This window comes from Dermacentor variabilis, chromosome 6 (genome assembly GCF_050947875.1).
Source record: "Dermacentor variabilis isolate Ectoservices chromosome 6, ASM5094787v1, whole genome shotgun sequence".
NCBI classification, from domain to species: Eukaryota; Metazoa; Arthropoda; class Arachnida; order Ixodida; family Ixodidae; genus Dermacentor; species Dermacentor variabilis.
The window spans coordinates 26,660,771-26,804,949 of NC_134573.1; the positions used below are offsets into that span (position 1 = coordinate 26,660,771).

The window sequence follows — 144,179 nt, forward strand, 5'->3', positions numbered from 1 at the left end:
TGCTGCCGCTGCCCTTTGCTATGTAAGTGTTGCAGTGTTTTGCTGTCAAGAAAACGATATTCTGTGATCAGTTTGGGTTGTGCGATATGTTTGTGTGGTTTTAATTTGGAAATCAGTAGTGTTTTCAATTGTTATGTGATCAAGGCGGCCACGTTATTCGTGAAGCCGGGCATAGTTACGTTATCGGACTCGCATGGCACTATGGTCTGTTTGCGACTGTTCTGAATGTGCTGCCGCTGCCCTTTGTCGTGTAAGTGTTGCAGTGCTTTGCTGTCAAGAAAACGACATTCTGTGATTAGTTTGGGTTGTGCGATCTGTTTGAGCCGGGCATAATAACGTTATCGCACTTTCATTGCGCTGTAGTATGATAGCGGCTGTTCTGAATGTGCTGCCGCTGCCCTTTGTCATGTAAGTGTTGCAGGGTTTTGCCGTCAAGAAAACGACGTTCTGTGATTAGTTTGGGTTGTGCGATCTGTTTGTGTAGTTTAATTTGGAAATCAGTAGTGTTTTCAATTGGAGGGCGCGGAGTGGAGTGCACTAATCAGCTCTTCAAGTTCATTGTCATGTTATGTGAGGCGCCTTTTCACTGACGCTGTAATTAAGGCGTTAAGGGCAGTATAAGGGCGAAAGTTAGAGGGACGAAATCGTGCCTGTGTGTCCCTAGCGTCGGAGTCGTCCGCTATGCGTGATCCTAACAAGAAAGCATTTTGCAGAGTGCGAAGAAAGGCGGCAAAATTTCTGTCTGTGCGCACCTTGCCGATCTCCGCAATAGAGCCATCATCGTGGTATTTTAGTCTCCCGTTTAGCAAGAGTGTTGCAGACAAGGGAACTGGTTCAAACAGGCTTTTCTTTAATGATTCACTACTAGTGCGGTATCCCAAAAGTTAGGTCAAGTGCTCGTCCTACTTTCTTCCCTCGCGCTACAGCGCACTAACAGAATTTTGCGTGCACCATACCGTGCTTTTATCGTTTGCGCTTCAGGTTCTCGATTGTGTTTTCGCCCCTTTACCCACGTGATGGGTATTTCATGGTATTACCGGGTACCACATGTGTCCATATATTGTGTCCAATATATGAAACGGCCAAATTCGATTTTATTTAACGCCTCAAATGGTAGTAATGTATTGAGTCCCTTGTAGCTTTGTGCTTGTTATCAATTTTACTATTTGGCGAATGGATACAGCATGTACGCTGCATATCTCGCTTGTGCATACTGCATACGTGGAGTCGAGTATGCCCTTGGTATAAAATAACTTGTCTGCTTTAGGTAGTACGATTGTTTGCAGTTTGGGACATGTGTCGGAATGTACGCTGTGCGCCCTTCGCGCTTTACGGCGGCCTGCCGAGTTCGTGCGGGTGCCATGTGTGCGCATGGAGTTCGCGAAGCGCTCTCGCAGTTCTTTTTATATATATATACATGTGTTCTGTTCGCGCGCTTCGCACAACAGGGCATGTCGCAGTTCTTTGTCCTTGTGCAACACATTTTCCTAGCGTACGTCTGTGCATTATTTGATACCGGTTTCACACGGGGCTCTTTTAGCCGCTATCCAGTCCGTTACAAATCGAATTTCTCGGTCGTGATGGCTCCTCTGCGCAAGCTACGAGAGTGAGCCAGTCGCATCGATAATTTCGATCCGGATCGGGCTTGATCGCGATCGAGAGTGGTCGTGTGACACCGGTTTTACACATGGCTCCCACATAGGGAACACTTTAAGTTCAATGCTACTGAGTGAAGAGCAAGTGCATATATATGCCAGCGGTGGTATGTGGGCAAGTGTTTCTGGTGAAGTCAATACTTGTGCATTCAAAACATTTCAATTACCAGCGTAATGCATCAATGTGTCTACTTCGACAAAATGGAGCACCAGTGCAGATATCTGAACATACCTGTCCAGGGCAGAAAGTGTGTCTACATTGAAACCACTACCAGCATGTGCGGCAGTTCTATTTCCAGCAGCGGGACTGCACAATAATCAGTAGGGTGCTCTCAAGCTGTTTATCTATGAAGCTCTGCCTGGACTGTGTGCCAAATATTTTTGGACGTGAAAGTGGGGGTGAATTGATAAACATCAGTGGAACTGTGCCTGGACTTTGTGGCAAATGTTTTTGGATGTGAAAGTGTGAGTGAACTGGCAAAGAATTTGCTCTGGGCTACATGTGTTAAACGTTTTTCTCATTCAGAGTGCTTTTTTTTACTTTAGGAGACTGGAGATGTGCGCAAAGTGTGACATGTCAGTGTGCTAATTGATGTATGTGCTGGTTTGCAAATTATTCGTTGCAACTTTATTTTTGCCAGAGAGGTACAACTTTGCCTCTTGTAAAGGGCTTTTTAGATAAAACACTTACTATTTATTATGACCATTGCTTCCTTTGTTGCACAAATGCAGCTTCCAGTGCATTCCAGTTTATTTCCATGTTTATCTAAGTTTCTAATATGAGGCTTGCATATTCATTTCTCACGTTCTGGAGTGGCAAGATGCAGCATTACTGTCTCATCGTTCGCTGTACTACAGTAGCGTCCACTTGTTACACTGAATCCCCCGTTTAAGTATTCTGTACTAATTTCACTTTATTCCTTTTTTGTTGTATGGTTATTTTTTCTTGCCATTACCTTCTTTGATATATCCTAAAGGCAATATTTCCAATTTTGCATTGTTCCCATTTTTTTTATTTCTGTCACAGGATTGTTTTATGATGGTATGCGGTGGTATTTCTTTTTGTGCTCTTTTCAAGCTTCTAGATGATTGGTAACATTGCTTGGAGGCAGTTACCATCCAATTCATACTCTTGCATTTTTCAGTCTACTTCTTCCATTCGCTCCGATGTCACTTCTCCATAACTCTAGTCCATCTAATAGCACGCGCACTTTACTATGATAAACTAGACACTTTAGTACACTCCAGGTTTTTCTGTTCATTTTTGTATGTGTACTTGGAATTTTGTTTATGTGCTAGTGAATGTTCACTTTCGAGTTCCTTACGAATCCTTTCTGCGACTTTTGTCATTGTTGATGTACTTTTATTTCTATTTGCATTTCTCACACACTTTGTTCGAACCTTGCATAAGCATTACATTTTAATAAAGTGCTCTTGCTTTGTCACAATGTTCTCATTTCATGCACTTTTGGCATGAAGGGCTTGGTCTGGCCACCTGCCAAGACGTGGCCATTTTTTCTTTGCAGGACGTCATTCCCATTGTGGTTTTAAGCATCGTAGCTTACTAAAGGCGGTATTAAGGATTTATTATTCCTAACAGGCTCATTTCCGTGCGACTTGGTAGAGGATGCGCCGGCCATGCGGGGAACAGTGCTTGGCACTGCGCCATGGCTCTTACAGTCAACACCGACGCTTCTACTCATCTGGGGCGCGATTGGAGATCGTTGTTCGAAACGTCCGATCAGTTTCACCTCACGCGATTGGCCTAGGCCGTGCCAACGGGTGCGGCTGACGACGTCTGCGCGGCATAGGCCAGTCGCGTGAGGCGAAACTAAACGCGTGTTTTGAACAACGATGTCTGATCGCGCCCGTCACCCGCGAAAATTAGCTTCAGATGATCGTAAACCTTTCAAGACCACTTCTAGACCAGCTTTTTGATAACGTCCTAAAAACGTTTAGAAATTGGTTACGAATAGTTTTGGCAAAGGGATTACTTGTGTCTTTCCCAATCCTATTTCTAGACCAGCTTTTCGAATACGTCTTGCAGACCTGTTCTAGATCGTCTCAAGAAAGTAATTAAGCCGGACATTAGCAGAGATATACGACGTTTTCCCACCGAAGTTCTCTCATTCGTGTCTTCTTTAACCCGTTTTTATCGTCTTGGATAAACGCTACGAAAACGTTACGTATCTCTTTTGTGCTACCTGGGTTGAGACTATTGAGGAGAGGTCAAAAAGACATGAGCGCGAACTTAAAGAGCAAAAAGAGAGACAGGAGCGCGAACTTAGAGAGCAAAAAGAGAAACAGGAGCGCGAACTTAGAGAGCAAAAAGAGAGACAGGAGCGCGAACTTAAAGAGCAGTAAGAAAAAGAAGAGCGCGAACACGCTTTGGAAATGAAGCGTCTCGAGGTAGAGATGGAACGCGCTCGTAATGGAAGTCAGGCACACGGTGCAGGAGAACGCGTATTGTTCAAAATGACTGACCTGATGCGGCCGTTTAAGCTTGGAGAGGGCATTGGTTTGTTCCTGGTTAACTTTGAGCGAACGTGCGAGAAGCAGGGGTTCTCTCGGGAAACGTGGCCACAGCGCTTGCTCACTTTGTTACCCGGCGAGGCGGCCGACGTAGTCGCTCGCTTGAATAGAGAGGAGGCAGAGGATTTCGACAAAGTGAAATCGAGTCTGCTAAAAAAGTACAGGCTGTCAGCGGAGGCGTTCCGTCGGAAGTTTCGGGAAAATGAGAAAGGCAGAAGTGAGTCATATACGGAGTTTGCGTACAGGCTTATGTCAAACATGCAGGAGTGGCTCAAAGAAGAGAAAGCGTTTGGTGACCACGAGAAAGTTCTGCAGTGCTTCGGGCTGGAACAGTTTTATAGTCGGTTACCTGAGAACGTGCGGTACTGGGTCTTGGATAGGCCAGACGTTTGTACGGTGGCTAAAGCCGCTGAGCTAGCCGAGGAGTTTGTGACGCGTCGGGCTCGCGGAGCTAAGGACGGTCAAAAGGGTGAATTTGGCTCGAAGTTTGAGAGGCCAAAGTTCACACCCATGAGAGCAAAGGGGAACACACGTAGTGCGGATGCGAGTGAAAGCAGTGCGACCGAACCTAAGGAGACGGCGGCAGCCGAAGCCGAACGCAGAAAGCGGTTCGAGACGAGGCAAGCGCGCGTTTGTTATACGTGCCAGAAGCCGGGTCACTTTTCGGCGCAGTGTCCGGAAACAAAACCAAAAGTTGTGTTCTTGTCAATATGCAGCACTGACGAGAACATGAAGCTTCTCGAGCCTTACATGCGAGACCTCCTCGTGAACGGGAAAGAGTGCCGAGTGCTTCGCGATTCCGCAGCTACAATGGATGTAGTTCACCCGTCTTACGTAGAACCCCATATGTTCACGGGCGAGTGCGCATGGATCAAGCAAGCCGTGGAAGCTCATAGCGTGTGTCTGCCCGTAGCAAAAGTGCTTATTGAAGGACCTTTCGGAGCGCTTGAGACGGAGGCGGCAGTGTCATCTATGCTGCCCCCCCCAGTACCCGTACCTATTTTCGAACAGGTCCGATCACCTCCTGCGCGAGAAGGGCCTTTTGTTTGGTGAGGCTAGCGTTCAGGCCTTAACCAGATCGAAGGTTCGGGAGCTCGCTGCAAAGGCGGTAGTTGCGGGGCCGACGTTATCAAACAATTAAAAAGGGTCAGAGGCGCAGCAAGCTGATATTCAGAGCACGCCTGAACTGAATAAAATTGAGTCTGTAACGTTAAAGGCACCAGATACTGGAGAGGAAATTCCCGATGCGGGAAAGTTAGAAGAGCTATCTGCAGATTTGCTCATCGCGCCTACGTCAGACGGACTTAATAGGTTGCTAAAAGTCAGCCGGTCGGCTTTGATAGCCGAGCAAAAGAAGGATGGCAGCCTAGAAAACATACGCTGCAATGTCAAGGAAGGTATCGCCAGGAAAAATGCGCGTTTTGTGGAAAGAGGTGGGGTCCTGTACCGGAAGTACCTAGACCGCAGGGGAGTGGAGTTCGATCAGCTGATCGTGCCTCAGTGCTACCGTCAGGATCTGTTGCGCTTGTCGCACGGGGGTTCGTGGTCCGGACACCTAGGAGTTAAGAAAACTAAGGACCGTCTCTTGCAAGAGTACTATTGGCCAGGGTGTTTTCGGGACGCAGACCATTTTGTGAGGACATATGACACCTGTCAGCGGGTGGGCAAACCAGGCGACAAATCGAGGGCGCCGTTGAGATTGGTACCTATCATTACGGAGCCTTTTAGACGGCTCGTTATTGATACAGTGGGACCTCTGCCGGTAACAGCCACGGGGTACAGACACATTTTGACTGTGATCTGCCCAGCGACAAAGTTCCCTGAAGCAGTGCCGCTTAAAGAACTCAGCTCAGTTGAAATAGGCAATGCACTACTGTCCATATTTGCGCGAGTTGGTTTTCCTGCGGAAATCCAATCAGATCAGGGCACAGTGTTTACTAGCGCTTTGACGACAACTTTTCTCGAAAGGTGTGGGGTAAAGCTGTTACACAGCTCAGTGTACCACCCACAGTCGAATTCCGTTGAGAAGCTCCACTCCGTCATGAAGCGCGTGTTGAGAGCATTGTGTTTTGAACATCAAACTGACTGGGAGCTGTGTCTGCCTGGGGTGATGTTTGCATTAAGGACCGCGCCGCATGCGGCTACGGGGTTTTCGCCAGCTGAGCTGGTGTACGGTCGCTCGCTGCGATCTCCGCTTCGCATGCTTCGAGAATCGTGGGAAGGCAGGGGCGACGACCCAGTCGTGGTGGAGTACGTGCTTAAGCTCCTCGAACGCTTAAGAAGGGCACAGGAGTTGTCAGGTGAAGCAATGGCAAAGGCCCAGCAGAGGGCCAAGGTTTATTATGATCGGACAGCCAGGGCCCGTCGTTTTGAGGTGGGCGATGAGGTCATGATATTGCGCACATCGCTAAACAACAAACTAGACGTGCAGTGGGAGGGCCCAGCACGAATTGTTCAGAAACTGTCGGACGTTAACTACGTGGTGAGTCTGCCAGGAAAGCGGAAAGCACAGCAAGTTTACCACTGTAATCTGCTCAAACCTTATAGACAAAGGGAAGCAGTGGTGTGCATGATGGTAAACGTTCCTGAAGAGCTTCCGGTCGAGGTTCCGGGACTAGGCTCAGTGACGAACAGGGAAGACACCGGTCAAGTCATTAGTGACCTTATCAGTAAAGCACCGCTGTCGCCTGAGCAGAAAATCGAACTACACCAGCTCTTACAAGAGTTTCAAGGTCTGTTCTCTGAGAGGCCTGGTAGGACTTCTGTACTTACTCATGATATAGAACTTACCTCCCCTGAGCCAGTACGATCCAAGGCATACCGGGTGTCACCCCGCCAGAGCGATATTATGGAGGCTGAGGTAAAGAAAATGCTACAGCTCGGTGTTATTGAGGCAGGTGAGAGTGATTATACCTCCCCTTTGATTTTAGTTGAGGTACCGGGCAAGGAACCTCGTCCTTGCGTCGACTACCGCAGGCTTAATTCCATCACTAAGGATCAAATTTATCCGATCCCTAACATCGAGGAGCGCCTTGAGAAAGTTAGTAGCGCTCAGTTTATTTCCACCCTAGATCTTGTCAGGGGTTATTGGCAGGTTCCACTTACCGAAGAGGCTAGTAGGTATGCGGCGTTCATTTCCCCAATGGGAACATTCCGTCCTAAAGTGTTGAGTTTTCGTTTGAAGAACGCGCCATACTGTTTTTCAAGCCTCATGGATAAAGTGTTGCGGGGACAGCAAGAATTCGCTTTACCGTATCTAGACGACGTAGCGATATTCTCCGCATCCTGGTCTGAGCATATGGCACACTTGCGGGCAGTGCTAACCCGCCTGCGCGAAGCGGGCTTGACAATCAAGGCTCCCAAGTGCCAGTTAGCACAGGCCGAGGTTGTCTACCTCGGTCACGTGATTGGTCAGGGTCGTCGCCGCCCCTCTGAAATAAAGGTGGCCGCTGTGCGAGACTTCCCGCAACCGCGCACGAAGACCGATATTCGGTCGTTCTTAGGTGTCGCCGGCTACTATCAGAGGTACATCCCCAGGTACTCTGATATCGCGGCTCCCCTGACGGATGCTCTAAGAAAGACAGAGCCGCAAACAGTCGTCTGGGACGAGGCAAAGGAAAGAGCTTTTAGCGCCCTAAAGAGTGCCCTAACAAGCCAGCCTGTGCTACGATCGCCAGACTACACAAAAGGGTTCGTAGTTCAGTGCGATGCTAGTGAGCGAGGCATGGGCGTTGTACTGTGCCAACGGGAAAATGGAGAAGTAGAACACCCCGTCCTGTATGCTAGTCGTAAGCTGACCAGTCGTGAGCAGGCGTACAGCGCCACCGAGAAAGAGTGTGCGTGTCTCGTGTGGGCCGTTCAGAAATTGTCATGCTATCTAGCCGGCTCGAGGTTTATCATTGAGACGGATCACTGCCCTCTCCAATGGCTGCAGACCATCTCTCCCAAAAATGGCCGCCTCCTGCGCTGGAGCCTCGCTTTGCAACAATATTCCTTTGAGGTGCGTTACAAAAAGGGGAGTCTCAACGGTAACGCCGATGGCTTAAGTCGAAGCCCCTAACGTAGGAATCAGCCTCAAAATTGTTTGTTACTGATGTTTTTCTTCCTGAGGCAGGATTTTTAACATATTGCTTTTGTTTAGTGTTTCAAAGTGATGACATGCTTTCTAGTGCAATTTTCCAATTTTTGGACGCGTTCTGAGTGCTGCTAGACTACTGTAAGGAACTAGGCAGTGGTATAAAAGGGGAAAGAGCCTGGCAGGGCTTAGTGAGGGTTGTGCCGTGCTTGCTGACTGAGCGGTTGAGTTTCAGCGTAGTTCTAACGCTTGCCGGGAACGAGAACAAACATGTGAACTCTCCCGAAGTCACTTTGCAGTGTCCTGTGCGAACCTGAACGAGAGAACGAGGCCTTCTCTGTGCGCTGCGCTCAAGAAACGTCGAGGGACGCCCGACTTTGGTTATGAGCATCATCGAGCGACATCCCTCCGGACAGCGGATGCAGTCCCCTGACCATCGGGATCTCCTTCCCCCGGCGGGGCGGTCTGTTACGTTTCGCCTACGACGCGCGGTATAGCCGGCGCGGATGCAACGGACGCGGGGGCTTCGTTCAAAGCGGCAGACATTTTGGCCCGTTCGGCGCCGCCGCTACGCCTCCCTGCCAAGCGCGTCCAGGCATGTTCCAATGCCACGTGTCTTCATGTGCGTGTGTGTGTGTATGTGCATGTTGGTGCCCACGCTTGTCGAAGCGCGGCAGCCGGGGAGAGGAGCTCCCAACAACTGTGAAGCGAGGGGGTCTGACAGGCGCCGACACGACGTATGAGCCACCTTCTCTTCCCATTGTGCCCCAGCGACGCCGGCACGACGGCTGCGCCACCTTATCCCATTGTGCCCGAGCGGCACAGTCACGTGCTCATCTATAGAGGGGTTCCTTCTTGCCCTCAACTGCGAGAGTATAAAAGCAGCTGCCCCCGGACGCCAAGGAGGCTCCGATTTCTTCTGTTGAGTAACGTGCTCTCCCGTCTCTCTACTTCGGTCGACCTGACCGCCAACTCTTTGCGATGTTAGAATAAACAAGTTGTTTTGTTGTTACCAGTCGACTCATGCTTTGCCGGGACCTTCGGATGCTTCCAGTTGTACCCCAGGCCGCCAGGCCAACGCTACCCTTGGGGCTTGCGACCCAGGTGCAACAACGGGCGTCAGCGCCGAGTTCCCAACAACTCGTACCAGCGGTGCGATTCCAACAGTCCCTAAGATGATTCCGGCGATGTTTCGAGCCCGTTGTATCACTGCTCGGAGGGCCTCGGGAGGTCCGTCGCGGAGGGCATCGTCCCACAGCTCTTTGTTGCGTAGGGGGTAAAAAGGAAAGTTGCCAAGGGAGGAAAGAGGTTTGAAAGCGCGCTTTCGTTGTTACCGCTAAGCTCAGGAACTTGCATGCGTGCGAAAGTGCATTCTATACATGATTTCACTTGCTCCGTAATCCCTATTTGAATGGCCTCCATTTGGCGTTCTATCCTGTCCAGAGCCGCCTGCATACTAGTGCTCATGTCTGCCACCAGCGCGTCCATTTGTTTTTGCAGGCGCTCACAGCGCGCCTCCATGTCACGGCGTAGGCGGGCTATTTCTATTAGAGGATCGGGATTTGGTAACGAATTCGTAATAGGGGAAGGGGTAGGGAGAGATTTACGGGGCGGAGCGAGCTGTGGGGGCCCCTGCGCCCGACCTACCTCCCGAGGCGCCTCCATTGCTTTTTTCTTCTCCGGGGTCCGCTGCACCCTTGAAGGGACCATAGTCACCCTGGCTGGGGCGTTGGTCTGCAGGGCCTTCTTGTAGGGTTGTTGGGAAGGTGGGGAAGGAGGGCGCTTCTCTGGGAGGCGCACCGATGCCTCGCGGGATCGGGACCGAGACTTCGAGCGGGTCCGGAACTTGCGACGGTATCTCGAACGGGTCTCCGACCGGTCTTGTCTGGTCTCCTTTGTTGGGGCGCGCGACGTTCGGGTCTCCGTCGTATCTGAGGTAGTGGTCGGGTCGCTGGAGGGTTGGAGTTCACACTGCTCTTTGTCGAGAGCTTTCCGCACCCAAGCTTTGTTCAGTCTCTGCCTAGCACGCCGCGGGCAGCTTGGATCCGCTGTAGGGTGGGTCCCGTCACAGGATCTGCAGTGTGGGGTGCACGGGTGTGGGGTGTCAGTCCCGCACGTCGCGCAAATGACCACGTGCGGCGTAGGACAGTAATCAGCCCAATGGCCGAGCTTGTGACAAATCTTGCAGACCATTTGGCGGGGTCGATGGGGGTAGCAGCGGAGTTCTGCACCATAGAAACGCACGTAGTGAGACACTTTAAGTCCTTCAAATGTTACCAACGCAACGCTGGTTTGACTCATCATTCGTGCTTGAAGTATTTGAGTTCCAGGAGCCACAAGCTCATCCACTAGCTTGGAATTAAGACGATGTACCGGGCAAAAGGCCAGGAACAATTCCCTTGCATGAGTTGTCTGGGACCGCAAAATATGTTGTGATGGGATAGACCCGCTGACCAAGGTTCAGCTCCCTCACCTTGTACAATGCGTCGGCTACGTGTGACTGGGGTGTGCTGATGATTGCCAAGTTCTGCTGAGGTCGCAGTCGGAATATGATGTCCTGACGATCCTCGGTGGTCAAGCCGGCTGCACTCATAGGGCACTGGCGAGTTCTGAGCGCGTCCACTTATCGAGACAAAGTCCTCCGTGAGGCCGCAGAATTATCTTTTCATCGCGCAAAGGAAGTTGAGGGAGGTTCTGATTCCGAATGCGCTTGCGTACGGTAGGCTGGGAGGCGTCCGGAATGCCCAAGATGTTCTCGGAGGGTTGCGTCTTAGCGCGCGTTTGACGGATGCGTCGCTTATGTATGACTGTCTTCCAGCAGCCACCTGTGTCGTCGTCAGTTTTGTCGTCGTAAATGTTCGTGGCAGCATCTTCCTCCATCCTTTCCCCGGTCGGAGTGTCCACCTCTCGCTGTTGGGAGGGAAAATTGGCGACGATGGGATGGGCGGCCACTCCCGCGGTATCCACCTCGGGCGTCTTCGTTGTTGTTGAGGAACGCGCGGCGGCGTTCTCCGTCGCCGATTGCGTCTTCTGCTCGTTGGAAAATGACGTTGCGGTAGATAAATGCTCCATCGAAACAGAGCGGTGAATTGGCCGAAGGCGCTTTGCACGGTCGTTTAGAACATGGGCCTCGGAAGAGCTGGTCGCTTGGCGCTCTTGGTTCATGGTGTAGAAAACACGCCAAGGCAGCTATGGCCCCGGCAGGGGCAGCCGCGTTGGAACTGCTTCAGAGCTGTAGAGGCGCGGGGAGCGGTAACAAAGTCCCGGGAAGAAAAGGCGGTCGGTGGGAAACGGCGAGATCGAAAGCCGCTTCCCATATGACTCCCGGCGAAAGCGGCCCGGGCAAGGGCGGTCAAGGACGGTCGGTGAAGGTCGCGTAGTCTCTGTGGTTGCGGAGCGCGCCGACGACACGTCCGTTCACTTCGGCCAACCGATTGGAACTCCTTGCTATGAGAGACTGTTCTTGCTTTTCCCTGTACCTCTGCTCTTTGTTTATCCATGCCCCGAGATATTTGTATTCGGCCACTTGGGGTATTTCATGGCCTTATATTGTAAACTCCTGATCAGTTGTATCGTTGAAAAACATCCCACCGGACTTGGTTGCACTAAAACTGAAACCTAGACATGGCTAGACTGTCTCCTTCGTCTCCACAGTAATTCAGCGGTAGCAGTACAACGACTGCAGCGCCAGAGTTCCCTCTAGTAAGTATTGTAGGAAACTCTATTACCACACCCACGACCTACTGTAATTTCATACAGTAGGTCGTGACCACACCAGTCAAATTGTTTCTTTATTTTATTTATTAGGCACAAGTAACTTCCGCTATGTTGTTCTTGGTGTCAGTGTTTGTTGGCTTCTTATAATATGTCAAATAAATATTGTACGTCGGTTTGGTTAAAACCATAGTTATAGTGAGAAACTCTATGGTTAAAACTATTATATATTCGAAATCAACAAAACGAAGGCCCTTCTAGCGACCACGACCTACTGAACTCCAGACCTGCACAGATCTCCCTCCTCCAGCACGCCTGGTCTAGTTCGCCCCTTTTGCCGCTAGGGAAAGAACGTACGAGCAGAGTGGCGCTAGTTATAACCTGTTCGCTCTCGTCTGCTTCTACGATCTGTTCAGCGCTTGTCTTGCCATTTCGGCAGGCACAAAGCGCTTCTATGGACGGTAAATGAATATATTCACAAATATACAAAAGAAAACATATTTGCGAATGCTTAGCGTTTGAATGGTGAAACTAGAGGAGGAGGAGCGGTGCAAGAAATGTAACGAGCATAGGTGGCAGCTGCAATGCTAGATCAACGGCATAAATTTCCCTTTCCCAGCCTCCGTAAGAGACTGGAAAAATTGTTTAACAAGATTCATAGGATAATCTAGCTTTTTTTTAGTTTATTATTGACAGCCTTATGTCGTAGATCACGTTAGGATTTACTGCTGTGTGCCGTAGTGAAAGGCGGATGATCTGGTAAAAGTATAGTAAAAGTATTCACGACTAAGTCCTCCGCCCGATATGTGCAATAGGTTGATCGATTCTGTTTCAAGGCAAGGCGAGCATATCTTGTTTTTATTATCGTTGGATGTCTAGCTCAGTAGAAAGCTTGCAAAAAATTAAGCGATCCCAGTGCTTTAAAACGTGCTGCCCTGCAGGCCTTAAAGGGACACTAAAGGTTACCAGAAACTCAAGTTAAAGTGGTAGAGCAATGTTCTAGAACGTCTAAGGCGTCAATATAATCGCGAACAGAGCTTTAGTAACCGAGAAATTGAGGTAAATGCATGACACGATTTGAGACCCCCCAGCGACATTCCGGTACTAGCCCGATGACGAAAGGTCTCCTCATAATTTGTGTTACTAATACTCAACTACTCGTATTAAAAATATCATTTCATTCGATTATAAGCCGGAAAAAATGCTACTTGTCTACGTCTATTCGATTCTAGGAAAAAATAACATTTTGACGTTACCCTTCAGTAATATGGGTGTTCGAAAGGTTTCGTTTTCGCTCGACTCTGCGCCGCGCACGCTTTGGAGTTTCAGTAGTTTCGCTATCGCGTCGTGCTGTGAGGGTTCTGCTCGCGAAACTTTCATTTGGAACAAGCAGCGAGAATGCCACGTCCATGTGATGTCGTGGGAAGCCCTCGTTGCTTTCCCGCTCCGGAGAGCCGGTGTCGAGGCCGCCGTCGTAGTACGCAACGAAGCCGGCAGTGCGAGCCCTCAGAAGCAGGTCGCGCTCGTCGGTGCTCAAATCGCTGAAGTTCAGCCCACCATCGCGAGCCAATCTGTCGGTGTCAGGGTCCATTGCGACGAGCGTCGAAGTTAGCGTCATAGAATGAAGTACCAGCTTATGGGCGTCTTGCGCTGGAGTGTGAGGTATAGTAGCGGCGCCTGGTGGCGGTGCGGGAAACGACATCTGGGTCGTGCCAGCTTGGGTCGTATTGAGCCCTGGCTGTGGCGAAGCACGTTTCTAGGCCGAGTTTTGCGTCGATTCGCACATTTTTATGCCCTGTTGCGAGTGCGAAAAGGCTCGTCGCTTCTCATAGACCACGCCGACCACGCTGCGAGCTCGCTGCAGCCTATAGTTTAACGAAAACGGACTCTCCGTGTGCCGTGGGACGTAACGTGGGACGTAATTCGTTTCTCCTTCCGCTAGCCACCATACTCCCGCTTTCGCTCTGCTGTCGGCTCTGTCTTGGCTCTGTTTCTGGCCGCGCGTTCGCGTTTTGCGCAGAAAAGCCGTAGCGCCGTCTGCGGACGCCGTTCTACTCACCGATGGCGCAACGTCACTATGAGACCATGATGTCAGTTCTCCTCGATCGGAGGGCGGGCGATTTGAACTGCGCTAGAGGTACGCGGACGCTTCAGAACGCATTTTCTCTTAAAATAAGTCTCTCCTTGGCACGAAACAAGCGTTTCGAGGTTTCTGGGATGGTATTTCAACAGTCCACGTTGACTTAATAGTAACCTTTAGTGTCCCTTTAAATCGTGTCACGGAACTCTTTTCAAACTGTAAAGCTAGCTTTTCTGCGTGGTACGGCGGCAGCATAACGGTGGTGCTTAAGATACGTACGCAGTGAAGCTGTGTGCGTAATTCACTTTTTGAACTCACGACGCATTCACGGACAACTTTTAAGAGTTAAAATGAGTGGTAATAATCGTTCTGTCGTCGAACATTACGGTGGTTTCAAGTTTCTAAAGAGCGCAGAAGCGAATTTTACAACGTGTACAATTAAACTATTGTGTGCGTTGCGAACTCTATACAAAATGTGATCTATAATAATCTGCTTGAAAAAGACAATAAGAGCGGCCATTTAACGCTATTTTAGAGAGCAGCGGACTACACGCTCCGACACTTTTTAGGTTCGGGCAATCAACTTTTGGAGCCAAGTGACTGATCAAAGCCTTGTGACATCACTGTCACTGTAAGCAAAAATCATCAACTAGACAAGCAGTTCGTCACAACACAACAGCTGCCGTACTAATTACAACGCCGCACAGCCGCCCACCGCGTAGCAGACGGATGGATGGATGGATGGATGGATGGAAGGTAGGAGCGTCCCCTTTGAAACGGGGCGATGGCAGCTGCCACCATGCTCAGATTTTTATTTTGCCTTTTATTTTTATCTGTGTTGTGTGTTATTGAATTTCTCGATTTTCTTTAAATACGTCTTCCTACCCTTTTAACCTTATGTCACGTCTCTGCTTTTGTGCCACCAATCCTCCAATCGCCTTTTGCTAGTTTCCACTGCATATCTATTTACATGACTATTATTATCTCTGAACCCTAGGGCCTCAGGAAGGGTGACTGTGGCCGCATCGACATCGGGCTTGATACCATCACATTTTAGTATGAGGTGTTCCATTGTTTCTACATATTTACCACACACAGTACATGTGTCTTCTTCGTTAAATTTCTTTTTATAGCTCCGCGTTCTAAGACATCCTGATCTAGCTTCAAAGAGTAGGGCACTGCCTCTTGAGTTATCATAAAACGCTTCCTTCCTGATGTACTCTTTCCAGTATCGATATAGTTCCACACTATGCTTCTTTTCCATTGAATTTATCCAATTTTCACCTTCCACATTTTTAACCTGTCGTTTAATGCTCTGTCTTTCTTCGTCCTCGTGTCTGGTATACTTGCTGGTTAGCTTCCTAGTTCTTTTCCGCCATTGTGAGTCAACGCTCTTTCTGTATAGGTACTTAAATACCTTAGCTGCCCACCTGTTATCGTCCAATTTCCTCAGGTGTTTTTCGTATAGGACTTTAATCTGAGCTTCCCGTGATTCGAACGATGCCCAGCCCATGTCCACCTGTACTGCTTCGTTTGTGGTTTTCCCGTGGGCACCTAGTGCTAATCTTCCCACAGCTCTCTGATTTACTTCTAGTCTCCACTGAACCTCTGCCCTTAAGCACAGGACCGCATTCCCGAAAGTAAGCCCCGGCACCATTACTCCCTTCCAAATACCTCTCAGCACCTCATACCTGTTGTACCCCCACAATGCCCTATGTTTCATTATCCCGGCATCTCTTCGCCCTTTTGCTATGAGAGACTGTTCGTGCTTTTCCGTGTACATCCGCCCTTTGTTTATCCATACCCGAGATATTTGTATTCGGCCACTCGGGGTATTTCATGGCCTTGTATTGTAAGCTCCTGGTCACTGGTATCGTTGAAAAACACCCCACCGGACTTGGCTGCATTAAAGCTGAAACCTAAACTGTCTCCTTCGTCTCCACAGTATTTAACCAGAGTTTGCAGATCTTCCTGGCTATCTGCTAACATTACAATATCGTCCGCATACATTAAACCCGGTAGTCGTTGCTCAACAACCTTTTCGCCTAATCTGTACGACAGATTATACCATAGATTGCTTCGTTGTAACCTTCTTTCCATGCTTATCATATAAAGCATGAACAGCAGCGGTGATAGAGGACAACCTTGCCTTAATCTTTTGTGAACCTCGACAGTTGTCGTACTTTTAATTCCTTCCCATGTTATTTCAACATTATTTTCTCTATATATTTCCTGTAGAAAATCAATTCCTTCATGACCAATACCTTCATCTTTTAATATGTTCCACAGGAGTTCCCTATCCACGTTGTCATATGCACCGCTTATGTCCAGGAAGGCTAAATACAGAGGTCTATTTTCCGTCTTAGCTATTTCTATGCACTGGGTAAGCACGAACAGGCTACCATCCAAGCGCCTACCACTCCTCAACCCGTTCTGAAGTTCTCCGAGTATTCTATTACTTTCTACCCATGACTGCATTTTTAATTTCACCGCCTGCATCGCCAGCCTGTATATAACTGATGTTATCGTAATTGGTCGGAAGGATTTTATGTTCTTCTTATCACCTTTTCCTTTATAAATCAAATTCATTTTACTCCGTTTCCAGCTGTGCGGAATTTGCTTATTTGTTATGACTGCCTCCAATGCTTTTATCAGCGTTTCCTTGCTTCTTGGGCCAAGTTCATTAATTAACTTGATTGGAATTTTGTCTATACCCGCGGACGTGCATTTTGGAACATATGCACGTTTCCAGTTAAGACTGCTCAGTTCTAAGCTCTTTTCTATTACGCTATCCTGTGTTGCTCCCTCATTTGAGGCGTTTACCCTATCGTCCTTCCTAAATGACTCTGCAATAACTGAACCGATGTAGTTCACAGCGTCATCTCCCTCTAAACAATTTCCTTCGGCATCGTGAATCTGTTCCTGTTTTCTGTGATTAGCTTTACCCAGCCAGCTTATATGGTTCCAGAATTTTCTTGACCCCCCTTTCTTAGTTGCATCGCGAACTTTAGTCAGCCAGCGATCAGAGCACTGCTTTATTTTAGCCTGGACGAGCACCTGCACTTGTTCTTTCTTTTGTCGATAATATTTCCATTTCTGGCCTATTTCCTCTTCAGATAACTGCGCCCTCTTTGCTTCTTTGTGTTCCCGAGACGCCAACGGTCGTTGTTCGATGGCCTCTCTAATTTCTTTATTCCAGCAACTTCGTGGCTTCCTCTTTCTTCTCCAGCAGTTTACTCCTTTTACTTCTTTTATTTTTGTACTAATGAGTAGTTCTAGCTGATTATATTCCCACCTTTCCTTGGGATGTTTCTCTATTGCTTCCTCTATGCCGGCCGCTATTTGCGCTATTTGTTCGTCATTTAATTTTGCGTGCTCTTTTTGACTTCCCTGCATTTCTCTTTTGAGCAGGGCTCCCAACTGTAGACTAATACGCTTATGATCACTTCCGAGGCTGTACTTCACCTCTTCGTCTATTTCCATTATTGCGAGCTTGCTATACAACCCCTGCGACATTAAACAGTAGTCAATGGTCGTTTGTCTGTTACGGGACTCCCACGTGATTTGTCCATCACACTTAGTTTCTCTATTTACTATAACTGGGTTGTGTCGCTCACAGAAGTCTAGCACCAACTTCCCATTACAATCTGTGTATCCATCCAGATCCTCGATGTGGCCATTCATGTCACCCAGCAGACAAATATCGGCACCTTCTCCAAACTGCTTGATATCGTCATCGAGACACTTCACTAGATCTTTGTTCTCTTGCCTGCAGTTGGCCCCTGTCCCTAAATAAACTACTCCTATACATATCTCTTTACCGGCGATTGTACCTGATACCCAGACATGTTCTTTTCAAGTTAACTTTATTCTTTTCCAATTTGTTCCTTGATGTATCAGCATACCTACTCCTCCTCCCTTCCTCTCCGTTGTTGTCTATTGCTCCCTTCCCAGACGTAGCCTTCAATAAACGGTGGGTCTTCTAGATCCCTGAGATCTGTTTCGCATAGCGCGTATACACCTACTTCTTCGTCCTTTAACTGCTGTTCTATTTCTAACCACCTCGCTCTCTTTCTACCGCCTTGCATGTTTATGTACCTGATCCTGGTGTTAAATTTCTTTGTAGTTTTCTTCCTGGACCTCCTAGTGGCCATTTTATTGGCGTCAGCCTCTATTGTTGCACTTTCTACACTGTTTCTACCTACCCCTACGCCCTGAGGCGCAGTGGACCCCCTAAAAAAGCTACTGCCTGACCTGCCAGGCGCCAGCCGATCTCGGCTCCTAGCCTTCCCGACGATGGATGGATGGATAGGATGATGGCTGGATATTATGAGCGTCCCCTTTGGAACGGGGCGGTGGGTTGCGCCACCAAGCTCTTGCTACTATACTGCCTAATATCCTACCTGGGTTAAACAATGAAAAAAAGAAAAAAAAAACACTCTGAACTACCACGCTCAAATTTTCTGATTCCCTATTGCGAACTGTGCCTCTGTACGTCTCCGTCTTTTGTCGTCTCCCTACTTTTCTTCCACCAATCCTCCAGTCGCCTCTTACTAATGTCTATTGCGGACATGCTTGCTTTACGACTGCTCCCTATGAACCCAAGGGCTTCAAAAAGGCCAGTGGTGCCTAAATCGACCTCTGGGTAGACGTCTTCACATTCTAATAAAACATGCTCCGTAGTTTCCCTAGCTTTACCGCAGCAAGCTTCTTCTTCCTTCTTATATCTCGCTTTATAGGTGCGTGTTCTAAGGCATCCCGATCTCGCTTCGAAAAGTAATGAGCTTCCCTTTGAGTTAACTTTAGTTGTTTCTTTCCTCATTTCGTTTTTTCCTCTTAAGTAGTTACTCATGGCAGGTTTCTTTTTCATTGCCGCCACCCATGAGATTAATTCAGCCTCCCTGACTTTCCGCTTCACCTTCCTTGTTGCTGTGTCGCGGCCGCTCAATGGAACGCACTTGGTGCGGCCTGTCGCGTCGGCCAAGAGAGGCGTGACGCGCCTAGTTCCCATCGCCACCGCCGCAGCGCCACTGCTCCGGGACAGTTGCGGGGGAGAGCTGTGCGCCGCCCGCCGCGGCCGCGCGGTCAGCGCTTGATTTGTTCCGATAAAGAGCTGTGTAGCGGTGTTCCACAAAATATGAATGGTAATGGCAACTGGCGACTTGCTACTGATAGCAGTACGTCAGCATCGCTGCAGTTGTCAGCGACAGTTTGTGTCGGAAGTCACCTATGTTAGGTGCGCTTCTTCGAGCGTTCGACACACACGAAGCCGGTTATCCGCTATATTAACTTGTTGCATATAATTAGTTGGTTAGCATAAAAATGCTCGTTTTAAGAAGTCCGAACTCTGATCAGTCTGGTCCACAATTAGAGCCGATGATTAACGCTGTTTTACGTTTCTGGACATGCAGAAATGTACTGCATTATAGTTCAGCCGGTTCACGGGTATATGCGGGAAATATTTTGCAAATGGGCACTACTAGCCTACATCAATGGTCGGAAAGAAAACAATAAAGCCAGAAGTCAGTAGGTCGAGTCCAGTTTTTCTTTTCATTTCAAAGTTCATGTACACAGAATCTGAAAGCGTTACAAGCACAGAACTTTCCTCAAGAGAGGTTTATGTGTAAGCAAATTTTTTTCCACTGTCGAATTCAGGCTGCTAGCCCAGTTCGTCAACAATGGTCTTATGAGCTTGCTCAAAAATACTCTGCAGAGGTCCTCAGCGTGGTTGCGATCCTCTTTTTCACAAGTCAGCGCCGGAAATTGTGTGAAATGACGAAGTAGCGCTGACATCAAGGCGTTGCATAGCCTGCTTGTTCGTCTCACGTCTGAGCACTTCATGACCTTGGTGACACAGCTTACACAGGCCAACTGCTTCTATTGTTGGGTACCTTAGCCATCCATCATCAACGTTGCGGATCAATCTATAAATTGCTTCAGCTGGGCTCGCTGCTTGAAAAGGGAGTTTGCAGGAATTACAAGCCGCTTGAAGACGAGCATAGAAATTTAGCGTGAAAAACGGTACTAAAAGAACATAATCTAATATATTCGTAATGAAATCGGCCACAGACATATCTCAACACACACACACACACACACACACACACACACACACACACACACACACACACACACACACACATATATATATATATATATATATATATATATATATATATATATATATATATATATATATATATGTGTGTGTGTGTGTGTGTGTGTGTGTGTGTGTGAATTAGTCGCTTAAACAAAGGACAAAAGAATGCATGCCTAATCCAATTTTTTAAACTTGTAGAACAACTGCACCTTTTCCTCACATGCACGTGCAACATAGCCGGCCAGGTATACGCAATTGGTGCTAACTCTATCAGCTACTAGCTCACTCGAGAGCTCACTGGCTGCAGATGAGATGGCAGGTGGCAAGACAAGTTTCACCATCCTGAATGGGAAGTTTAACGGCTGTTTTCGCCAAACATGGCGAACCATGTTCTTCAACCATGCTGCCCGCCGTTGAGGATGGCACGGAAATTCATAATATCGTATCGTCGGATCTTTCCTTGCGTTGGTGCTGCACAGCGGCACACAGCAGTTGCGCGGCATGGCACCGTCTTTGCTAACGTCTGTTCACACCGTACACGATCACACACGCGCGCAGATGCAGTAGGGCAGTCGTATATCATAAAGAAACCCGCTGCGACGCGTGAGACCCACTGGCTCTGCGGCGCTCGGGCGCTCTTCCTCCTGCAAAGCGTCCCGGAGCAGTGGCGCCCCGACGGCGGAAACTAAACTCTCGCATCACGCCCTCGCCCAGTAAAACCGGCTCGACGCGACGGGCCGCACCAAGTGTGTTTCCATTGAGCGGCCGTGGCTGTGTTTTGTCCACCCTACAGGCCGCATACTTGCTGGTAAGCTTCCTAGTTCTTTTCGTCCACTGTGAATCAATGTTTTTCCTGTACAGATACCTGAACACTCTCCCAGCTGATTTACTTTCTTCCATACGAACAGGTTATAAAAGCGCCACCTACGGCCGTCGGTTGAACGAAAGTGGGCGCAAGATATCTGTGCAGGTCTGGAGTTCCAGTAGGTCGTGCTAGCGACATTGACACCGGTAAACCAACATGGATCCTATGACATGTCGAGCGGCTGCTCGCGTTCTCGTGCATTTCCGTCGTTTTCCGAACAGTAGCTGGCGTCATTACGCCAGTAAGGTAAGACACGCTTCTTCGCAATTTTATCAAGCTCTCGTGGTTATCAAACACGTGTTGTTTGTTCTTTGCGCCGGCACTCCAACCCTCACAGCTCGGCTCTCTAAAGTTAGTCACCGGGGCATTCGCATGTGGGCAGTGTACCTGTGTGAGATTAAAATGCCTTTGATTGAGTAAGTCAAACCACTCTGCTACTAGAAGTCAGACACCAGCTGTGACAGCTGTGGCTTGATTGTTGCAAGTGGGGGTTGGAGCAGGAAAAAGACAGGCCGATTGTAACGTTAGGTATTTCTGCGCTATTGAAATACAGGCTCGAGCTCCTAAAAATAAAATAAACGTTGAAACCTTTGTCACACGGTCATTAAAGCCCGTGGCATTCGATAGTTATTTGCTGCGTATAATTTCAAGCTGCACGTTTTAATATAAGTTACTCTTTCAATAGTCATCGAGACGGGCGTTTCGAAACATTGTGTTAGGCGCCGAGGATACGGGAAACTAGAAAGAAACTTTGAATGAAGCAGCAATGAAATTTATGGTCCTATCTGAGGATATATGACCAGTACAAATTTCTACCACTAAATCGCACTGCGCTCAATAACGTAGTTGCCACGAAACTCCGTTGCTTTCGCATGTAGAAATCGATACAGCGCTGTCATGCCACTACAAAATTTCAATACCATCAACTCGAAACTAGGTGTTCATTATTTTATCATTCAGGAAAATTCTATACAATTCCCCAAGCAGTACAATAGTATCACTGTATAATCCCCCGCAGATTGGAAGTTTGCGATAGTAGTGCCTATATTCAAAAAAGGCCACGGATATTTACCAGAGAATTACCAGCCAATCTCACTATTCCCTATTTGTTGTAAACTGCTACAGCATATGGTACAACTTACGCCGTAACCTACATACTAACGCCCTTGGGCCTTGAAGGTATTCAAATAAGTGAACAAATAAATAAACAAATATATATAGACTTATGGCGAAACCACCCTCTAACATTCGCAAGTTACTTTTCCAGACATTTGTATGCTGGCAGCTCGAGTTGCCTCTCCAATTTGGTGATATCATCACAACCTAACCAGCTTATTAGGGTCAATTCAAAATAGGAATGCTAGGTAGGCTATTACTACAACCCAAAGTGGAGAAGTTTCCTGCAGTTTCTGTTTTGCCTCTGTTTTTCATAACCCTTTCACAGCTGCTCCAGAGTTGTCTCTTGTTCCCTTTCTTTAACTTGCTCCCTGCTACTCCCGAGACAACTCGTGCAAAAAAAATCTCGGGGCCATGTCACAACATCTGGTCACATAAACACATAGAACTTGTAGGTTAAATTTTAGACAACAGATGGAGCGCATGTTTCTACATCCACATCCATCCGTGTCGCTTTGTCTTCATCTCAACAGCGCAGCCATGGTGAGTCAGCATGCCATGTGCATCTGCACTTTGATGGACAAAGAAATTCAGAAACTGTTGATGAATTCAGACTCAGATGAAAGTGACAGTGAGGAAGCAGCTCAGCTAAATGGCTTGTTGAGCGACACAGCGAGGAAGAGCCCCTGCAGCCTAAGAGTCTGAGCAAGAAAAGGAAACCCAACAAATTTCTGCTGGAAGAAGAAAGAATTCCAAGCCTTAAGAGCATGCTTTCGACTCATCTTCTTCAGGAATCTGCAATGGCATCACAGAGGCAGCCAGTCAGCTCGAGGTTTTTGAAAGCTTGTTTTTACCGTTAGTGAGTGAGGAGAAAAGCAGAAAAACTTGGTAGTGAAAGGGTTAAATACATGTTAAACCTAATCAACGTCGTTGAAATGCTGTGATTATCCTGCCTGTAACTATGGCAACAGAGATCAACCTCCAAGCAAGTATTCTATGCAAATTAACATGTTCGCATAGTATCTCTAGATCTTACCTCAGGTTGTAGCGCTTTTGGCATGGTATTTGCAGGGTGTTAGCAACTTGGCTTCCACTCACAGTTTCATTTCAGCCATAGAGAATGGGTTATAGTTGAATGCATATTTCTTGATTTTGCAAAAGCATCCCTAATTAGTTGCTGTTCTTCAGAATGATCTCACTAAATGTGGACACTAACATCTTAAAATGGCCTGATTGCTTTGTGACTAGTTGTGCTAAACATTTAGTGGTGAATGATTGTTATTCACTTGCCTACACAGTTAAATATGCTGATCCCCAACATTTTGTCATTGTTGTCTGCTGTTTTTTATTTATATTGTTATTATATTTAATGATATATTTAATAATAATATGTGTTTATATATTTATCTATTAATAACCTCACATACAACCCCTCCTTCCTGGTGTTGTTCACTGAAGACAGTGTCATCCTTTCTGAAATGAAACAGTAAACATTATTATCTTCTTCAATATGATCTTAATAGTATTGGGGGAAGGGGGAATCGGTGATCTTTGTTCAATATAGAATGTGTTCGGTCGCTGCAACGACGCGAAGAAGGCGGTCCACAAAATTTGTGCGAACGGAAGGTAGTGACTAGCCAATAGGCCAGCGGTGGACTTTCCAGAAGTTTACGTGCCTCATTTGTCATCTGCTTGGGGACAATATTGCTACGTCATCCTGTGAGGGCCTCATCCACCAGCCGTCGCGATGTGACAACTTGGCCCGCATCATTCGTCGTGAGGTTGAAGCGGCACAACCGGCTGCCCCTTCATTCCCGTCACCTGATCATTCTCCGGTGACGATCTCCGTGATCCAGGCCGTCGTCCGTCAAGAGTTGTCCGTCGGCCTACACTCCATTCGTTCCGTATGCTCGGAACCTCTCTCTCCACGCTTGGCCCCACCGCGCCCTTCTTACTCTTATGGACAGCGCAACCCCTCCGAATGGCGAACCGTGAACGACAAACCGATCTGAACAACAAACCGAACCAGCACATTACGTGACTATATACTGCGAAATAAAATGTTTCTCAGCTTCTAATGAATAAAACCTTCGTATGAAAAAAATGTATTTTTTGTTCTCAAGCTTAGACAGGTTCTCAAATAGTAATATGTATGGCTGCTACAATTTATTACTATTAGTTTTTTTGTGGGGCTGCTAGGTAGTGTCACACACAGCAAAAAAATGAGACTGGAACAGTGGCTCACCTTTCAAGAAGCAACAACAACATGTCGTCGCACTGCAATGTTGGACTGAGCCCCCGGGTCTCGGCACGCCAAAGTTAGCTGTTCAATGCACTGTTTGTTTTGAGAAACGAAAACAACGCCACAACTCGCTTCGTGTCATCTCTTCAAACGGATTTCGCACCTCCAACCGCTCTGCTTTCTCCTCGAGCAACAACAACGTAAAAATGGAAGCTCCCATTGCAACTGCTATTTTCTTGAATTAGAACCCGCCGTGGTTGCTCAGTGGCTATGGTGTTAGGCTGCTGAGCACGAGGTCGCGGGATGGAATCCCGGCCACGGCGGCCGCATTTCGATGGGGGCGAAATGCGAAAACACCCGTGTACTTAGATTTAGGTGCACGTTAAAGAACCCCAGGTGGTTGAAATTTCCGGAGTCCCCCACTACGGCGTGCCTCATAATCAGAAAGTGGTTTTGGCACTTAAAACCCCATAATTTAATTTTTTTTTCTTGAATTAGACTATGGATTGGTTCTAAATGTGCCATTCTGTAGCCACAGCCGCCATTTGTATCCAATCCAATATACCAGACGTTGCTACACGAAGCCAGTCTCATAGTGAGTGTGTGATAGCTCGAACAGATCACCTCTCGTTGCGTTCTGCTGCTAGCAGAGGAAGTGTTCAGTTTGAAAATGATTGACAGAGGCATGTCATCATTTTGGCGTCGCCAAAAACGTGGCTGCTCCTTGCAGCTGACGATGCCAGCACGGCAAATCGTGTGAAACTGAATGCGCATTCTGAACAACAATCTCCAATTGCGCCCTAGCTTACCAGTTAACACATCGCTAGTGACACCTACTCCAAGGAAATGTAAAATCGTGACTGTCTGCACCTTTCACATTCTCCTACATATTCACGTTAATTTATTAACCCTTTCAGACGCCACTTTATCCCATTGATTGAAAACTTGTTTTCACCACACCTCCTGCACCTTCCGAATTATAGAAAATGTACAGCCGCAGAAAAGATTAAGAATTGTCAATTGCTTATTGAGTTTTGTCATGTTTACAGAATTCCGACTCCATGCGAAAACTCGTTACAGGGACGTCAAATATCAGAACGTAAAATATTTTGAGACACTTATCCAGCCACTTGAAAATCGGGCCTGGTCATGGCATTGTGAAAAACAATGAAAGAAGTGAACCCGCTGCATACAGCATACTGACGAGTAAAAACGCCCAACCATCTAGGTTCCCACTTATTTTGCTAAAACATTCTGCACATTATTCAAAATTGCAGCACAGTTCTAATAAGTGTTTCAAAACGTATGCAACACATTTTATGCACTTTCTGAAGGACCAGAATAAGGTTTTACCATGCCATACCATACTTTCATCAGAGCTTTTGCTGTTGATGAACTATCTTGCTGTACACAATTGTGTACACAGCGTCTGAAAGGGTTAATAAAGTTAAACTAGCGCATGCTGCGAAAAAATATGCTTCGCTCGGGAGTTCAAGTAACCATTGATGTATCAGGGCATACAGGTACAACCTAAATTGCCAACAGTGCTAATTGTACACTAGGATACCTGTGCTGAAACTTTCACCAAGCCTTTTAACTCTTATGCAAAACACTAATTCTTGCCAAGTTAGAATGTATTGCAGCCCCGTGGCATCCTCCCAAAAACACATTAACATCTCAGGATACAAAGAAAGCTAATCACTGTTTTTCTTGAAACTGCTCAAACTTCAAGTGTCATATTACACTATAAGTTTTCTCTTGGTGTCCTAGACTTGGCAATATAAACATAATAGTTTTTCTGTTATTCCAGGATATTTTCTTCCACAGTGAAATCCTTCCGTATCAATTCATTTTACAATCATTGTGTTCGTCATCTCAAGTGGATTATCCCATCAAAGTGCCACCTTTCCTTTCTGTCGCACAATCTGCTGTGAGGTTCATCTTTACTGAAGGCAAAGGAATTGCTTTACCACTTCCATCACTGCCAAATAAGACATAAAGTTTTTCAATACCGCATCACTTTTCAGTTTTTACCTTACTTTTAGTTTACTTTTATGGCAAGCACGTACCCACTGTCTTGGTAATTAAACAAACTGTGTTCAGACTAGATGGTATTATTTCGTTGTTACAGGCAGTGTGAACTTAACCAGAACACAGGAACTAAGAAGTGCTTAGAATGGTTTGCTCCTGTGTCCACGTCAAGCTTCTGCTGCCTATAATCACAGGCTCTCTGTAAAGTAATACCTCTTCATGACAGCTAATAACAAAGTATCAGGCATAGCGAAGTAAATCTAAAATGTTTCTCACTGATATCATTGTGTGAGGAACGTCTGCTTGTAGTGAATGTCAAATATAATGAAACGAGAAGAAGTAATTTTTTTTAGCCACAACCATACGAAGCTAAGGGAATGCCTAGAGGGAACTATTTGTAATTTAATTGTGGAAGTGATAAAATAACGAGAAATGAAAGTGGACAATAATAAAGCTTGTCACCAATGGGGACTGAACCCATAATTTGTTCGATACACTTAGGCTTTCCTTGGCTTCATACGTTTGTGAATATAACAAAGGTATATTCATGTTGGAAATGACATTATTGTAACTATAGTTCGCTGTAATGTCCTCTTGACTTTAAAGGTATACCTATACTTGAAAGGAAGAACACCAGCGCCATTTAATGAAGCAGCCTCGGTGTCACACTCGCAGGCAAGGCCCCACCCTGAGACTTTGGGCACGTATCGTGCACTGCGCCACTTTGATGAATTCTATGCAACCGTGTTTGGTGATGCGTGGCCCTCGGTGCGTCTGGCGCTGCTGTGCCCCAACAAGCCATGTGCCCTTTCCAACACGTTCTCACTCAACACCGAGGACGTGCTGAAGCGACTGCGGTCTCTCGGTACTCTCAGCCTGCGCAACATGTGTGAGCGCCGTGTGGCCACTGCCGCCAAGCAGGAGGACAGCGAACCTGCCACCAGGTGGGGCGTCATGAGCATCCCCTGTAGGGGGAGCCTTCAAACGCGCACCTACAGCCTTTGGTAGGATGCATGCAACCACCCACTAAATGCTCTGCTAAATTTCCCGCTAAACTTGGTGTTTTTGTGATTCAAAATGGCAGTCTGCCAACAGTCTACCTGCACAAGCCACAGTAACGGCGATTGTTGGTTATGTGCAAATAGCCAAATCTTTTCTAAATATTTTGCACCCAGCGATTAAAAAACATGAAAAAATACCATTTTGGTTGTCATTCTGTATGCGTTTCTAATATGAATATATTTCCTGACAAGACAAGGTGTTCTCCAGTTACTGATTTCAGTTAGCTCCATTGGTAAATGCTACAAGGTGTGTGGGTGCTGTGATGTTCAGACATATTGGAGTGCACTTGACAGCCTTTTTGCGGATCCTGTGACAAGTTCCAACATAGCATGTTGTGTGCTTTGAGGGTAGAGCACTCTCTCTGGTCTACACAAAACTCTGGTTCTGTAGTCTCTTCTGCTGCTTTAACGGACTACCAGTGGCTTGAACAGCGTGCACCTGCACACACATGCACATCATCGTAATCATCAGACTATCTTTGTGTTCACTGCGGGATGAAAGCCTCTCCAGTGATCTCCAATTAACCCTGTCATGTGTTAGCTGATTCAAAGTTGTGCCTGCATATTGTTAAGTCGCAGAAGTCAAATATAAAGATGAATTTACATTGTTTATGGCATCGACTAAAACGTCCATCAAGTTCTGTTTGGTCAGCAAAGTGATTAGAGGGCTTTGCGGTTGAGTCGTAAATGCAGTGTCACTTCCGGGAGCTGCATAGCTAAGTTTTCCGGAGAGTGGCGTCGGGGCTGCATTGGGGACGGTGGGCGACGAGCCTGTGGCAATAGCGACAATGGTCGACGAGCTGGTGGCGAACGGGACTGGTGTCATCGGAATGACGAGGGACTGTTCCAAGGAGCACGAGTGTCATTGTTTGGCTATTGTGGCGTCAATGGAGGTTGGTAATGATGCTTGCTCTTTTCGGAGCGATAACTGGGCAATGGCGGTCGCAGAAGGGAAGAGGCAGTATGGTTGTACAATGGCAAGCAACATGACCAATACGTTGGCAGGCAAAACAGTTTGGCTGATTGTCTGCGGTTCGCCACTTGGCTCGATTTCGGTAGCGTGCAGGGTACCACAGGCCAGTCGATGCATCTGAAGAACGAGACAGCCGTGAAGCGGAAACGGCACATGCAAAATAAACTCCGAGATTAGCGAGTTCTTTGCAGACTATTACCTGCACAAATGGTGCTGTAGGCAAGTTGTTCGGCTCACTGCGGCAAGAAAAAAGGACTGCAGGAGCCATGGCTTCAAGTTCTCGCCACATTATCCATGTCAGGTCATCTGATTATGATGATCGCTGCACTCCTGGTCTGTCGCAGCTGTGTTAGGCAGACGTGCGAACGGCATTGCAATGCAGCGGCTCTTGGCCTGCTTAAAGCATTGACTCTTATATTATCTCCTGTACTGTTTCACAATTTTTGCACCTGAGCAGGTTGAAAGCATCGTCAGCGATCCCCTTCAGCACATAACCAACCTTGTCTGACTCAGCCATAATGTTGTCAGCCTTACGGCACAGAGCCATGTCCTGGATGTAAGAGACGTATGATTGTGTCAACATCTGGGCGCGGGTCGCTAGTTCCTTCTTAGTGGTGCTCTTCCACCCAGCTAAATGGCTGATCCAGTCCCTCAGCTTCTGTTTGCATGTGTCCCAGTCATTAAGCTCTTCCTCGTGTTTGTCATACCACACCTTTGCCGTGCCTTGTAGGTAGAATACCAAGTTATCCAAGATAATTGTCGGATCCCATTAGTTGTGGGCAGTTACGTGCTCATACGTGGCGATCCAGTCTTCCAGGTGGAGGTGGTCGGTGCCGCAGAACGTTCCTGGATTCCGAGGCTGAGCCAGCACAACCGTTGGGGTTGTAGCGTTGATGTGGGCTGCGCCATGTCGGTCCCGTTTCATCTGTCATGTTGTCCAGTTCGAGGTGACGACCACTGCGGAGCTCCGTTGTTTTTCGTGGGTACCCCGCATCTCCACCAATTTGTTATGTTGCAGAACTCACATATCTGTGTGTAATGGTGCATCTACAATATTTGCAAGAGAGACAACGATGCCTAAACAAGATGGCTGTTGACACCGATTCCCCCTCTACACATCAAATCATCATCTTCTGACTGTCACCCCTCTTGGTTGCGTCGTAACAATATTTACACATTTCATCACAACACCTAATTCTCTGCTGTCCTCGACTACACTTCTCATCCCCTTGACAGCATTCTGTAGCTCTAATAGACTACCCATTATCTGCCATACGCATTATATGGCCTGCTCACCTTCATATTTTTCTCCTAATGTCAACTATAATATTGGCTACCCCCGTTTGCTCTCTCTAACACTTTTGTTTGATCGCTCATTGCATGGTCATTGTTAACGTCCAAGTTTCTGCCTCGTGTGTCAGTGCCGGTAGAATGCAGTGAGTGCACACTTTTCTTTTCAAGGCCAGCAGCAGAGCTGTCTGTCATGATCTGGCAATGCCCGTTGTATGTGATCCACCTCATTTTTATTCTTCTGTAACTTCTCATGTTCAACGTCCCCTGTGAGTAATCGACCTAGATCAGTGCACTCATTCACATTCTAGTGGCTAACTGCCAGTCTTGAAGAACAAGCATTCATGATTGCCGGTCACATGCACACATGGTGCTAACAGCACAACTGCAGCTGAAGTGTTTGCATACTAATTGTTGTTGTAATAAAAACTTATTGAAGGCTTCTATTGCAGGACAAGTAGTCGGCATCTACATGTACATGCACTACTCGATGATGCAAAGTAAGATGCCCACTGGAGCTGCTGGTTGTTAGAGTGAGGATGATGAAGTGGGCATTTGTGCGTGCACTCTCCGAGTGTCGGCTATTATTCAAGGAAGACCACCATTCTGCAAGCTTGTTCATTGACTCCATGACACTTTTCTGGCGCTAAGTAAGATGCCCACTTCATTGTCCTCATCCTGGTGACTGGTGGCTGCAGTGGGCATCATACTTCACATCAGTATAAGTGTGCAGCCATATTAAAGGTCACATTCAGTCAGTTTTCCAGGCAGAAGGTGGTTCTACCAAACAGGTTTTGAGAACAGAAAAGAAACAAGCTGCAGAATTTTGTCTAAACACATATAATTGCATCAGAAGTATGGTCACCTCTCTCAAAATAGTCATTGTGTTCTTAAATACCTCACACACCTAAAACACTGCAGCATCTACAATAGGAATTCTGTGTTTCTTGATGTCACCCCCCTCCCCCCCCCCGTCCTCCTCCCTTTTGTGTAATGCCTGCGAGTACCTGCAGTGTCTGAATAAATAAATATATCAGTAACTTGACCGTTTCTCATACTTCCATTGGGGTTAGATAAAGAAAATTCTGTGGCCGTGTCATTGTGTTACTGAGGTCATGGGCTCAATTCCCGACCACAGTGGCCACATTCTAGTGGGAGCTGAATGTAAAAATGTTTGTGTATCGTGCACTTTGTGCGTGCTAAAGAACCTCTAGTGGTCATAATTAATGCTGTGCCCAGACACAGTGGTGGCCGCTGTGTCTCAACTGTGCAGTTTTGGGATGTTAAACTCCACAACTTATTATTATTATTATTTTATTGATCTAGAACCGACCACTAAACTGCCACTCGTCTATATAGCCCACTGTGCAAATTGGAGTCTTTAAAACTGATAATTTTGTAACATTTCTTTAGAGCACAAGAAGGAATGTAGGACTGAAAGGAATGACGCGCTGTGTTTGCATTTTTCCTTCGAGTCATATGTTCTCTTTTGTGCGCTAAAAAAGTTGTTATTGTGGATTACCAACATGCCGAAGTATAGGCTCTTTCAATTTTGATTTGAAAAATGGTGGCTGTAGTCGCCTGTACTGCCTCCTTCACTGCACTAACTGCCAGCCATTTCTTCTGACAGCTTGGAGCTTGCCGAACCCCCCGTTGAAGATGCGGCTACTGCCAACAGCCACAGTGCCGCAAGCACAGATCAGAGCTTTGATGAGAGCTCACGCTACATGCCAGCAAATGACGCATCACCCTCTCTCATGAGCTTCGTACCGAGCTCACGGCTTGTCTACCAAGAAGATCAGATCAGCGAGGACTCCTACCACGGCTTCTACAAGCCTGATGCAGATGCGCGCCTGCTCGTCAAGCGCTGGCCACTGGGCAGGGAACCCATTTTCCGTGGGAAACTGGATGTTGCCATGTTTCCCACGGGTGACATTTCGGCATTTCCCCCACCTCGCCGTAGTGGCAAGGAGCGGCTTCTCGGTGAGTCTTGGTATTTGGTTTTTTTCAAATTCACTTTCAATTTCATTTCCATAGAGAATAAAGGGAGGCCCAAGGGAAAGTGGAAGTTCTTCCACATTACAGAAATTTAGGTACCCCATGCAAGACAAACAGCAACAAGACCTATGTCAGACAAAATTGGCTTTCAAAGACATAGCAAAAAAAAATGAGTCTGGTATTTGTGAATGCACCATATCTATACAGTACATACAGTAAGAGCATACATGGAGTGCAGTAAATGAAAACTGTGTGCAATGTGTAAATGCACACAAAGCAACAAATATGGGAATTCGTACATGCAACATACATACAGAATTAACATGAAACATATCAAACAGTTCAAAAACTCAAAAATATCTAAACTTCAAATAAAATGGTCTCATAACATTACAAACAGATTACGTAAGTTCAACCTTTTGCAGTTAGTAATGCCAATGCTTTAATTGTTTACAAGAGAAGTTTACCAAAGCTAAAAGTGTATGTTGAATTCCCTCTGTAATTTGAAAAAATCGGATAATTTGGACTTGTGCTGTGGTCCCGCCAGGCATATGCATTATTTAATGCAATCAAACTGTCGTTAATTTGAACGTATTTGGCTGCACATTGGCTAATTTGGACAACTCTCAGAGCTCAGAGAGCGCTGCAAAGCAAGAATACCGCCAACGTACAACCGAAACGAAGCGGCGGAGTCCACATTGCCATAGTCACGACCAGAAATCCTATGTGCATGCCAGCAATGCCGGAACACTTTGTGCCTTTAAAGCCTTTATTCTTGTGGTGACCACTGTAAATAACAATGTGTTGGTCGAATGCCTTCATAACTACAATATTTACTCGCATAATGATAGCACTTTATTGTCAAAAAAATTGACACAAATTCAGGGGTGCGATCATTACGCGGGTTAAATTTCCCGCGAAAAGAAACTTTTTTTAATCCCACGTTTACTGCGGGCTGACAACAGGTCAACAAATCGGCGGCTGCCGCTGTAACAGTGGGCTTCTTTGATTTTCGGAGTTCTGGCAGCCAGATGGCAGCCAGGTAGTTCTAGTCCCGATAGGAAGTCACGTGGGCTGAGATCTTAAGACAACCCAAACCTGCCCGAAGTTTGCAAAATCAAACGCCGGGACAGTTGGCTGAATGTAAAAATGCTACCAGCATGGCAGTGCCCGGCAAAGCTGGCGCGCGCTCGGCGTAGTTGGCCCATTTGTGGGTTGCCAGCTTGAAAATATATAGTTGTATTCAGGGATATGGTCACTTTTGCGCGACTCTTTTGCGCACTGGGCCAACCTCACCTTGTGCAGCGCAACAGATAGCCTCCGACGCGTCCGGTGACAAGACATGAAATCGTGCGTAAATTATTGTATGCTCGAGAGTGATAGCTCGAGGATCCCTGCTCGCAGCGATCACGTCGCCCACCGGCGACATTCATGAGTTGGCGTTGTGTCGTCACTTCACAAGACATGAAAAAGCAGGATATCAGGTACGTCTTATATGCATAAAATTTCCTGCCGACCTGCTTGGGCTTCAATTTTAGAAAGTTTGTCATGGCTGATGGTGCTTCTCATTTTGACCCTAAGGAGCTGGAGGCGCGGCTGGCGCATGAAAATGCATGCCGCCTTTGACCAGCGAAATGTTTCACACGAAAAACAACCTTGGCCGCGATCATAATAGCAATAAGCCAATGTATGTGTGTCTGATGTACGTGTGCTTATTACTCAAGCAGTGCATTCTCAACCAGTACATCAACGGCCTGCAGCTGCCACTCAAGCATACGACAGAGAGACGGAGCGAACACGGGCTAGCTGCAATGCCTTCGCTAACTGCAGAAAAAGGAGATATCTCCACATACGTATGCGAGATATGTGAAAAGGAACACCACCAAAGAAAGACGATCCGTGAATGTACTGCAATATGTGTGAATGAGCGTCCACAACTTGCGTCAAACATGATGCAGATAACATGCACACATGAGGGCACTGCGCGCTCATCACCGCCGCGAAGAAGCCTTCGGAACACACATACATACACACACAAAAGCTTCAAACGGTTCACCACTGCTCGTATCACACCGCTTCGCAATGCGGAACGGTGCGTTAGCACCTAAAAAGATAACGCTAGAATTAAGGAAATCCGAAGATGACCGTAGACAGTTGGCTGGGCAAGGTAAATTTAAGTCCTCAAGCACCCGCGTTGCAATCCGTGAAGACCCCGCAAAGATGGTGGCCAGTGCCTATCGCCTCTTTTAGTCATCTGCTAGCCATATAACTTCAGCCAGACCAAAATCGTCCTGGCAGGTTCTGGCAGCCCGTGGGTATCCATAACCGTCCAGCTCGAGCAAAACGAACACCCAGAGGAAGTGCGTGGTGCGGTGGGCGGAGCAACCTGAGAACAACGAAGACGCTCTGGCTGGCTCTGGCAGCCCACAGGTAGCCAGAAATGGAAAATCGAAGAAGCCCAGTGCGAGACACCAAAACAAAAATGGCAGCCGGCAGAGCAAGCCGAATGCACCGAACGTGATTTTTCTTTTCTCTTCTCGTGAGTACATTACACGCATTGAAACAGTTTCATCCATATCAGTAACGAACAATATCGTTACTATCGCCAAGTTTGCGGCAATAACGCAGCCATGACCACTTTGAGGGTACAGAAACAGAGATGGGCACGCTTAGCTGCCAGTGACAGATACAGTAGAACCCCGCTGTTACGTTCCTCACTGCTGCGTTTTCCCGGCTGCTACGTCGTTTTCATCCGGTCCCGGCATAGCTTCCATAGGATTCAATGTATAAGGAACCCCGCTGTTACGTCGTAGCTGTGAAAACGTTCCCGCATGATACGTCGCAACTTAGCACCCCGAACCCGCCTGGGCTGAAGTAGGCAACGCGCTCCAACCGCCATTTTGGCTTTTGACTAGTTTTGGCTGGGCTTGGCCGGGCTTGGCTATGGAACTGGCTGCAAAAAGCCGCACGCCAGTTCGAGAGGCCGCACTAAGTGGCCATTCGTGAAAAATGCTCTCACTATCATCACTGTGATTAGGGTCACCGCATGGTTGTTGGATGGGTCGACTCACGGAGGAAGGAAACTCAGGAGAGGCCCTCACGTCACTCTTTGTGAAGCAAAAGTGAAACCGGAAGTTGGCGTTGCTCGTGGCGTTGTTCCGCCTACCGGGACAGCTCTCCTCTCTTGTTTACATTTCTCCCACGCCGCGCCGCGCGCAACCGGGCTGCTCGGACGCGCGCGCTCCGCAGCAATACTAAACAGTCGTTAGCAGGTTAGCATGATTACGCCAAAGAGGGCAAAATTTCCCGCGGATATTCCTTCGTCCGTTGCCATTGCCGTGGCGCGGTGACGACGAGGAGCACGAGCCGCATGATGCCGGGCAGTGGCCAAATCCTAGCTTTGGAGAAGCCGCCGCGGCTCTAGACCTCCTCTGCAGGTACGTCGCACCTCACAGCGACGCTGACAGCAATGCGGCCTTCCGGGCTATTGAGAAACGTGTGGCGATTTCTACCGAGCGAAAGAAACGGCAAGCCATCATTCTAGGCTTTTTTAAGTCCTAAGCGCACTCTGTGGAAATAAATTGTCTATAGTTGAAGCTGCCCTTTTTTTCATTCATTTTCGGAGCTTTCCTCACTGTTGCGTTTTCCCGGCTGTTACGTTTTTTTCCCCCGGTCCGGTGAAAAACGTATGAACGGGGTTCCACTGTACTTAACAGAAACCCATCGTGGGCACACTGCGGAAACTGTAGCTTTGTCTTTGCTGCTATCCTAATACGGCACACTTCCGCTGTGGGTGGGCGAATATCTTAGCTGTGTTACAAGCGTCGGCGTATGAATAGGGTACACTTCTAACGTATCGGTGTAAACGTTGCTACTATCGCTGCCGCTCGCAATTTGTTCCATGCCCACAAGGTCAGACGAGAATAATCGAAAAGTGCCTTTTTTGTTGTTGCTGACCACAACCGTTCTAAAGCCTACAAATAATAAAGCCAAGGCAAGTTTGCTTGTAGCTTTTTTAGCATTCGACAGCATTCAACAGATGGTAAGCGCGATAATCATTAGCTAGACTTGGCACACAACATATCGCTGTGGCAAGCTCGGGGTGTGATCATTACACGGGAAAGAAAAACATCAAATTTTGACCACAAAATTCAGGGGTGCGATCATTACGCGAGTGCAATCATTATGCAAGTAAATATGGTATGTAGTCGATGACCGCCCATGATGGCATCGATAGGCAACAGGGTTTTGTCCACAGCGGTAGTGGAAAACAGTAGTTTCGTTTTGACTTGGTACACACGTTGACCGCGAGCTTTGAGAACTGCATAGTTGCCATCCATGATAACGTCGATAACGACTGCAGCTTTTTTAGCAGTAATTCCAGCAAACAGTAGTTTTGACTCGGTGCGTGCAGAGGCTGTGTGCCTTGCAAGCAGTAGTTTCGTTTTGACTTGGTATGCACGTTGGCCGCGTACATTTGTGTAGTTCCCATCCATGATTGTGTCGATAACGACCATGGCTTTGTCAGCAGTAAGTTTTGTTTTCACTTCGTACGCGCATTGGCCACGTGCATTCACAACTGCATAGTCCCCATCCATGATCACGTTGATAACGACCGTGGCTTTTTCAGCAATAACTGCAGTAAAACCAAGATAACCATAGATGTCCACAGAACATCATGTTTTAGAAATTGCACACATCCTATAGACTTCTATATTTCTCCAAATAACATTACTAATATGTACCATAGATAATGTAAGTCCCATCCAGATCACATTGCTTTAACGTTGAAACGATATTGCAGCTAGACATAAGTGACAGTTAAGTTTTTGTGTTCTTTTCTCCTTGAAGTCGACCAAAGTCTCTTCAAGGTGATTATCGGCGTTAATGAAGCAGGAGGCAGGTTGGAGGTAACAAACTTGAATATATATTGCAACGGAAATATTTACACAGTCAAATACAGAGTTAGCAAAAGAACACTGATACAAAACACACAAGTAAACAGCGCCTTACTCTTCTACTTTTCTTAAGTTAGAGCCTAGGACAACTGTCATTACATACGCCCAACCGAGTCTCACTGTTCTACCACTAAGTGGTTACGGCCCAGACTAGCGTTGCATCGTACGGAGTCTTACTGTTCTATCAGGTTTAGTGATTACAGCCTAGACTGAGGACCAAGCGCCTCGTCTCGATTGTTATATTTGAAAGAGACAAAGAAAAGGGGCGGTAGGGTCGTTAGCTCATCCCACGGAAGCAGTTGCCAATGAGAGTTGACAGTTTCTTAAGCCACAACCCAAAGGGATGGGCTTACTCTCAAAAGTAAATGTATTGGAAAACAACCCTGTTTTCCCTCTTCCCACAGTTTCGTTTCCTTCTCGTATTTACACGTGGTCAGTGACGGCCTCGGCAAACACGCCAGGCACGCACGATTTATTGAGGCCATCTCGCACCTCAGTGGCGTTTCCAGCCAGCTGGGGGCTCGGGCGCTGGTGTCCCAACACCGCGTACCGCAGTCCCCCTCAAGGTCTTTCCTCGTAGGAAAATAATGACCGCTGGCGGCATCCGGACTCGGTGTTCTTAAAACGACGTTCTCCGAACGCGGCCTCCGCATGCGCACCGCGCCCCTCTTTACGGCGCGCACTGCAAGTTGTAACACGACACCAAGCGGGCTCTCCTCAGCGCTCATAACAAGATGCACGTGGCTGCCGCCCGAATGCGTAGGGGCGTGAACCCCCCGCTCCGTACACGCAACACGTTTCATTGCTAGCAGCTGCGTCTCTAACCAGCTGGGGACTCAGGAGCCGGCGCCACAACGTCGCGTATACTACCGTCCCACTCGAGGTTTGTCCACGTGGCCCTATTATGACCATCGGCGGAATGTCAACACAGCGCGCGTAAGTGCATGTTCTCCTAATCCGTTTTCCGCCTCCGCACCGCGCCCCCCCGGCGCGCGCCTCGGCTCGTCACCCGACACCACGCGGGCCGTCCGACCCTTCAAAAACAGAAACGGTTGCTGCCCGACGTGCTGGGGGGGTGGACGCCTCCCCATTCACAAAACACATGGGCAACTCGCGGCACTGCAAAAGTATATACAAAACAATCATGCAGCCCTACACCGTCCATTCTGCATGCTCGAGAGATGAGCGGCCTAACAGTGACCTCTAATAGACATTCATTTTAGAGATGCAGAAGGTCCATAGAACATGTAATGGATCTTTCCTGTTCATGTAGTAAGGAGCTGCATACCTGCAAGTGCCACAGCAGATGTACTATCGAATACAAATGAAATGCGAGCAGAAGAGCGTGTTGTTGAAGCATAACTTAAGGCACAGTGTGCGGCATCGGCCAGCCATCATTGTACTCATGCACGCACATGTGGTTTCGAAGCAAAGTGCAGGGCTGCTTGCCATTATGTCACCTGTGTTTTGTTTGAAGCTTGTACTCTCACTTCGCCACTGCAGTGCTATTCCTTCCTGCGATCACTGTTAAGGTGGCTAGCACTGTTGTTGCTCCTCCACTGTAATAAATTTTTGGTGCTGTTCAAATTACGATTTGACACTGGCAGCTTTGATGTTGGAAACAAAACAAAAGCAACACATGTTAGGAAACTGCAGTGATGGTACTAGCTCCCATAACAGTGTACTGCCAGGTGGAAATAGCACTGTCGTGGTGGGATGAGATAGCAACTTTTGGACAAAATACGGGTGGCATTTATCGTCATCAGGCGAGCAGCGCTGCACTCTGTGCGAGAACCACATGCCCACACACGTACACAATGACTGGCGAACAACATGCACTGTACATGACGTGTTCCCTGGTGGAATAAAGACTATGGAGAGGCGCGAAAGAGACAGAACAAGGCATGGAGCGTATTGCGCATATCGCCTGATGCCGAAAATCTAGTTCAGTTTAAACAAATTAAATCACAGGGAAGGCGGACACGATGTCAGGCAAAGAGAAAGCTGGGTGAGGTTCCTCTCCGGAATTCATACACCCAGGAGGCAAAAGTGTGGAATGACTTAAGAAAGCTAAAAGGGCAACAAATCCATCCGTTGCCTCTGGTGAACGACCAAGAAAATACCATACCTTGCAAGACCGGGCGGACTCTCTTGGGGAACACTTTGAGCGTGGGTCAAGCTCAGTCCACTATTCTCAGTCTTTCCTTAAATACAAAGAAATAGAAGAACTTAAGCCATTCCTACGTAAATGCATACACAACAAAGCGTTTAAGCGGCCATTCAGTATTGCCAAGTTGAGAGCTGCTTTGATCTCATTTTTGACATGATCAAAAATTTACATACTGACACACAAGTTATAGTAATCGCACTTTTCAACACTATTTGGGCTGCTGGATACCTTCCACACACATGGAAATAAGCGATTGTGGTCCCTGTTTTGAAAGCAGGGGAAAGACCTTTCCATGTCGGCAAGTTATCACCCGATAGCCCTTACAAGCTGCCTGTGTAAGCTTTTTGAAAAAATGAATAATTGCAGACTCATACATTTTCGTGAACTCAACCATATACTTGATCCCTATCAGTGTGGCTTCAGAGAAGGGCTGCCGACAACAGATCATCTTGTGCGCATTGAAGGATATATCCGCGATGCATTTGTACATAAACAGTTTTTCTTATCGATATTCCTCAATATGAAGAAGGCGTATGACACAACATGGCGTTATGGGGTACTGAGAGACTTGTCAGGAATGGGCATTTGTGGAAATACGCTGAAAATAATTTAAAGCTATTTGTTGAATCGTATCTTCCGCGTCAAAACCGGCAACATATTGTCGCGACCTTTTACGCAAGAAACTGGTGTACCCCAGGGAGGCGTGCTTAGTTGCGCGCTCTTTATCGTGAAGATGAACATGCTTCGTGCTTCATTACCAGCTGCCATTTCTTATTCCGTCTACATGGACGATATTCAAGTCGGCTTCAAATCCTGTAACCTCACAGTATGTGAGAGACAGGTACAGCAGGGCTTGAACAATTAGTCCAAGTGGACAGACGAAAACAGATTTAAAATCAACCCCCACAAAGGTTCTTGTGTTCTTTTTGCAAGAAAGGGAGGCCTGGTCCAGATCCTTGTGTTCAACTGTGTGGACATCAAATACCTATCAACACAGAACATAAATTTCTAGGTATTATGCTTGACTCCAGGCTTACTTTCATTCTACACATTAAATATCTTAAAGAAAAATGTAAGGACAATGAACTTGCTTAAAATTCTATCCCACACAACATGGGGTAGCGACAGGAAGTGTCTGATGAATGTTTATAAAAGCCTAATTCGATCAAGATTAGAGTATGGTACTGTCGTATATAACTCTGCCGCTCCGAGCGCACTAAAGATTCTAGATCCTGTCCACCATCTGGCTATCCACGTAGCCGCTGGCGCTTTCAGGACAAGCCCTGTTGAAAGCTTATATGCAGAATCAAATTAGTGGTCACTGCATCTGCAGAGAACTTACATCAGCCTCACATATTTTCTAAAAGTACACTCTAACCACAAACATCCATATTGTAGTACCATTAACGATATGACGTGTGCTAGACTTTTCCGTAATCCTCCCTCTGTAAGGCAGCCTTCCTCTTTGCATGTGAAGGAGCTTAGCGATGAAATGCATGTCCCACTGGTCGAGCTTCGCCTAATGCATCCAACCAAGCTGTTACCACCTTGGGAGTGGCAGGTAGTAGAATGTGACATATTCTTTCTAGAAGTTACGAAGCACACACCAGAGATTGAAATCAGAATGCATTTTCTAGAACTCCAGCACAAGCACTCCTGCACAGAGTTCTACGCAGACGCTTCGAAGTCAAATGCCAGGGTGTCCTATGCAACCGTCGGCCCACCCTTCTCAGAATCCGATGTACAGTTGAACCCGACTATATTGAACCCGTTTACATTGAATTATTCTATATATCGAACAATTTCTGGACACGGTATAGTTACAATGAGTATATGTAGCAAAAATTACACTTACATCGAACAAAAATAGTAGCGACTCCCCATATACCGAACGTCAAGCGGCGGAAAAGTGCCCCCAAAGTTGGCTTTCCCTCGTGGTGGCAGGGAAACCCGGCAGCGCGACTCCATCCAACTGCTCTCCCTATTGCGGCCGTGCTGCCTCGGATGAGCAGTCGACACCCCCCTGCAAAAAATTATCCTGGCCTGCCCGCAGCGCTTGCTCAGATAGCCAGTCAGAGGCTCTTGTGCCCTCGTCGCGCAAGATGGCGAAAGTGCGAGTTGTCTCGCTGCTTTTCTGGTTCATTGTGTGTGCGCCTTGTGGGCCTTCTCCCTCAGTGTTGCTGTGATGAAGCGGCAGAATTCGCCTTTCATCGTGAAGCTCGAAATCATACATCCAATTGAACGCAGCGAGAAGTCGGGTGACCTCGCTGTGTGCAAGATTCCGAGGAGCACTCTCAGCACGATCTTGATGAATAAGAGGGAAATTAGGGCTACAGCGGCCAAACTCGCCACCCGGTGCCCGTGGCACCTGACATGTACTATGTACGGCCGTGTACGAGTGGTTCATTTGAAATTGCTTCAGCCATGCTGGCTTCCGCGTGCTCTATGATGACTGTAAATTCTGATGAATGCGACAAAGCCACTGCTGGTGTTGCCGAAGTTTGAAGCGAGCTGTCAGAATTTCCGGAAGCTGTTGACGAATCAACGGTGGACGAGTTTGTGAGTGCAAATGATGGTGTCGCGACCACGGAAGAGCCCGAAAAAGAAGACTACATTGCCGACATCGTACCGAGAACAAGTGAAAGTGGGCACAATGAGGAAAGCAACGGCGGTCCTTTGCCCACATCCTCCAGAGTGATTGGTGGGCCTGCACTAGTCCGGTGCTTCTGCGCGAATGCGGAAGGTTGCGTCCTCAGCTGCTCCAACTCCTTAGACAATGTGGAAAAGTGCGTGCATCGCAGGCAGTGAAATTCCCCAAGCAGAAGAAAATGCAGGAGTATTTCATGCGAAACTAAGCTAGTTTCATCAATAAAGTGATTTTGTAAATGTTTTGTGCTTTTATAACATTCATTTATTTAGCAGGCTTATATTGAATTATGCTTTATATCGAACTGATAGGTGTTTTTTTGCGAGTTTGATTTAGCCAGGTTCGAGTGTACTACAACCGGAAACAAGTATCTTTACGGCCGAGGCCTATGCACTATTGTCTGTTGTGAAGTCTATAAGAAAATCAAAACTTCAGAAAGCAGCTATACACCATATTTACACGATTGTAAGTCGGCTCGAATGTAAGTCAACCCCCCCATATCGCGTGACAGGAAAAAAAGAAGAGCATACCCGAGGGCGCATTCGATAACGCAAATTTATTAGTAGCCGACATGGTCACTGAACTACTCGTCTTAACTAGTGCTGCCATCGTCAGCGCTGCTACGGTCCCACAGCACATCGTCCAGCGAAATTCCATATTTGGCAAACGAGCGCACCACGACATCTTGTGGAACAGCAGCCCACGCTGAATGCACCCAACCACACGCAGCCATCAGGGAGGCTCTTTTGACACGTCCGATTGGCGTAAGTTTGTGGCCTCCTGCCACCAGCCACTCATACTCATGGCACAGCAGGTCCTTAAAAAGGCGAAGATCCGGGCTTTTTTCATGACCATGTCGCACTTCACTAGCAAGGTCCGATCACGCATTTCAGCGACATACGCCGCAAGCTTGGCCTACAGCTCTGGCAAGCATCCAGACTTCAGCACGCGGGAAATTCCTCACTTGCCGTCACAAGTGAAAATTTTACTTCACTGCAGTCACCACTCTCACACCACCTGTTCAAAAACATTGAACTTGAGGCCCGCTGCGCAGTGATTTGTTTTTTCGGCGTAAAGGATGGCAGTTCTCTTGAACGCTGCTGTGAACAAGTGCCGAATGATTAGTGGGCCTGGAGCACTCAGAATGACTGAAGAATCAATGAAGTAGTTTGTTGCCGGCAGTCAAGTCGAATGTGTCAAACCAATGCCTTTAGTCAAACTATAGAAAAAGCCTGTGAGCGGTGTCTGCTCTTCCATGAACTATTGATACTCCCCGCAAGCACCGCTGTTCTGAGGGTGCAGCAGCGAATGGAACAGTGGCGCTTCTATCCACTATCGACACCCCCCTCATGAGTGTTGTGTGCACTGTAAAACTCTCAAAAATGTTGAAAAACCCTTCCAAAAAGCAAAAAAAAACCACGTGGTATAGTGAAAAGCTACGGGTAGGGCCATAGAGCAAGCATAAAATAGTAACTACGTTGTAGCTCCCGTTTGTCTCACTTTTTCGGCAGTGCCATGTTTTGGTTTCGGTTGTAAGTCAACCCCCCACTTCAGATTTTCAAAATTAGAAAAATGGGTCGACTTACAATCGTGTAAATATGGTATACAGACTCCCTAAGCATTGTGAAGGCCTTGATGTCACTCTATACACATAAAATTCCAGTATTTAATGAACTCTATTCTATGTTGTGTAAAGCGTACATATCTAACCAGCATATCATTGTATGCTGGGTGCTTGGCTATAGGGGCATTGAGGGTAACGTCCTGGCAGACGAGATGGCCACGTCATTCGCATCGCAAGATGTTAACCCTACCGCTGATGTGCCTGTCACAGATCTGAGGCCTTTCTTACGAAAGAAACTGCGAAACCACTGGCAACGCATGTGGGACGCAAAAACAAATAATAAGCTCCACCTGATAAAGCCGCAGTTAGGATTCTGGCCCTCTGCTACAATATCATGCCGAACAGATGTCCTATTTTGTCGTCGCAGAATAGGACACACATTTGGCACCCATAATTTTCTACTCACCGGAAATTACCCTCCAACCTGTGGTAGATGTGGGAAGAGGCTGACCGTTCTCCACGAAGTGTCAGGAAGCCAAATCTGAGAGAAAGAGACATTTTTCCTTAGCATACCGGCAGCACATTCCTCTTCATCCTGTAATGTTTCTCAGTCCAGAACCGCTTTTTGATACAAACACAGTCCTAGGTTTCCTCAGAGATGTGGTCTTACATGTTCCCATACATTCGTAGCACTTGCTCTCTTCAGAGGATGCCGCTGTGATAGTTGCACTGTATAGCACATGCCTTCAGGCGCTTGTGTTTCAAGGGCTCTGGTGAGGCAGTTGTGCTGTATCTAATTTTTGCATCTCACATGTTCTGTATATCATATCATTTTTCCTCACTGCAATGTAATGCTCATAGTACTCATCATTTGTTATCGCCATAATCTTATTGCACGTAGATTTTACGTACTTTACAGCGACTATTTTTTAGGCCCCTTTACAGCCACGTCGCATCAACTTCACAGAATTCATCATTCCACCGCGAAATCACTAATACTCTCATGGCGCTGTTTGGCCATAGCTGGCCCTTGCTCCACTAAACAACACACATTCATTCAAATAGCTGGTGAGCTTGTTTGAAATGTTTTGTTAACGTGCACACTTGTAAATGTCAAAGCATAAATTGGTATCTTTCTTAATATATATGGTTCAAGCGCTCAACAAAACGTGAAAACTGGGCTCACAAAATTGTAGTTTTGTATTTTGATCATTATGAATTATTACAAATCTTGCAACGGCTACAGGAAAAAGTTGCATTCAGTAAGCACTAGGTAAAGCATGCAAGTGAGACTCACAATGTCATATCAACGTTACTTTTTATTTATACAATTGATAAAGCTTTATTACAAAATTGATTGCCACCCAAGCAGACACATGTATGAAAATATTCATTGCAAGTTATAACTGTATACAAATAGGTTAAACATGGATGTAAAAAGAAAAAAAAACTGAAAAACATCAACAAGACAAATGCTTAAAAATTCAATTTCACTTAAACAAAAGTAATGAGAAAAGGGTGTTAACACTCCAAAAATGACTAGCATCACAATGCCGCAATAATATTTTAAAATGTTGAACCTGATTAGTAGGAGGTAATAATATCACATACTAATGAATGACCAAAAGGGCATGGCCTGCATGCCGGCACCTATTTCTGGTGCCACCATGAGATTCAAGATAGAACCCTCTAGCTATACAAAAAACCTTATTAAACCATACCCGCTTAAACAGTAGTTGCGTTTTAAAAGTAGTAAAGTCAAATCACCGACTCAGCGGCCATTGAACATTATGTGTGTTGTATCCGCATAAACCGTACCAGCTCATTGCGTACATATTGGTTGACGCATATGTGTTTCCACTTTTCGTCGCAAAAACACAGCGGTGCGTCGTCTCCATCGAATCGTGCGGCAGAACAACAAGCCTCAGAGATTGGAATTATGGATCAGAACAACGGCCTCCAAGCGCCCTGTGCGTTTGCGCGTGAAGCCACATCAACATCAACATCATTTCGGCGCCGTGCCAGTGAGCGTTGTGGCGTCGTGTGAACAAGGACTCGTGTTGCTTGCGTCTTGCCAAAGCTCAGATAAAAAAGACACCGGGTGCTCAGCATAGAAGAAAAATTAGACATCATTTGTGCTATCGAACGTGCCAAGAAGAAGTCGGCGCTGGCATGCGACAGGGATCTACTGTTGACTATGGTGCATGGCATTTGGAATGCGGAGCAGTTCCTCTGCAGCACTGCTGCGACTGTGAAGAGCTGCTGGCTATGAGGTTCGACTTTTCGCCATCGTTGCCTCTGTTGTTGCCGAAGTGTCGCCTAGCAACAGTGATGAGGATGGCACAGAAAGCGACCGCACGGGCAATTCAGGCCCGACAGTGGCAGAAGGTACGCATTACGTCAGCCTCATGAATGCAATCATCGTGACGAGAACAGCACCCCGCAATGAACAGGCGCCCCGCGGCAGCTGCAGATATGCTACGCCAACGAGGAATCTGCTATGCGAGTGCTTGCCGAGAAGAGGGGGCGGGCTGAAAAGCTGGCTAGCAGCTTCAGTAAGTTTGAGGCCACGCCGTCGCTGTTAGGCTGCCGTGGCATCAAACAAAAATAACGCTCTTTGTCGCGTAAAGTGAATAAATACTGCGTGTCTTTTTCCCCTTTCATTGCACTCTCTCTGAGTTCCGTTTTTGACGGGTAAGTGGGTGATCTCGTGCTATTTCGGTTAAGCAGTACTACCATTTAGTACATACTTTTCCCGAGCTCCGGCCAACTATGGTTTAACGAGAGTTCACTGTATTTAAAGATATATATTAAAAGAAAATCCACGCAATCAGAATCCCAAAATGGAATGTTCATCTAGGCAACTTGCTCAGGCAGCTTGTCACACCACGCAAGTGCCAAACACACAACTCTGCCAGATACTTAGCACTAAGCATTGCAAATGAGAAATATCCTGGGCACTTGAACAGGAGCTCCAGAAACAAAGCGATACAAATTACATATGTCTGAAAAGGAATCGCCAAAATCTTGCCGTCAGGACATTTCTAACCCGCCATGGTTGCTTATGGCTGTAGTGTTGAGCTGCTAAGCATGAGGTCGCGGGATCGAATCCTGGCCACCATGGCTGCAATTCAATGGGGGCGAAATGCGACAACACCTGTGTGCTTAGATTTAGGTGCACGTTAAAGAACCCCAAGTGGTGCAAATTATTCTGGAGTCCCCCACTACAGCGTCTGTCATAATTGATCGCGGTTTTGGCACACAAAAAAAAACATAATTTTTGTAATTTTTTTAGGACATCTCTATAAGTGCTTTACAAAACGAACAAATGTACCACAAAAAGTCAAACGGACAGCTCTAAATTTTGTTACGCAACTGTACAGTTCTGCCTAGTATATACGTACTTAGGCCATGGTCAGCCGAACAAAAGTTGAAAAGACACACCGATGAAGCACACTTCATGCTGCTCTTTTGCGGAAAATTACTCTGCACTTTTGTCGAGGCATACACTGCATAGATATGAGTGGCAATGTTAAGTCAGATATTGCATGTTCAAGTTTTTTTTTTTTCTCTATTATCAGTCATAATATATTGGCAAGGTAAAGATTACATGTTTTTAACTATACTAGTAGATATAATTGAAAAAGAAAGTGTTTGTGTATGAAAAAATTATGACATGACCAAAACGGAAAGTTTTCGCTTTTGATGCGCGGTGTCCAGCAGTGTGTGCAGATGTCGCGCAAAGTTGCTACTCATAACCATGTTGCAAAAAAGTAATTGTGGCCATAACTGAAATTCTGGGCTTCAGTACTTCAAATTGAATCTTTTCAATATGAACAGATGGATGTTTCGCAATACAGGAACTTTTTCTCTCTCCTAGGATCTCGAACATGCACATGGTGGGGGAAAGCTATGTAAATGCCCCACCACAGTGCTGGAATGGGCCACAGCCACAGAGTAAGACATATAGGAGGTGAAACTTCCGTCAGCGTGAGCGAGCACGGGTGACCAGATAAAGTCACAATTGTTGCATGCGCCGACGCTACCGTATACAGTGGCGGCGCCATGCGGCGCGTCGTAGAAGCCGCAGCGGAAAGAAAAAAAAAGAGCAGCGCCCGGCAGGCGGCTCCGGCAGCTCCGGCCACTCCGTGGTAGAAGTCAGGCGTGCGCGGCCGAACGGGAGCAACACGCTCAACCGGTTGCCCTGGCAACCGAAACGGCGGTAATTACTTCCCATGCCGCCAGGTGCCGCCAGCATGAAAACATATCCGCGGGCTTGTGACCTTTACTGGTCGCCGCAAACAGCGGAGTTTCCACTCCTAAATATTTCTTGCTCCATGGCCACAGCACAACTTTTCCTCTCCCACCGTCTCATTGCTAGGCATTAGAGACAATTTGCTTGTGTATGTGTGGCATGGTGCATTCAACCAGTCAAAGCGGACAATGTACGATCAATGCGCAGAAGCTTTGGATGTGCAAGAGATGTCCAAATCACAAGACATTCGATGTCCTGTGGATGATTCTTGACTACCATGTACTAGAGGAACATTTTATAGATGTGCATTATACTTCGTTAAAGATCTTGGATATTTTATCTTTTGTAGTGCATCCAATAGATATTTGTGGTTTACTGGGACAGAAGTTTCGTTTTGACTTGGTACGCACATTGGCCGCGTGCGTTCATTACTTTCATGGCCGCGTCGATAACTTCATGGTCAATGATCAATAATTCATGGTTGCGTCGATAACAACCGTGGCTTTGTCAGCAGTAACTGCGGCAAACAGTAGTTTTGTCCTGACTCGGTGCGCACGGATGCCGCATGCCTTGGAAGCTTAGTTTCATCTTTGACTTACTATGCGCATCCGCCATTTGTGTTCGTAACTGTGTAGTCCCCATCTATTGACCGTGGCTTTGTCAGCAGTACTGTAAAAACCAGCATATAATACAAGGTTATTTTCCTATCATTAGCGCCCCAAATTTTTGCCTCGTACTATATGCACATACGAACAAAAATTTCACTCAAAAATTTAGGCTAAAAGCTTTGGTTTTGTTATTGCTGCGTGGCTACGGTTTGGTTTACTTATTGCTCCATGGCCATGGCTTGGTTTCGTTATTGCTGCATGACTACAGCATCATTTCTTTATTGTTGAGTGCGCACCTTGGCAGCACACATGCAAACCACGCTTCGCGAAGTGCACCTTTCTTATTCCGCATTGAAAGACCAAGATGTCCGCACCGCCAAAACAGTACTCAGCTGCTTTCAAGAGAAAGGTTATTTTAGCCACACAGGTCATCGGCAACAGTGAGGCCGGGAGGCAGTGTGGCATCAACAAGGGCAGCAATCACGGGTGGCGTCGATAGAAGGAAGCTCTTTTCGTATGCAGCGGAACACAAAGAAGCTTTCGCGACCTGAAGAGTGGGACTGGGACGTTCCCGGAAATTGAACTCGCCCTGACGAAGTTCGTATGCCAAAACCGAGCGGCGCATCTAGCTGTGAGTGTGGAGCTTATGCAGGCAAAAGCTAAGGAGCTTGCAAGAGAAAAAGGGCTACCGAGCTTCGCCTCCAAAGTGAGCAAGCTCTGGATTTATCGCTACATGTGCCGTGCTTGAGTTTTCTTACATCACCGAACTTCGATTTCGCAAAAGCTGCCAAAATCGTTCGAAGAGCTGCTTGTGGCTCTCCAGCACCACTTTATTTCACTGCACAAGTGCAAGAACTTCCAGCTAGGGCAAATCAGCAATGCTGACCAAACACCGGTTTATCTGGACATGCCATCGCCCCTCACCGTGCATGAAAAGGGCGCCAAACAAGCTTATGTCTGGTCCACTGGCAACAAGAAAACGTGAGTTAACGTCATGTTGTCGTGCCCGGCAGACGGACACAAGCTCAAGACAGTGCCTAAAGGTGAGGAGCTGCCAAAAAATGTGGTCATGAGATGCCATGAGAAAGGCTGGATAAACTAGAATCTTGTGCTCTACTGGATAAAGTCCGTCTCATGTAGGCGACCCGGCGCACTGTTGTTGTTCCCATCCACCCTCGTGCTGGACGCATTTCGTTGCCATTTGGCTGACTTAGTGAAGAGGCTGTTGCGCAAATCTGGCGCTGAACTTGTCATTATCCCGGGTGGGATGACATCTAAGCTGCAGCCTTTAGATGTTTGCGTGAACAAGCCATTCAAGGACGCGGTCGAGCGGTGTTATGCTGATCGGATGCGCTCAGGTGAGCCTGCAGTGACGCTGACCTGGCGGCTGAAGTGGGCTTCGCCAGACATGCTATGCAAGTGGATTGTGGATGCACAGGCCAGCATATCAGAGGACCTTGTGCATCGCGCATTCAATAAGTGCGGCACTGCGAACGCGCTCCATGGCACAGAGGATGAGTACCTCTGGGAAGATATGTCCGACAAGGAACCATCCGAAGAGAGCGCAGCTGAGGGAGACAGCAATTGAAGTGCTGAGTGCAATTTAAATAAATGTTTTGCTCGAGTTTTTCTAACTCATATTATACATGGATAAAACCCTTTCTTTCCATTACACATCCCAAAAATTTCGCCTCATACTATATGCGGGTTCGTATTATACGCGGGTTCTTACAGTAATTGCAGCAAACAGTACTTCCGTTTTGATTCGGTGTGCGCGTAGGCCCTTTGCCTCGTAAGCAGTAGTTTCGTTTTGACTTGGTACATGCGTTGGCTGCGTGCGTTCATAACTGTGCAGTCCCCGTTCGTGGTCGTGTCAATAACAACTGCGCCTTTGTCAGCAGTGACTATGGCAAACAGTAGTTTTGTTCTGACTTGGTGCGCACGTATGCCAATTGCCTTGAAAGCATAGTTTCGTTTTGACTTGGTACATGCATCGGCCACTTGTGTTTCTAACTGCGTAGTCCCCATCCGTCGACTGTGGGTTTGTCAACAGTAATTACAGCAAACAGTAGTTCCGTTTTTACTCGATGTGCACGTACGCCCCTTGCCTCGCAAGTTGTAGTTTCTTTTTGACTTGGTACGCACGTCATCCGTCTGTGTTCATAACTGTGTAGTGACGGTCACGTCGATATCAACCGCGGCTTTGTCAGCGGTAACTGCGGTAAAACAGTAGTTTTGTTCTGACTTGGTGCGCATGTATGCCACGTGCAGGTGATGCCGAAGCCTACCCTCCACACCCATCCACCTCCTGCCCCACACACACACCCCTAAAATGTCATTACGAGAGCTTTGTCACCCACATCATTTGAGGCTTCTTTTGACTTGTCCCAACCTTCCCGCTTAATATTTTATTGTGGCTTAGCGCTTACTGCATCATTGTTGGTGTGGATGTGCATGGATTTTAATTCATCCTTTGCTTTATTTCTGCTAATACTGACAAAGGGAGAACAAGCACATTAGAAGTACCAGTGATGGCTGCCTCATCCGTATTTTGTCACTTCAACATTGTTTTAAATTTCCACTCTAAACATCAGGCACATACACAATATATTTAAATATATACACAGGACAAAGTTAATTATATTTTTGAAGAGGAGGAGGTCGCCAATTAACAGTTACTTCTAAAGTTATTGATAGCTTAGGCCTATAGAATGAATATGTTGCTGTACATTCACCTCGCTTGAAAATGCTTCGCGTGCTTTTGTGACCCTGGAAAAAAAGCCTGTAGACTTTAGGGACCCCTTAGGCAGAGTCTTTTATCAACGGCATATGAAATGCACCTGAATGATATGTGTCTCAGTATTGCTTCTCTTTCCAGTAAGCAAAGCTAACAACTCATTAGAAAAACACTTCTGATAATTTACAGCATTTATTCGGCATGGAAACATCGTCACTTGCATGCAGAGGTCATAAATATATACAGGGTGTCCCAATTAACTATCATGCACCAAGATTTAAAAAAGACAGCAATGCATTACTCGAACAAAAGCTAGTGCATACTGTGCACAGTGTGTGTACAGTGGAGTAGCTGCCAGTAATTTTTTCGTTACTGAAATTTAATTAGGTAATTATAATTAATTATTTAACTTGAGACATACTATCATAATTATCGAAGTACCAATGAGGGATTTGTAGGCACAGCCAAGGGTCATCTAACTGCTGTATTTTCAGTGATGTGCTAACTGCGTACTAATTTTTTACGACTGATAAATAAATGCTGCGAAATATGGCGAATACCACGTGACTGCGCTCCCACCCGCATCATAATGCAACGCTCTCGAACAGGCTCCCTCTGTGTTAGCCAGAAAGAAATAAAGGAAATACAGAAACACATTGTGATGGAACTAGTTCCTTATCTGCCGCGTCCTGGGCGAATTAACATGTCACATTTGGTGTTTGCAACAAGCTCTGATAGCTGTTGCATTAGCATAAATAAAGTGCATGGATGTTTTTTTTTCTGTCTTTATTTCTTGCCACAAAACCTATCGGCACAAAAGCAAATTAACGTCAGTGCGAAGGTTTAAAGGTGTGTTTTGTTTTGTCCCAGTCGCCATGTCTTTCTCTAATGAGCAGAATGTAAACGTGATCCTTGCCTTCGGAGCTACAAATGGCAATAAGAGGAAGGCTGAAAATATATATCAGTCATAGAAGTGTGGCGGTAGACCAAACACATGGACTATCATCAGAAATTAAGGAAACCTGAGACAAACCGGCAGCTTCAAGAAAAAGAAATGGACTTTATATTTGAGTCCTAGCCTACACCGGACGTTCTAGCATTTATGGCCTCAAACCCCCATGCTAGCTTGCGGGACGTGGCCGCCCAGGTACCAATTTACAAGTCATTCATTTGGAGGATTCTAAATGACTCGGCATTTCACCCGTACCACCTTAACTTGCACCAATAGTTGGAAAATATGGATCTGAAGAATTGTCTAGATTTCTCAGATTGGATCCTCACAAAAGCCGATGAGTCACCAAACCTTTTGAGCAACATCATGTGCACAAATGAAGCCAATTTTTTCAGAAACGGCAGGTAAATTTACATAATGCACACTGTTGGAGTGACTCCAATCCACACTGTGTAAAGCGCACTCGGCACCAGTACCAATGGTCGTTCAATGTGTGGTGCGGAATTCAAGCCGGTGTTATAATCAGCCCCGTCTTCTTCGATCACACACTGACTGAACAGCGTTATATGGACGAAATTCTTGAAGGAGTGGTAGATTAGTTTCTCAGCAAAGTCCCGCTATCACATCTTCGACTTCTGTGTTATCAGCAAGATGGGGGCACCAGCACACCGCAGCAGCCGAGTGCGAAACTGGCTGGATGCGACTTTTCATGCACAATGGATTGGAAGGTGCGGGGCTGTAAGTTGGCTGGCTAGGTCACCTAACCTCTCTGCACTCAATTGCATTCTTTGGGATTATGTGAAAGATTGCGTTTACATGATCGAGACGGATGTCAGATGAGCTCAAGGCAAGCATAGTGGATGTGTGTCATAGAATTCTAGCGTTGGTCATCAAGACCACAGAAAATGTGTTAAAGCGCACTCAGTACTGCGTAGCTGCAGAAGGAGACCTATTCGAACACGTCCTCTAGGCAGCAGCTGGTGCTCAATGGCGCATACGAATTCATAGATAATAAGGGAACACTGAAATCTGATGGTTTTATATGCGTAAGCATTTGTATACTTACCCAACGAGAAAGCCGTCTCTCCGTCTGTCCCGTAAGACGATCACTTTCAACATAGTGCCCGCATCAGCGAGCGAATTCACCTGCATGCTGCCTCTCGTTTCAACAGCAACAAAGCGGCAAGAACACAGTGCTCTCATTATGCACATTTTGCACTGTGCCGCTTTTGCAGATTGCTTTCAAGATACGGGCCACATTGCTGCGCCAGACATAGCCGCCTAAGGAGCACGGTTGATCATGGTTCATAATGGTTCAGTGTACCGATTGAATGTTGCATATATTTCTTTCATTTGCTACATCTTCCTGAACATTGCTTCCACTCGCCTCTTCTATGTCATCTCGTGCAGGTCTCACTTTAAAATTCGGTGTTGCAACCGCACTTCTCCGTTTCACGGTTATTTCGCGGTTGTTTTCACAATTATACAAAACACCACGTCAGTACTACAAAACCCTTACGCATCATTCTAATAAATCCCAGAGAAGATTCTGCATGGGCTTATTTCTTCTTTTTCTATGCAGACGTCCCGATTGCCGATTCGGCTCATTTAGAAGTGGTACATTTACTTTCTTGAACGCATCGGTTTTGCCTTTATCTATACGCAAGTCGCCTCCTGGTCCGTTCAGTTCACTTGTGTTTTTTACCAAAAGCCTGTTTTTGCAGCATCTACACACTCTAATGAAAAATAAAACCGTCACATTAATTTGGCTTTGGTTTGAAGCAAGTTTCTGGCAGGAAATATAGCTGTGCGTGCACGCTTTCGATGCAGTGCGAGCAGAGCCGGGATTTTGAAACATTCTATGCCTTTTCCATTGGTTTTTGCATTTATTGCGTGGTCAGAGCAGCGCTTCGGCCGTGTTATTAAGGGACTTTTGTTATCTATGTTATCAGTCGGCCTTGACAAACGGATAATAAATGCGGCATAGAAGTTAGAGGAAGGAGAATAGCTGCGAAGCCGCGAAACCTGCTATTGGTGCTCCTTCCATACCACAGGAAAAGCAGTGGCTTTCAATAAGCTTATTTTAGGGTGCTGCTTTATGATGCGGGTGGGAGCGCAGTCACATGGTATGTTAAATTTTTCGTGGGGTTTCATTACCGGTCTGAAAAAAATTGTATGCAGTTAGCATGGCGCTGAAGACACCGCAGTTAAATGTCATTTGAGGGTGTCTACAAATGCCTCATGGACACTTTGATAGTTACAGCAGTACTTCTTGAGTTATATAATTAATTAAAATTAGCTAATTAGATCTCCATAACGAAGAAGTTAGTGGCGGCTACTCCACTGTTCTGAAAACAATGTGCACTAGGTTTTGTTCGAGTAACACAATTGCTCTTTCTTTAAATCTTGGTGCATGATAGTTAGGACATCCGTATAATTCATTCAGTAACTTAAATGAAATCAAGCCGGGTTCACTAAAAATCAGAATTAACAGCAGTCATGCACAGTAGCGCTTATACTCAGACTCGCAGAAAAAGAGAGAGAGATGCTGCAGTTTCTCCAGAAGGGTGAACCGATATTCGTGATAGTGAAGTATAAAACAATTTTACGAAGAAAGATTACACCACCGAGAGATGCCAGGTTCTTGGTGGTGCAAGAGGACACAGGCTATGAAATTGAACTGTCTCCTACTATGAGGTCTTGTATATACTCATATAAGGCCGTCACTTCAGTGAACAATTCTTCGAGGTCCCACGAAGTTTCTTCAAGTGCAACTGTTAGTAAAGGTTTTATATATCATATGTGTAAACACACACATACATAATATGGGGTTCGGAAAGCTGGTCAGGCCCCAGCCCCCCGACCTCCTGGAAAAATAAAACTTTCCACCTATGGTTGTTGGACTCCGATTGCTAAAGTGTTAACTCTTTCCATACGGCGCCCATTGGGCATCGTTAGCCTGTTAACTATGGTTTGAAAGGCCGGTTTCGAGATTTTCTGCGCCGTTCACGGACACACTGCGTTATCAGACATGAAAGAGGAGAACTACTCTTTCGTTTCTTAAGCAGTTCTTCTTTTCCCCCAGGCGGTGATTTTTGAACGTGCTCCGAAGTTTTTGGGCTCGTCGAAGTAGAAAGCAAAAATGCCTGCCTCCGGGAGCGGCGCACGCACTTCGAAAGATTGCAGATCACGCAGTTCTGCTGCGTTTGTGGCTCACTGTATCTATAGATCGAGCAGCAGCGAGTCTGAGGGTGCTACCTTTTCGTCGGACTTTGACTCTGAGACTGACAACGACGTAAGCCAACCCAGAACATCGACGGCCACAGCCTGGCACGCCAAACTGTAGTGCTTGCACTTAAATTTTTGTTGTGGGACACCTGTTAAATGAAAAATTTCGATTTTTTGGAGATAGTGCCAATTAGATGGCAGTACATTTTGTCTATCTCACCATCTTTTTTACATTTTTTTCTTAGTAGATACAAGCGTGTCTTTTCAAACTTTGTTCAATTTTATCCCACAATCTTGATTTTGGCAATCTATATCTTTTTTATGATATGCATCTTGTTAATAAAAATTTTATGTGTGAAAAGTTCGTTCATTCTGCCTTTTGTTTAAGTATTACATAAGATATTGAGTGCAGTATTTCCCTCAGAAAAAGAAAATCTGGCATAACCTACAAAAACCACCTATTTTCCCTATGGTGGAGAAAGAGAAGGAAACATTGAGGCAACCTCTGTCTAGGTGTGCAAAGCAACTACAAGGGCCACATAATGTAGCTAGGTGCCCGAGGAACCTGAAAATGATGCAGGGGCTCTGACTCAGGTTTTATCTAAACATCTGCAACATTTCCTGGTGCTTACTCGTAGCAGGGCATTAGAGTAGCATGCATGGTGGGCACACTGTGGCAGCATCAGCACAATGCTGATGGAGCTTCTGCTGTTGCAATACTTCGAGAGGCCAACTGCAACAAAATTTAGGACTGCATAGATAGCCTAGTTTCAGATAAGGTAGATATAGAGCAGCCTCTAGCAAAATTTTACATTTTACATGGCTGCATTCTGAAAAGCTCACAAAAATAGACATTTCTGATACCAAAGCTGAAAGAAAAAACACCGCCATTACTGCTCACCGGAAATGATGTGGGACCCAGAATATTCAGAACCAGCACTGCTCCTCAGTTTGATAGTGCCTGCATATTTGGCAGCACCTGCACTGTGCTGAAAATCTCGGGAGGCCTTGGTGTGAGGACTTTCCTCAGATCTGCTAACCACCAGGTGCACAGATTATCTATTAAGGTGGTACTTATAGGCTGTTAACAAGGGAACTTCATAATCACCAGCTGCAGTTAATAAGGAAATTGGAAACTAGACAGTTACCACCCCAGCAGCTTTGCCAAGGTTGTTACCATAGCATACATCATCATCAGCACCAGCGGCGTATTTTTTAATGTCCACAGGAGGGCGAAGGCCTCTTCCTGCAATCTCCAATTACCCCTGTCTTGCGCTGATTCCGACTTGCACCTGCACATTTCCCAATTTCATCACCCCACATAGTTTTCTGCCATCTACAACTGCACTTCGCTTCCCTTGACACCCATTCTGTAACTTGAATGGTCCACCAGTTGCCTACCCTATGCATGACATGGCCTGCCCATGTCCATTTTTCTCTCTTAATGTCAACTAGAATATGTATCAGCTATCCCCGTTTGTTCTCTGATCCACAGTGCTTGCTTTCCGTCTCTTAACATTACACCTAATATTTTTTTGTTCTATTGCTCTTTGCATGATCCTTAACTTGTTCTTGAGATTCCTTGTGAACCTGGAAGTTGCCCCATATCTTGGGTCATGAAAAGTGCCCAAAGTACATTGTTGTGTTCGAGGACATCTACAAACAACTTCATGAAGACCTTCTTCAATTTGCATTGCCTTTAAGCGGACTGTGAGTGGAGTCCTTACTTCTGTAGGAGCCTGTAACTGTGCAGCTTGAACACGTCACCATGCAGACTATTACCTGATGGACGGTGCATCCGTGCTGCCGGTGCTGGCCTTGGATCTGCAGCAGGGTGATGAGCTGGCCGACCTGTGCGCTGCTCCTGGGGGCAAGCTGTTGGCGGCCCTGTGCACGGGACTCCTCGGTACGGCAATGCCCGTGGTTGGACAGCTTGAACTGCAGCTCAAGGTGCAGGCATGACACAAACAAACAGAAGCCGCACATGGTAGAAGCTCAGGGATAGGATTAAAGTGGATGCAAACTCGTAAAATACTCCATGCAAAGTGCATGGCATACGGCGTTGAAAATTTCGGTTATTTAGTGCTACAATTGGCTGGTTCCTACAGTGCCCCAGCTAGAATCAATTGATGTGGAGTTTGCTCTCGATAACAGCTAGAGAGTGCATGGCTGAGCTGAATGGTCGGCCGCTTTCCGGACCTGTCCAGATCCGAGGAGGAATGTTCCAGTGGATAAACAGGTGTGCACCTGCCACTGCATCTGCAGCAGACATTGCCAAAAGAAGTTGAAGCAGCCGTATAACTAGTATGTTGCCAGATCTAGGTCGTGCTTCCAGAGTGAAGGCGAATGCACCTCGGACGGCTAAAAGAGTCCTCCGAAGGGCTCTGAAAGAACCAGGCTAATTTGTTTCAAATGGGGTGTGCAAATGCCAGATAGTACATTTCGATTCGAGTATGGAATCAAATATCAAAATTTTAACAAAATGTAGTGCTCATAAATTTTGCGCAAGAAGGTAGTGCTGTGCACCCGTGGCAGTCTCCTAAGATTCCATAACAAGAATGTATCAAGCTATCAATAATATAGGTACATAAAAATCAAGATTTACAGTACAGCGAACTCTTATTAAAAGAAACACCAAATTAGTATGCCAGTACTGATTATAGGTCAGTTCTAGTACGTATCTGAAGGTCTTCAGAATATTTTCTTATCAGTAACATTTCTGTTGAATAGAGTCAAGTGCCTTTTTTTCCCTCTGAGACTAATGAATTAGTGATGTTCTGTTGTACTGAATACCAATGTTGTTCTCAGTTTAATAGTGGGCCTGTGTTTTGCGGCAATCTTTTATTTATTGCGTAGAAAGTTTTCCTTTTCAGTTTTCTCCGAAATACAGAAGGGTATCCTTAACAGCTTTGCACCGAGTCAGAACAAAGGTACTGTTTGCCGCAGCCACTGTCAACGGAATCGTGGACAGCTACCTTGCGGTTCTGAAAGCACACGACCGAAGCACACAGCGAGTCCAAACGAAGCTACTACTCCTGCAACAACGGCGGACAAAAGTGCAGTCGCTATCGAGGCGATAATAGAATTCCCAACCACGCAGGTGGTCTGATGTGATGTGATATCACTGCATGTAAAAACAAAAATGAAAAAAGAGGTAAAGGCAAAGACTAAACAAGGTTGAAACTTCCCTTGGAAAACTGCCTCAAAGTAAACTGAAATCTCAATATAAAGAACTTCATGGTACAGCAGCAAATTGTTCATAGTTCTGAAAGGTTGTTATAGTGAAGGCCCAAAAATTAACCATTCTACCCATCAACCCATCAGTTGTCATCATGTGAGCTATCCCTGAAAACACTGCTGTTAGCTCTGGGCCCGCACTGTTGCTGTTTTCCATAGATTCCACTGCCACACACCACCAAAGCATCATATAGTGGTGTGTGCAAAACAGATGCTGACACAAAGAAAACCACTGACCAAGCGGAAGCTTCATGTTGCCTCCAAAGCGCAGTGTTTTTTTTTTCTTCCATTATTTATTTATTTATTTTCACATTTCTTGTCGTGGACACTGCAGCTGTCTCGCTTGAGGCAGGTGCCTGAACTATTCCAAAACGACACTGTCCGAAAAGTGTGACGGTGTGGCATCAACACCAGGGGCACGGATGTGATGTTTCCCCATGTGCATAGTTGGTACAGCTGCAGAAAGAAGCCAGAATAAAAGGAGAGGGGTGTGTAGAAAGGACGAGATGTACCTCCATTGCTAGGGGACACTTGTTTGGACGGAGCATGTGCTCGTAAAACCTGATGCATCGTCGCTTTTGCAATAGAAAAAAAAAGTTTCCTTGCACCCTCCCATGTTTTTTCTCTTCAGCACTGTCTCAGGTTTTCAGAACTTATGCGCAGTGGCATCTGCTTTATGTGCCTTGTCTGCTAGCCTACTGGTCCAGCTGTTGTGAAGGATACACGGAAATTGAAGAATCCCCAGATTTAGGAATATTAAATTGTAGTACTGAGGTGTTGTTAGCATGACACAGAAATTTAATAATGATCATTATTCTGACAGGTTTGGTATTCTGAAGTTTGTATTACTGAAATATTTTTATATCGAAACTGCAAGCAGTCACAAATTTCTGAAAAGGTCATTAATCTGAAAAGTTTTTTTAATATGGTATTCGTATTAACAAGGTCTCATTGTGCCAAGAAAGAGGCTTTTACCGTTGCGTCAATGTGACACATTGACTGTGACTTTCCTGTTGCCCTGAAATTCATGTCAAATTTATACCGCCGTCACTCAAGCATTTTGGATCACGATTGAGCCTGATCCAGATAAAATTGCACAATCCAAATCCAGTACATCGAGAAACTAGACTGTCATTTGCATCGTCATGCTGAGTGAGCTCTACCAACTTGATCCTGAATGTTAGACCGTGCAGAAGCAACCATTCTTGACTGCAATAGAAAAATTGCATCTGGGTTGGGCTTGATCACAATCAAAAATGCCCGTCTTGCACCATTATTAAAGGGTCCCTGAAATGGTTCGGACAAATTTCGTAGACGTGTAGAGTACAGCTACAGTAAAACATTCACACCACAATTTGTCTAAAGCGTTCCATATTATGAGAGCTGTGGACAATTGCAGGTTACCCTCCTCCATAGCCATGCTTCTTCTCCTGAACTCGTTCACGAAGTGATTGAGGCTAAGCTCCGCCTTCACTGGCTCTGTGCCATGATGGGACGTCATGCCGTCTACTTCCGGTTGTCTTGGAGCCAGCACACGAAGGCTCTCCAACCTCTCCGCCAGCTACCTGGCAGTCGATCCCAGGCGAGAGCTAACAAATCAGCTTGCGCTCCAAGCATTCTGTTGCAGTGCTGAGCGTGCCCAGTATTCCAGTGACCACAGGCAAGCTGAGTGTTTTGAAGGATGGGTGGAGTCGTAAGCTAAAGCCCCTCCATACTACTATTGCTGTGATGAAGGAGCTTTAGCGTAGATGTACGTGAGCGGCCTAATCGGCGGTGTAGCCACCTGGAGGCGCAGAGCTTAACCAGCCAAAGAGCTAATATTGCTGTAACTAAGTGTAAAACAGTTTAAATATTTAGAGAAACAACGTGTTTACGATTACGCTCCTGCCAAAAATTTACAGCGGCAGCAAAGTAGAATGCACTTAGTTACTGCTATATTACTTCTGTGTTCGGTTGAGCTCTGTGCCACCAGTTGGCTGCACCATGCAGGCCGTTCACGTTAGTGCCTCCCCTCTGTCCATAAGACGCCTAAGCCCAGTCTGCTTGCGCTTACACTTACCAGAATACCGGAGACATGAAACAGTCATCATCATCATCAGCCTGGTTACGCCCACTGCAGGGCAAAGGCCTCTCCCATACTTCTCTAACAACCCCGGTCATGTACTAATTGTGGCCATGTCGTCCCTGCAAACTTCTTAATCTCATCCGCCCACTTAACTTTCTGCCGCCCCCTGCTACGCTTCCCTTCCCTTGGAATCCAGTCCATAACCCTTAATGACCATCGGTTATCTTCCCTCCTCATTACATGTCCTGCCCATGCCCATTTCTCTTTCTTGATTTCAACTTGATGTCATTAACTCGCGTTTGTTCCCTCACCCAATCTGCTCTTTTCTTATCCATTAACGTTACACCCATCATTCTTATTTCCATAGCTCGTTGCGTCGTCCTCAATTTAATAGAACCCTTTTCGTAAGCCTCTACATTTCTGCCCCATACTTGAGTACTGGTAAGACACAGCTGTTACACACTTTTCTCTTGAGAGATAATGGCAACCTGCTGTTCATGAACTGGGAATGCCTGCCAAACGCACCCCATTCCATTCTTATTCTTCTGATTATTTCCGTCTCATGATCCGGATCCGCCGTCACTACGTGCCCTAAGTAGATGTATTCCCTTACCACTTCCAGTGCCTCGCTGCCTATTGTAAATTGCTGTTCTCTTCTGAGCCTGTTAAACAATACTTTAGTTTTCTGCAGATTAATTTTTAGACCCACTCTTCTGCTTTGCCTCTCCAGCAATGAAACAGTATTGTAGTAACAGTCCTTCGGCGTGAAGTGACAGCGGCAAACATGCAAATCCTGGCGTCGATCTGATAGCAACAACCAACGCTGCAGCCACTCCACTCGCAGGTTTCCCTTGCAGAGGGACACAATGGGCACTATAACGTAAAACTATTCCAAACTTTTCTATTCCAATTCTGCTATCAGCCCTCCACGATTGGTCAAACACTTTTTTCGACCACCCCCACTTCACCTGTCTGTCACGCGACGTCACGAAAACCGCGATACCTCCCCATCTGATATGATGTGTACACACTGATTATGCATGTTTTGAAAGAAAAAAGAAAAAGAGTTATTTCTGATTCGACCCCTTTTCGCCATTAGCCCACGGCTATTGGTAAAAAGTTTTCGAGCTGCACCCACTTCACCTACCTGTCACGCGACGTCACAAAACCGCAAAAACTCAGCGCGTCAAAGTGACGTGTACGCGATAAAGATGCATTAATATGCCGAACAAAACTGAATTTTCTTCGGAATAGCCGCAGGCTGCCCGGTTCCGAAAGGAATAAAAGATGGCTGCCGCCGATCGCTCAGGCTCTAGCTACTCGCACCTGCCGGAGCACATGGGTGTATTTGCGTATAATAAAACTTCTTGCGTTGCCGTGTAACGTTTTCGAGCCCTTTCGGCACATTTACCCCCTCATTCTGCCAACTATTCTTTGCTGAGGGTCCGTTTTAGCGTCATTCTTGAGCTTCCGTTGCATGCCGCCGCGATTTTCGACCAGCCACCACAAGCTAAGTAAGGGAAAGCCGACCAATTGTAGACGCCGGCACCACCCTCTTCATCTGGTTATCGACTTTCAGTGCAGTGGTTCGGCCCCATCGAATCCCTCTCCACTTGAGCGTTCTCCTCGCCTCTTGTCAGCCAATTAGATACGACAAGCCGCTCAGTGTAGGCAATATTATTCGGTTTTCAAGCAAACAAAAGTGACCTCCTACGAACGAGGAGAGCGTTTGATTGGTCTGTTCAGACAACCCTGCGGGTGACCGCCCGGTGCTTGCGTTGGTGGTTATGCAAATTTGATGTCAGGAGATTGGAATAGAAACATATTGGAATAGTTTTACGTTATAGGGCCCAATATCGCAGCTTGACAAGTCGCCGATCGCTACTTATGCAGCCCACAAAGCAAGGGCAAACTATGGTGCTCACGAAAAGACGGGTCGAGACCAACACAGACTGTACAACTTGCCTCAGCAGGGAGCATGTTGTAACACAAGCAGACAACACTTGCTGTGTGCCGGAAGTGCTTGAGTGTAGTGTTAAGTTGTTTTTGTGCATTCTCTTTCTGTTACTTTCCTTTTTATAGAAACGAATTAACTAAGATTCAGGCTATTATGATAAACATTTGTTTGCCATAAGCTTGGAAAATTATCGATGATGCATCCTGGGCAGCCATTCGGACAGCTCACCCTGCTGATGTCATATGGTCACCACGCCTCACTTGGTCAGGGGCGGCTGAAAACTCAGGGGAGCAGTGCCTCTGCATTCATTAGCGATGCACATGTTTAAAACCTTATAATAAATTACACAATTTATGTGAAGCTTTTAAATGCATCACTTGAAGATCAGGAGGGCCAACCCTAACGATTCAATATGTTTGTACAATACAGTCAAACCCACTTATAACAATATTGAAATGCCACGAAAGTTCCATTGTTATAACCAATAATTGTTAAAACCGGGTTGCATGAAAAAATCATAATAGGGAGATCGCAGAGCTGATCTTAGCAAACTATAATGGCGGGAAGGCTGGTGCCCCTCCCAACCACCTTCCTCCATCCGGCTGCTGATTGCACTCCCTCGTTTAACTGCTTCCTGGGCGCTCCGATCACGTCTAACAAGCCTCGGCTGTCAGCGTTAAATAATGACACTGCTATAACTGCTAAGAGGGGTCACGGGTGGCAAGCGATGTGCGAGCGCTGCCGAGGCAGCGCTTTGGTGCGCCCAAAGGGGCCTTTTAAAATATGCGAGGAGGTTGCCACGGCAGCCTGTCAGCGTAAGAAATCCAAAAGAAACGCTGCGGCGAGATCGCCACAAGGGTCTTGCCACGTATGTCGCACTGCATTGCATGAGAAAACCCCATGTCCGTCAGCCTTGCCAACATCCTTCTCCAAGGTATCCAGGTGCTCCACGTAGTGCAGCGGAAGGTTCCTGGTGGAAATGAAGCCCCGGAGGGACTGAATCATCTGCCGGGCCTCCTGTGAGGAAAACCTTGAGGCAGCCTGCCCTACCGCGCCATCACTGCCGCCATCGCCGTCGCTATCCGATGCAAGCACGTTCGCGACGACCACCTCATCAGTTAGAAGCACTTAGTGCTTAGTTTCCAAATCTATAGCTGTGTGCTTTCTTTTCACCGGCAACGTCGTGCATTGCTGATTATCAGCAGCCAGGTCAGTCATCTTCTGTTTCGGCGACGAGTCAAAAGAGGCTGAGAAACCACGTGGCCAGGATCGATTTCAACGCAAAAGACGAACACAAGGCTGTTTGCAGAACTGCGCTGAATTAAGAGCCAGCAAGCAAGATGCGAGCAGCACAGTTGGCGTGGTTCATTCGTGTTTCGAAGGCTGGTGCGGCGTAGAGATATGAGCACAGCCCATTCGTGTTCGGGGGTGGTGGAAGGGCGAGAGGAGAGAGGCACGCGGAGAAGGCTGGAAAATGAGCGTGCGGCGGCCATTCGAACAGTGGGCCATCATGCTGCGGCTCGAATTTTTCTTTTTCTTTTTTTCTTTTCAAGGATTTCGCATTCGCTACCTTTCAGCTCGGACACCGAGCACCCAGAGTACATCGTTGTAACCAATAATGTGGCATCGGGGCATTGTAGTAAATGGTTTACTTCACTATGCAAAACATACAAAAGTTGACGGTGCAGCAGCTTCTCATTATTATAACCAATATATTAAAACCGGTGTCGTTATAAGTGGGTTCGACTGTATCGTCAAAGTTGTTTCAAGGTGCCGGTAATGAACAACCGAAAACCAGAGCAATTCATTCCATCTTTGCATTCCTCCCGCAACACAACTTGCGGAGAAATCACACAGTACAGTCTGTATTCCTTTCCAAATGAACTACCTTATCATATGCCTGTGCTAAAGTGCTCAATTTCTTGCAGCTTGCTACTACAGAAATGTTACCAAACAAATGCACGCTGTCAGACAAATAAGAAAGCGCAATGTGCTTCGCACGCGCAAATCAGCACAGTGCATCACTCAAAGCATGGCGAAGTTGAGCTACAGCTATATTCTCGTCGTCACAAGCAAACTGTCGTGACTGAGCTACCAGGCTAAGCGCCAGCATTACCATGAATATAATAGCAAGCATTAAGGGAAATGGCAAACTTTCACATTCCAACTTTATTCTACGGACGGCGGTTATCTATGCCTGCCTGCGTTCCTTTTCATGCCATTTACCCAGGAAACTGTAGAACTTGACAGGTGGCTGCAGGCCCCAGGCTTGCCACTGTTGTGGCAGTTCACTTTGGCTACCCGACCGTCTAGTCATTGCGAAACAACGGAAATACGAGAAGAAAATTTGCAGACATTGGGGGCATTGCGAGCACCTCACAATGCCAGCCACCTGATGGACTCGATGCTCTGCTGTGCAAAGGAGTGGTGTGGCACGGGTGGCTGTCGACAAACTTGAAGCCCCATGGACAGTGGACTGCGCAGTTTTTGAAAGCAGGCGGCTCATGCACGTACTAAATCAAAGCATAACTACTGTTTGCCACAACCGCTGCAAAGGAGACTGCGGCCGCTGTCGACGCAGTCATGGACCTTGCAGTTCTGAAGGTACGTGGCTGATGTGTGCACCAAGTCGAAACTAAACTACTCTTTGCCACAATTGCTGTAGACGAAACTTTGGGGGCTGTCAACACAAACATGTATGGTGACTGCGCAGTTATGAAGGCATCCAAACAATGCAGTGTTTTGTGCAGTGGTAAATGCAAGAATAAAGGCTTTAAATGCACGAATAGGCACGAAGCGTTCTGGCACTGCTGTCATCCACATGCAGTTTCCACTGGTGACTATCGCGATGCAGACTCCGCCACTTCGTGCTGAGGCTAACGCCATTTTTGTTCATTGCGGCACTCGCCGAGCTCCGAGAGTTGTTCGAATTAACCAATGTTTGACCAAATATGTCCGAAGGAACAAGATTTTGATTTCATTAAATAATGCATACGCCTGCTGGAACCAGATGACAAGTCCAAATGATCCAATATTCCGAATTAACAAGCTTTAACTGGAGTCTAAGTAAGTACATTTCTGTGCATGTAAAGGAATTACAAATGTACCTCAAGGCCATTGTTCTAACCAAACTGTAATAAATGCCAGGCTGCCAGTGTGAAATGCCATGGCATCATGTGGGCAACAAAGCTAATACATTTTTTTGGCTCAAGGTAGCGTCCAAGGCCTAACAATGTCGGAACAAGCAATTCACCACAGTAATAACGACAAGACATTGCCAATACTTTTGCCTCATCTTGAGATGAGACAAAACGATCGCTGATTTTACCATTTATTTTTTGCTGTCACCGCACAGAGCAAGTTGCAAGAGTGAAATAAAATCAAAGTGGGTGGACTGGTGGCTGCCATATTGTTGCAGAGTCTCGCTGTTCTGGCGGAAGTCGCTGCGAAGACTTTCGGGCGACAAGCGAAATTTTCTGACTGGCCAGAAACCAGCGGCATGACAAGCGACATAGACAGATTGCCCTCTGTGATGGCAAAACCTGTCGCCTGTTTCCATCGCTCGAAATATGCATCCATGTGATTACAGCTTTACTGATTCAGAGCGGCTTCCATGTGCGACAGTTTCACATTTGCCCAAATGCAGAAGAGTAAGACAGTGAAAATACAGTTGAACCTCGTTATAATATAACAGGATGTAACAAAATAATGGATATCATGATGTAAATGTAATTACCCTTGAGATCCCCATAGAGATCCAAAGTTCAGTACATGCCAAAATGGACATACCAAAGTAATGGTTATAGCAAAGTGTAGTGAAGCCTTGATTCAACGACCTCAGTAAAATAAGCAGTTCAGTTTGTTATACCAAAATTTTCTTATATTGAAAGTCGACCTTTTATGCAAATAACTGCAGTCACCCATAAATTTTTCTAACTTGGAAGGGGCTGTAAAATTTTCCAAATGTTTGGGCCATCAGAAAAACCAAACTTGGATGAGAAAAAAAATTCATTTTGTTGAATTTGAGAGTTGACGACAAAGGATACAGTTTCATTTCATGCCAATGGTATCTTCACATCGGCAGTACAAAGAAAAGCCAGCCATGCTTTCGCATCCACTCTTCCCCTGCAGCTGATAGTGTCACCTGCAGTGGGACGACCCTATCATGAACAGCGCTAGCAGCAAGGAGTGAATGCTTTATCTGCCTTTCGCTTCAACGTGTCTCCAGAACATGAGATTATGCTACCTTCAGTACCTAACACTGAGAAGCCAGCACACATGATGCCACATCATTTCAGCGTGCCCGCTTTTTTCCAACGTGGCAGATCACCTGTCAAACAGAGCATGCGAGCTGCATATGCTCTCAGCCCCACTGACAGCCGTGCGCACCCACGGCTGTACTAAAGAAAGAAGCACATGCCAACCTGCCTCCCCCTCCCCCTTTCCGATGCAAAAAAACTCGCGCAGAAAGACAAGACTGCACTCATCAAGCATGCAACACACGGCGTGTGATACTTAGGATTTTATCGCACTTCGACTTAATACGGAACATGATGCTGCTTTGCTTCAGCAGTTGCACTTCGTCACATGGCACAAGATTTGAGAGGTGCATTTGAAAGCAGCTGCTTGTAATTCAACCATTTGATCTTCTGCTTCTGCAGAAGTTCCCTTTTATTACCTCGCTATTCCTTCGCAGCAGTAGAGAAATTCCGTTATGTTGAAATCACGCATAAACACACTTTGTTATATTAAGGTTCTGAATACATGGCATTCTATGGATGAGAAGTTGTAAAAAAGTTGAATACTTCATTATATTGAGAATTTCGTTATACTGAAGTTTGGTGCACCCACTTTTAACAGTGTTCAAGTGCCACGAAAATTCCGTTGTTATAACCAATAATTGTTATAACCGGGTTGCGTGAGAAGTCAAAATCTAATTGTAATGAGAAAACTACAATGGTGGGGAAACCAGCCCATTTCTCTAACACCTTCCTCCATCCGGCTGCTGATTGTGTTCACTCATTTAACTGTTTCACAGTGCTTCCTACATGCTCTGGTCGCGAGTAACATGCTCGGGTTGTCGGCACTACACAATGGCACCGCGATAACATCTGCACAAGGGGTGATGGGTGGCAAGCGACATGCGAGCTCTGCCGATGCATCGCTTGGTTGGCCCCAAAACAGGCATTTAAAAAAAAATGCAAGGAGGTTGCCGCGGCAGCCTGTCAGCTTGAGAAATCCAGAAGAAATGTCGACTTGCACACTGGCTACTTCTCACCGGCTTGCACGAGAAAACCCCACGTCTTTCAGCCTTGTTTGCTTTATACAAAGCTTGCCAACATCTTTCTCCAAGGCATCCAGGTGCTTCACATAGTGCAACGGAAGGTCTCTCGGGAAGCCCTAGAGGGACTGAATCATCTTCAGGGCCTCCTGCAAGGACAACGTTGAGGCAGCCCGCCCTCCCCCCACTTCGCACTCATTTCTCCTTGCACGCTCTTACCCCTCGATGGTGGCGCCCCCTTGTCCGATGCAGTACAGTCACCAACCGTTTATTCGGACCTCACGGGGACTGCAGAAATGTCCGAATAAACAGGTGTCCGAAAAAGCAAATTAAGAAGAAGAAAAACGAAATCCTTTATTTCCATGCACTTATTCGGGCTCGGCAGTAGGCTTGAATGCGTCGTTGCATGCTGTTTCGTTTACGCGCAATCAGATAAGCATGAATCTCGGAGAGGGTCGTACGGTCACTATAGGTGGCTGAAAGCACAGTCACTGCTTGTACATGCTCCGCATGCGACGGCAGCGTAGCACATGATGGGTCATCTTCCGACTCGGAGTCATGTCTGGCGGCGCAGCAGAAACCTGACGAATGATCTCGCCGTCGTCGAGTTCTGCGCATGTCAGTACAGCAGTATCAGTACCTGTGAAACTGTCAAATGAGGCGTTGTCTAGAATCGCAATGCAACCACTGCGCAAGTCTCAGCAGAACATTTTCGGCGTCAGTAGGGAGCACATCGGTAAGCGACAAATCCTAGACCTCCCGGCACCCGCTTGCCGGCATTCCCCAGTGCAGTCTGTGCGGGCACTGTCGGCGCCATTAGACACTCGACGCGATGTTTCCGTATGCCGCGTTGCATCAGCGCAACCTCGACACAGCACACAAAGCAAACATCACCACTACATCACGCCGACACCAGTCGTACAAAAGAAAAACGTGGCCTACTTGCAGCATCGTGCACGAAGAAAGAAACAAATCAACTGCTGGATTGTCTTGACATGGCTTACTAAGCTGAGACCGGAACTGCTGTAGCTATGAACCAGGCAGAAACGATGATTATGAGCGGGGATTTGTAGTAGCACCACTTCGTGGGGCAGCAAAGAGGCTCCGTTCAAAACAAAAATGACGTTCAGCAAGTTGAATTATGCACCGGTCAGAGTCGGTGCATGGTGCTCTTGATCGAGTTGGTTCAAGGAGTGTCCGAAAAATCAGACGAGAGATTGCAAGGTGTCTGAACTTTCGGCAGTTGTTATACATTATGGTCTATGGGGAGAATGGCGGTGCTGCGAAGCAGGCCGAATAATCGAGCATGTCCGAATTTTTGGAGTCCGAAAAATCAGTCTGCGACTGTATAGCCGATACCACACTATAATGCGAGCGGGATGACCGCTTTTTAGTCTTTTTTAGTCGCTTTTTAGCTCCTATTTATTTGCTGTCACACTGAAAATACATCTGAGAGCCTTATTTCAACCCTGGGAAAAAGAAAAAGTGGTACTAAAGAAATTTTAGGGAAAAAAACATGTTAAAAAAATGTATGCTTTGGCGTCACAACAGGGATAGTGTGGATAGTGCACGGTCGCATTTTTCGCTGAGTATGGTTTGTGAATCGTCGCAAGTAGCTGTGAAGCGTGGCTGTCCCGAGGTGTTCATCAGAAAGTACAAATCTCTCGAATACCGCCGAACGGAAGCAGTGACTGAAGCCGCATCATGCATTTGGGCATGATGTAGCTAGAGCCTACAGCCTCACAATGAAGATTAAAATTTATTACTTTCGCAGTGACTGGTGCACTATGGCTGATAACCTTAGAGCATGCTGGGTACAGCGTCCAGCTTCCTTTTGCTGAAATCACGCATAACTAAAGGCTAATTGGTCATCCAAAAAATGGTCCTAATATATTAAACAACATTAAACAGAAAACGTCCTGCATGAATTAAACATCATGCACCCCGAAAACGATTCATTGTGTATGAACATTAATGAGAAAACCCAGTAAGGAAATCGTAAATTTTGATAGAATGAGCAGTGTTTCCCAGAGAATTTTCAAAGCTGAAACATTATGTTTTTGCTAAAGTACAGGGTGTCTACCAACCAGGAAAACGAATTCTCAGGGATTTTGAGTAGCCTGGAAGAACTCAGGGAAAACTCGGGGAATTTGTGCCTCTATCAGGGAAAATTAGCTGTAATCTTATTGAAAGGGTCCAACGTCGTGGTAATGCTGGCTCGAGTAACAGACAGGAATTGTAATGAATCGTCTTTGACGCCCTGTTGTCGGCTGGAGGAGTTGCCAGTGTATAGTCAGTGACCGACTTTCCGGATTCTCGATAATTTGGACGGCTTCGTGACCGTCCGGAATGTGTCAGAACGTCTGAAATTTCGGGCACAAGAACTCTTCGCTGTCCGATTTTACAGACGTTTTGCTGTGACCGCATGTCTGAAACGGCATTAATCAAAGCCACCACGCTGCCATTTTGATTGCCTGGCCCCTTGGACTGGCACTCTCGCACGCAGATCCACTGGCGGCCGTAGCCACCACTGTGGCAATGCTAGGCCTAGCTGCTTTGATGTTTGCTATGAAGTTTCTTGCTGCTGGGTGGTGTTCTTTATTGAAAGAATTCGCTGCTGCCAGCAATGGCTTGGACTCCGCCTTTGTTGTCCTCGCGATTGGCTTAGAAGCTTGAAAAGCATGGTGCATTGCATAATGCCGGTTCCCGAAAGTCAGCTTCGCCTCTGTACAATAATCTTACTTGGTACAGCATATGCAAAAGTATTGCAGTGAAGCATAACAAGCGTGGGAAGGGGCTATTGCCACGGGACACAATATGTATTCCTTAATTATGCACGACGCGTGCACCCGGTATTTCCTGTCACAGTACGAGCACTGATATGCCAAATACATGTACCTACAGGCCTTCAAAGCGTTTTTGAATGTGCCTGTGGCGATTTGAGCCTTTTAGGGCTGTAAATGACATGCATTTATTTTTTCCAACTGGCCGATTTTTTTAATGTTTTCGCGGCCCCTAGGGAGTTTGAAAAATCGGATGTGGACTGTCCAACTGACCGAGGAGATGCTTCAAATGGTCCGTGGGGTGAATGAGTGGTGGAAGGAGGACAAGAACAGAAATTACCTACGCAATGAGGAATCAATGGGAAAGGAAGCGTGCCGCCGCCTCTTTGAAAGAGCTCGAGCTCAAAAAACGTGTTGGCTGATGCCGAGATGCAGGTGTTGTTCCTCATTCAAACCAAAATAAACTCTTTAAAGCAGTGAAACCAAACACTGAGATGTTGTGTACAGGCTGAGAGTATGTCAGGACAGTTGAGGTTGACTTTTCAGTTGCTGAGAGAGAATCTTAGTTGTGACAAAGTTCAGGCCTCATACCAATGAGCTTGCTATCAGTTGATAGAAATAGCTCTTATTCAAAAATATTTACTTATGTATGCGTCTCCTTTTCATTCGTATTTGAAAATGTTCGACTCAATTTGGAATGGGTTTTACCATTTTTCTCGCTGTGCCCTCTGTTTTCTTTTTAAATAAAATAGATATTACTCCTTAGTGTTCAAACTGGATTAAGTCATTTTTTTTTTCAGCATGCTTACTAGAGAGTGACAGCATCAGGCAGCATGGTGTCAGCCTGTCTTGAGATAAAACAAAGTTCTGGCTCATTCAGGGAATCTTGCAAAGGTGCTCAGAGAAAACCTGGAAAACTCAGGGAATTTTAAATGTCAGCTTGGTAGACACCCTGACCTTGCCTCCCCAGCTTTCACTTTATTGCCGCAGAAAGTTGTCTGCGAGTGTAGTGGCTGTGTCTTGCGGCCAGGCTGAATGTCTGGCGCACTGTTTGCTCTCACGGCAAACATTACCACTACTGCCATGGGGATGGCAGTGAATGTCAAACGTTGCAAGTGATGAGCCATCGTAGCTTCCACACTGTTGCACCAGCGCAAATCCATTAGTATGTGCATGGTAGTTTGGGTACAGCTTGCAAGCATTGAGCTGTTGAGGGTCACTGCAGCCACTTCAGCAGTGATGAACATTGGTAAACAACAGCCAAGGCATTAGTCACAAAGGCTCTTCTAAGTCCACTGTATAGCATACAAGAATATTTGTACATGACGGCACCCCAGGTTTCTAGGCACCACACATTCTGCCACTTAGTTCTTTTGGACATGATCTGTATGCATTGCATTTTGGATATTGTAGGCATGAAAAAAAAAAGAATCACCTGCTTCCATTCACACTTTTCACCCTACACTCGAATATGGCTTGCCGACTGGGAGCAGCAACGGTTTCCATCTTGTCATCACTCTCGTTGCGCTTTGCCAATGTCATTTTTGGTAGCAAGCTAGTGTGAGCAGAACTATGAAGCAACAGTGAACCTATAGGAAAACCTAGATAATTCATAATTTGGTTAAAACAAAAAATTTGAGCAGTCCAGTCATTTTCAGTGTAAGTTCTACCGGATAACTTAAATAGCCAGCGCGGCTCTATTCGTATAATTTGTAGTTTCCGGCCGGCAGCAACATGCGACAGCCTCCCGGCAATGGGAAGCTGTCGGCAAAGCCGGCGCACTGGGCCCAGCCTCCGCAAACCCTAGCAAACCAATAGACAGCACCGCCCTCAACATTGCACTTCCCGTTTCCTATTTTCCACGTGTAGGGCTGCATCGCATTCTTGGCATTCCTCTATGCTTTGTTGCCTGTGCACCTGCATCATCATTGCTTATCCGCAGTGCTAGTCAGTGGCGTGTGCACAGCTGTCTACTGCGTGTGAAATCTTGGCCGTGTGCGCTGCTCATGCTCGGCTCATCTGCCGAAGTACAAAACACTGACGCTGCAGGAGAAGGTGTGCGTCATTGAGGATGCATAAACGTTCACATGCACGATGGCGCAACTCGCCAAGAAGCACAAAGTACCCTTGTTGATATTTGCAACCATTTTGAAAAACAAGGCAAAGGTTATTTGGGCATACGGGATGATGCTTTTGTCAAAGCTATCAAGGATCTGCTTCCTAACCTACCCAGACGTTGAAGCCACTTTGATGTAGTGGCTAAAAAATGCAAATGCTGCTCATCTGCCCGTGAACAGCACTATCCTATGGGAAAGGGCTGATGAGCTGGCACTACACTTAAGCCACGAAGAATTCAAGTGTAGCAACGGTTGTTTTGCCCATTTTAAATGATGACACAACCTGACCTACCTGACTTTGTGTAAAGAAAGCGGCAGCACGTACGCAAATGTTGTTGATGGCTGGCAGAAGGATACATTGACTCCACTGCTTCAGGAGCACGGAGGTGATGACCGTGTACAATCTAGATGAAGCAGCCTTATTTTATAAGATGCTTCCTACTAAAACATTTGCTGCCAGGGAGACGGCTGTCCCGGGGAGGAAGTAGCCCAAGGACAGAATTACCTTCCTGTTCTACATGAGCATGTCTAGAAGCAGCAAGCTTCCATTCCTTGTGATCAGCAGAGTGGAGAATCCCCGATGCTTCAAGGACGTACATATTCCTCCGAGGGATGCCGTCATCTACAAACATAATAAGAAGGCCTGGATGATGGCAGTGATAGTAGAGGAGTACATCTGGCTCCTCGACCAGAAGTTTGCTGCCAGAGGGCGGAAAGCTCTTTTTGTTATCGATAACGGCCCAGCCTACGGTGACATCACAAACCTGGAAGCCATCAAGAGTGTCTTTCTCCCTGCAAACACAACAGCCATATCTCAGCCGATGGACTAGGGAGTGACACTGCAGACGAAGATTTACCGCCATGACCCATTGAAGCGGATTCTGCTCTGCTACAACAATGGCAAGCAGTACTCGATAGGTCTCCTCGGTGCGATTTGCCTGATTGTGTATGCCTGGGAAAAGCTCAAGGCAAATACCATAAGGCGATGCTTTGAACATGCTGGATTTGGTAAACACTGTGGGGAGGACCAGAATTACGCTTAGATGATGCCTAGATGAGGGAGACTCGATGTGTGCCCAGATCACTGACTCCAGCAAAGAAGACGGCAGCAGACTAGGCATCGCAGAATATTCAAATGTAGAAGCAGATGTTCAAACAACATATGCTGACGTGGAAGATAAAATCACCAACAGTGTGCCAGTCAGCGGTGACAGTGACGATAACAAACCCAGCCGCACGCACGCTTTAGCACCGGTTATCAATTTCTTGAACCCGCAGCTTTGTTGAGTGCAGCAGTGGCTATTTTGATATGCTACGTGTTGTGAGTCAGCTGGGGAAAATGGCACTCCGGGCAGCAAACTACTGTGCCAAGCAATCCTGTATCAGTGATTACTTCAAGGAATCTTTCTCGGACATGGAAGATAAAGGTGATTTCCTTTTGTGGCAAGTTATTGATTTTCTGTTCTTTTTCTTCTTCATTTCAGTTAATTCAAAAATCTTCTTAATTTGAAGAATTTTCGTGGTCTGGCGGCCTTTGAATTATTGAGATTTTACTGTTTCTTTGTCACACTTATTCGACCTGGAATTTCTGTTTCTCATGCCAGCCTGTAACTTACACCGTTCTAGCCACCAGTTGAGTCTCTGTTTTGCAGATATTAAACAACCTGCTTAAGATGAATCATGACAGATATATCACTTGCGCATCTAGGTGAACGAGAAATAAACATGCCAAGCGTTTATTCAACTACAGATCCCGCTCTGACATGCTTCACAATTTTTTTTTTTCCATGCACAATCTGAGAGTGAAATGTGTTGGCTCAAGAGCTTGTTGTCCTTGTCTGCCGACGCCTTTTAACATTGATCTGGTTGCGGGAAAGTGGGCTTCTGTACTGTGGCCTTTGAATTCGGCGAGGTGCAGGCAGAGTGTCGCCGTGGTGCATCCAAAGTGCATGGTGGCATGCAGATGATGTTCGCAGGGGTGCTTTCAGATGATGTGGAGGCACTCCCCGACCTCTTTTACAATGCTGCAACACTGCCGGAATAGTCTCCGCTGCTTCAAAATTTGTTACACGCATTGCTATAGCCATGTGTTTTTCAGCGCCGATCAGATTTGTATTCTATATGCATTGTCAGACCGATCGAGTGACATTTATGCCACATTGCCTCAGAGGCGCTTTAGAAAACAGTGAAAAGCACAAGCTTGCACTGAAACTGAAAAAGCAGCCACCCATTGTGCACTTCAGCAGTCTGTTAGATTTGCATATCCAGTGCACATCTTGGAGTCTGTGTGAGGCGAAGCTTTTGTGAAGTGGTTAATTAAATGCTAACAAACTGCTTAGCTTCTGCGACACATTTTGCAGCATAGCAGTTGCTTGCCTGCCCAGCAAATCAGATAGATGCGTAAACCCCCGCCATAAAACTCACCTCATCCACGCAACCACAAATTAACATCGTCTCCAAGAACAGCTCACTTTTTATCGCACAATCTCCGGGATCGGCACGTTAACTGTTGCAGTATCTCCGTGGGACCTGCCCTCCTTAATTAACTAGAAGCCAACCGAGCGGATGCACCACACCACAGGAAAGAAGGCATAGAAAGCTCAGCTTTGTTAAGGGAATTATGTGCTTGAAGGTGCATATCACTTGTTGCAGTGAGGATATTTTGGCACAGTTTCTTTTTTTCATGGCATATTACTCAGGTGGAAAACAGCCAGCGAACAACACATCTGCAGGGGAAGTACAGATGGGGCTAAATGAAAATCAATTCATTATTAAAGTGGAAAATTGGGCAAGTTGATATGCATTCATAATGGTAACAGCTCAAACAAAATGACGACGGAGTGAAAGGACACAGGGCAGCCCTTGTATACTTGCGCTGTCCTGTTTCAGCAAGACAGTAGCGTTTCAGCATGACAGTAGCAGCAGCTGCGGTCAGCGAAGTCCAGGAGGATTTGCAAAAGAAGCTTCACTTTAAAACATATGCAACATGCTACACTGGCGCCACCAGAAGTTCTTTGGCATCTATGTCACTGAGAGTGTACGCGTGAAACATGGCCCTTGTCTTTTCTCTCTCTCACAGGCCGTGCAGTGGCATGTGATGCATCGTCATCCCGTGTGAAACGTCTCCGTGAGTGTCTCCGGAGCTACGTGCCAGAGAAGCAGCTGCACAAGGTCTCTGTGCTGCATCACAACCTGCTTTCGCCTGGCTCTCTGGGCTGGCAGTTTGACAAGGTGCACTACACACGCTGCTAATTACAGCAGTGGGCTGACAGACAGTGAGCCCAGCTATGAAATAGCTCTAGTTGTTTGCGGTATGTTGCAAAGGGTCACACAGCAGGTAGTAGAACAAAAAAGAAGATATGCATTACGTTAACAGATGGAAAGGTGGTAGAAAGCAAGTAGGTTTTGTTTGAGTGTGCTTTTTCTTTTCTTATTATCCTTCAGCAGGCTGTATTGCATACTTCTAGTCCTTAATTTCTTCTTCATATTTTTACCATTTGTTTGCATAAATTTAATGCATATTGTGAATTTAATGTTTGTACAAGTATAAATCTCTCAGTTTATTTGCTTATTCATTGTTATCTACAGCCTACAAGAGTAATGCATGTCTGTAGGTGTTGCGGCAGTCTTTCATTTTCTTCTTGCAGTCTTTTGGAGTATGACACTTTCAAGCTGCTGTATGCAGCTTTTTGTCTGGGCCACGTTAGAAAGCTAACTGGTGTAGCTGATTGAGGAAAAATTCAACAAACTGGCAAGTCCAGCTAGTTGGTTGATGTTCATAATTTAGACAGATCTCAAAGCGCAACAGCACACATACACAAAAGCAGAAATGGAAAAAAGCAGACAGGACAGTGCTTCACTCACTCTTTTGCATATCTCTTTCACAGTTAGACTCAATAATAAGGGTTTGTGAATACTCAAATACAGTAAACACTCGCTTACTCAAACTCTGATGTCTCGAAATACCAGTGTAGTCGAAAATTTTTTTTGCAGCCCGTGTGTTCTTCACCTCTAATCTTGAAAAATATTTGTGCTGTACTCCGAATATCTTGAAACCTCGTTTTCAAAAATAACAGGGAACAGGCGGTGGGACAGTGTCGCTTGCACTCCCTTTTCGTCCAGCAGCAGCTATCTACCCAAGTGATACCAGGCCACGCTCTCTCCCTCCCTGTTTCTCACTTATCTGTCCCCCTTTTTTCTGTCAATCAGCCCTCACACACACACTTGCTTACCTGCTTGCTGGCTGCCATTTTGTTTGGCCTCATGCAGCAGTGGTGAGCTGCAAGCCGAAGGCCTTTTCTTTTTTTCTTAATATAGGAAGCTGTTGGGCACCAACAGGGTCACAGCATACCAATAGTAGCAGCTTTGAGAAAAGTGACTGGCACTTTTGACCAGGCATGACCAGCCCACACGCTGGCACCCAGAAGCAGCCAGGGGCAGTATTTTCAAGTGATCACTTTCGGACATAGTTCCACTTTTGCAAGGCTCGACACTGGATGCGTCGTAGTATACAGTCGACAGTGCTCTTGGCACTGTTTGAAGCTGGCGAGATTGGCGGAGCCCACTAGCCTAATAGTGTGTTGGCATACTGCCAAAAACACTGTGGGCCATTACATGGATGCACGCGGTGCCGAGGGATGCGAAATCTCGTGAAAGGGTAACTATCTTCGAAAGTGGTCTCCAGACAATACCGCTCCAGCGTGCGAGTCCCATAGCGTTGCAGTGAGATTGCAGCTTGATAAGGACGCTCGCTTCATGTTTTGCACGACGGTGAGGCATAAATGCAGCATCATTCTTTGGCGTCTGCTAAAGGCATGGCAAATGCACTCTTGTGCAGTTCAATTTCTCTTTTGAAAGTGAAATTGTCTGAAATTCATTATGATACAGAAGTTGTCAGAATTTTGGATGTCTCGAGATGGTTATGCTTTTATGACTGGCTTCAAATATTGCATTAGGACGAATTGTCTTGACATAGTGCCAGTATCTCCGTTGCCCATAGACACCAGCGTGTGTGATTGCCGATGCATGCAAAGTTAGACTGAATATTACTAGCGGCATCTTGTAAAGGCTGCATGTGGTGTATGCTCGGCCAGTAGGCTTCTGTTTCTGTGATTTTGTTTTTCTAGTAATTCTTTTCCGGTTTTTGCAGCTTCATGTCCATGGTGGTTTACTGTTATAAGAATATGAACGGAATAGTGAACGTTCCAATAATTCTGTTCACGAATAAAATATCTGCTATATTTGGTTTTCACTATATTCACAATACTCACTATATTTGGTGATAGACCCAGCCGTCGTCAGTGCCTTGACATAGACAACGCTGTGTTCCCACAGCACGCGATCTCTATCATTACAAAGTACATCCAGGTAGACAGGACCAATGCCTAGCGATGTGGCTGGTTTCCTTATTTTTATTGCCGTTTCTTTTTCTTTCTTGAACCTTGTCTAAGGGGAAGCTTTAGTGCAGGTGCTCCTACAATCATGGACAAGTTTTCATGGCAGTGAAGGGAAAGCTACGGGTACGTAACTTCTGCGCGTATGTTACTGTGGCAAGTATTCCAACAGTATTTGACAATGCTCTTGGTTTCTCGGAACAGGTACTGAATCACTATAGCTTCCACCTGTGACAGTTTCACATCTGCCCAAAATAAAAAAAGATTAAAGCTGGATCATAAGTCAAATTTAACATTCACTTGTCAAATTTCTCCTTTTGTTGCGATAAATAAGATTTAATTATTGAAGATTGCAAAAGTAGACTTTTCAAAAAAGTCAGCAGTTTTGTCTGAACGGTAAAGTAAATTAGTAGACAGCTATACGAAGTAAGAATAGTAGTTTTATCGGCCGTATAAACGTGTAAACGCTTGCTTGCTAACTAAATTAACAAGCATGGTGCTATGCACACACAGGCAAACATGAACACATCTCACTCGATGACCGCACACACTCGTCAAAACGCTGCAGTGGGAAAGCATTGCAGCAGCACTGAATGAATTGACCTTCGTGCTGCCTTTCTTGCTTCAGCACAGACTAAGCGGCGACATCACAGCACAGCACGAAACTATCGGCACTAGGCGCACTCTGTCACTAATGCAGATTGCTTTCAAGATGGGACCCGTGCGGCTGCACCATGCACAGCTGCCGCCAGAGTAGAACGCTCCCTCCCCTCCTCTCGGTACCTTGCGCCCGGCGGAAGACGGTGCACTCCTTCCCTGCTTTCCTCCCTGCACGCGCAAGATTGAGCCACCATTGTCGGCTCACACTCGCATGATTCCACTTGCACATGCAGCATACAGCGCACAGCAATGATTTTATTGTCCTTGGACTTTATACGGAGCATCACGGCGATGCAGATGAGGATGGCAGAAATGTGCCTGGAGTGTCAATGTAGTTCTTACGCAGTAAAAACAACCTAAAGTTTACAACTCTTAATTCAGCAGTAAAATGCGATATCACAATTCTGTAAGTTGCTCCTTATGATTTATGTAATGCAGAGAAAATTGATATATTATACACTGCTCTAAGATATTGCACTAATTTAAGAGTAGGAGGTAGCAAAAGCCTCATAAGCATCATAGCAGTTTTACACAAGCTGCAAATTAATATAGGAAGTTTGCCCAATCAAGATGCTTTAACAAATGCAGTTTACAAAACTGCAATAGTACTGGAATCTTGATGAATGGGAACCACTTAAACGGAACTGCCGCTTAAACAGAACACCATCCTCATGGTTGGTTGATTTTGTATTCGTACAATGCTCTCTTCAATGTCTCTCAGTAAATGGAACTCCTGATAAACACAACCAGTTTCCCTGGTACCTTGAGGTTCTGTTTAAAGAGAGTGCACATTATCTGTCTTTGGTGCAGAGTCACAGATTTGTAAACATTGTGCTTCTAATTTTTTAGCTTACTGATTTTCACCAATTTTGTTAAAGAATTGGCAGCCCTAAATCAGAGCCCTGCTTTCTATAGTTACTAGAATTTCTCTGAAATGCAACAAATTTTATTCAAATAGGTCCAGGGTTTGCCACATAGAAGCATTTCTGCATTTTACACGTATTTGAATTGGGAAACATGACTTGGCCCTGAGCTAAAGCTTCCTCTTAAGTCATGCTGTTGCTGCCATGAACATAATACATGTACGAACTTGCCCAAGTTTGTGTTTTCTAAGCACTTCAATTTTGAGGTAAGTAACATGCGGTGTCATCAAACATTAAAGTGACACATGTTGCGAGCCACTTTGCCGGACCGCCTGTGCTGTCGTTTGTACGAAAAGTCCCAGCGCTGGTCATTTGCTGTTGCGCAGATCCTGCTTGACGTTCCATGCACCAATGACCGTCTGTCCGTGGCCGAGGATGACAACAACTGGTTCAGCCAAAAGCGGCAGCAGGAACGGCTCGAGCTGCCCCAACGGCAGATGGACATGCTGTGCCAGGCACTGCCCCTGCTACGCTTTGGTGGCAGCCTGGTGTACTCCACCTGCTCCCTGTCGCCCATTCAGAATGACGGCGTGGTGCACATGGCACTGCAACAGCTTCAGCGCACCAGCTCGGCCCAGTACGCCATTGTCGACCTGTCCGAGGCATTTGCCCCGCTACCTTTTCGCTTCTTCGAGGGCTGTCGCTACGGGCAGCTGGCACTGCCGTACCTGCCCAACAATGTGGGACCATTATATGTGGCACGCATCGAGCGTATACGCTAATAACACCTCGGGTAACCCTGTGTGGAGTGACATTCTGGGCTGGCATCTGCCAAGTGAGGCCGTGGGGGTGACTTGAGATGGTGCTGAACACAGTTTCTCTGTGTAGGTGCCAACTAGTCTTGTATTGGTCCTGGTTCAGCACACTCGAGAACTGCAGGGCTTTATGTATGCAAGAGGCGTGTCTGTCTGGATGCATTCTGTACCAACATGTCTGAAGCACGGCTATTCTTGAAGAGCTCAGACTATTAAAAGCAACAGGGCCAGAGCTTGTTATACAAAAATCATGGGTCTTCTGCTGGTTGCCGCCAGCATTAAAGAAATACTGATACGTATTTTTAAAGTTGTAGCAGTTCTATCTACACTTCTCGCATGTAAAAGAATCACACTTTGCCAGTATGAGAGTTTCAAAGTTCTCGTTAAACCTCAGTACAACGAACTTCAATATGACGAAATTCTCGATATAACGAAGCATTTAGGTTTTCATAACCTCTTGCCCATAGAACGCCATGTATTATTACCTCAATATAATGAAGTGTGTGTGTATGCGATTCCAATATAACGAAATTTTACTGCCGCCGCAAAAGAATGCCAAGACAATAAATTGAAACTTCCGCTGACACAGATGGTCAAATGATTGAATTACAAGCGGTGCTTGCAAACGCACCTCTGAAATCGTTCACCGCACGACAAGAGCGACCCCGAAGTGGAGCCGCATCATGTTCTGTATAAAGTACGAAGTACAAGCGCGATAAGATCCTATCGTGCCCCGCGCACTGCGTGCTTTAGGCGCGAGTGAAAGTGTGCAAGGCTGAGGACAAGAAAGGTGGTGGCTTCACGAGTGACTCGCGCGAGCGAAGGGAAAGAGAGGGAAGGGACGCAATCAACCACGCGAGGGGGGGGGGGTGCGGAGTTGATGTAAGTTGGCGCGCATGTTGACCGTGGCTGCACACAAGCTTGGCTAAGTGCATATGCAGCCATGCACCCTGCATTGGAGGTAATCTGTCGCGTGTGCAAAGAGTGGGCATGCCGAGACAACGTGGCACAATGTAAGCTGTCTAATTGCGCATTTAGTATTGGAAGTTGTGTAATCTCAAGTTTCAGTGACCCATTAGAGTGAGAGGCAAACGAAGCATTCGCTCCCCGCTGCCGGCGCTTTTCCCAATAGCATCGTCCCAGTATGGGCAACGCCATCAGCCGCGGGGGCGGAGCACATGCAAAAGTGTGGCTGGCTTTGCTTAATTCGTGCCGCCGTGTGAAGATATTGTCAACGTACATGGGATGAAACCGTATCATTCATTGTCGACTCCCAAATTTATCAAAATGAATTATCTCAATCTACTCTTTTTACTCCGTGGGTTAGTCGTGAAATCATCCACATTAAACATGAGCTAAAACAATTAAGAAAGAAACAAAATATGTGTAAGAAGATCCTCATGGAAAGAGAATAAATTGGCAATTAAGGTGCTACAAGCAAAGCATAATTCACTTTTTCACTTCCAGAATTTCTTAGAACTGATCCATCAGAATTTTGACATTACCTCAGAAAGACAAATGAATCTATTCAAAAGATTTCAGTAAATGATCACCTTGTCGAAAACGCAGCTGATATAGCTCACGCATTTAATCTATGTTTTCATAGTGTTTTTCCCCCCAATGACAACTACAGCATGCATAAGGAGCTCTCGAGGACAGGTGTACCAGTGATAACAAGCGAGGGTGTTCTACCCATGCTACGAAAATTGAATGAGAAAAAAAGCGCGGGTAAGGATGGCATTCCTACTGCGTTCACGAAATACTTTGCAGCGCAGATTGCAGACTACTTGGCAAATCTTTTTCAGCTTTCTTTAACCACCAGTGACCTTCCTGATGACTGGAAGGTAGCATGCGTTGTGCCAATTTTTATGAAGGGGGACAAGCTTAACATAACAAATTATAGGCCCGTGTCGATTATATCTACTTATTCGAAACTTATGGAACATGTCATAGCTGGATATAAAGGTCTTTCTTGTCTAATAATAAAGTTTTGTCTCCTTATCAACACTGATTTACCAAGGGAAGATCTACTACGACTCAGTTACTCACCACTGTACATCATTTTATAATGGCATTGGACCACTCGGGGCAAATAGATGCATTCTTTATAGACTTTAGCAAGGCGTTTGACAAGGTGTCGCATATGAAACTAATACATAAGTTGAGATTAACCGGCCTTCCCATCTACTTAGTGAATTGGGTTGAAGCATACTTACACAGCAGAGAACAATTTGTTGTAGTGGATGAGTGTGTGTCTGATATGCTCCGTTTCTTCTAATGTGCCTCAGGGCAGTGTACTCGGACCCTTGCTTTTCTTAGTTTATGTAAATGATCTCATTGAATGTTTATCTGATTCAGTGCGTATAAAATTATTCGCTGATGACTGTACTATATACAAAGAGATATTGTGTGAGAGTGATCACATTGTATTGCAGGACATATTTCCTGCTTGTGGTAGTCGCCGCCAAATTAGATGTGGCCAACCACATTTGATTAGATCCACTACAAAGCAGCAACTCGGAAAGTGTGGCTAGCGACAGCTATCAATATGCATACGCACCGGTACGAGTAGTACGAGCCATTCATCGAGGGCACTTTGGGAATGAAGCATATACCGGAGCAGGACACAAGGCGAGGTAAAAGTCGACACAGCATCAGGCTTGGGGGTACGTAGTCTTGGTGGAAGATCATCGGACTGCTCTAAGCTCGGCCGGTTTTGTTTATACCGGGCATGCTCGAAGTGAAACGAGCAAATCTGGCTGCTCTTCAGCGGGGTCTATTCTAGGCGACCAGCGGGGCGCACGAGCTCAGATTACTTCTGCCACTTATCGACGGCGACGGTATAGCCAATGAGCAACAAGCCAATCGAACAGGCGATCGCTGGGAAACGGTATGTAGGCAGTCGGACGCAAGGCCGACGGCCCTTGCGACCCGTCCGCAGCTGGTAATAAAGCATCTATATTTGTCAACACATTCAACGTCTGCACATTTATGTCGCTCATAAGTCACAATACAATAGCCGCCGTGGCTGCGCTGACCGCTTGCGAGTCAAAATCACGCCAACGATTTACTATATTGTGCAACATTTTATAACCTGCACACTTTTGAGGTTACTTTCCAGGAAGCAAAAGTCGGCTACAAGCGTTCCAGAATCGGCTTGACCCAGCTTGGCCAGGCTAGTGCTAAGTTAAGCTCCAAATTAGACATCTTCTGTACAGCTTATAGTAAATGTCAATACTTCTGCTGTAAGATCTGATGGAGACGTAAAGGCTCTAATACGTTTTTAAAGTCAGTCTCCAAGTCTCGCAAGCAAAATGTCACGCTTTTTTTTTTTACATGCGGCATGCAACAATTCGTTCAACAACACTATCAGTGAACTGTTTACATCGGTATGTTATTGTCATATAAAAGCACTCTGCAAAATACAATAATCAACCAGTGTACTGCAAGGCTTATGCACGAGACGATTTCGCAAAGACCGCGGTCGGTGACAGCGCATGTACCAATATCTGCCAATTTAAATTTACCGCATCATCTGAAACTAAAGCCAGGCCAAAGTTTCATGTGTCCTTGATCACAATACAATAAAAACTTTCAATAAAAATGTGTAAAGTTATTTAATTTGTAAAAGTTTTAATAAAAATATTCTAATGAAGTTACACAAGCTAACAACACGGCGTGGTGCAACAATAGGCGTGCTACTGTGGCTTGGCCGCTTCCAACGCTGGCACTAGTATATTCTAGGAACTACACTGGCACTCTCATGCTCCTGTGCATTGCAGCTGCTTGACTACCACGCTCTTTAAAGGGACACTAAAGGTTACTATTAATTCAACGTGGACTGTTGAAATACCATCACAGAAACCTCGAAACGCTTGTTTCGTGCCAAGGAGAGACTTATTTTAAGAGAAAATGCGTTCTGAAGCGTCCGCGTACCTCTAGCGCAGTTCAAATCGCCCGCCCTCCGATCGAGGAGTACTGACATCATGGTCTCATAGTGACGTTGCGCCATCGGTGAGTAGAACGGCGTCCGCAGACGGCGCTACGGCTTTTCTGCGCAAAACGCGAACGCGCGGCCAGAAACAGAGCCAAGACAGAGCCGACAGCAGAGCAAAAGCGGGAGTATGGTGGCTAGCGGAAGGAGAAACGAATTACGTCCCACATTACGTCCCACGGCACACGGAGAGTCCGTTCTCGTTAAACTATAGGCTGCGGCGAGCTCGCAGCGTGGTCGGCGTGGTCTATGAGAAGCGACGAGCCTTTTCGCACTCGCAACAGGGCATAAAAATGTGCGAATCGACGCAAAACTCGGCCTAGAAACGTGCTTCGCCATAGCCAGGGCTCAATACGACCCAAGCTGGCACGACCCAGATGTCATTTCCCGCACCGCCACCAGGCGCCGCTACTATACCTCAAGCTCCAGCGCAAGACGCCCATAAGCTGGTACTTCATTCTATGACGCTAACTTCGACGCTCGTCGCAATGGACCCTGACACCGACAGATTGGCTCGCGACGGTGGGCTCAACTTCAGCGATTTGAGCACCGACGAGCGCGACCTGCTGCTGAGGGCTCGCACTGCCGGCGTCGTTGCGTACTACGACGGCGGCCTCGACACCGGCTCTCCGGAGCGGGAAAGCAACGAAGGCTACCCACGACATCACATGGACGTGGCATTCTCGCTGCTTGTTCCAAATGAAAGTTTCGCGAGCCAGCAGAACCCTCACAGCACGACGCGATAACGAAACTAAAACTCCAAAGCGTGCGCGGCGCAGAGTCGAGCGCGCAGAGTCGAGCGAAAACGAAACCTTTCGAACACCCATATTACTGAAGCGTAACGTCAAAATGTTATTTTTTCTTAGAATCGAATAGATGTAGACAAGTAGCATTTTTTTCCGTCTTATAATCGAATGAAATTATATTTTTAATACGAGTAGTTGAGTATTAGTAACACAAATTATGAGGAGTCCTTTCGTCATCGGGCTAGTACCGGAATGTCACTGGGGGGTCTCAAATCGTGTCATGCATTTACCTCAATTTCTCGGTTACTAAAGCTCTGTTCGCGATTATATTGACGCCTTAGACGTTCTAGAACATTGCTCTGCCACTTTAACTTGAGTTTCTGGTAACCTTTAGTGTCCCTTTAACATGTTCAACAGGTATGTTCCGCGCGCACATCACCTGCCCTGCGTCTTTCTACGTTGAAGGCGCAGTTTCTTTTTACCTCGTTTGAAAGCTCTGTTGCACAATTTTAGCACCACGACCAACTTGGTTTATTGTTTCACATCAATTAATGGTTATTGTTTCGAATTTCCTTGCGACATGTCCAATGTCGCAGACACAGCTTAATAAACTGGTCTAGTTGAGATTACATTTTGGTTAGTGTAGGATCACTCTATGCCATTAGTATCGATTCTCTGTGTTAAAATTGTTACATTGGGAACAGATTCTCGCCGAGTCCCTGCGTAGTTTCCTCATGGTCTAAGATTGCCTACAATTTAAGCTATTGCTGTAATAATATAAACATAAGCTGTACCGTTTATTGACATGTATTACTTCGTTGACAGTCTGAAAACTGCACCACGATGTGAATAGTACATCTGCATCCCAACCGATTGCATTGACACGTAAGCACATATGTTCACGGTGTCCACTCGTTCATTTATTTCTTTTATTGTCACTTTGACCTTCACATTACAGAAAACTTCGCAACACTTGCTTGGTGCTATAGCCTGGCTGGCTAGTAACGGGGCCAATTGTTCGATGTGCCTACATAATTCAGCAAGTGGTTAAAACAGTGAGAAAAGGAAAACAAAACTAAATATAGATATTAGGAAGCGCAAAAGGAGAACAAAAACAACATGGCGCACTACAACAAACTGTGACCTCGTGCGAACGCCGTTGTTGCCCGTTGTATAAAATACAATTTGATGCATTTTTAAAAAAATCTTTTTCTTTAGCAGGCATGGCTTCGGAACAGCAAAAGTTTGACACCCTGCCTAATACAAACACTCCTCCGGATGAGGGCTGCCTGGTGCAGTGAGGCAAGCGTGTCAGCGAAGAATGCAAACCACAGTGATATAGCCTTGAGCCAGGTTGCACCCATGATGAGACTAGTTCCCAAGAGCTTGGGACACCAGGATCAAACCTGCGCAGCTATCTATATAGGAGCATAGTTATGATCCGCCATGATTGCTTAGTGGCTATGGTGCTGGGCTGCTAAGCACGAGGTCGCGGGATCGAATCCCGGCCAGGGCGATCACATTTCGATGGGAGAGAAATGCGAAAACACCCGTGTACTTAGATTTATGTGCATGTTAAAGAACCCCAGGTGGTCCAAATTTCCAGAGTCCCTCACTACGGCGTGCGTCATAATCAGCTAGTGGTTTTGGCATGTAAAACCCCGTAATTTAGGATAGTAGTTATGCATGCTGAAGGTGCTGCACCTTATTAGCTACTGTCCAAGCTGTCAAAATGTTCATGACTCCTGTGTCTTTTGTAAGTGCTTTCAGACATTTGTCTACTATTGAAAGACATGGGATGATTGTAAAAGATCAAGATAAAAGGCTCCTAACAGCTATCAGTGCTCCCAACGAAACTGGCAGAATGGCAATGGCCGATTACAAGATGCCCTTCGAGAACTAGGAAAATGTGACCACATTAGAAGTTTCTGCAATGTTTTTGCGGGAGGTCATGGATAATTACAGCTGTCAAGAGGCTAATGTGGTGACACCCATGGAGCTCCCGAAGGCACTGTGCACATCTGACGCAGTGCCAAGGTCCAAACGAGTTTATCGCACCGCCTTTCCTCTTTGCCATGCTCCTGTCAAAAATACACATGCTCTGAACCATTCCCTGGTGCAGTGTCCCAGACAACAACAGCAGCAGTGGGAAAATCGAAGGAACAGGCAAAGAAAGCTTCGCTTTGAAACAGCAACTTCCTTTCCACATTGTGGCGTTGGCCACTGCATATCACCCCTAGCTGGGTTTGAACATATCCGACGCATACTCCATTGTTCCCGTTCATATTGTTCACAATAGTACCAATGCAGCTGACAAAGCTAGGTTGCTATTATGCAGCCTTATCCAAAGGGACACTGCTTGTTCCAGACTTGGAATAGGATGCGAAGTGTAGAGTCTCCAGGAAATTTTATAATTGTCCGCATCACAAAAGAACAAAACCTCTCATAAAGCAGGTTAAATGTAACTATTAAATGTTAGACAAGTAAAATAAATTCATATAGTAATTAAATAATGCTTAATTGGTTTACTGAACCACACACAACTGAAAGCTCATCCCAGCATATCAAAAACGGATCTATGGACTTTGTGTTAATTTTTCCATGCTGGAACACGAAGTGTGAGCTATCAAGCTCAGCACAGAATGAATACATTGGGCTTTGTGGTGTCAACATTATCAAACAATATGTGATTTAAAAGGCAAGGAATGGAAAACAACTGGCAGTTAAGTAACCTGTTTTACTTATAACCAAGATACAACCTTGTTTTAGGTTAGGTGGCTTCTTCAATCACGCCCCGTAACTACAGACATATAGTGCTTGCCATCGCATCATCACTTCGCTGCAAGTCATCAGTCGACTAAGACGGAAGGCACAGTCCGTTATTCAGTCTTCATCTGCATACTTTTCAATTACAAGTCGTCGTTGGCAGCGTAGCCGCACTTGGAATCTGCCTTTGTCGGTCACACGGTCGTGATGCGTGGCCAGCAGAGTGACGCGGTCAACTTCCATAAGGTTTGGATTTTGTGCACTGAACCCCAGAACGTGGTCGACCTCGTCACCGATGCAAACCTGCACAGAATAACAACAGCCAACAGAGTGCTTTGGAACAGGGACACTAAAGGGCAACACTTGGCTCGGTCCACTTACGAGGAAGCTTTACCTTGGGGGCTCCCATCTAAATGCCACACGAGGACAGAGATACTGTTTTTCTCAGTGATCACTCATTGAATTTGACTAAGTTTGTTGCATTTAGAAGAAAAAAGGTCCTAATGACTGTAAGAAGCAGATTTCTTATTCAAGCCCATCAATTGCTTACTAAAAATTAATGAAAAGTGAAAAATTTCAGGAAACTGAAATATCAAGTTTACAACTTGGCAATAAAAAGTGATATCACAATTCTGTAAACTGCAGCTAATAATGCGTCTAGAGCAGACAAAATTGGTTTAGTATACACCGCTATGAAATATGGGTCAGTATTATGTGAGTAGGACTTCTGCAAATTTCTCATAAACACAGCAACAATTTCATGTAAGCTGTAAACTTGTATATCAAGTTTGTCAATTTAGATGCTCCAATGGACACAGTTTACAAAACTGTCATGTGTTTTTGGTGTGGTTACGGATTTGTAAACTTTGATATTAATAATAACTTTAATATTACGGATCTTTAAGAACTGTAAAATATTCCATGCCCTAAATCAACATTCTGCTTCCTACAGTCACTAGAATATAACTTCACCTGTCGAATGCAACAAATTTCATTCAAGTCGGTCCAGTGGTTGTCCCATAAAACCATTTCTGCATTTTATTCGTATTTCAATATGGACGTAATAGTTCGGAAACCCGCAAGGTGGAGAGAGGTAACTAAGGGAAAATGAGACATCCACCCAATCATAGCAGTTGCTAAAAAGGAAACCCATACGTGTTCCTTGAAAGAAAAGCCTCACAGTTGAAGAAAAATTCGTCCTGGTCCGGGTTTCCAACCCGGGACCACTGCCTTTCTGGGGCAGCCGGTCTACCATCTGAGCCAACCAGGTAGCTAGCGGATGGCAGGGAGAAGTCAAATTTGTCAACAACTCGAAGCAAAGGCAAGAGTTTGATGTAATAGTTCTGCAAAAATCTGCAAGGTGGAGAGAAGTAACTAAGGGAAAATGAGACATCCACCCAATCGTAGCAATTGCTACAAATTTTAGAGAAGCACACTAGAGACCGATGGTTTAATGAAATTTCACATGTTCATAAAATGGTTACATGATCTCATAGCCACATACTAATGTGGCTATATGTGTTATTACAGTAAAAGCTCGTTAATTCTGAAATTCGGATAATTCGGACGGCTCTATTGGTCCTGGCCAAAGTGCATGTTAGTCTATGGTACCAAACCTTCGTTAATTAGACAGAATTCGGCCCCACACCACTTAATTCGGACAAATGCCGATGTCCACCGTTACAGGAAAGTGTAATAAAGCAGCGCTGGCACCACTGGAGTGAAACTGAAACCTGAGACACATCGCCATCGTCGTCAATTAGTGGGGGCGATCGAAGCGTCACCGAACGTTGGTGTTTTCTTTCTTCACTCCACTGCACCTTCGACGCCATTTTCTTTTGTGTTTTCGAGTCGGCATCATCTCTTCATGCAGAGTTTTCTTTTTTCGTTGTGACCGTGTTTTGCATGCCACCACCATCGTGCGCTACAGTGATGGCAACACTAGCAAAGTGGCAGAAGTACGAAGCCAAGAACTTGGCGACTAAGGTGGAAATTTTGCAGGCTTTAAAGAATGGCGAATTGCGACAGCACGTTATGACCAAATACAACGTGAAGCGTTGGGAACAAACATGAAAAATGAACAACAGATTCTTAAAGCCTTCGAAAGTGACAAGTTTCATATATCAAGAAAGCGGTTGCGAACCGCAGCTCATCCCCAGCACGAAGAAGCTTTGCTCCAGTGGGTTACTGACTGTCGCAATGCGCATCTGCCTTTGAGTGGACCTCTCATCCTGGCACAAGGTGAGAAGTAGGCTGCAATGATGAACACTGAATCGTTCAGAGCTTCAGAAGGGTGGTTCGCGAGGTTTCAGGAGAGACACGAACTCATCTTCAGAAGTGCGTGCAGCGAAAAGGCCAACGTTGACGGAAGTGTGACCACCCAGTGAAAAAGTGTGAAGCTGCTTGAGCACATCGCCGCATATGAACCAAGTGACGTGATCAATGCAGACAAAACTGCTCTATTTTTTCAGAGCTCTGCCCGACAAGACGGTGACTTTCAAAGGGGATCCGTGCATTGGTGGCAAGAAGTGCAAGCAAAGGATAACTGTGCTTCTTGCCGCCAATATGACTGGCACGGAGCGCTTGCCACTTGTCATCGGGAAGGTGCATAAGCCACATTGTTTTAAAAACATCAAAAGCCTTCTTGTCGAGTGCAGAGCAAACAGGAAGGCTTGGATGACCTCAGACATTTTTCGAGGGTGGCTGCAGCAGTTAGACCGGCACTTCAGGTCTAAGGACCGCAAGATAATTATGATTGTTCACAACTGCAGTGCACATAACTGTACAGTTGAACTGAAGAGCGTCAACGTAGTTTTTTTGTCGCCCAACACTACATGTGCCCTTCACCCGATGGACCAGGGTATCATTCACTATGTGAAGTCGAAGTACCGAAAGCACCTGCTACAGTGAATGATCTCACGCTCAGAAGTTGGAAAGCTATATAGACTTACTCAGCGCAGTGCTCATCATCACCAACTGTTTTCAGCGCAGCGGTTTTGTGAGGCCCAAGCATGCGGCAGTAGCCGACGAGCTGTCGGCTGAGTTCACCAATGATGACTGCCCTACCTTTGATCCTGTCTTTCCCACAGATGTGACCCTTCAGGATTACATCACGATTAATGATTGTGTCGCCACGACTGGTCTCTTGACCAATGAAGAAATTATTAACACTTTAACAGTCAATGATGTAAATATACGGTTCCGCGAACAAGTCCAAAAATGGTCGATGCCATATATTTACGTCGCCGTCTGTACATTTAAAAAGCGCGCCGATTTCCAAACTTTTTCTTTTCTGTCATGTGCTGCCACTATGTGGGGATACCGGGAATTTCTTTTGCGCGCCTCCCTCTCTCGGTTTTCGTTGCATGGTTTGTTTTAGTGCTAGTTTCCTCCCCCGCGTCTATATGCTACCGCTAGCACATTGGCACGCGCGTGGGCGGGAGACTGTTTGGATTTCGTTTCGCGGGAGGTTATGGCTTTTTGCGCTTGCAAAACTGATGGCTATCTCGTTACTGATCGCTCAAAGCGCGACTGCTTGTTTCTCGCTCGTTTAGTGCTCATAGGGGGTGCGCATAGGAAGGATGTCGCCGTGCATGCGTTTCAGTTTCCTTTTTTTTTTTTTTAAGACTCGCGAAACCTATTGCCCTAGGTGGTTGGCGATAAAATGAAGATTAGCAGAAGTTTGTCACACGTGTTGCTTTTTCTGTTGGGCACACAGCCAAACAGTTTTCTTGAGTGCACGTACCTACGCAGTTCGATTACGCTATGGGCGTACATATTAGTGTAAGAGCAGAAACATTTGAGACTTGTGAAATATTCTCGTGTGCGGATTTTCAAAGCCTTGAACCATGTGCATGAAAATGCATCAAATTTTTTAATTCTGATACGTTTATTTTCTTTTTAATTGTTATTCATGAATGAAGAGTGCATATATACCAACGCAAAAGATCTTTTTCTCACTTTATGGTCACCCTAAAAAGATTACAGTAAATATTTTTTCGAAATAAGTTCCTAAGATGAATTGGAATCTGCAATAAAAAAAATCGACCCTGGGCAGTCACATATGGCGAAAAAAATCGACCCTCAAAGGGTTAATGATGTCACGGGTGCCCAGGAAGACCATGATTCAGACGAAGAATCATGCGAGAAGGTGCAGCCGCGACCTCATCGCACCTCACGGAAGTCATGGAGGCGCTTTTGATATTGGAGGACGTTTGCCTGACCACTTCCGACAGTGTGCGGGCCACTTGGAAGAGTTAAAGGGAAGCTAAAGAGTCTGTCGAATTCAATAAGGCGCTCATATACGGATACAAGAACCTTATCAACCATGCACGTAAAATTTTGGGTGGAATTTTTCACTTAGGAACGACGTAATCGCCGGTTAAAATTGTGCTGTCGCTCCGCCCCCCGTCGAGCGCCGCACGCTGCTGCTGACGCGACGATGCGAGCGGAGACCGGCAACCGCGGCGTAGTGACGTCAGTCCTGGTTTTCTGCTCCTTTGCAGTCTCCGCGACCGTGCCTGACCGTGCTTGTTTCTGCGTGCGTGCCGTCATAATCTGCCTCGCTCAAGCCTGCATTCCTTTGTTTGTTAGTATGTAGAGTGGTAGTTGACGTGCGCAGCGTCAATTGAAGTGGTGGGCTGATCATGCCGGCGTTCTGTACAGCCTACAGTTGCACGAACACCAGCGGCCGCAACAATGTTGTCCATTACTTCTCACAAGACAAGAAGCTTGCAGCTAAGTGGGAGGTTGCTGCGAATCGAAAGAATTTCAAGCGCTCAAGAACAACAGCGCTGTGCTCTAACCACTTCTGTGACGATGATTACTACCAGAGTTTATCAATAATGCGTGAATTAGTGAGAGTGAGAACGAACGCACAAAGGCGGGACGGGTGCGGGCAGACGGATGGTAACTGGTCTTGGAAGACCTTATGAATACACAAACTCATCCAAAACCTGGATTTTGATTTATTGCTAGCTCCTTCATGTTAGCACACTGAATGGAAGGTACATGTTCATCTCCCACCCTTGACGCAGGTTTCGTCGCAAACCGCTGTTAATTTTCTATTCGCACATGTGTTGCGAAACAGCCAACATGCAGCTACCATAATGCAGTGCAAGTGTAAAGTCTTCATGTGTTTGAAAGCCAGAGCCCGCCAGGATGCTGCGCTCCCCCTTCTCTCGTGCACAGAGAGAAACCGGCCGTCTCACGTAGCCGATAGAATTCGCTGCCTTTACGGCTCCTGTTATGAGTAGCGTGCAGATGGCACGCTTGTGGAGGTCACTACACGTGCTGCAAGAGCCGGAAAACTTTACCGCATGTAAACCATCTGTGTAGATTGCCGACCACTTTGGGGCAGCGCACAAATGCTGATGATCGCATTCCCGCTTACGTTCCACGAGGAAGCACGTAAGAACATAATAGCGCAGTTGTTTGCCCGGAAACGAACTCACTGGATCGCTGAATGCAGCTTTGCAAAAAACATACTCACCAAAGAACATTTCTAACATTAGGAGATGCTAACACTTCGCTTTTGTTCCCGTCGAAACCACTGCTTACTACCAGCATCTTTTGCTTCTTCGAGAGGGCGGCTCCTCGCAATCGGCTCGTACCTGTAGGGAGCAACGCCGAACTCGTCAGAGAAACGCAAGCTCTCAAAATTTACCATTATCGTCTCACCAAACCACAGCGCCGAACCACCTTGCACCGTGCTTCATATGTGGCGGCAGTGGCCGGTCCAGACGAACACCAATGTTGACGTCACGAGGCGCCCGACCAATCACAGGCGGAAACAAGGCGTGAGCTGCACAACTCTGCTGCTGCACTTTTCGTCGAAATAAAATCTGTTTGCGCTTTCTTTCGCGCAATTTCGATGCAATGTTCGAATTCGGAGGGTTGAAAACCATTACGTACAGCTCCTCACTCATTTTTTCTGGAAAAATCTTCAGCTTCCCTTTAAGGGGGGACACGGCTTTCGTATCGCAAAATATGACCAAACAACCAAATTTTTTGAAAAGCACATATTCCGTTTCCATAACTCTTTTTTTATCCGATTCCAAAACATGAACACTGAAAACCCTGTAGAAGTGCTAAAAAAAATTTTAGTAGCAGCTAACGTGACGAAAAAATTCCGCAGAAATCGCAAAAAAAAAAAGGCGTTTTTCAAGCCACGATATCTCCGTAATGGTGCAACCGAGCACCGCCATTTTGCCCGTGTTGGAAAGCGCATTTCTCCGCATTTGAATTTGCGATGCCAGCCACCTCCTCCATTCAGAAGCAAGCGCACAAAAAGCAAATGATTCAAGGCCATTCCGAGGCCTCCAAATGGCCATACGCATTCGCCATTGGTCTCGTTGGTGGAGCGCGTCTTCAGCTACCGCGCCACCGCGCGCAGGCCGCGCTTCTTGGTGCGCAATGTTAGTCTGTATGTGTGGTGTATAGTTTCAGAAGCTTACATCTGATAATGCCCATGGGCCGTTTATAGTCTGACAATCACCTCGCATTGTTCGTGAGCATGTACGGAGCGTAGTTCCAGCTGCGGACTTCACAAGTGACAAGCGCCTCCTCGCATCTCGGCCCGCCAGGATCGCTAGTACTTGCACAATGTAGCTGACTTATGTTGTGATATGCACCTGTGTACTATCGGCTTGCTGTCAGTGTGTGAGGAGCATAGTTTCGGAAGCTGGTTTGTATTGGTGATATGCTACTCTGGACATATTCCTACCTACCTTCCATCCATCCATCCATCCACGGAAGGTAGGAGCATCCCCTTTGAAATAGGGTGTTGGCAGTGCCACCATGCTCAGCTTTTTATTATTGTTTAACTGTGTTGCAAGTTATTAAAATTTGCCATTTTCGTTAAATGCATCTTCCTACACTATTAAAGTTATGTCACCTCTCTGCTTTTGAGCCACCAATCCTCCAATTGCATTTTGCTAATTTCCACTGCATATTTATGTACATGACTATGTTATCTCTGAATCCTAGGGCCTCTGGAAACGTGACTGTGCCCGCATCGACATCGGGATGGATACCATCACTTTTTAGTATGAGGTGTTCTATTATTTCTACAGATTTACCACACACAGTACATGTGTCGTCTTCTTTAAATTTCCTATTATAGCTCCGCGTTCTAAGACATCCTGACCTAGCTTCAAAGAGAAGGGCACTGCCTCTTGAGTTATAAAGCACTTCCTTCCTGATCTGCTGTTTCCAGTCTCGATATAGTTCAACACTATGCTTCTTTTCCATTGAATTTATCCAATTTTTACCTTCCGCATTTTTTACCTGTCATTTAATGCTCTGTCTTTCTCCATCCTCGTGTCTGGCATACTTACTGGTTAACTTCCTAGTTCTTTTCCGCCATTGTGAGTCAACGCTCTTTCTGTATAGGTATTTAAATACCTTAGCTGCCCACCTGTTATCCAATTTCCTCAGCCGTTTTTCATATAGGATTTTACTCTGAGCCTCCCGTGCTTCGAAAGATGCCCAGCCCATGTCCACCTGTACTGCTTCGTTTGTGATTTTCCTGTGGGCACCAAGTGCTAATCTTCCAACAGCTCTCTGATTTACTTCTAGTCTCGACTGAACTTCTGCCCTTAAGCACAGGATCGGATTCCCGAAAGTAAGCGCCGGCACCATTACTCCCTTCCAAATACCTCACAGTACCTCATACCTGTTGTACCCCCACAATGCCCTATGTTTCATTATCCCGGCATCTCTTCGCCCTTTTGCTATGAGAGACTGTTCTTGCTTTTCCATGTACCTTTGCGCTTTGTTTATCCATACCTCGAAATATTTGTATTCGGACTCTCAGGGTATTTCATGGCCCTGTATTGTAAGCTCCTGATCAGTTGTATGGTTGAAATACATCCCACCGAACTTAGCTGCACTAAAACTGAAAGCTAGACTGTCTCTGTCGTCTCCACAGTAATTTAGTGTTGAGCTGCTAACGCTGCCTAATGGCAGGGTTACTTGGGCACGGGAAGGCTCTTCCTCTTTTGCTGTGGGTCGGCAAGCGGCACAAACGTCCCGCGCGTGCGCCGATCCATGCTTCTGCGAGACCATCTCGCAAGGCCTCATTTGAATGCGCCACTGTTTGCGTGACCACGTACGCGCGAACAACCAGACGTTGGTGTCCAGCATGGGGCGAACATATTCGCTCGCTATCCGGTCGCGGTGCGTCGGACTTCCTAGATTTGTCGCAAGCCCATCGGCATGTTTTGTGGATAGCAACTCGGCTAGCAGGCATTGATCAATGAGAGGTGCAATAAATGTCCTTGTGATTGTTTGCACTAGTACTGTGTTGTTGTTCCTTTGTCCCAAGAGCACGGGTGAGAATCCCAGAATCCCACAACCCTTACCATGAAACCTTTGTAGCACTCTGCCAGGACAAGACTTATGGATTTATTCCATTTACAAAGGAGGACTGCATTAATCATGTCAAGAAAAGGATGGGGACGGCTCTGCATGCTCTGATCACAAAAGGCAAGAAAGGGCAACCTCTTGGAGGGAAAGGTGGCCTCACTCAAGATTTCATAAACTGACAAATTACTATGGTGTGGCTCTGCGTGACAATGACAATGTTGAAGACATGCAAAAAGCCGTGATAGCAACACATTATCATATAACATCTACTGATGAAGACCCCCATCATGACCTTTGCCTGCAGAAGCAGAGAAGCCTCCACCTCCCCACAAGTACTGGCTTGGAAAGCATGTTGCAGATGCATTGCTGCCCGTGTACCTTTCTGACATGCAGCTCCTCAGCCGTTGCCTAGGGGAAAAAATCCAAAACGCTGCCGAAAGCCTTCATTCGGTCAAATGGTCACTGCTGCCAAAAGATAAAAACGCATCACCGGTTGCAACAGAGACAGCTGTCCATGAGGCAGTCTGCAAATACAATGCTGGGACCCGCCATGCCTATGCTGAGTATTGTGCAACACTTGGACTGCAAATGCTCTTCGCAGAGCAGCGGAAAGGGATGTCTTGCAGAAAAGAAAGTCAAGCAAGGCACATCAAACCAAAGGCAGGGCACTCAAGAAGCCGCGCACTGAAAAGGACACAATGACTACAACCCCGGTGCCTTTTGATAATGTAAAATCGAAGGTACAACTTTGAAAGCCTTTTCCTCAAAATGACTTTTCTTGCTTCCTGCTTTGCTTGTACCACTGATTTCTTTGTGACCACTAGGTTTATTTCAGTTCCGTTTTTTCCCCTGTATTCCTGAATGTATTGTCAAGGGCATGACACTCTTGCTTTTGCAGTTTGACTTTACTACAATTAACGACTCGGCTACTTGCTCACAGCCTAAATGCCTGTGATACAGTCACCTCTGAAAAAATGAGAACTGAAAAAAATTGCATCGCAAATAAAAAAAGAAATCTAAGAATGTCATGACTTCAACCATTCATCTTAGAATGCGCAGTGCTTTGCACAAGTATTCTATCATACTTTTTTAAGTGATTCAGGCTTGGAACAAGGCCAGAAGGAGAAAGATATTATACATAAGAAAGTTCTAAAGATATCTTTATGAAATTTAAACAGTTGTAACACAGAAACGTTGCTGATAAATCTGCCAATTTTCATAAAAATCCACGAAGAAATAAGAAAGTTGTTATCGAATGCCACATCCCCCCTTAAGAAAAATTGTGATGTCAGCCGGACTCTGCGCGAAAAAGCAGACGACTATTGCAAAATACTTCAGTAAATAAAGGTATACTTCTCCAACTTGATTTTAATGTTGTTTATGTTCATTTGTTAATTTGGCCTTCGGATAATTCGGACATTTTTCCTGGTCTCTTGAGATCCGAATTAACGAGCTTTTACTGTACATGGCTACGTACCAACGTGGCTAGGTGCTAACACACAGGGAATATTCATGCATATGCCATTGGTTTCGTTGTCGCAAAGAGAAATATTGTCACGTGGTGGTGACGTTGAAGAACACAGTAGCAATACTGTGAACGACAAAACTAACTTCTATTGGGCGAACCTGTGCCCACAAAACAGGCTACACTTATAGCAAAACGATAGCGGCGAACACGGTCGGCGATCGTTGAAAATCTGATCAGCGGGTCAAGCGTGTCGGCTTTATACAGCAGTCGTCGAATGTTCCAGACTAATCGTTGGGACCCGCGTGCCTTCCACAAAGTTCTACACCATTCACGTCATGCGATGAAATCAGATAACACAAGGTTTGGCGACAACAGACAGCGGATAACTTTCCAGAAACTTCGGATACATGCAGGCGCGTCCCGCGCTGTGCGATAACATTTGTTAGGCGGCGAAACGTGGTCGCCCGATAAAGATAAGTACACGTGTCAATATGTATGCTTTTCAAATACCCACAAAAATAAACAGACCGTGTGCTACCCTTTAAACATCATTCACAAGTGCACTCCCGCATGCCCCTTTGTGTTCCACATTCAGTCCTTGTTTCAGCACATCCTACGCACAGCGACATCTACACTCTTCTATAATTGGAAAGGTGCTGCATCTTGGTTGTCCTGTGTGCCCCTTTTGCGCTAGGCTCCAAGTTATGGCGTGACATTGGCAGAGCAGAGCGCAACCTTTTTTTTTCTTCTGGTTCAATTCCGTTGCATGCTGCCTTCTCCATACTTAAGAGCAGATAAGCATTTTGCGTTCGAACTCATTCATTTTGTTACGTAACATTCGGCACACACACACGCTGCTTTTGTGCATCCACGTTGCTAAGCCTGGATGCACTTGCTAAACGTAACTATTTTTTGCACTTTAGATATCTTTATTTGTGATGTTCTGAAAACCATGGAATAGCAAAAATTACAGGCTATATGAAGCCAATTATTATTGCATAATGTATCTGCTGTAAAAAATTAGCTTTGATAAGGTTAGTACAATAATCCACAGGGTTGCTTGAAGCCAGAAGGGCAACGCATATGGGCAAATCCATGTAGTACTGGCAATCATTTCCATAGTGGCCTTCAAATGCAATGCAAATTCAAAAATGCGCTGGCCCAGGGTGAGACCTTATTCACCCATCCAAAATTAAACTAGTCGCCCATGAGCTATCGGGTGTTCTTGCCACCCTTATAAATAATATATTTACCAGAAGTATTCTTTCCTCTGTACTAAAACAAGGAAAAGTTGTGCCTGTTTTTAAAAAAGGAGATCCAAGCGTATTGGGTAACTATCACGCGATAACGATCCTACCATTTTTTAGTAAACTAATAGAAAAATTTCTTGCTGACCGCCTCGTGAAGTACCTTGAAAAATTTAACTTTTTGACACCCCATCAATTCGGTTTCCGCCCTAATTTTTCCATGGAACTTGCTCTAATAGAATTCACTGACCACATTAGAAACTTCATTGACAACGGGTGCTGGGCCACGGCGTTATTTATTGATTTTACTAAGGCATTTGATACAATTGACCACATTATCCTTTTTTCTAAGTTAGAATCACTAGGTATCACTGGACCTGCTCTAAACCTTCTACAGAGTTATCTGCTTGACCGTACCCAAGTTGTCCAATTTGCTGATGCCATATCGCAGTTAATAACTACTAATCAAGGTGTTCTGCAAGGATCCATTTTAGGCCCTCTTCTTTTTCGTTTGTATATTAATGACTTGCCTAATTGTCTCAACGATTCAGAATGCATACTTTACACTGACGATACAACTATATTTGCCGGAGATAAAGACCTTAGTAACTTAACAACACGACTAAACAAAGACCTTAGAAAAATCGCGTCTTGGTGTCTTGACAATGTGCTACAAATAAATGCCACAAAGACATGCTTCATGATTTTTCATACTCATCATAAGCAAACCTCTTTAGTTCCGAGTCTTAATCTAGGTAACCACGTAATTTATCCATCTGATACGACCACATTTCTTGGTGTTGCTCTTGACTCTCATCTAAAATTTAACAAACATACCATATCCCTTGTTAAAAAAATTGATTTTGGTTTACGTGTATTAACCAAATCTCGACATTACTTTCAGCAACACATCTTATGGTCACTGTATTACACATTCGTACATAGTCACCTGATATATTGTCTCACATCATGGGGAAACACATATGAAACACACATGTCATGCCTTCATCACTTACAAAACCAAGCAGTACGCCTGACTACATTTAGTTCTCATATGGCATCTGCTCCCCCACTTTACCAACATCTACAAATCCTTCCCCTCACTTACTCATTACAGCTAAAGCTTGGTCTTTTAATTTACCACATCCGAAATCAAGGTGCAGTCATTACAAATTGTTCGGGCCCCCAACTACTCAACCATAACATTACAAGATTCTCGGAACAAAATAATGTGTTATTACCTACAGTACGCACAAATTGCGGCAAGCAGACAGCGCTCTTTTCAGGAATAATGTTTTGGAATTCATTAACATCAAGTGCATCCATCCAGAACAATCATTTCATAAAGCATTGAAAATTCACTTGTGGTCAACAGCCTGTTAGTAATAAATAACTTTTATTGACAACAAACTGTGCTTTATTTTTTACGCTTTACATTATGTATAACCGTCTAGTACTCAATTCGTTTTATGTACTTCTCTGTATAATTATGTTCTAATGGAGTTATGTATTCTAGTTATTTAATTTATCTTTGCTAGTACTGTTTCTCTGATCTGTAACACCACTGCCTGTCTGTATTTGATAATTTTTTTTTTTTTGTATTTAGCACAGGAGGTCCCCTCGGCAGTTTAAACTCTGGGACCTCCTTCTGTACTAATATTTACTATATACCTTCCCGTATTCAATAAACAATAAACAACAATAAAAAAAAGGCCAACGACAGCTAAATTATGGAGCCCGTTGAAAGCCTAGTTTAACATGGCATAGATATAAAGGAGCCAGTGTGCAAAATTATAAACTTTAAATACGAGTAGATTCGGCAAGAAAAGCTTGCAAAAATAGTTGGTTCCGAGGCCGAAACAGCAAAAAATGCCGCCATTACACCTCGCTGGAAGCAACACACGACCTAGAATGTGCGGTTCCTCAGTATGACCTCCGAGATTATGTGTCATTTATGATCACCACCAGGTGCATGCATCTGCCTATGTACTACTTACGTACATATACATTACTTATGTTCTAATAAGAAATTTAGACAATTACCAACTGAGCAGCTTTGCAAATATTGCTTCAGCGTGATCTACTACTCTTTTAATACTTTTCTACATGGTACTCTTTTACAACCAATTTAGCCACAGCAAAATTTTGGTTGCAGTTGGCTTTTAGGAGCCATGCTCAGGAGCCACACAGTAGCACCAGATTACACTCGTTTTCAGTGGGTCAAAAATCTATGAGCATAGGACACATTTTAAAGCCACAAATATGGCTCACCTGGATGCTTTTTTTGGGGACCTTCTGGCCATTTAGACGTATGCTGCCATCATAGAAGCTCTCGAGAACTTTCCTGCACAGGAGAACAAAGCAGTCTGCATCCCTTTGTGCATTCCTCAAGGAGCATGCCTGCCAACCTGCGAACTAATGTAGGGGGACAATGAAGAGAAACATGGCTTCACCCGTCTGAGTACACTACCCTCATGCGCTAACCAGTAAAGTTGTGCTCTTACCGAGGCAAGGGGCTTTGGTTGCCATGACACACATTTTGACGACATCTGCTTGGGCCTACAGTTAGTCTACATTGTATTCTAAAAGAGCCAAAGAGTGAGTTTAGCAAGCATAAAGAACCTTTAATGAGCCACAACTGCTCAAATGCAAAAAAGAAAGAACGTCTCATTGTAAAGTCACACTGATATACTGGTGCTGGTGTTTCAGAACGAAATTGAAAACATGAAACTTTGACCTTAATTTTGTTTTCTAGTAATCAACTTCATACTGCAAAATAATGAAAAAATAAAGTTCAGAAAGAAGTGTTCGTCCGTCTAAACTGACTTGGCATTTATCTCCAGTGTCCCTTTAAAATTTGTGAAAATACAGACATTACAAACGAAGGGGGGTGCGAGGGGGGTACGAGGGAAGGTAGCAGCAGGCATTTTTATGTTCGCCCTGAGCAAACATACAATAAATTAATGGAAATTAAAGTGGATGGAGAAACAACTTGCCGCAGGTGGGAACCGAACCCACAACCTTCACATTTCGCGTGCGATGCTCTACCAATTGAGCTACAGCGTTTAGCTACAGCTACAGTTTCCCCATCCACTTTCTTGGGTACTTATGTGCCCTAGTAGAACCCTGGGAATGTTAGCCGGCGCGACCACTCACAGACCAATTTATTGTTTGTTTATTTCATTTAATAAGCACAAGTAATTTTCCCTATGTTGTCCTTGGTGTCAGTGTTTGTTGGCTTCTTATGATATGACTAATAAAAATCGGGCCCCTCGGTTAACCCCCTCTCTTTTATTATTTATTATTATTATTATTATTATTATTATTATTAGTTTATTATATAACGAGGGTCTCGAATCCAGCAACATTGATGCCTTCAGGTAATATGTGTGGGTTTATTGACCAGCTGCCTTCACCCAAAAAGATCACGTTCTCGTGACGCCTGCGGCAAAAACGACGTTCCATGTCTGCCGCCAAGGTCTGTGAGTGGTGGCGCTGGCTTAACACTCCCAGGGTTCTACTAGGACACATAAATACCCAAGAAAGTGGATGGGGAAACGGCGCCGCTGTAGCTCAATTGGTAGAGCATCGCACGCGAAATGTGAAGGTTGTGGGTTCGGTTTCCACCTGTGGCAAGTTGTTTTTTCATCCACTTTAATTTCCATTAATTTATCGTTTGTTTATTTCATTTAATAAGCATAAGTAATTTCCCATGTTGTCCTTGGTGTCAGTGTTTGTTGGCTTCTTATATGACTAATAAAAATTGGGCCCCTCGGTTAACCCCCTTTCTTCTCGTTTATATATATATATATATATATATGTCGTCTATGTATATCGAGTTTGATGCGTCTGATGTATTCATTTTTGCTCTCATTTGCTTTTTAGCTGCATTATCACAGCTTATTTTCTGTAATTATTTCGTATGTACCTTTCTGATACCGTTTCTTCATTATATTGTGCTACACAAAAGAAAAACAATTTACTGCCTGTACATTCATGTTATTTTTTTCTTCATTTTCTGTAAAGTGCCTAGACTTATGTTGTTATGTACCTATATTACTGCTGCACACTGGCAAATTGTACGATAGGGGGCCGGGCTTAGTCAAGCTGTAGTAATGCAACTTTTTCCCACCACCCCCCTACTCTCTTTGTTGAGAGATGAAATATTTTTTTTAATGTGATATCTCTATTGCATGCAGACCTGTTAATGAAATAGCACACAATATTCAACCATTTATTTCGTCTTCTTTACTTTACTATTCTATTTTGTACCATTGTAGGTATGCTAGTACATGTGTGCCCAGATGGATGCCTTAAAGGGCCCCTCACCAGGTTTGGCCATTGCAAACCGATAAGCACGTGCATAGGTCAGTTGGTGACGATCCTATCTGCGAAGTATCAAAGCGGTGCATCACACAAACCCTTCATCTTGAGGATGCCTGCTTCCAGTCAGAAAGTCAAGGTCACATGCACAAATGCTTCTGTGTAAAATGTACTGCTTGCAACGTCACTGGGCATGGCACACAAGTTTGGTCAATCATCCCATGCCAAATGCACAACACCACAACTGGAGTGCTCCAAGCAGCAAAAAGGAAGAAGAAAAAAGAAAGGAGGCACAGTAGGAAAGCAGCTTGCAGAGCCAATTCCATGCAAAGGAGAGAGTAGCCCTGCTTGCAGTGATTCCGGCGATGGGCTCGAAACATCGCCGGAATCATCTTAGGGACCCTGGACTGAGGGTTCCTCCCACACTGCTCTCGCCATTCAAATATTATTAATAAAGATGTTTTACTCTCTTGCAGTGATGCTCGCCCTCTGGTGGCATGAAAACACAACCTTTCCTTCACTTCTGTCTGCTCTAATAATCAATCCATTTGAAAAATTACTTTGGTGAAAGGCAGCCTGGACGGCGTCTCATAACTTCCAGTGTACAGTTAAACTTCGATTAACAAACTTCAATATAACGAAATTCTCGATATAATGATGTATTTAGCTTTTCGTAACCTCTTGTCTATGGAACACCAAGTAATTAGAACCTCAGTGTAAAGAAGTGTGTTTGTATGGGATTTCAATATAATGGAATTCCGCTTCCGCCGCAAAGGAATGCCAAAACGATAAATGGAAACTTCTGTGGACGCAGATGGTCAAATTATTTAATTACAAGCGGCAGCTTACAAACTCATGTCTCAAATCGCACCTGGCACCACAAGAGCGCCCACCGAAGTGAAGCAGTATCATGTTCCCTATAAAGTCAGCGTGATGAGATCCTATCGTGCCCTGCACACTTTGTGCTTTATGTGCGAGTGAAACGGTGCGAAGGTGAGAAAGAAGGATGGTGGCTTCACGCATGAGTGCCGCCTTCCTGTGCGAGCAAATGGAACGAGGGGAAGGAAAGCGAGCTCGCACCAACACGATCAAGCGCGCATGAGGAGCAGGGTGGGTAAGTTGGCGTGCATCTTGGCCTTAGCTGCGCATGGCTGTAAGCGTGGCTGAGCACATACGCAGCCACGCACCCTGCTTTAGATATAATCTGCCACGTGTGCAAAGAGTGGGCATGCCGAGACGGCGTGTGGCACAATGTAAGCTGTCTTCCCGCACATTTAGTATTGGAGGTTGCGTAATCTCGAGTTTCGGTGACCTGTTGGAGCGAGGGACAGACAAAGCATTTGCTCTCCGCTGCCGGAATTTTTCAGGATAGCATCGTCCCAGTGTGGGCGATGCTATCAGCCATGGGGGCAGAGTGCACGCAAAAGCGTGGCTGGCTTCACTGAATTTGCACCGCCGATGTGAAGATATCGTCGACGTGACAGTGAAACCTTATCATTCGTAATTTCAATACAACAAAATTTTCATATAACGGGGCAAATTGCAGATTTGAGGTTTAAATATACAACCAAAATTTGCAATGGCACCTGGTGAGGGGTCCTTTAAATAAATATGGCTTGCTTTTCTTTGCCATTCACTTCACCAATCTTTCTTCCGCAAGCATCACAGATCACCTTTGTCTTTGCATCACGAAATGGAATGTCCAATCTTGCTTTGTGGCAGCTAACACTGTGTTGACTGCAGTGCATTCAATAATGGCCCACATTCCCCAGTACTTTCCTCGTAGCTAACAACACAAGAAAGATGCGTGCAACAATGTACCACCTTCAGGATCTGCCCAGGTTGTAATGTTTTTTTCCCGGGAGTAAACAAGGAACTGTAGTCATGCTATCGCCATCATTGTTGTTTTGCTTCTGTCAACACATAGTTCTGCACAAACACATGACTGCTTGCTTTACATAAACACATTGGTCGATCTGGTAGGAGAACCACAAACATGATGGATAGCCAGCTGCCTGCAAAATGCTTCGCACAACGTTGATTCCCACGGGACGCAGGCTCCGTAAATCTTTTTCACGGTGTTGTTCAATCAAAGTCATCACATCTGTCATACAGGCATGTGCTGTATTGTGCACCTATGCAACACCATATGTGCATTTAAGGGCAACGAACAACAAAACATTGGACGACATGGAAAGCCTAGTTTAAGACAGTGAATGTATAGAGCAGCCTCAATGCAAAACATTACATATGAAATATAAGTGGATGCATCACAACGAACTTGCAAATTTGTACATTTCTGACACCTAAATTGAAAGAAAGAAAAAAAAAACATTGCCATTATCACTTCCCGGAAATAAAGCAGGGCCCAGAACATTGGGAACCAGTGCACTGCCTACCTTTGGCTTTTAGAACTGGTAATTTTCTCTGTTCCTGCGCTAAAATAAAACAGTTCCATAAACCTTGTTCTTCAACACGAAAATTATTATTGGCGGCGATGAGTTACGGAGTCGCCATCTATCGGAAGCCCCTCGCTGACGTAGTATGAGGGATCACGCGGCGCGCTCCTCATAGGTTTTGCTGTCAGCGCTCACTGAAAACACCACGCGCGAGCTCTCCCGGACATTTCTGTAAGTACTTTCGAAACGAGAGAAGTTGTTTACTGTCTAAATAATAATCTTCGGCAAACTGAAAGCACACGATCCTTTACACGCTATCTCTTTACCGAATACGTACAGTGAACGCCACTGCGCGCGGTCGCCGCGATGGAGTCTCCCGAACCGGCTTCTTGCGTGAAAGGTAGGTAAACGCTGAGAGCAAACTATGAGAAATATGTTCTTATAATGTTTGTATAACTAAATGGAGCGTAACAGAATGAAGCCTCAATGCAGCGATCGCGCAGATTCGCAGCGACCGACTGCGCGTCTGCATGCTTGTCCGCGCACTGTTTCGCTTTCTCCGCGCGCGCGTTCTCGCACCGTGCCATGAGCTTTAGGCCGCAGAATATGAGCATTTCACAGTATACAAGCAACCATTGTTGCGTGGCAGCTATCAGAGCTGTTCAAAAATAACTTCGTTGTAGAGACTTCGACGCCTACAGGGAGTATGATGTGCCGTCGCGACGATTCAATCTTTTTTTTTTTTCTTCTAAATTCTTTGACTTTTCAATATTATTTTTCGAGTTGCGTCGCACTGTATGTTTATCGGTGTTCTCAGCGTGCAATTTCCCGCTGCTCCTTTTTTGTAATCCAGTGCATTAATTCATAACACAACCATGACCATATGCCACGCTTTTTTTTTATGGGTTTCTTACCGCTCCCTTTCCACTCCAGTGAACTTGCCAGTATCTATAGCATCGACAAGTTCATAGACCAAACCGTCATGACATTAGTCGGGCAGCGGACTCTGGCAAGCGTCTCAGTGCGCGTTTTCAGAACATCGTAGACCGGGCGCCGTAGCAGAAATCTTCCTCGCGCCTGTGCTTACTGCATACCCGAGTTGTAGCCGATGACTGTTTGCCGATTTTATGTTTCGCGAGCCAAGCTTCACGCAGCTTCTTGTCCTGCGGCTACGTGTGAATAAGGCTGATACCGGCCTCCGTTACGTGCGTCCGGCCCTGCGGCACCGAGCAGTAGCCTACCATGTTGCGCGCCTTCAAAGGCAGCCACTACCTATTGTAGTGCTTTCAAGCGTTGTAAAGGAGACACTGGAAGCGGGAAAAATTTCGCTACTAAATGAGGACCGCAGCGTACGAGGGAATTCAAACTCGTTTTCAGCTCGCTTCGGCGCTCCCGAAGCAGCCGACGCGGCCGCTATGTCCACGTGATCCTTCCTAGCACGTCACGCCGACGGTGGCGCCAGCTTTTCCAGTGGTGGAGCTCGAGGCCAATATAGCAAACAGCTGCAAGTGAGGGCCCGACCTCGCTTGCATGCAGTGGTGATAGTTTCACTTGCTTTTTTCAGCGTAGTCAGTGTTTGTAGGACATGAATATATGCCAGATGTAGCGGTTGATATGTGCCACTGCACCCTTGCTTGTGCTGCATGCCTGTGTCTGCACGCTTATGTATTTATGCATAACCGTGTAATAAACTCGGTCGATGTCCAGTACTTGTTCAGTCTACTTGTCTCTTTCTGCATATCTGTAGTAAGCTTACGCTGAAAACATGAATGCAAGTTGTTGCCACCAACTAGCCTGCCTCATCGCATTGCCTGACTTATAGCTCCTTGGGGAAAAGTGCTTCCTTTCATATTGCTGCATGCTGTATATCATGTATCATACAAGTCCTCAGTCACATGTCTAGTTTTTGGGCATCATGTTGCATTGCAGCTATAAGACACTACCGTAGCCAAATGGCAACACCAGGCAGCCGGGAGAAATGCCAACTGTATACGTACGTCTTGGACATGTTGATGCCAGCTTTCATAATGCTGTCTATTCGAAGTGAGCTCACAAAGGCCACCCGCTCATTGTCTCCATACTCCTGGCTCTCTGCTTCCTCCTCCTCATCCTCGTCCTCTTCTTCATCCTTCACAATGAGGTGCAAGTCTGTCAGCAACCAGCACAAGTGCCAAAAACGTCTGCACGCTCTCGCCATTGAAGCACTTTACATCAAAAAAGAAGGTGAATTCAGCACTCCCCATGGTGGTACCTGAAAGCATGCATGGTACTGTTAGGCACTAAGCACACCTTTGTGGATGCCAGCTCAAGAGCACGGGTGCACATGTGTGCACTATATCTGAAGCAGCCAACCCATAAGGACTGTCTCACTCAGAGCAGCAAAATGTTGAGTCAAGCCCATAAAACAATAAGTTTCCAAAGCCCCAGCTTGCATGTGCACTAACTGTGGACTGCTGGCTGCTTTCACAAAACATGTATTACCAATGCTTGACAAGCATTGCACAAGCGACAGCAAGTTGGCACAAAATGATTTTTCAAGTGACATGGCAACGAGAGCTAAACTTTTTTTCACTTCACAACTTACTGTAACTTGTGCAAACCTTCGAAGCCACCAGTAAGTTTACCAATGCAAGCAGCTGGATCCCCATACGTGATGGCAAACTCAAGAACAGAGTAACGGAAACTGTAAGAGTGTCTGTGCACATATATTCAGAAATACTCTCTATCCCATTAATTCTTTGGCATCTGTGCTATTTCAATGTACAAATGAACAAGGAGTTGACATATTTTACATGGCTAAGACAAGTGCAGACTTACTACTCTTTGTATTGTTTATCACATTATAGTTTGAAAAATGCCAGAACCACGAGCAATAGAAAACAAAAATAAAACTGTGCCAGTGTCAGCTTTGGAGCATTATTTTACCTTGAAAAAGAACAGGTGCAAGAGAACTGTGAAGCATAAACAATCAGCCTCTATGTCTGGAGAGTTACAATTTCTTTTTTTCTTTCTATTCCCAGCTGTTACACCCTGCCTTGTGCAGGATAGCCAACCAGACACTTTTCCAGTTAAGCTTCCTCTATTCACATTGCCTCTTGTGAACGCACAGCTGTTTTGTTAAGCTCCTGTTAAGAGAATGTGCCTGCATTAAAGAGAGCATCAATAATAGAGAATTTTAGTGTGTCCGGTATTCTGGCAAGTGCGGGCGGTTTAGCGGGGGCGTAAACGTGAGCAGCCAGATTGGTGGCACCAGCTGGTGATGCAAAGCACAAACACAAAGCTAATTACTATATTCTGCTTAGCTTCTGGTGTAAATTTTCAACAGCAGCGTAATCGTGTTCACAATTACGCCGCTGCCAAAAATTTGCACCAGCAGCAAAGCAGGATACAGTGGGTTACTGCAGTTCTAGCTCTGTGTCTGGTTGAACTCTACGCCACCAGGTGGCTGCACTGCTCCGGCCGCTCACGCTTATGCCCCCATAAATCCGGCAATCCGCCCAAACCGCCCCCATTTGCCAGAATAGCAGACAGGCTAAAAGTCTCTATTGTGTGACATTTCTGGAGAACCATGCATAGCTCATGCTTTGCCTCTTTTATAGTTTTCCATCCCATTGACTGGAAGTCGACCATGTCAAATACAGCAGTGGGAAAGACTGATGCACTCTGTGAAGTTGGCATTGTGCAAAGTGCTGGATAAAACATGCTCCCGTGAAATTGCTACCAAAAGTATAATACTGTGAAAAACACAGATGAGTGACAAAGAGACATAAGCGCTTGTGTCAGCATTCTCATTTGTTATGGATTACCAACAAGCCCAATCCTACAACCTGCTGCCAGAACTGGAGGTCACACATAATGAAACATAACCAAAACATACACCCACGATCAAAAGTATGCAGACCAGATTTTGTGGAAAAATAATAGAAATATGAATTTTCTTGCAACTCACACAAGAATCTAACACTGAAAAACATTCTGCAATGTTCGCAAAGCCACTGAATCTGAACTACCACTGAGTCTGTACTGCAGACTTCTGTTTCAGGTTACATGCCAAAGCATCGAGGAGCTCTCCTTTATTTCACACAGCCTGGTCACATTTTTTTTTATCCCAAGTGTACATACATTCAAGCATGTCTCTTGCCCCACTTGGAAACTGCCAGTAAATTAGTTCCTTCTCAGTCCCCACAACTACCAACCTTAACTGATCATGCATATTGGCTGTTCACACTCTCGAGTGCTGTCTGCAATGTTCACGTAATCACTTCCCACTGGTTCCACTCCTCAAGACTGGCGAGTAGCTAAATTCAACCAATTTTATAAATCCAGTGAATGTTTCTCACCCCTTAACTACAGATCAATATTATTAGCCAGCACATTTTGCAAATTTATAGAACACATTATCCATCCGCAAGTCATCAACTATCTCGAAGATCACAGTTTATTATTTCAGTACCAGCACAGCTTTAGAAAAGGTTACTTTTGTGACACATAGCTTATGGGGTTTCTTCACGATTTGTAACCAACTATTGAAGCCGGATTCCAGGTTAACGATTCCTAGACTTCTCCAAAGCTTTCAATCGTTTGCCTCATTACAGATGCCTGGCTAAACTTTGAGGACTTAACCCCATGTTTTAGAGTGGATAACTGATTTCTTAGTATCTAGACTAAAGTGCGTCTAAGCTAACAACTCTTACTCCACTGTTAGTCACGTCACATCCGGAGTGCCTCAGGAGAATGTGCTTAGGCCGTTACTGTGCCTTGTGTACATTAATGAGCTACATAACTCCATTTCATCCCACATTAGCATTTTTGTTGATGATTTCGTACTTTGTCATGTAACATATTGTTGTGACGTTAAAAAAAAGAACAGGACACAGGCCCAGGATGCGAGAAACAAAAACTAGCTCTGTATTCAGAGACCACAAGAGCCGACGTGGCAACTTCGTCATCTTTCAAAGGGAGCATGGTGGCTGCTCATGTCCCTTCATTCGTTTTCTTCTGTTCTCTTGCTAGCCTTAATCATGACATTAGCCTCTCTTCCTAGAAAGCATTGTCCCGATGCATTATCATCACAGCAGCAGGACCGGAACACGCTTGCGGAGCAGTAAATTCACTCGGACAAATAGGGCTTCATCCACATCATGTGCACAAGCTCCCGTAGGTGCCGTCGATGTGTTGAGCAATTTGGACTATCAGGAGCAACCTTATAGTCGACATCAGTGAGCCGCCGAAGAACTTTATATGACCAGAAGTAGTGTCTTAACAGTATCTCCAAAAGGCCGCAACGACGAATGCTACTCCAAACCCAAACTCTCTCTCCGGGCTCGTAAGAGACTGGTAGGTGATGAAGATTATAGCATATCAAGTCGCAATCCTGCTGCCTATGAACACGTACATGAGCAAGTTGTTGGGCTTCTTTAGCACGCTGAGTGAAGTCTTCAGCAACCGTTTCAATGCCATTGCATTTATGTGGCAGCATCACACCTAGCATAGTTGTGACTTCACAACCATGTAGGAGACGGAACAGTGTCACTGGTGTGCTCTCTTGTTGAGCCGTGTTGTATACAAAGGTGACACGTGGCAAGATTTCATGACAATTCTTGTGCTCCACATCCACGTACAGGGAGAGCACATCTGCGAGAGTTCAGCCGTTCTGTCAGTTCATTCATTTGCAGGTCGTATACCGTTTTCTGCTGGTGAGCTGTTCCACTAAGTCTTAATCCAGTGTCCAATAGCTCAGCTGTAAACGCAGTTCCCCTGTCAGTTAATACTACTGCTGTAGCTCCGTGCCTGAGTACAACATTCTTTATAAAAAATTGGGTTGCTTTACTTGCCGTGCTCCGATCCAGAGCCTTGGTTTCGGCGTAGCGAGTGAAGTAGTCTGTGGCTACGATAATCCATCAATGACCCACAGCAGAAGTTGGAAATGGGCCAAGAAAATCTATTCCCAAGATCAGGTCTTTACAACACTCCAGCAAAATGACAAAAGTAGCAATGAAGGCCGAGGCACCGATATTAATTCTAGCGGTAACTTTGCCCCTATAGGCATCATCGACTGCCTTCCTACAGTTCTTATGTGGGGACCCGACCGTGAAGTCTTGGCCTTCTTAAAGCAATCAGCGAGTTTTCGGCTTACTATAGAGAAGTCCGCACTGAGTTTCTGGCTTACTATAGAAAAGTCTGCACTAGTATCTACTAGTGTTGTCACTGGGCATCCATCTATGTAAACGGCGAGGTCGGCGGTAACAATTTCCATTGGGGTCGGCAACGTATAGTCCGGTTATACTGATGGCATTGGGGGTGTTGTATCTCGACAGACTGCAACCTTCCCCCCACAAGTCGCCACTTTTAGTTTCCCCGACGAGGACTAGAGGACCTGCACTCGACTACATCGACGTAACTGCAACAGGGCGGTGGAGTGCTTGGTGCAGGTGATGGACAGCGGGATCGACGATACAGCAGAGCGAATTGCTGTGCTGGTGTGGATATGCTGGTGTTGTGTCGGTTGTCACAACAAGCACAAGGGAAGGTGGTTGCAAAAGTCTGGTATCCAAGATCACAGTACAGGCAAAAACAGTAAATATGGCCGGCTTCCCCACAATGGAAGCAAAATGGACGCCGGCCTATGGAGCGCCACAAGACTGTCTTGCAAACAAGTGGTTAACTGATGGGCGGCCTTTGCAACCAAGTTTGAGTAGTCGGCAGAGAGTAGTAGGACAGCATTTCCACAGGCAGATTAAGTTGCGGGGTTCGCGACGGCAGTGGGTGGTACGGAGGGGTTAACGATTTGTTGTAAGGGCGAGGCAGGGATGATGAGCTGTGCGGCACTGGGGTTGGATGACAGACAGCTGATGCATAGTTTATAGACTACTAGTCTGGTAGCGATTCGGGCAAAGAAAACGCCTGATTTCTTGCCTTACAACCTCTGCGACAAAAGCTACCACAGGTTCTTGCGGAGTCACCACAAGGTTGCGAAGCTCCTCCCGAATGACCTTGCTGATGAGCTCACGCAGGGAACACTTATTGCCAGCAGTCAGTGCAGAGGCACTGATTGAGGCGTTGTTCGGTCGATTGTACTGGAGGCATCGTTGTTGAAGTGCTCGCTCGATCGTAGTAGCCCCCTTGATGAACTCCGCAACAGCTGTTGGTGGGTTACAAATAAGACCGGTGAACAGTTGCTCCTTGATGCCTCACATCAAATGTTGGATTTTCTTTGTTTCAGGCATCATGGGGTCAGCTTGGCGAATGAGGCGGCTCATGTCCTCCGCAAACATGGCGACACTCTCATTTGGTTTTTGTATATGCAATTTTATGAGCTGAATCGCGACGATCGTTGCTAACGAAGGTATCCAAAAGTTGCTACCGAAATTCATTCCAAGAAGACAGTGGGCCCTCCCAGTTCCCGTACCATGTACGAACGCTGCCCGCCAGGACGAAGTACACCTGCAAGAGTTTCTGTTCTGAGGTTTAATGATTCAGCTTGGGGACTCCCATATTGTTCAAGCCAATCCTCGAAGTCCTCAAAAACATCACTGTAAAAGGTCTCACGAATTCGAGGGTGCTCAACAGTCATCTGGGAAGCGCCTGCCATTGCCATTTCTTCAGCTGGAGGACTCCTTCGCTGGGGGTGTTCCAAGGAAATGACCTCGGGGATAAGACCTCTCTGTCGGTGACTGTAGCGGTGGAAACGAGTATCCACAGCCGGAACTGGTGTGGGTTCAGACTGGAAGTGCTGTTTTGCATAGGAGTCCCCAGCATCAGGTGTTGAAGTTCAGCACCTCCACCAGGCGTTGCGAAGTCAAAAAAAAAGAAAGAGCACGGTGCAGGGCCAGGATACGAGAAACAAAAACCAGCTCTGTATTCAGAGACCACAAGAGCCAATGTGCCAGTTCATCCTCTTTCAAAGGGAGCACGGTCGCTACTCGTGTCCCTCAATTCGTTTTCTTCTGTGCTCTTGCTAGCCTTTGGCCATGACAATATGTTGCGATAGTGCTCACATAACTCCCCAAAATAATTTAGACACAAGTGGTGCAAGTCATGGTTAATTCCCCTAGATCTTACTAAAACCAAATTTATATCTTTTAACAACCAAGCCATTTAAGTCTCCATTTCGTATAATTTAGAACATAGTAGTGCGGAACTCATCTCAACCTATAAGTGTCTAGGCGTTCATTTACATTATGATTTAACCTGAAACCATCACATTTATGCCACCCTTGCAGCTGCTAATCACTCTCTTGGCATCATCAAACACAATATAACACATGCTCCTGTTAACATACATAAACTTGCTTGCACTACACCAATCCGCCCGAATCTCGAATACACCTCGGCAGTATGGGATTTCAATCAGGCACACATCATCAAAGACATTCAATCTCTTAAAAACGGGGCTGCTTGCTTCATCTTTTCTGACTACTGATTTTACACTAGCCTTCCAATATGTCATTAAAAGCATGTGCCGATTTACAAGCACTACCCCTTCGCCGCTAATGAACAAGTCTTTGCCTGCTTCACAAACTTTATCATCCTGAAGATTTAGCAATGACAATTTCTTTCAGTCACCACTTGTCATCTTTCCACGCCGGATCACCATTTCAAAATCAAGCACATACCGTCACACATTACAATATGCAGGCTCTTTTATACCCCGCACCCCTGTTGATTGGAACAGCTTGCCCTCAAATATTGCCACTGAACCTGGCCCTGTAAAATTTCCTGACAGGCTATGCACTATTATTTGCCTTTTTATTAGCCTCCCGTTTGTTGCGAGTTACTAGTAAATACTTGTTAAATACGTGTTAACGCCGTAGTCTATGTGAGCACGCATATTTTCACCATATGATAGTGCTCTGTGCGTTACTTTTTTGTAATTTTCATTACTGTTTACACTTTCTTTCTTACAAGCCAAACTCTGTTAGCGTACTTTTGTTCAGCACTTTGTCCTATTGTTTTTTGCGACTACTACATTGTAATCACTTTTATATTCATACTACCCCCCTTATGTAATATCCTCAGCTGAGGACCTTTAAGGGTACTGTAAATAAGTAAACAAGTAAATAAATATGGTTTGTGACAGCAGCTCAATTTGCATGTGCAGGATATGTGAGGAAACTATTTCTCAAAGTGCAGTAGGATGGCATGCAGGCACATCAAGCCCTTTCGGAAGTAGCCATCGAAGCATTCTTGACTTTTCACTGACTACCGCATTAACCAGCGACAATTAAAGTTACTTCCCAGCAGGTGAATTGCTACAGGTGCATTTGGCAGCCTGGAAGGGCCACCAGAGTCTACTTTGGCCATCCACGTACACATGTGCCATCAAAAGACAGGATGGCAAGTTTACATGACCTGTGCAGAAGCTGCCCTCACTACACACGAAACCTCTACATTTGGCAAGTGTAGAAAACAAGGATGACAGACACAGAGTGAAAGGCACCTGTTTTTGCAGCTGACAATAACAAGGACAGGTGATCTGGTTCAACATCATCCCTCTCTCTCAATCTTTCACATCAAGTGTTTATTTAGAGCTAACTACAGTTACCTTCCATGATGTTGAAGTTGCAATCATATCAAACTTCATTTATTTCATAATTTATTCCCCATTTTCCTAGTAATTGCCCCACACTGTCGCCATCAACCTCAGCTGTGTTGCCAGCGTTTGCACACTTTACAATAAAGTTTACAAACTGAAAATTCTCCCGCTTTTTCCCCCTTCTTGAATTGGTTCCAGAGAAGTTCGCGTGGTTAATTGGTTGCCAGTCTCTTCTGGAGTCTACGAACAATGTCTTCAATTGCACTATCAGTGCCAGCACTTAAAGTACAACTTCATCTTTCCTTGAACCTCACGCGCAGCTTCGATGCTGCCAGCCAATTAACAAGAACCATAAACTACTCCATAAACTCCGCCCTCCATTGAGCGAAGTCACTTCATTGAGCAAAGTGGAGAGTGCTTACACGCAATTAGCAACTACCGCAAATTGTGGCAACCTATAATAATGCAGGCAGACCGTAGACGCCAAGCAAGATCACAAGCACTGGCCACTGCTACTGAACCTGGGCGGCCGGTGGCTTGCTCTTCGCTTTCTTGGACTTGCTCCTCAGGGGCTGCAAGCACGGAACGTTGCGAGCTGTCAACAGGTAGGTAGTATGATCGCGGAGCAACAACGCACAGCGATCCGTGACCAGAGACTTCGCCGTGCTTGGCCTCGCCGCTGTCGCCAGGAGAATGCATCGGCGCACTGACCAGCGGGTCATCACGCGTACGGCGCCAAACGCAAGCATAGTCCACGGCCTGACGCGGTAGTACAGGGCTGGCTGTGGTTGCAGGAGTGACGAGCGATTTATACTCCGCGGTTTGTACTGCAATGAACTCGCCTGCGATTCATAGGAGGCACATTCAAACAACAAAGTCGGTGAGGTCAGAGCTTCCACTGTTTCCACTACAGCGGCTACATGTGCTTGCTGCAGCTTGCTGTTCCTATAGCGGAAAACAGCTGAGCCGCAGCAACGAAGCTAGAGTGTAATAATCACGACCTACTGGTAGAGTGTACTAGAATGGGGGAGTGGGTCCAGCGGAGGCCCCGACAAGCGGCGAGAGTGAAGCAAAAAACATTGAAATTTGCGGCGGCGCTGCAGTCGCCTTCTTCTGACGTTCCGGCCAATCCGGTGCCTCGACGGCCCGGCGGAACCACGCCTACCGATGGAGGTTACGGCGGCGCCCAGCTGTCGTCTGCTCGACGCGCCGCCGTCTCCTGAACACGCCGTCGTGCTTGTGTTCATTTCGTCATTTACTCTCTAATTGATTTTTGTACCAGGTATGTGAAAAAAGAATACAATATAATTACTGCTTTGCCATGAATTGAGGTTCCTCGCCTGCGTCAAACGATGCCGTCTGCCCGATATCTACGCGCGCAGACGGCCCTCGCATATGTGTTATGGTTTGTCTCGTAACTCGGCGACTTGGCACAGTGTTCGAAGAATGAGAGGATGAGCACACTTCGACGAAAGAACTGCTGTTGTGTAATGGGTTGCATAACCGTATACAGTAGATTGAAAGGTCAGGCCAAGCTCTCGCTCTTCGGAGTCCCTAAAGATGAAGAACGGCGACGCGTGCAGGAGCTCATTCTTCACCGCACCGACTCCATTCGTGAGCTGCACTTTGGTCCAAAGTACATACTGAGGCATTATGTGCATATCATTGAAGGCCAGGAAGTATCTACACAGCGTGGAAAGCCTGCGCTTCGGTCTGTTGCGGTACCCACAATCATTTGCCGTATTTTCAGGATTATCTCTGCGAGCAGCCTACACCCGAGCAGCCCACGCGAAAGAGAACGACCTCATATTCAACAGATGAAGGCCGGTCAACAAAGAGAACGCTCCCGCTCTCAGTTGAACGGTCCTTCAGATTGGAGGCATGTGTCAATGGAAACCTGCGCGAGCTCGAAGACAGACAACCGATAACATATGCTTCCTATATAAACAATGTGTTTTGCTTTATTCACCCAGGAGGTCTGGAAAACCAACTACATCTCAGGCGTATATGACGCACAAAAATAGGGAAGAAAAAGGCTATTCCGTAAATATCTTCAAAACCCACAATTAACCTACAAGAAAATGTGCTGCACGTAAAGAATAATGTGACCCATATAGACTCCCTAAATCTCAAATCGCTGCCGTTATTAGGGCATCGGGGAAATTTTTTTAGCATTCAATATATCGCCTTGAGAAAGGAAGAAAACAAAGGTTTACCAATTTTTATTTAACACCTAATTATGCCACACAGTTCATTAACTCCTGTAATTCATCCCATTACGGCACATGGTCCCCATTTCTTCGGAATATCAGCTATGAATTTCGTTTTCTCATGACTCAGTGAAACACGCACATAAGGTAAGGAAGGCAAACTGCAAACGCGATCCATCTGACTGCGGGACTCCAGCTAATCCAGGCACGGTCATCCTCGAACGCAACTACAACGCTGCGCTCGACCGCGGCCGTGCTTTTTTTTTTTTTGGGGGGGGGGGGGGGGCATGCTCTTCGACCGGCTCCGCCGCGGCCTCCGCCGCGCGCGGGGGCGTGGCCTCCAGAAGAAGGCGATCGTGGCGCCCTCTGGATTTTCAATAAAAAATGCCTCAGCGCGGAGCCCTCGTTGGACCCACTCTCCGAATCTAGTACACTCTACTACTGGAACTCCAGAACAGGGTTGCCGTTGGGAATTTTTCAAAAAGAGCCAGAACTGAGGCTAAAAGTAGCCAAAAGTAGCCACGCCACCTGGTCTTGGCGCCAAATTTGTAGCCAAGTAGAAAAGTACCATTATTATAAGCAACTTTTATTAATGAACAATAAATAATATCATTTTGAATCAACACAAGAACACAGAGTAAATAAAGAGCAAGGAAATTTGGTTCTCTTGCTTGGCCTTCAAGCATCAGGTACGTTGCAAATAAATAAAAGTTCAGTCCGCGTAGTTTATCTAGAGTAGATAGTGTTCATGCTGGAGTAATTTTGGCACATTCTATTCAACAACTCAGCAGGAACGTCAAACGATGATGCTGTTTTTTCTTGAAGTCGTAGCCCAAATTTGATTCGCAGAATCGCCATGAGCAAGTCCAGCTTCATTTTGTTAAGGATCTCTGTTTTCGTCAAGTTCACGCAAGAGAACACGCGCTCTGCATCAGCGTTAGAAATTGGAAGGGTCAAAATTTTCAGTGCTCCTTGCGCCAGGTGTTGAAAAGGGCATTCGCCGCAAGGGTCCTTGTACGATGCCGCTGCGTGCCAGAAAGTCAAACATGATGCGCGATCAAGTGCACCGCTAACACTCTGCAGCTGGCGTATTTCAGACTCCAGTTCGATTGAGGTACATCCAAAAAAATGCAGCGGTAGCTTCATTATGCATTCACGGCTCTTAGCACTTTCTATGCCATCGGGATTTATGGCACACAGTCTTCGAAGTGCAGAGGAGGCATTTGGAAGTCGCTGCTGCAGTCCCATCGCCATTTGCCTCAAGAATTGGAAACAGCGCTCCCTCACGGCCCGTTGGTCTTCAATAGGGACTAGTGAAATCTTCTCTCTGAAGACGTCACCTAGGTCCACTACCTCTGGTTGCAGGAAAATCGACTTCATTTTTGCCAGGTCTAGCGACAGCAGACTTGCCGTTGTGTTGTGCCTCAAAACTGATGGATTCAAAATCCGCCTAAGAATTTCCAAATACAAATTTTCTAGCTCTTGGAAGACAACCAGTGGGTCAGTTGTGTTTGTTTGGAACATTTTGTTCACTCGCCTAACGTTACGGAGAACTGAGGCAAGAAACACGAGGTAAACATAATTTTTTCTGTCTCGATACATCTCTCGTAAAATGCGCACGTTGTAGCTGCGATCTTCTGCTTTCTCAAAAAACACTTCGAGAGACTGGTACTGCGCCAAAATTCTTTCTATAGAGTCTGCAACAGCAAGCCATCTCGTCTGCGAAAGCGACAGAATCTTGGGCGGTGGATTTGCACTTTCATCTTCCACTGTCATACTGGCATACAGTCTCTTATAAGCATCTTGCCGGCAGCTGCTGTGTGCAAAGTAGTTGTAGGTTTCTCGCACTAAGTGCTCAACCGCAGAAGGAATCGCCTCCATCGACTTGGATGCGACAAGGTCCAGGCTGTGGCTAGAGCATTTGATCAGAATCAAGTCTTTGTTGTCCTCACTAAGACGACTGAACAGAGAATTGTGTTTGCCGCACATGGCATTTGCACCATCGGTGCAGAGTCCGAGACAGTTCTTGATCGATAGGCCGTGCTTGTCCAACGTCTTCAATACCGTGTCGTGAAGCGTTTCTGCCGTTCCATCAGACAGCTCTACGAGATCAAGAAGGGTGGTTGCAATCCTGTTTTTTTCTAAACTCAGAAACCGCACAACCATGCAAAGTTGCTTTGTCGTGGATACATCGGTTGATTCATCCACCATTAGAGAATAGCTGGAGCCGTTCAATTGTTTGTCCATGTTTTCCGTGAAGTACGGGAAGAGAACATTCGTAATTATAGCCGTGCACTTCGTTCTGTGCAGATCAAAATCATTGAATTCGGAATGCAGAATCTCACCAAGTTCGTCGACAGCATTTATGGAAGTGTGCACTGCAGTGTACAAGGCGATCCTTAACTCTCGGCGAGCCTTTTCATAGTACGTTCGACTCGAAGACGCTAGAAGCTGCGGCAGTTTTTGTTGCGAACTTGGGATTACTGCGCACTCGCTGTGCTTTTTGGTTTCTGCGTGCTTCAACAGATCACTGTAGTGGGGTCGAATGTTGCAATTGCAGTACTTGCAGTGAGCAGTCGTTCCGCCGTCACGTGACGAAATCCATCCTGTAACGCATGGTAATATGCATATTAGATACTAAGCGGCATGCGACTAAACGCCTAAAGAATAGTTTCCGTTTTGCTTACCGCTCAGTTTCTTGTCCTTTCTCCATTCTTCTCGAAACGTGCGCTTTGCTCTTGCGTCTTTTCCCATGGTAGACGCCGGTGTCGGCAAGCCGAAGGCACAAAAACAGAAGCTTTGTCGCCTTGGGGTACACAAGTGTTATTTCACCTGTACTGCTCGTTCCTCTCTGGTGTCATGCCGTGCACACGGCTGCACCAGGCCCCGCACACTCTCAAGTTCAACAAATGTCCACAGAGGGCGAAAAATCAATCGAGGCGCGTTTCAGCGTAAGCGCGCAAGTGGAGCTACTGTAATTTGGTCGAATACTTTAATTGGTGCTTTCTCTGCTAGGGGCGCTGAACATGCTGATTTTTTAAATTTACACAAACCATTGACATGAACAATCGAGGTGTCTAAGGATGTTTTTTTACCTCAGGCAAATAGGTAATTGATTTTTTTTAAATTTGATTGTTGAAGCTGCTTTTTAGTCATAGCGTCAAGGTTTTTGCACTTGATTAACCACCGACAGCCGACAGCCTATTGGTATCGATGTGTTTCCTGGCCGTTGGCGTTCGAATACTACGGCGGTAAAACATTTTCGAAAGCATGCTGGTTTCGTCTGCGAGTCATTACACAGACTTGCTGTAAAGAGGTCTACTCTTGGCAAAAAATAGTGCCTCATTTTGTTTAGGCGTTGATTATCATAATGAATGCGGCGGAGGTTGACGGAATACGCTTGAAGGTACGTTTTTATGCCGTTGATCTCCATAACACCGTAAGTACGCAAACCGATGTCACAGAACACCCGATGCATCATTGTGTGTTCTCCGTCATCGCTTGTTTGCTGTACGGCTACTAATTCTTCACTTCTTCTTCAAGTGTTCCATCCTCCTTTTGTCCTTGTTCTCTTGTGCTTCACTTACAGTATGTCGTTCCGTCAGCTGTAATGCGCATTTGCAAAACCAATACGTTTGATAAGACGCAGTGGTTATCATAATTTCACTACACATGTATTAATCTGGCACATGTGGTTCAGATACAGATACCTGTATGCGGACTTGCACGACGTTGATGCGGAGATTAGGATAATTATGACACCCGTAAGGAAGAGGCAGCTGACGGCCGTAAGCTGTTGCGTTCTTTTCGCCAAATTACCCGGCCTGGTAGTGCTCTAAAGATGCTGTATAAAAGTGACACGCGGTGACAGGGAAGTTATGTTTAGCAGCCGACTGTACGTTTTGTAGCTTAGGTCTTCTTTCTTGTGCGTCTGTGCTACCCTTATTAATGAGCCATTTCTTGACTATGTTCTTGACTATATGTAACCGCGTTTGTGTGGATCCGTAGACGTGTGCTTTTTGTTGTACTTGTAAAATGCAAATAAAATATTTTCAAGCTTACTCAATCTTTGGTGTGGGCGTTTATTCCAGTCGAGGCCATCGTGCCACCTGGAAACCGCACTCTGTCAGTAGCCCTACACGAAATGCAACAGCTGGAGCGCGGCGGCACAACTCGGGATAACGGCGGCGTAATAAACGAAAAACCGCTCTGGATGCCCTTAAAAGTCAGTTCAGAGTGTGCTCAGCGCTACATATATTCTGCTGCGCCTTGATCGTGCTCCCGCCAGTTTGGTTGCTGTGTGGCAAACGTAGCGCCTACATACATATGTAGGCGCTACATTTGCCACACAGCAACCTAACTGGCGGGAGCACGATCGATGCGCATCAGCCAGAACCCAGTAGGTAAAGCGACCATACTGTGCAAAACCCCGTTTCCGTTTCCTGTTGTACAGCGCCACCCGTGGTCACATACTTTAGTTCACGACGCCACCGCTACGCTTATTTCCGTAGCACTGTGGAAGGTACAGTTTCCCTTCTCTAAATTTGTATAGGTGTTCTGTGGCTGCACCACAGAACACCTATACAAACTTAGAGAAAGGAAACTGTACCTTCCACAGTGCTACGGAAATAAGCGTAGCGGTGGCGTCGTGAACTAAAGTATGCGACCACAAGTGGCGCTGTACAACAGGAAACGGAAACGGGGTTTTGCACAGTATGGCCGTTGGCTTTACCAGGTGTTCAGTGGCTTTACTGGGTTTCTGGCTGCTGCGCCTCGATCGTGCACCCGCCAGTTTAGTTGCTGCGTGGCAGACGTAGCGCCTACATATATATGTAGGCGCTACGTTTGCCACACAGCAACCAAAGTCGCGGTAGCACGATCGAGGCGCAGCAGAATACATGTAGCGCTGAGTCATATCGAGTTAAGGCACACTCTGAACTGACTTTTAAGGGCATCCCGAGCGGGTTTTCGTTTATTACGCCGCCGTTACCCCGAGTTGTGCCGCCGCGCTCCAGCTGTTGCATTTCGTGTAGGGCTACTGACAGAATGCGGTTTCCAGGTGGCACGATGGCCTCGACTGGAATAAACGCACACGACACCAAAGATTGAGTAAGCCTCAAAATATTTTATTTGCATTTTACAAGTACAACAAAGAGCACACGTCTACGCATCCACACAAACGCGGTTACATAGTCAAGAACATAGTCAAGAAATGGCTCATTAATAACGGTAGCACAAGCGCACAAGAAAGAAGACCTAAGCTACAAAACGTACGGTCGGCTGCTAAGTATAATAATGTCCCTGTCACCGCGTGTCACTTTTGTACAGCATCTTTACAGCACTATCAGGCCGGGTAGTTTGGCGGAAAGAACGCAACAGCTTACGGCCGTCAGCTGCCTCTTCCTTACGGGTGTCATAATTATCCTAATCTCCGCATCAACGTCGTGCAAGTCCGCAAACAGGCATCTGTATCTGAACCATATGTGCCAGCTTAATACATGTGTAGTAAAATTATGATAACCACTGCGTCTTATCAAACGTATTGGTTTTGCAAATGCGCATTACAGCTGACGGAACGACATACTGTAAGTGAAGCACAAGAGAACAATGACAAAAGGAGGGTACAACACTTGAAGAAGAAATGAAGAATTAGTAGGCGTACAGCAAACAAGCGATGACGGAGAACACACAATGATGCATCGGGTGTTCTGCGACATCGGTTTGCGTACTTAAGGTGTTATGGAGATCAACGGCATAAAAACGTACCTTCAAGCGTACTCCCTCAACCTCCGCCGCATTCATTATGATAATCAACGCCCAAAACAAAATGAGGCACTATTTTTTGCCAAGAGTAGACCTCTTTACAGCAAGTCTATGTAATGACTCGCAGACGAAACCAGCATGCTTTCGAAAATGTTTTACCGCCGTAGTATTCGAACGCCAACGGCCAGGAAACACATCGATACCAATAGGCTGTCGGCTGTCGGTGGTTAATCAAGTACAACAACCTTGACGCTATGACTAAAAAGCAGCTTCAACAATCGAACTTAAAAAAAATCAACTGCCTATTTGTCTGAGGTAACAAAATATCTTTAGACACCTCGATTGTTTATGTCAATGGTTTGGGTTAAGTAAAAAATCCGGCATGTTCAGCGCCCCTAGCAGAGAAAGCACAAATTAAAGTATTCGACCAAACTACAGTAGCTACACTTGCGCGCTTACGCTGAAACGCGCCTCGATTGACTTTCCGCCCTCTGTGGCCATTTGTTGAACTTGAGAGTGTGCGGGGCCTGGCTGCACCTAAACGCATGGTTTCGGATGCATGACCCTAACGGAGAAAGTACTCTAGATTAGTGTTATTTTCTCCAGATGGAGCGCAGCGTCCTTGCGGCCTTTGCTTCGCCGTGCGCTAGAATTAGCGTTATTTTCTCCAGATGGCGCGCAACGTCCTCACGGGCTTTGCTTCGACGTGCGCCCATCACCCAGAGTCCGTGCGTCTGCGCACCCGCGTCTGCTAGTTGGTCTCTATGTGCGCACCGCCGGCGGAGAGAATATATGCTTACAGGACGCGCGCGCTATGGCGCGCGCGCGTCAAGGCGACCGGAACAGCCATGAGGAGAGCAAAGCTTTAAAAATAATTGTTCTTCTTTGTTCTTGCTTGCTATTGTATATGCAATTGCAAAAAAAAAATGGCTAGTGAATGCGCCAAAATAGAAGTTCAAAGTAGCCAGAAAGTAGCCAAGGAGCCAACGTGAAATTTTCATCGCCAGACGGGGTCGAAAAGTAGCCAATTTGGCGCAAAGTAGCCACCAACGGCAACCCTGCTCCAGAACTGCACAGATATCCGGCTTCTATGGGAGCAGCTTGCGCCCACTTTCGTTCAAACAACGGCCGTAGGTAGCGCTTTTATAAACTGTTCGTCTGCTACGCGGTGGGCGGCTGTGCGGCGTTGTAATTAGTACGGCAGCTGTTGTGTTGTGACGAACTGCTTCTCTAGTTCATGATTTTTGCTAACACAGTGAGAGTGATGTCACAAGGCTTTGATCGGTCACTTGGCTCCAAATGTTGACTGCCCGAACTTAAAAAATGTCGGAGCGTGTAGTCCGCTGTTCTCTAAAATAGCGTTAAATAGCCGCTCCTAGTGCCTTTTTCAAGGAGAATATTATAAATAACATTATGTATAGAGTTTGCAACGTACACAACAGTTTCATTGTACACGTTGTAAAATTCGCTTCTGCGCTCTTTAGAAACTTGGAGCCACCGTAATGTTCGACGACAAAGCGATTACTACTCATTTTAACTCTTAAAAGTTGTCCGTGAATGCGTCGTGAGTTCAAAAAGTGAATTACGCACACAGCTTCACTGCGTACGTATCTTAAGCACCACCGTTATGCTGCCGCCGTACCACGCAGAAAAGCTAGCTTTACAGTTTGAAAAGAGTTCCGTGACACGATTTAAGGCCTGCAGGGCAGCACGTTTTAAAGCACTGGGATCGCTTAATTTTTTGTAAGCTTTCTACTGAGCTAGACATCCAACGATAATAAAAACAAGATATGCTCGCCTTGCCTTGAAACAGAATCGATCAACCTATTGCACATATCGGGCGGAGGACTTAGTCGTGAATACTTTTACTATACTTTTACCAGATCATCTGCCTTTCACTACGGCACACAGCAGTAAATCCTAATGTCATCTACGACATAAGGCTGTCAGTAATAAACTAAAAAAAAGCTAGATTATCCTATGAATCTTGTTAAACAATTTTTCCAGTCTCTTAAGGAGGCTAGGAAAGGGAAAATTATGCCGTCGATCTAGCATTGCAGCGGCCACCTATGCTCGTTGTTTCCATTTCTTGCACCGCTGCTCCTCTTCTAGTTTCACTATTCAAACGCAAAGCATTCGCAAATATCTCTTCTTTTGTATATTTGTGAATTTATTAATTTACCACCAATACAAGCGCTTTGTACCTGCCGAAATGGCAAGACAAGCGCTGAACAGATCGCAGAAGCAGACGACAGCGAACAGGTTATAAATAGCGCCACTCTGCTCGTACGTTCTTTCCCTAGCGGCAAAAGGGGCGAACTAGACCAGGCGTGCTGGAGGAGGGAGATCTGTGCAGGTCTTGCGTTCAGGAGGTCGTGGTAATAATCATAGAGTTTCTAAATATGGTGATCACAGAATGAAGTGCTCGGCCGTAATCTGCGCTCGTAGCTGAAAGCAGTTTATGCGTCATTCTAGAAAATGCAGGCAAGTACTGGTGTTTAAAAACATCTCAAACAACTTAGACTACAATATACTACCCTGTGAGCGATGTTTGCTCTCAATTAGACGAGTAGTTTGTGGACAGGAATTTTTTTAGGCCGGCGTTGCGCGTACCCGGTGGTTCGAACGGGTGCGTTGCGTTCACCCAAATAGCCAACTTGTTACTGATTTGGCTTGGCTCCCGTTGGATTTTTAAAAGGCGGCGGTAGTGCGCTTCGGACATTTCTTGAATTTCTTGTAAGCGTCTGTGAAACAGGGCGTAACCTTTCTCTATGGTGAAACCTTTTCGAGGTGTTTCTGCGTTGTATTTTCGATTTAAGTGGTATTCGCTGCCGTGGTTAGTTTGTTTGGCTGGTTAGTACATGTGCAAACGGTCTTTTGTGATGTTCTGGAGTTGTGAAAGGTCGTCGCCCCTATTGCAAGTACTTGCGTTGTCGCGACATCATTCGAACACTATACCATAGAGAAAGAAATTTCAACAAGAGCGGACACTCCCATAGAGCCCAGCGGCCGAACTGACTGTAGCACACCAAGCGGATGTTGTCGACTCCTTCCGGTTTCGGTTTTGGGCGCGCGCGTTTTGAACACCAGTTTGTACACGCCGCGCCGGCTCCGCTGCTCGGCGCGGCATTCATTTTTTTTTTTCGCTTCTGCTGAACCTCGCGTGACCTTGGCGTGGAATCGTTTCATTATTAAGTAGAAATGATTGCGATTGACCTTTACAACACTGCGCCGAATCTGTCAGGTGCAATTTCATAAAGAAAATGAAAGACGTCTTCTGAAATAATGAAATGTTTATTTTGCTCTATATAAATGCTCGTTCCGGGCTTCTTCTGCATTCATCCAAAGTTGTGGCACCAGGTAAGCAGCAGTCGGTGCCGTACGATGCTCCACCGGATGCCATCAGCTGAAAGAAAGTAAGTTACAAGCATGTATCATTTCGGTATATTGACCTAACAGGAGTATTGCGTGTAGAGGCGAAACGTGCGTAAGTGGTGAATGAGCGGCATTACAGATAAATTCACTTTTACGTACATTTCGCAGCAAGGACTCCTTCCAAACAATGCCATAAAATCTGAACATCCGATTTTCAAGCACCCCTCCTTTCCCGGGCATTATTTCCTGCACTTTAAGTGCACAAATACACGTGTGACTGCGCGTTTCGAAAACTTGGCCTCAGTCGACACGATGGTACGCCAAGTACACAAAGGTGGCTACAACACAGGCTCAGCCAGACCATGTTACACGCTCGCAGAATGCCTTCTAATCGCACTCAAGTCAGACTCGTGGGTGCAAAGCCTGTTTTCAGTCGCTCAGAATACATAAATGTCATGTTCTTGAGCTCCTCCGTGTTATCTTTTACGCGTCCTGCCGGCGCATGCAACACTCCCGTGTTATCACTCTCGGCAATCGCTCGTCGCGTTTTCGAGAAGCGTGCGTACCGAAATAAGGTATATGTTGTTGCAGGGCTATAAAATGCGTCCCAAACTTGTCCCACTAAAATTCAGTACACGCAAAACTAACTCACTATGGCCGGCTTGCTTTTTTGCTAACAGCTTCACAACCCCAGACGCGGCGAGCAAGCCTCAAGATATCCCAAAAAGTTACCGAATAAATTACAATACTTTTTCGGGTCAGAGAATGCGTCACGAACTTCTACCAGTAAGATTCAGTACACGCGAAACTAACTGCGGCACAGCCGAGCTGCTTTTCGCTAACTGCGTCAATAAGCCGGGCGCGGCAACAGTACTTCTAAACTACCCCAAATATAACGACGTTATTTACAATAATGTTGGGGGCCACAGAATGCGCGAACACTTGTCTGTCTTAGGCGCTACGACGTAGTACACGCATGCACACGCGCAAATGCGTCACACGGCCGAGCCAGTTTTCGCTTACTGCGTCAATAAGCCGGGCGCGGCAAGCGTGCCCAAAAACTACCGAAATAAGTTACAGTAATGTTGGGGCTCATAGAAAGCGTCGCAAACATCTCCCAGGACGAGGCATTAACTCAAATTAACAGCGCCAGCACGGCGGAGCTGTTTGTCGCTAACTGCGCCACTCGAACTAAGCCTAAATGTGCTTAAAATGCGCCGCACACTGTCAAGCACATTTTCTCACCTTGCCGTAGTCCAGTAGTGCAGTGGTGCCGTGTCGAAATGCAGACGATACGCAAGAGAAGCATAGAGAAGGCCGGGAGCCCAAAAAAATGGGCTATATCCAAAACAGACGGGTCGCCGAGCACGCGAGCTTCGCACGTACGACCGGCCTCGCTCACTCCTGCGGCTTGTCAGGCGCATGACGTATGCACGCACGTCTGGCGTGCCGCTAGCTTGTTGCTAGGCAACGCAACAAACAGTTGCAAAGTATAAGTTCATTTACACGCAAAGCTTTTTCACGTTTAGTAGGAAGGAATAAAAAAAATAATACGTTGTCTGGAAGTTTATTTCACATTCTTTTTTTCTGATGCTCGCGTCAACTAACGGATGTTGTTGAAACTAGGCGTGACGTGTTTCCTGTTGCCAGTTTTTGAAGAGTGTCCCCTCTTGTTGAATTTCTTTCTCTATGACTATACGATCAGAGCAGAAACAAGTGCTATAACCTACCCCGGTGGTTGTGTAGGCGTCAGCTCTCGAAGTATTGGGCAATGCACTGTGGGAGCAGTTTTATCTGCGGATGCGTGCTTGCACCAACTCTGACGAAACTCTGATCATTCGGGACCTATGAAAGCAGTGCTGTGTTGTTTTTGTTCCCTGCTTAGTTCGCCTGTTTACATACTCGCCTGAATGTGTGCTATTGTGATTTGTAAGTTTTCCCCCGTCGGTCTGTACCAGATACCTCGCATTCAGCTGCTTGTCACCTGTGGTCGTTTTATAACTTTGCTGCAGAATTTTGTCCTTAAGTCGAATAAACTTTGGAAGGAAATCGTGAAGCTTTACTCCCGAAAAGCGCTTGTACGTCCATAGAATTTACAGTTCAAATGCAACACATATCCTCATTTAAATTTTAGAAGAATTTATAACTTCAGTAAATTGAAATTGCAGATAAACAGAATACAATAAATTGAAGATTTCTATATGCACACCAAATAAGTTCTGCAAAGTAAAACGGTTTGTTACATTAAAGTTCAATATATGGAGGTCTAATTGTACAAAATTGATTGATATAGGGGTTGATTGGATACAGGGTGTGCATATTCACATGCCTGCTTCCTTAGTCAGTCGTTCCGTGCCGGTCTACTTGGGCAATAAACCAAGCAACAATGTTAATGTTTGCGAACTGTTCATATATCGGGAGCACACCAAGAAGGTGATCTAAAACCTCCAGGCATATGGTGACTTTCTGTTCCAAAAGAAAAAAAAGTAATAGTAATAATGTGTACAATGGCATAGCAGAGTAAACAAACAAAAAAGCTGTCTTTTTAAGACAATGCTACATTTTTTCCCCTAATTACAGCAGCTGTGCAAGGTGTTCTAGATCAGTTACAATATTTGAAAATTCATTGTGATGGGCCAGTCTGTTTCCTTTAGTGTTATAATGGCCTCATATTCTTGTGAAGTTAATCATATTACTCCTGTATCCTTACTACATTGAACTCCTGAAATGTTTTATCCCAGCCACTGCTCCTCATCCACCACGCTGCTTCTGCTTAATAGTTCTCAAGGCAATTATATTGCCCTCCTCTCCCTATTATTCAGGCAGAGAAAGAGATCCACATGGCCATCACAAACTAATTTTCACTTGCACATGCCCTGACGTTCAAAACATTGCAGTTGAGCTAGAAGCTAGAATCAAGCTAGAAGCTAGAGGGAAGCTAGAATTAGCACTAGTGAAATGTGAAGGTTGTTAGCAAAGGTGCCCACAGTGTGTGAGGCCACAGTTTATGTGAAGATAAAAGTTTTGAGAAAAATTATATAAATTTTGCAGTTGATATTGTTGTTTTATTAATGCTGCTCTTGCTTTAGTTATCCTTTTTTTTAGTTACCATATGTGTTAAATGTCACAGCATTTGATATTATAGCATTGACATATATCAGTGGGTGGGGGGTCCTCATCTGGATAGTTCATTTCTAATGCATACACTTTGCATGGCTTGTTCGCGTTGCCAACACCTACTGTATTACTTTTCAATTAAAACCTTCACAATTGTTTTTCGCACAAAAATAAAACAAGCAGTCTAAAAATGTTCCTTTGTCTCATGCAATATAGCGCTCCTCTCACCTAAAGCTGTATGTTCTCGAGACACAAGTAAACAGCTACATGTTAGCTGCAAAACCTCTTAAATTTGCAACAATATCGAATATATTGAGACAAAAAAAATATCTTGGTGAACATATTGCTGCAGATGCTGACCAGCACATGAGTATTGCTTCTTTTATTACAAACATTTAATCACATTGCAGAGAGTGTGTACCACTTAAATCACAATCATTTTATTGAGATATTTTTGTGTCATTTGCATGTGGGAGAAGCAGGAAATAGTAAGCTGACTCTGCCTTAAAGCAAACATATGCATGAGAGAGCGCTTAAAGCATTACTTGTTCAAACCGAGGCTTTGGTGTCTAGACTTCACGACGAAGAGAGTAAAATGTGAGGTCACTTACCCTGTATTCTGAAACCATCTATGACTGGAAGCTTCATTCCACTGAGCTGAGCGCAGTGCCACCCCTAGACTGAAGACGACGCTGTGTTTCACAGTAATTGACATGAAGTTTAATTAAAGCTAAGCAACCGCCTCTGTCAAGGAGCGGGGCTGCTGTGCATTTGAATCCAGGTGGAGTGTTGAGTGGAGAATACGAGAGTTAGTCATCTATACCTATCCTCGAGCCTCTTAAGAGATTTTCTACAACATTTGAGCTCAGCCTTTCTGTTTTTTCTTACAGCATGGTTATTACAGGTGGTACAAAACATTCTATTGTACAGTTTATATAATTCTTTGGGAAAACATCCATCATCTCACTAAACAGGAATAGGCTCAATAGGTTCACTGGTATCGTCTATAGTGTTTCCGTCCAAGACCTTTTGCTATTACAAGGCATTGCAGACATTCAGTGACGTAGCCAGAAATTTATTTCAGGGAAGGATTCTCCACTGGCCACTACCACTCCCCCATCACCTCTCTCTCTCGCACTATATAAATGTGTGGAGGGTTTTACATCACACGAAGACAAACTCCTAGCACTCCCCGGACAGGAATGCTTTAGCAATGAGGATGCACATTTTTACGTTGCCAAAACAACTTTGCTTAACTTCTGACAAAAGTTTTTCATTGCTAAGGCATGTACCCACTACGCCTAAAATTATGCTATCATCCTTGGGCTGTTTTTAAAAATGACTATATTAAAAATAACATTTTGTTTACAAATTGATGTATTTATATAATGTATATTGTGACCTTGTTGGTACATTACTTAGGAAAGCGAGCTGTGCTAAAAACATGACAGCGCTCTGTCTTGTGTCTTCTTGTTTGCAGCCCAAGTAACAGTGGAGGTCAGCGTTATTTTCTTACCAGATTTGCTAGTGAGTGGTTCAGCCATGGCTGTGTATGGAAGAGAGCGGGCACTATTTTGCAAGTCGCCTATTACTTAATTGCAGGCATTATGGGCATGCTTCCCTGACACCTGCCTATGTTAAAGACTGCAGAGCAGCCAGCACAGCACATGCTATGACAGGGTAGGTGAATCTCGGCTAAGGCAACTGGCCACGGCTATCTGGTGTAGAGCGATCGAGCAGTGATGAGACAATCCCCCTATGTTCCATAATTTTTCACTTCATTCTTGATGCCCTTAATGCGCGTCACCACCCTAGCCCCCTTACCGTATCCATCTCCCCACTCCCTGGAGCTCTCTGAAACTCTTTTCAGCTAATCACTGTCCCACTTTTCAACATTCACGGGGTTGTTGAATGACACAGCATTTTCTAACATGCCTATATTTATGTTTCTGTGTGGACATCGAAGCCATTTACCTAGCTTCCCTAGTTTGTTGTGGCGGCTTCTTAGCTTCCCTGGTCCAGCACCCCATCCTTGATATAAATTGCCGCGCGCAAATCAGCATTCTGTAGGCCTTTCTTTCATGTCCCAATTTCTCTCCATTTTTTCATTCTTAGCAGTGTGTACAAACTAGCCTGAGAGCAAGCTCTTCTGAAGTTTATTAACATAATGAAAGTCAGAGTCAATTGAAAGTAAAAGAAGAAAAAAAAAGGTGGGGGGAGTGTTTTTTATGAGTTTTCTAAACAAGCAAGTTGTAATATAAGTAAGTTGTATAATAGCAAGCACCAAGTATGAAAGAATAAAAAACGCATTTGCACTTCTCGTCTGACGAAATTTACTGTGCTTTTACAGAAATGAAAATTATTGAAAAGGAAGTTAGTGTTTACGTTGAGATACGAGCATGTAATCTGTAAGCCTCGTAAGCTTATATCGAGTAAAACAACATGAAATCCTGAGAGATTGAGCTTCTTAAGTACACGTGTTATAATAGGAACACCAACCTTCTTCAGGATGATAAAAGCACTGTAGATCAAGGTTCTCCACGTAGTGGAAACATTGTTAAATCTGTTAAGATGTGAATGTGGGCAAGTTGGTAACAAATTTATAACTTGCTAAAGCACATTACTGTCCTCATCGAACTAATAACTATAGTTTCTTGTACATGTGTCTTGATCACATTCAGCACAACATTATGCATTTTTATCTTTCTTTAATACATTCTGTAGCCCCTCAATGGATTCAAGATGCTAGAAACCTATGTTGAACTACAAAGTGCTTGCCATTAGAAAAGACAAGAAGTCAGTTCCTGTGTTAGAAATATTTATTAGTTAGAGAAAGGCTAAAATTTAGTATGAACATTAGCCATGTCTTGAAGTTTTCATCCTACTCATTTTACAGTTGAAGCTAGCTTGCTTCTCAGGTTACTTGTGCTTAGAATTAAAGCACAACAAACAGATGAATGGCTTGCCGAAGCGTTATTCACAGAAAGTGGTCACTTTTCTCACTCTCACCGTAGTGTTTGGGCTATTGCTGGTACTGTTGGCCGCATAGCAGCCAGTGCAGTGCCACTGAGTGTCGTGTGCCGATGTGCCAGTTTTTCTTAGCATGTGGATACGTCTCCCACGAGTTTCTTCGATGTTGTCTTGACGAGGGCCGAACAGTGAATGAGCCAGTTCATCTTGAAATTTTATAATTGGCGTAGAGTTTCCTTCAAGCATGCCACGAATGTTCCACGCATTTATGATGGCACTTCCAACAAGCAACTCAACAGCTACCTTTCTGTACCACTTGAGTACTTTTCTAAAGCAGTTGTGGTATAACGTCATTTGGTCACTATAGTCGACGCCCTTTTTTGCTGCATTGTAATCGAGACCGGCCTGATGTTTCATGATTGGTGCGCCGTCCCTTGTTTTCTTCCCGTTGTCCACCAAAGTTGCTTCATATTTGGCGACAGGTGTGAGTATCAGAACAGGCCTCTTGTCCATCCACTTCAGTGCCTTCACTCCATTTTTGGACTGAAGTCCGGTAACACTGCCATTTGCAACCTTTACTTCAGTGAGATCTTTTGGCAGCCCTTTCCTCACTGAGCGAACTGTGCCACGAATGAAAGTGTCTTCCTTTAGAAGGCGAAGAGTGAGCGGCAAGCTCATGTAGAAGTTGTCTACGTACAGCGGGCACGCGACTTCCTTGTAATTTTGCAGGAGTTTCAAGCATACATCTTCGGCATGTCCGATGCCAACTGTTCAGTCACACTTTCCGGCATATACATCAACCTTTAGCCTGTAACCATCTTTTGTACATGCCTTGAACAGCCTGACTCTGTAAGAACGAAAGTCTGCCACGCCATGGCACTATTGTTTCATCTATCACAACCTCCTTTCCCGGCTCAAGCACAGTGGCAAATATTTTGGTTCAATTTCTCTACCAGAGGATGAATCTTAAAGACATGATCCTGCAACTCTGCAACCAGTTAATTGTCCGCAAAATGCCGGAACCTCAAAAGTAGGGAAAAGGCGGTCACGGCTCATATTTTGACGAATGAGTTCAACACCATACAGGTTACTTTTTGCCCAGTAGTGACTCAGATAGGAAGATGGACGAGATTAATACAAATTGGTATTCCAACAAATGCTTTCGTTTGTTGGAGATTGGTTTCCATCCAATTTTTCAACTTCGATTAAGATTTGGGAGTAGGAAGACAGAGGAGACCAATACAAATCAGTATTCGAATAAATGCTTTCATTTCCTTGGCATTGGTTTCCGTCCAATTTTTCAACCGTGATTTAGATTTAGGAGTAGTTGACTTCAACACTTGTTGTCTGAACCTGTTTGTTTCATTGACCATCATTCGCCAAATGTCATCCGTAATAAACAGTGAACATAAAGATGGGGCAAAACGGCTAGATGGCAACTGAATGATAGTGGGCGGCCTAGAGTGTGGTGTCACACTAGGCGAAGTGGTTGTTGCCGGTGTCCATTTCTCTAGAGATCATCATCATCATCATCATCATCATCAGCCTGGTTACGCCCACTGCAGGGCAAAGGCCTCTCCCATACTTCTCCAACAACCCCGGTCATGTACTAATTGTGGCCATGCCGTCCCTGCAAACATCTTAATCTCATCCGCCCACCTAACTTTCTGCCGCCCCCTGCTAAGCTTCCCTTCCCTTGGGATCCAGTCCGTAACCCTTAATGACTATCGGTTATCTTCCCTCCTCATTACATGTTCTGCCCATGCCCATTTCTTTTTCTTGATTTCAACTAAGATGTCATTAACTCGCGTTTGTTCCCTCTCCCAATCTGCTCTTTTCTTATCCCTCAACGTTACACCTATCATTCTTCTTTCCTCCTATGAACACAACAAACTCTAGAGATGGGCTGAGAGAAATGAGAGCATCGTATCCTGAATCATTCACCTCAGAATCATCAGTCAGGTCTGGCTCTCCATTCGACATGCTGGCTGAGGTCTGTGATGGTTCGTAAACACTATCTTTCTCACTGATTTCACTGTCTGTCCACTGCTGAACATCTGACACTGAAGCACTTGACTCATCCGCTGGTGATCGCGAAGTTGCTGGTGCATTCTTCTGGCCCAAAACGAAGTTTATTTGTTTCCTCTGCATTGTGCTTTTTTTTTTGCATCCATAAGGGGCATGAGGATCTATCTGTGAGACACGCTGAAAAGTTTGGGAGTAGCAAGAAAAATGCAGGTACTTATTCCAACGGCACGTATTTCAAGAACTGCGGCGAAAAGTTTGCAAGAAACCCAACTGAGAAATGTGCCGCCACTCCACTCTCCGAAACAAACATGCCACCCCATGTCCAGTGCAGTAAAAAGATATATTAGTTGCAATTTCAAATCTCAGATGGCAACACAAGAGCGAGAATTCTTGCGTGTGGGTCACTGGTGAGTCACGCCGCACACAGCATAAAAACGTTTTCATTGAGTGCATCGTGGATTGCCAGTGGGTCATAGCATTTAACATCAGATAAGTAGCCTACTGGCTATCTATAACCTCACACAACAAAAATCGTACCTCTGAGTTCAAGTGTCATAATGTTATCGCAGCAGCAAGCAGATGAATGCCCGTAACTTTGCTGCTGCATATATAGGAGCACAGGCTGTGCTGTGATGGCACTCAGAGTAACACGTGACTTAGATTCAAGGCAGCAACAGTTATTTGTTGAATCTGTTGCTTCAGTGGACTAATTAAAGTTTAGAGAAATAATGAAAAATACAACCCGAATGTCTGGATGCTTTTGTTTTACTTTGCACTGTAGCAAGAGAGATGAATTTCCGTTTCGTCTCCTTTTTCCGACGTTTGCACGCGCGCAGAGAACGAAACTATACGTCATTGTCTACTGTGTTCCAGCATTGCGATCATGCTCTTTCATCCTCTCGCGTTTGCCTCAGTGCTGGGGCACTGACTTATACCGCTAATCACGTGTTCTCGTGTAGAGTGCGCATTATCGTCCGCTACAGGAAACGAGACAAGCGCAAGAGCTCGCGCGACACCGTCACCGGAAGTGTGCCGGTGACGGTGAAAAAAAGAAGACGGCAGGGTATACCCGCCGCGCGACCCCTCGGCTCCGGTATGGGAGAACGCAGTGAAGGAAATTTGCTTACACAGGCGAAACGGGGAAAATCGAGAGAGTGTTTATATAGGCGGCGACGTTCGCCTCCTGAAATCATGTGTTCGCGGCACTTCAATCATTATCTCTCTGCTGTTAATGAACCAATTTGAAAAATGCTTGCGGTAGAACACTTCTTAGAGGGCACGTAACAACTTTCAGCGTATAACCAAAATTTGTTATGTAGCCTGTGTATGTTATGTAGCCCTTTAAAACAAACTCGGTAAAAATCGGGTGTACCGTGGGATGTTGTTACAGCTGCGTCGAGCTTCACAGCCCTCTACACAAGTATTACTGTGAAGCCTGTGGCAGAAATAGAGTTTTATTAAATCAAAGGACTGCATAGAGCGCGCTCTCGTGTTGTGCTACGTGAATTAAATCATCCGTTTCCTGCCTACACAAACGTTTGCATCTCGAGTGGATTTCGAGCACACCGTATAATAATGTGCAGTTCCGTCGTGCTTCGCAGCACTATACACAAGCACTGCCGTAAAGCTAGTGGCGAAAGTACGATGTCATGTAACCAGATCAATGCATATATCACGCTCATTTGGTGCGCTGCGTGAATGGAAACATTGCTTGCCTGCCTGCACAAACGTTTGCATCTCGAGTTAATATCAAACAAACCATATAATATGTGCAGTTTTGTCGAGCGCTTCACCGCACTGCATGCAAGCATTGCCGTAAAGCCTGTAGTATAAATGTGGTTTTATGAAGTCAAATTAATGCGCAAACCTCGCACTTGTGGTATACAATGTAAACAAAGAATTCGTTGCCATGTCTCCGCAGTAGTTGGTCACGTTGATTTGTGTGAGCATATAGGTCCATGTGCCCCATCTACCTCTGTGATGAGAAAATAAGCAAGAATATCAGCTGCTACGTGTCGATGCATATGCTTTTTATTACAAGGTGTAGGAGCAGTACATCTTACTGCATGAGTAAACCACTCATGGAAACAGTACGTTCCTTGAACATTGTAGCTATTTAATAGCCTAGGAAGCGCGCTATATTGGAAGTTGCAATTTTTTTTCTGTTCGCAAAATTCAATAACTCGATGCTTTTTCTAAAAGCAAAAAATTATAAATTTCGCAATGATACGTATGCTGCGTCAGTAAGTAGGCAGCACATAATTAGGCTAAACCAGAGGAATATCTGCAGGTAGGGATTTATACAAATGTACAAAGTATTTTTAAAAAATGTTTTCTCAAATGTTTTCAGTGTGGAGTAAGGAGTTGCATATGCGTCCAGCGCTGATTTCCAGCGCTTAATTTTTGTTGAACCTTGATGTAACAAAGACCCAACACTCAGCACTCTACTTTGTTACATCAAAATTTTTTTTACAATGGAACACTGCATTCTACTATACGTGCCGCTCATACGCCCCAAAATTTTGGCCCCTTTAAGGAAGTCACTGTTTTAAGTCACTGTTCTCTAAGTTTCGTCAGAAACTTGGATAACGCTACTTCCAACACTCGTGAAACCAGCAGCCACGTCGGCTTGCTGCCTTTACACCGGCCACAAATTACTTTAAAAAATGTGGCACGCGCGGGCCGTGTATATGCACTCTGCTGCGCGCGGACAGCCATATGCACGGGCACGGCCGGGCAAGAGACGTCGCGCGCTCTCCTACCCTAGCGCGCGCTTGATCACGGGACGTGGACAGCGCGCATAAAGCTGCCATCCTTCTCGGCTCACCTTCGCACCCTTTCATTCGCAATTAACCCCAGCATGTGGGATGCAACGGGGCACTATAATTTTTGTCACACTTGGACTTTAAACCAAACATCAGGGCGATGGCGAAAATTCGCTTGGGGTGTCCAAAAATTGCTATCGCAATAATACACTATGGAGAAAGGTATTACGGAAATTATCTGTGGATGGGTCGAAACCCCTTAATTTCCCAAACACGCACCCATCCACTGGCACGCTGCACACATGGATCCCGCGCGGCACACTGCATCATTAAGGCGTATCGTTCTTCTCTAGCTCTATGATCATTTCTGCAGTAGTCACTTGGCGAGAAGCTTAATTTCCAACCTATGCGCAAGTGTCGTACCTGAATTTCGAAAGTACACGGACCATATATATGTTGGCAAAATAATCGGAACTCCCTATCTAGACTCGCCAAAATTATACTTAGCTGCTCACTTGAACTCATAAGAATATACTACTCAGCCGAGCTCACTCGGGCTCAAACTCGCCAAAATACTGCTCAGCTGGGCTCACTCAGACTCATGGGATGATCTGAGGGAGTTGACTCATCAGTGAGTTTGCTAGCGTATGATGTGTGCTGAACCACAAACCTGGCTTTCTTGAATAAAAACAGTTGGTCGCTGCAGCATATGGGTGCACACAAGTGTAATTCAGAGAGTGCGGCATTGTAAAGGCTGCCACAGTTACCATGCCATGCTGCAGCTCATTTCAATCATGTCAAATGCAATACCCCTGCCAGCTTTTAGTCAGTCGATCAAATGTGATTGCTATTTATCTCATCACAACACCTCATTTTCCTGCCTAAGGCTTTGGGTGAATTTTCCTTGGCATCCATTTTGTTACTCTAACAGGTTACCAGTTATCTGTTGCCTATACGAAATTTGGAGTTGTGCACATGTCATGTGAACTCCATGCCAAACTCGTAGTACTGCATGCATTTTTGCAGTTAGGTCTAGAGTTACAGAATCGCTTGTGGGAGTTACTTTAGTTAGCAACTGTAGCTTTGAAACAAACATGTGCATGAGAGGGTGCTTAAGTGTTACCTGTCAAGACTGGGAGCACCAAGGCAACTTGTGCAGTAAAGGCATGGGCAGTACGAGCCCACAAATTTTACTAAGTGTGGCTGAGGTGATGCGTCCAGACTTCACTATGAAGAGAGCCAAATAAAAGGTTGCCTATCCATCATACCTATTCTGGAGCCTTTTCTTGAGCTTTTCTAAAACATTAAGCTCAGCGTGTACACTTTATCACAGCATAATTATTACATGTGATATAAAACATTGTATTGTGCAGTTCCTCCAACTCTTCGTGAAGGCATCTATCCATAGATTAAACAGGAATAGGCTCAATGTTGACATATCTCCACAGTAGCATCTCCAGGACCTCGTACTGTCACAATGCATCACAGACATTATTTAAGTGAACTCCAAAAGTGAAGCTCTTTGTTAACATTGGCTAAAAGTGTATTTTTATATAGCAAAGTGATCATGCATAAATCTGTATGTCATGGCAGAACACTTCGTTTCTCACGGACTTTAGTTTACAATTGTTTTCAAGTTCAGGAAAATTGTGCAATGGGCTAGTTGGTTCGACATACTTAACACTGTTGTGCGGAGTGACGAAGGGACAGGACTTGAGCGAGAAAACAACACACGACACCTGAGCACAAACTATCAACTGGTGATTATCACAAGACAATGATTCTGCTGAAAAGTAGGAACCAAAGGAAAAGAGAAGTCGTGGAAGCATAAAACCTCAAGGTGGACCCACAGGGCTCATGTGTCAGCCCGCCGTCTACTTCACTCAGCAATAAAGAGATTAGCATAATCGCTGACAATAGAGGGTGTAGGTAGACCGGGAAGAGGACTCCTGTACATGCGTGTAGGCTTTATGTACGCTTCACTTGCAGAAAAAAAAACAGTTCATAGTTGGCGCTCAGGTGTCGTGTGTTGTTTTCTTGCTCAAATCCTGACCCTTCATCGCTCTGCGCAACAGTGTTAAGTTTTCAGGTTGTTCGCTATGTGATGTAGGAAGGGTAAAATTGATGGGAAATCCCAATATTCTCGGGCATATCGCGAAAAATATGGCCCAAGTCAAGTGTCATTTTAGGCTCCACTGTCCCCTTTTATAGGGAAAATAGTAATAGTTTGAATTCTATGGACGCTGGTTGCTTTTTCTGACTTAACCTAGGCGGTGCTCAGCTCTCAGTTGAAAGGAACAGGTAAACAGGAGGACTTGCCACATAAGTAGGAGGTAGCACTCCAGACTTAAGCTTAATATACAGCGTGCTTCCACAGGCCTAGGGGGCTAGTCTGTAAGTGTTGACTAAGTGGACTGTCCATTCCAGTACACGCTGAATGAATAGAGCACAAGAGCCCACGGTGACGATTGCTGCTTGCTCTACCAACTTAGAGCGCTACCTAATCAGTGTGTGCTGAAACAGTCCACTTAGTGGATCCTTACAGAATCCTTCCCTAGACTGATGTTTCTGTTGGTAGGTTGCAAGTATTGCACTTTCTTTCCCTTCATGTGGGCAGTTCCCACATATGGATGTAATTTAACATATTGTATTCATATTGCCTTTGGTCTATAAATTTCTAATTCATGCTTATAACCAGGCCTACCAGCTCTTGTCCTGCATATTTTATAGCCTTCTAATTTCTGCATCAACACTGCACATATTTATAGCTAATTGGAGTCATTCTCCATTATACCCTCAAGCACTTGAAGTAGACACTGCCATAACTCCAAGGGAGGGGGGACAGTAACGCAAAACCTTATTGGGCTTGTAGTGCTGCTGAAGGATGCACACATACCATTTATGCTAAAATTCTCAGCAGACATTCCAAAGTTTGTACGAGTTCGACTTTAGCTGGCTAAACTGAATGATTCATATTGAAGGCAATTCTTGCAACACTTGGTCAAACTGAATGAAACTGGACAGCACAATTAGCTGTGTTCATCTACCATTTATACGACTGCTGCCCCAAGCATTTTGCCTGTTACTTTGCCTTTCGTTTCTGTACTATCAAGTTCAAGTACACATGTACTTTATCACTGTACAAGTAAAATGGCTTCAAGGCTTTTCCTGGGCATTCAACAGTCACTATTTATTCCTATAAACCTTCCTGCATGTGAAGGCAAAAGAAACTTATTAATTCATGCTGGAAGTATAAAAAGACAGTTATTTGCACAGAAAATGTTTATTTTGAGCACCAAGGTTCTTGCTGATGTAGATATGGTGCTGGCTCCCTCCTTGCCCGAAGCATGTGCTTGCTGTACACAGCACCAGATGATGGCTTCCTAGGTCAAAAGATCAAATTGAAATAAGAGGCATTTTGTTTAGCTCCGGAAAGAGAAAGCAGGATTGAGACATTAACATGTATAAAAAATACTTGCCTAAAGAAAAATTAATACACAAGCAAATTCACTAAAGAGGTTCACTTTCAAGAGCAAAAGTATGGTTACGATGAAAATTACAAGGAAGCTTCACTGCTCATTGAGGTTTCGGTTCAGTAGTTGTTGAGCCACGAGGGTTAGCATGCTACATCTTGCATATTGTTTTATAGAACAATATTGCACTTTGACAATGTAGTGCCTATTTAAATGAACTGACAAGGAATGCTGAAACTCCAGGCTAGTTTGGTCTGCACAAGATATGATACAGACACTGTACTGCATTCATTTAGTGTTTTTGTCACTGATCTCATGCACAAAGGTCATTCACACCTATCCTACATGAAATGCAGTTACTTCTTTGAAGCTTCATCTAGTCCTTGAATTTGCTGCATGCTTATGTCTAAGGGAGTTTGTTTGGTTCCTGTTAATGTAGTACATCTAAGCAACTGCTATCAAATGCCCATAGTGTTCCCTTGCATGTACAAAACATTTTTGGCCCTTTCAATGCACAATACTCATTACATTTGACACTTGGGGCTCGTGCAAGGCACCATTTAGTATTATATGCTTGTCCACATCTGATAATACCTTCATAGCTGGGTCATTCCCATGCCAAATGCCTTGGTTATTACTGTGACCATCTCACACTTTTCCTTTAGAATCTTCTTGTCCACTTTTAAGAAAGCATCCCACGACACAATGTCTCTGTTCTAGTGGTGCTATGGAGTTAACTTATGTGCTAGTTGTAGCAGATGACGTCAACTGAAGGCCACTGAAGATAAAACTCTCTGCGAGAATTCCTTTTGCACAAAAAATGCAAACAATACAGAATAGTCAAAATGTAGTTATCTGGCAAGACTGGCTGCATCCATCATCTTTGTTTGGTGCAATTCTGAGGTGGCTCCCTGTTACAAGACGCTTGGCGATTATTGCCATGTGACTGTTCGGGACTCTATAGAACACAAGAATTGCCTTACTCCGGCCTTTCTCTTTGTGCAGCGGCCAACGTTATTATTCGTCCAATCGCACCGTGTACTGTTCGTGTGTCCATAGACTAAATTCTTCACCACATTGCTTTTGCGGTATTTCGTGAGTGACCCATGAACTCATCTTGGGGTGGGACTTCTTATCTTTGGCGTTCGCTTCTATCTCTTGTCGTCAGCGCCTCACACAACTGGATGCCACTGGCAGTTCTCTTCCTAACCTCGAAGAACGCATTTGTCTCGTCACCTCTTCCGATTACGTTCTTTGGCCACCTAGAGAAGAGATTATAGGTGTCAACTCCAGTAACATTGTGGATGGCGGCGTATTCATTCTACCCTATGACCATACCCTATCTCGAGCAATTCTGATTACCCCTGGCCCTCTGGGGGGTCTGCATTGCTTACTGCAATAAACCAAATCGAACCCCAACTGTTGCCTCGTGGATCAACTGTCACTTGAGCTGTTGACACTCATGTCGTTGCAATTGTCACGAAGACAGCTCAGTGTGTTCTTGCGTCTATTACTGTGCGCTGAACAAAATCGTGCGCAAAGATGTTTACCCCGTGTCACCGATGGATGATGCACTAGATTCACTCCACGGTGCTGAATATATTTCTAGCCTTGACTTTAGACCAGGCTACTGGCAAATACTGGCGTCCGAATCCGACAAAGCAAAAACGACATTTGCTACCCCTGATGGGCTCTACGAGTTCAGTGCGATGCCTTTTGGACTCTGCAATGTGCCTGCCACATTCGAACGCATGATCGATAAGTCTTGTGTGGCTTGAAATGGAAAACTGTGCTATCTGTGCTATCTCGACGACATTGTGTTTTCAACCATGTTCTCACAACATTTGCAACATCTTGATGAAGTCCTTGCCTGTCTTGCAAACACACACACACACACACACACACACACACACACACACACACACACACACACACACACACACACACACACACACACACACACACACACACACACACACACACACACACACACACACACACACACACACACACACACACACACACACACACACACACACACGCACACGCACACACACACACACACACACACACACAAATGCAGTTTGGCCAGCAAGGCCATCAAAGTTCTGGGGCACATAGTCAGCAAAGAAGGTATTCGACCGGACCCCGAGAAGCTTACTGCCATCCTCGAATTTTGTGTCCACTGCGTCAAAAAGACATGCACAGTTTTCCTGGACTTGCTTCTTCCGGCACTTCATATGCAACTTCGCTATGTTTACGTCCCCGCTCCATCAACTCCTCGCCAGTAATGCGCCCTTTGTTTCGTCCGACGAATGTGAACATGCTTTCCTGCTTTTGCAACATGCCCTGATGTCAGACCCAGTACTGTGCCACTTTTATCCGACCGCGCCCACCATCTTTCACACCGACGCTAGCAGTCAGTCTCGGTGCCATTCTACTGCAATGTGACAACACATTCCGCGAACGAGTAATTGCTTATGCTAGTCGTGCACTAACCAGTGCAGAAAATTACTACACCATAACCAAGCAGGAATGCCTTGCTGTTGGGCAGTGCAAAAATCTCACCCATGTCTTCATGGCCGCCATTTCACAGTCGTTACCGACCATAACACACTGTGCTGGCTTTCATCGCTAAAGAATTTATCAGGTCACCTGGGTTGCTGTATGCTTCACCTACAGGAGTACGATTTCAATGTCACCTACAGGGCTGCAAAGAAGCATCAAGACACCAATGCTCTCTCTTGCTACCCTCTGCCGAATCATGACGATTCACCATAACCTCTCCGTGATTGTGTACGTCCCGAGTCCTCTTCATCGGCTTTACCCATTGTAACCCTCGAATGGCTAAGACACGACAGCCCATCTGTCCTTGTGTCCCACTAACGCGTCGACCCACACTGCTGAACTATTCTCCAACGCATGGAAGATTCTTCGTCGCCTCCAAATGCCAGACTTCGTCGACAACTTAATCAATTCAAGCTGCACAATGGGGTTTTACATCGCAACATTTATCAGATCGATGGCAACAAATGGGTCCCGGTCATACCATGTTCTCTGCAATGTGAGGTGCTTGAAGCCTTTCACAATCATGCGACGACTGGTCATCTAGGCTACCACAAGACTTACAACAGAATATGAAGTCGCTGCTCCTGGCCTGGCCCATCTTCAGCCGTTGCGAAGTATGTTGCACCCTGCGTTCATTGTCAAAGCAAACCCAACAGCTCCTTCTGGCTCTTTACAACCTCTGCCTTGTCCCGGTTCGCCTTTTGAAGTAGTTGGAATAGACTTGTACGGTCCTCTTCCCATGACCTTACATGGAAATTGTTCGATTGCAACGGCCATAGACCAACACGCTATGCGGAGACAGCATCTCTACCATCCGGGACTGCTGCTGAAATCGCCGATTTCTTTCTACACAACATTATCTTACACTGCAGCGCTCCGCGCGCTCTCCTCAGTGACCGCAGCAGTCTTCCTCTCTTCTATCCTTACCGAAGTTCTGTGCGCCTCTAACACAATTTGCAAGACGACTTCCAGTTACCATCCGCAGACCAAAAAGGTTGACGGAGTGTTTTCACCATACCCTCTCTGACATGATTGCGATGTAC

The 144,179-nt window shown here is 45.6% G+C and overlaps 2 protein-coding genes and 1 long non-coding RNA gene across 9 annotated transcripts in view; 1 reads left to right on the top strand and 2 right to left on the bottom strand.

Moving 5' to 3' along the window:
- The first annotated feature begins 21,112 nt into the window (after nt 1–21,112).
- On the top strand, nt 21,113–82,033 carry l(2)10685 (5-methylcytosine rRNA methyltransferase l(2)10685). Of its 4 annotated transcripts, XM_075694891.1 has the most exons (6): nt 21,113–21,267; nt 27,086–27,354; nt 31,365–31,717; nt 56,626–56,757; nt 75,371–75,522; nt 79,594–82,033. In XM_075694891.1, the coding sequence occupies exons 1-6, from the start codon at nt 21,178–21,180 to the stop codon at nt 79,987–79,989; spliced, it is 1,392 nt and encodes a 463-aa protein (XP_075551006.1). In that variant the 5' UTR covers nt 21,113–21,177; the 3' UTR covers nt 79,990–82,033. The 4 variants fall into 4 exon arrangements, with proteins under 4 accessions (XP_075551006.1, XP_075551007.1, XP_075551008.1 ...); XM_075694892.1 differs by lacking the exon at nt 75,371–75,522 and having other exon boundaries at nt 56,626–56,801; XM_075694893.1 differs by lacking the exon at nt 56,626–56,757.
- A 3,930-nt stretch (nt 82,034–85,963) lies between these two features.
- LOC142584697 (mitochondrial transcription rescue factor 1) lies at nt 85,964–115,863 on the bottom strand. 3 transcript variants are annotated; one of them, XR_012828878.1, is made up of 5 exons: nt 115,389–115,860; nt 107,330–107,460; nt 100,882–100,954; nt 93,020–93,140; nt 87,694–87,831 (listed from the first exon to the last, which is right to left on the bottom strand). XR_012828878.1 is itself a non-coding variant. In XM_075694896.1 (4 exons), the coding sequence occupies exons 2-4, from the start codon at nt 107,527–107,529 to the stop codon at nt 87,646–87,648; spliced, it is 459 nt and encodes a 152-aa protein (XP_075551011.1). In that variant the 5' UTR covers nt 107,530–107,583; nt 115,389–115,863; the 3' UTR covers nt 85,964–87,645. The 3 variants fall into 3 exon arrangements, 2 of the variants coding, with proteins under 2 accessions (XP_075551011.1, XP_075551010.1); XM_075694896.1 differs by lacking the exon at nt 93,020–93,140 and having other exon boundaries at nt 85,964–87,831; nt 107,330–107,583; nt 115,389–115,863; XM_075694895.1 differs by lacking the exon at nt 93,020–93,140 and having other exon boundaries at nt 85,964–87,831; nt 115,389–115,855.
- Nucleotides 115,864–139,981: 24,118 nt separating this feature from the next.
- Nucleotides 139,982–144,179, bottom strand: part of LOC142584698 (uncharacterized) — an 8,076-nt gene continuing 3,878 nt past the window's right edge. The window contains exons 3-4 of one of the 2 annotated variants that reach the window (XR_012828879.1): nt 141,552–141,830; nt 140,000–140,478 (exon numbers count right to left, since the gene is read on the bottom strand). This is a non-coding gene — a long non-coding RNA (uncharacterized LOC142584698). Of the gene's footprint in view, nt 140,479–141,551; nt 141,831–144,179 lie in introns of both variants that reach the window. The other variant, XR_012828880.1, reaches the window with a different exon arrangement.

Bases quoted from the DNA above. Each gene is read 5' to 3' on its own strand.
- LOC142584697 (XM_075694895.1), bottom strand. From the start codon at position 115,616: ATGCTTGCGTTTGGCGCCGTACGCGTGATGACCCGCTGGTCAGTGCGC. The intron at 107,461-115,388 runs GTTCAGTAGCAG...CTCATTGTGAAG, and splicing joins GCAAGCCACCGGCCGCCCAG to GATGAAGAAGAGGACGAGGA. The intron at 87,832-100,881 runs GTGAGCCATATT...TATTCTGTGCAG, and splicing joins TCCCCAAAAAAAGCATCCAG to GTTTGCATCGGTGACGAGGT.